Here is a 143,540-nt window from a genome sequence, read left to right on the forward strand (position 1 = left end):
AAAAAAATGTAAGTGAGTGAAGTGATGGAAACATGTGTATGAACATGGGTAGATAGTGATTTTAAAAAGTAACCGCTGAGTGGTTGAGAATACAAAGGAAAAAGTGAAAATCAACGGTTGGAAATTTATGTGGTAATAATAATCAATAAGTACTATTAACAAGCGGTGGAGAATCAAATAGATATGAATCATTACAACAGAAATTCCCGAGAGGCACAAGGAACAAGGTATCAGAATAAATCTGACACGCGTTTAATGTCTTATCTCAAAAGGAATACCAATGGGTACCCATCTTCTAATTAAGTGACCTTTTGAACTAGCAACTTCTTATAGAGAAGCATCATTGTAACACCCCGATTTCGGTGGCGTCACTTTAGTAACCAAAAAAAAACTTAATGCGGAAAAACGTGAATTTTTTTTTTCCGATAATACAAACAAAGACTGAAAGAGATAAACTCCCCAACAAAAGATAACAGAACTAATATACAATAATAATTACATCCCCCGCTGTAGTATCAAACCACGTCACGAGTATCCTCCAGTGACGGGAAGTAGAAGAAAGTAGCGCCCGTAGGCAATATGTACAGACCAAAGGAATCAGTTAAGTGTCCGCAACACCATTCCTCAAAAACGAGAATAAGTTAGCCCAAACGGCCTAAAACAGACCCCCTAGTCCAACCAACTCTCTGTGATTTCCGCAGAGAAACCACACAAAAAGCTATCGGCAGGAAACTACCCTGTCCCCAAATAGAAAACATGACGGTCAGAGCTAAGACTCTACTCCTACACTAATCCAGTCTCGAGGAGCTCACACCAGCACTCGATCCTACATGCTAGCGTGATCGTCGTCCGAATCTGAATCCAGAACGACCAAGTCTATGTACACCATCCTACCTCCTCTCGCTACCCCGATGCGCTCCTGTGCTGGCCTAACGGGCGTAGGGCCCGAGCCAAAATCCTCGATAACCGCAACAGTAGGTGAGCTGGACTCCGCAGAAGTCCCTCCCACAGGCTCCTCCTCAGAGGGGTCCTCATCATCAGAAGATGACGGTGGTGGTGGTGCTCCTACTCCTGGTCCGCAATGCACGCCAGGTGGCAAGTTGAAGCTCACAGTGTACCTCCTCAGCACTCTCTCCGTCAGGTGTCCCAGTCGGTCGACACGGTCCTCCATGATCCGCCCCGAATAAGTCGCTCAGTGGCCAGCGGGGTCGACCACCCATGCGCCGGGGTCATCCTGGTCCAGCATCTCAAACCGGGTTCCCCCCGAAGGGTGAACCATCGTAAACCAGTCCGCCATGGACATCTGACAATGGGCATAGTCCGCCAAAGCACACACAGAAGACGCGAGGGTCAACTCCAAAGAATTACGTAAATAATAAATCCAATAGGTAAAGATAAGGAGTAGCCACTTAGGCTTATAAGTTAGAGATAACATCCTAGAGTTGTATATTTCTCAATGAATATAAAAGAAGATAATAACAATTAGCATGCATCAAATAGGATTAACAAGTATCATTCACACTCAACAACTAAGTCAGTATGCATGTTGCATGAAATGCAATGCTGGTTGACAAGATGCATTCCGGAAAGATGGGCATCAACGAGTCAGCCCTAACACCAGCCACGGTGGGACCATTTCTGCTCGCGTGTCTCTTACCCCACACAAAGCGTAGTCAGATCAGCAGTGAACCCGAAGGTCTGCCATTTCCGTCTGCTACTAAGAATCACCGCAGTGTTCTTATATGGAAATCCGGGTCTTATGACCATTTTGGAATCCATCGAGGTCTGGTATCCCGCCGTGTATTAACCTCAAAATGAGTGCATGAATGCAAAGTGATTAGCCAAACAACGTCTCCGACCTCACTCGACACGTCGCCATGTGTTCTAGCTAACTTATTGTCTCTAAAAAGAATACCCTAAGGTAAATGTCGATTCTGCGACAAAATACAATAATCGTAAAAAGAGTGCAATCACTCACGATAACTCTTCGAGTCATCAATGCTCTCACGAAGTCTCACGCTTCAGTGAAGTCTTATACCATCACGAAGTCTCATGCTCCAGTGAAGTTTTATGCTTCCACGAGGTCTCACGCCTCAGTGAATTTACACACTTGCACGAAGTCTCACGCTTCAGTGAAGTTCCATGCCATTCACGAGGTCTCACGCCTCAGTGAAGATCCATGCTTTTCACAAGGTCTCACGCCTCAGTGAAGATTCATGCTATCACAAGGTCTCACGCCTCAGTGAAGCTTCTCGGCTCATCCCTTGGATGGCTAAACAAACTGCTCAAAGAGCGAAGGAGTATCGACATACTCAGGAACTTACAGTTTCCTCAAACTTGGATTCGACGACACTTCTCATTTTCCAAAACTAATATTCAATCCTAAGCTTGCATCCGAGATTATTATCTTTGTTTAAAGGTTTAGAGGTTGTTTAATATCTTATGAATTTTCCTTGTAAAAATAGTTTCCATTTAGTCTTATCGTAATTCCTATAAGTTTTCAAAGATCCCATAATCCCAAGTAATTCCCAGAGAATGTCTCGATCCACTAAAACAATAACAAGGCCCGAACTCCGTTCGTCCCGTCAAACTTTCTCAAAAACCTCATAAAAATTCGGCATGACTTGCCTGTTATCCTCACTCTCCAGTACCACAGATATATGTGTAATGGCATAGTTAAATCAGCACAGTCAACAATCATGACACATATATCAACACATCCTAGAATAACCACATAGCACTTAGCATATAAAGCAGATATCACACATCCTAGATTAACCATTTAGCACGTAGCATGTAATTCAAACTCAAAAACAGTCAGTAGATGAATAATCTACATTGTCAACCGAAGCCTCAGAAAACATTTTCCCAGTCAAACACAAACAAGTGCATAAACAGTAAATCAAGTCGAATGCGTCGACACCTAAAGCATTAGCTAATAGTTTCAGTGAGTAGCCCTCACCTGTAGGTTCTCCAGGGTTCTCCTCAAACGCTCCTTCACAATCAACTCCTTGTTCTTCGGGAAATTCCTCAAAAGAACTTTTAGAGCAAAAACCACAGAAATTTATCACAATGAGTCAGAAACTCAGCAAACAATAGATACTAGGGTTACACGAAGTAGCATATACTCCGAGGTACGATAATCTAACGAAATCGGACAAGTTTTTCGAAAAAGAAATTTTCCCCCTCCCCTAGGGTAGCTCTCGGCCACACACAACAATTGTGTGGGTCGATTTTTCTTTGATCAAACTCGGTTCCTAGGTTATTATTAGTCGTAACTAAGGTGAATCTAAACTCGGAAAAATTTTCGGATCGAAAACTGTCGCAGGGGTATTTTGGTCATTATTTTCAGCTCAGAATTTCAAAATTGAAATTTCGAAAAACAAATTTGATGGGGACGTCAACAACGACGTTTATGACGACTAATCCTACTAGCACTAAGCTAAGTCGATAGTTTTCAGCTTAAAGGTTGCAACTTTGCTTAAAAATGGGTATTTCTCATAGAAATGGATTTCGGCGGCATTTCGGCGACATTCGGCAAAATGTAATCCGCTAGAAGTACTCTTGGGCACGTAGGGAAGGAGTTTAGACACTAAAATCAAGCTATTTGGACAGTTTTACAAAAATCTCCAAACTTTGAGCATAGAAAGACATAGAAGAAGTCGACAGAATTGACGATCAGAAGTGAGGGATAGTAACTATACCTCGTAGTCTTCAAGTAGCAACGAACTGTGAAGCAATCGGGCAAGAAACAGCGAAAATATTCTCCTCCTCCTCCTCTTGGGTTGCTCGCGGGTTTGGGGAAAGAAATGGGTAGGTTTTGTGAAAATTTTTCATTTCTTGGCTATTTATAGGTTTTGGAAAATGCGGAAAAATGAAAATTTCGCGATTCCGATTTTTCCTACGTATTCCTCGAAGAATTCTAAGATAGGTTCTGGCGACATAATTCCAAAACTCAAAAGAGGTTTCTTGGAATTAAGGTAAACGATCCAAAGTCGGTGTAAATCTATTTTACCCGAAAAACTACTTTTTGCTGTGAATGTCGGAAGAGAAAACTTCCTTCTGAAGAAAGATTGGAAACATCAAGAGAAATGGGTGAACGCGTGTGGAATCTTCATTTGAAGCTTCGAATAGAAAAAGTCTTCATCGTCAGTTGATTTTAGGTTTCTTGAACTATCAGTGGTTTGGTTTCGGCAAACTTCCGAGTATTGGAATTTGACGTTCGTACGTTCTAGGGTTTCGCATCGGAACGCTTGTTTATAGACGATCAAGAGAAGTTCTAACATTTCTCTGAAGATTTTTGGAATTAATTTCCATCGTGTCTTTAAGTGTAACTTAGCTATTTTCTAGTGTTATTGCACTAGGTTTAGGCGAATATTAGTCGTGCTATAACTTTTATCGATTTTTATACAATCCTTAGACTTTTCCTGAACTTTCTCCTTCATAAATTTATTTCGTTCAATAAACTCTTGTTCAGGTTTCCCTTCACGATACATCAAACCTACTAGTGAATAGGAATTTTATTCACTTATCCTAAACTTAAAAACTTGGGTCTTACAATCATAGTCAGAGGTTCTGATCTATCTTCATGCTGGACAAGAGTCCATATTCATATTTTTCCGAATAAACTTAAATCTATCCTCTGCTAAGGGCTTTGTGAAGATATCTGCCCATTAATGGTCAGTCTCCACAAACTTCAGAAGAAGTACGCCCTTCTGAACATGATCTATAATAAAGTTATACTTTAGCATCATCGCAATTGCATACCGACTGTAAACTGTGCACTAGGTTGGTTCCCAGCCAAAACCTCCCAAAACAGCACTTCACAATGTCACACATCTTCAGCACCTTTGCAATACCACACAAGGTGATATCCATCGATCCGAAAACTCTGATACCACTATTAGGAAATTACACAGCTAAAGAAGTAAAAATAAACCAAGAGCGCAATCAACAACACAAGAATATAACGTGGAAACTCCAAAACCGGAGAAAAAATCACGGTCACTGTCAAAACTGACAAAAAATAAATAAACACTATGTGAAAATTGTTACAACACATAAACTTCACTCTCAACCACCTCATGACCCAGTAGACCCACACTCTCCAAAGTAAATATTTAAACTACATCTCAAATACTCTAAAACAATAGCATAAGAGAAAAAGAAAACACAAATATAATTTTAGGTTCTACTACTTGGTGTTTTTGGTGTGTTGAAATAAGGAGCTTGAGATCCCTATATATAGTCTTGGACCATCCCACCCCTCACTAATTAAGCGATGTGAGACTTCTCCAAGATGTATAACTTGATCTTTTTTTCCTTCATTAGCAATGTGAGACTTACATTGCAATCAGCCTCAATAATTTCAGGACAAAGGCTTTATTGCCTTGTGAAGGTATGAAAAACGGTAGAAAGGGGGGTTTGAATAGCGTTTTCAGAATAAAACTTTCACCTTAAGATTTTAACAAATCTTTCGAGACACAAGTAAAGTGCTTAAGATAAGAGATGAGAAAAGCACACGAGGATTTTATCCTGGTTCACTTGATGAATCACTCAAGCTAGTCCAGTCCACCCGTGAAGGTGATTTCTTCTTTCTTAGAATGAAGGCAATCCACTAATCAGAGAATTGTTACAACTGCACTTGAAACCTACAAGTGACTAACAATACACTGACTTAGCTCACACTAAGATTCACTCTCTTAGTCTTCTTTAGGATCCGATCAACCTTGATCTCCTAAAGGTAACCTAAACAACTGTTTAAGAAATATTGTTTACAAAGAAATTGCTTCTGAAAAGCTTGTAGTGAACACAATGAATTCAATGAAGAAATAATGCTTAGAAGATTTGAATATAGCTTGCGCGTATGAGTTTCTTCCAACCGCATCTTTCAGTCTTCAGCCTCTATATATACTCCAAGGATTAGGGTTTGAACATTGCATGGGAATGCTACCGTTGGAGGGCAGATCTGGGATTTCCAGCTTCTGCTGTGGCTGAGAATGTTAGGTTAGGTCGTCAGGATAGTACATTTGCTTTTGTACTTTGGATAGTGACTTGACCTTTAACCTTGTAGACTTCTGATTAGAGGAATGCTTCGTGTTGGAACTTGTGAAGCTTGTTGATCATAGTCAGAGGGAAGCATGGATCCTATGACCGTTATACCTTCTAATTCTGAACTCAGAGGAGAAGTACTTGGTCTTCAGAGCCAGTTTGCTTCTGGACTTCAGATCCTTCACTTTTCATCTTCTGGATCTTCAGAGTCTTCTAAATCATCAGAGCTTCTGAACCTTCAGAGTGTCTGGGTTATCAGAACGTATGGATCTTCAGATCTTCAAGTGAGTTGAGTTCACATCAGAGCTTGATTGACTCCAGATCTTCTGCAGCATTTCTACTGTTCAGATTGAACATAGATATTGCGAAAGCGGTTCTAGGGTCACTCTTTAAGCAAAGTGCTTCTGATTTGTGTGAGATTATATTAAGGTCAGAGCCTGTTAAGAGCACACTTAGAAAACACGTTAGAGTACCATAATTGTTCATACTAAAACGTTAACTTGTAATCATCAAAACATAGAGTTGTACTACTAGATCAAAACTTGATCTTACAATCTCCCACTTTTTGATGATGACAAAACCAAGTATTTTGATGAACAATTCTTAAACAATAAACTGAATTCACTCAGAGTTTAGAGAAATAGAATTGGACTTATCCTGATGTGAATGATTTATTTTGCTCATTCTGAATCCAAGTCACAGCTTGATTCTTAGCTTAGCTCCCCCTGAATCTAAGACTTAATGAAAACGTTAGTGATGTCTAGATTCTGAGCTAAATAATATAAGAGTTCAGAGTGAAAATTCATGACATAGATGAAATGAAATAATCAGAGCGCATAAGTATTCAGAGTCATGAATAGGGTATCAGAGTTAACCAATATCACTTCAAAAGAAGTGAAATGTATTCCTTGTATTTGCCCAGTGACACATCTATGGTCATAAAGGTGGAACTCTTAAATTCTCCAAAGAAACAACAATCACACTAATCAGCGTATACATCAAAAACTGGGTTATACTCCCCCTTTTTGTCATAAGCAAAAAGTTTGGGGTGTGAAAAACTTAGCTTGAAGTACAAGGTACTCCCCCTTAAAGAAGGACTAAATTCAAAAAGATGGAGAAATAAGTAATGATAAAAGAAAAATTAGCGAAATTAAAGAAAGGAATTAATGCATATGTTGAATGTTTACCACCGGCCACAGGAGTAAAGAGAAGCTTCAGTTACCAAAGACTTATCCTCGAGAAACTGCAAGAGCAATAACTTCCGGAGAGAGAAGGATGCTTATATAAAGCGATTAGGGACAAGGTAAGCTTCACAACAAGATTACTTTCGAATCACAATTGGCATCATACATCGTTGCATTGGAAGAGCTCAGAAAGAAGGCCTTTGAGGAAGATATGTTCCTCAATGTTAGGCACCCTGAGGGTTCGAGAACAATACATGAGCTGACTAAAACGCTGCTGGAAAAGGATCTTAGTCCAGAACTGGAGAAAGATCTGAAGGAGTTCCTCTGCTTCGTGGAGGAGATTCAGGAGCTGTGCAAGCTGGAGCTGAATCTGCTGGAAGAAAAAGAAGCAGTGGAGAAGGATCTGGATACGATGGAAGAGGGTCTGGAGAGGAATGAGCTGAGCAACAGGCTCGGCAACATAGAGTACACACTCGATCGTCTGGAGAAAGAGAGAGTGGAGCAGCGCCAAGAGTGTAGGAGAATGAGGAAGGATCCTCCATTCTAGAGTAGTGCAGAAATATTATGATGTAATTTGTAATGCTTGGTTATATATATAAAAGAAAATTTTTTAGAAATATGTTGAGTTATATGCAAGAAGAAACATGAAATAAACAATCACATAAGGCAATAAATAGACATAGTATATAGAAGCAAATAACTAAAAGCAAAGAAAAACAATAACATAAAGTTTATCAAACAAATAAGAAAACGAGAGAGATCCTAAAATTAAGGTTTTGCAGTGTGGCGAAGGAGCTCTTGAATAGCTTCATTCATGCTGAACAGGAGAGTCTCATGAGTGTTAAGACGTTGTTCCAAAATTGCAAGTCTGGAAGAACTTGGCTGAGTAGAGGAGGATGGAACATCCTGAGCAGAGTGAGGAGCTTGAGTGGGCTGTGAAGCAGCACTTGTGAAAGGCACTGGTGCAAGAACTTGACCTCTAAGAGCATCAGCTTCAGCCTGTAGCCTTTCAGCTTCTTTCAGAGCTTCTAACTTTGCATTCTCAATTTGTTCAGCTTCTAGACGTGCAGCTTCTTCTGCTTGTTCTTTCTTCTTTCTTGCTTCCTCAATAGCTTCAAGTAACTCAACCCTTAGTTGTTGTTCATGCATAGCCACCCTTCTGTTGAAACGCTGTCTGGCAGCTTCAATCCTCTAATCCCTTTCAGCTGTGAGATGACTCATCATAATAGGAACTTGAGCATCATCCAATCACACAGATGATCCCATTATTCAGCAACAGAGTCAGGGTTCTCATGAAGGTCAGTGTGACCTTGCACATTGCGAACCATTAATGATGCTTCATAATGAAACACACTGATGCACTCAAGAAGAGAGTTGGGTTTGAGATATGTATAGGGAACAATGGAGAGATTGGTTTCAGGAGAAGTGGGGTGATTACTGCTATTTGCTTCAGAAACACCTTGAGGAGAACCAACATCTAGAGTTTGGACGTTTGATGTGTTGATCTCAAGGTTAGGTTGAGAGGTCTCAACCTCAGGGTTTGGAGATCTAAGCGAGGAATGGTTATAGACGGAGTTTTCTGGTTGGATATGTTCTGGTTGTAAGGGAATTTCTGGTTGTACAGGAAGAGATGAAGGAGTTGTTGCATTCAAAGGTACTACTGGAATGGAATGATCTAGATCAACTAGACGTTCTGGCCTAGGTCCAGGATATTTCCTTGGGCTTGGAATGGTCTGATAGTACTCAGGGATAACAGACACTTTCTGTTTCGCAATTTGATCAAATTGGCAAATGGATTCAGAGTTATTTGAGGGTGAGGAATCGGCAACATTTATGGGAAAGGATACAGAGGGACAAGGAGTTGTAGTGTCTGTATCATTTGTTCTGCGAACAGGATGATCAAATGCTCTGAGGACAGAGTAATCAGAGGTTCTGGGTTCATGGTGAGATTGGTCAGAAATAATGGGTTCAGAGGTTTGTGGGTTATATTAAATGGTTATAGGTGAGGTAGGTTCAGAGGGTCTAGGAGTCTGAAGCATATTCCAAAGAGGTGCTTCTTCATGAGAGGGTTGAAAGAATGAAGATCTAGGTGAAGTGGTTGGAGAGGGGTTTTGTTCAGCTGGTTGAGACTCTTGTATGGGAGAGAATGGGGGTAGCAGTGCGGTTAAGAAGGGCAGAAATTGGGAGTACATCAAATGAGCTTAAATCATCATCAATAAATGAAACAGCAGGCTTACTTGATGATTTCACTGCAGACCGAGTAACTCTGGCAGAAGCTTCAGTTCTGGTTACTTCAACAGCTGGTTCCACACGAGTTGGCTTCTCCACAATTCTCACTTGCTTCTTCTTCTTCTTTGGTGGAGGAGCATCATCATCATCATCAGATGGAGCATTTGGCTGAGAGGATTCCTCATGCTTCCTCTTGGGCTTTTCATTCTTCTTCCTCGGATCAACACCATCAGAGGGATCAATCTCTTCAGAGGATTCCTCTATAATTATTCTTCTCTTCTTCTTCTTCTTGGGAGGAGAATCAAACTCTGGAGCTGGTGGCAGGGTTCTGAAGAACTCGTCCAAATCTATTTCATAACTTTGTTCCCTTAAGTCAGCTAGATAGTGCAAGATAGTGCAAGGATCATCTGCTTGGGACCACAGAGGATAATTGGTCAGAGGGACTCTTCTCTATCTGACTTCATCAGAGGTATCTTCATGAGCAGGGGCCACCTTTGTCTTAATTAATCTCATCTTCTTCATGGATGTGGAAGTGAAGACATCACCAACCACAGTCGTCAGATCCTCTGTGCAGCCTGCCTTAGTCAGATCTTCTATCATTTTGCTTTCCAGAAAGAGGTCTGAGAGCAATCTTCCAAAAGGAATGTATCTGATTGCAGACTTTGGAGAAGCAGTTGTTCTGGATTTCTTGATGCACTCTTTGAGATAAGAGAACAGGAAGAAGGGAAGGCAGATCTTCTTGCAATCCTGAATAAAGAAGAGCATCACTTTCTGACAGAAATTGATGTAGTCTGGAGAGCTTCCCTTTGGCCTTTGATTGATGCAGTGCAGTAGAATCTTGTGCCAAATCCTCAGCTTAGGATGAAGTTCTACCACTTTGCAGTCACTCTTGCCTGGCTTCCAGTTTGTGTAGAGAGCTTTGTTAACACCTTCTTTGGTCTTGGGTTTCACCTTTGATTCCGACAGTTGGAATCTGTAGCCTGTACCGATGTTTTCACCCAGAAGATCAACAATTGATTTCTCCGTGATGATGATTCTTCTGCCAGCAATGTAGGAGACCACTTGGTTGTCATCACAGTCGGCATGTTTCCAGAATTCCTTTACCAACTTGATGTAAACCGGACCACGAAGCCTGTTGAAGTATTCTTCCCAGCCTTGAACTTCTACTTCAGGGCAAAGATCAAACCCGTTGGCAGCGATGTTGTCAAGATCAAATCTCCATTCAGCAAGAACCTGGAGTTCATCAGGAGGGTAGACACACGTAACAGCACAACCCCTTTGTGCAAGAGGAATCATCTGCCCTGTAGCTTGGGTTTCTGGTTGATTTCTCTGAGTTGTGGAGCCCGATTGACCGGTAATCTGACCTACTACCATGACAGGAAATCTTCTTCCGTCCGCAGTTTCATCTCTGTTAAATTTCACCATCTCTGAAGCGGTTGAAGGTTTGGGTAGAAAGAGAAAGGATGAATGAAGAGAGAGAGAGATCGTGAGGATTAAGGATATGCAAACCGAAGAGAGAGAGTAAAGCAGTAAGTAATGGAGAACGTGTGTGTATAGTGGGTTTTTGAAAATAACCGTTGTTGATTAAAAAGCAAAGTAAAATCAACGGTTAAAAATTAAAGACATCATAGCAATAGTTAATACACATATCACACGATGGAGAGAAGCACATCAACACTCATTACGACAGACTGTCAGCACGGGCACAAGGAACAATGTATCATAGCTACTGACACACGTTTACTGTCTCAGCTTCAGAGTGAGTACCAATGGGTACTTATCTTCTGATGGAGTTACGTTCTGAACTAGACATCTTCTGATAAAGAAGTATCACAACCAAAGGTTCTGATCCATCTTCATGCTGGACAAAAGTCCATATTAAGATTTTTCAGAATGAAATTAAATCTATCCTCTGCTAAGGGCTTTGTAAAGATATCTGCCCATTGATGGTCAGTATCAACAAACTTCAGAAGAAGTACGCCCTTCTGAACATAATCTCTAATAAAATGATACTTTACCTCAATGTGTTTTGCCCTTGAGTGTAAGATATGATTCTTACTTAGTGAGATTGCAGCAGTATTATCACAGTAGATTGGGATGTTGCTCTCAAGGATTTGATAATCCTCCAGTTGATGTTTCATCCAGAGCATCTGAGTGCTGTAAATTGCTGCTGAGATATATTCTGCCTCTGCAGTGGATAGTGCAATGGTTGATTGCCTCTTGCTTTCCCATGAGACTAGATTACTTCCCAGAAATTGACAATTTCCAGAAGTGCTTTTTCTCTCTGTTCTATCTCCAACATAATCAGCATCACAGTAACATGAAAGCTTATACTCTGATGTTTTCTTATACATCAAGCCAAGGTTAGTGGTACCTTTCAGATATCTCAGGATCCTCTTAACAGCAGTTAAGTGGGTTTCCCTCGGATCTGATTGGAAACGAGCACATAGATGAACACTAAACATAATATCTGGCCTAGATGCAATTAAGTATAGAAGTGATCCTATCATACCACGATAGAGCTTCTGACAAACTTTACCACTTGCATCTTCTTTTTCCAGGATGCATGTAGGATGCATTGGAGTCTTAGCAATTGTAGATTCTGTCATGTTGAACTTCTTTAGAAGTTCTTTAGTATACTTGCTCTGATGGATGTAAGTTCCTTCTAGTGTTTGATCAACTTCTATACCCAGAAAGTATTTGAGTTCTCCCATCATACTCATTTCAAATTCAGCCTGCATCATCTTAGAAAACTCTTTGCATAGAGATGGATTAGCAGATCCAAATATAATATCATCAACGTAAATTTGCACAATTAATATATCATCTTTGTAAGTTTTGCAAAAGAAAGTTGTATCTACTTTACCCCTTACAAACTCATTTTCCAGAAGGAATGAGCTGAGTCTCTCATACCAAGCTCTGGGAGCTTGCGTCAGAACATAGAGAGATTTCTTCAATTTGAAAACATGGTCAGGGTTCTTCTCATCTTCAAAACCTGGGGGTTGATGAACATAGACTTCCTCTGAGATGTAACCATTTAGGAAGGCACTTTTAACATCCATCTGATGAAGAATTATGTTGTGATTCACTGAGAATGAGATCAGCAGTCTGATAGCTTCCAGTCTTGCTACCGGTGCAAACGTTTCAGTATAGTCTATTCCTTCCTGCTGACTGTAGCCTTGAGCAACTAGCCTTGCCTTATTTCTCACTACATCTCCTTTCTCATTCAGCTTGTTTCTGGAAACCCATTTGGTTCCAATCACATGAACACTTTGAGGTTTCTTCACTAGGTTCCAAACATCATTCTTGGAAAATTGATTCAGTTCTTCTTCCATAGCCAGAATCCAGTCCTTGTCTTGAAGAGCTTCATCAATTGACTTAGGTTCAATTAAGGAAACTAATCCTTTCAGACTGAGCAAGGTCTCTTCAGAGGGTCTAAAGGCTGATCTGGTTCTGACTGGTTCATCTTTGTTACCCAGAATCAATTCCTTATGATGAGATGCAGTGATTCTGCTCTTCTTCTGAGGTTGTGAATCAGAGGGACCAGCTTCTTCTGGTTCATCTTCCTCTGGCTCAGCTTCCTCTGGAGCTTTGCCTTTGTCAGGAACATTTATACTTAAATCTGCAAACTTCTCAACTAGCTTTGACTGATCAGAGTCAAGCTTATCATCAAATCTAACTTGAATAGATTCTTCAATAGTTTTAGCATCAGTATTATAAAATCTGAAACCTTTAGATCGATCAGAGTAACCAAGTAATAGACATTTAGAAGACTTAGCATCAAACTTATGCAATCTATCCTAGTGTTTAAAACAAAGCAGACACAACCAAAAGGATGAAAATAAGAAATGTTGGGTTTTATTTTCTTCCACAATTCATAAGGAGTCTTATTCAGAATTGGTCTCACAGAGATTCTGTTCTGAATGTAACATGCTGTGTTTACTGCCTCTGCCCAAAAGTGCTTAGCCATGCCAGTTTCTTGGAGCATGGTTCTAGCCATCTCCTGAAGAGTTCTGTTCTTCCTCTCAACAACCCCATTTTGTTGAGGAGTTCTGGGACAAGAGAAATCATGTGCAATTCCATAGGAATCAAACAGACTCTCAAACTTGTCATTCTCAAACTCTCCACCATGGTCACTTCTGACACGCACAATCCTACAAGCTTTCTCGTTTTGCACTTGGGCTATGAAGGTAAAGAACACAGAATGAGACTCATCCTTGCGGGTTAGAAATTTTACCCATGTCCAGCGGCTATAGTCGTCAACAATGACCATCTCATATCTCTTGCCACCTATAGACTCAGTTTTCACTGGTTCAAACAGGTCGATATGCAGAAGTTCCAACGGCCTTGAGGTAGAGACAACATTCTTTGCCTTGAAAGGGACTTTTGTGAATTTGCCTTTCTGACATGCTTCACAAAGAGCATCTGAAGAGAACTTCAGAGTGGGTAAGCCCCTGATAAGGTTGAGCTTACTCAGCTGAGAAATCTTTCTCATGCTGGCATGCCCTAACCGTCTATGCCATACCCATTGCTCCTCATTAACAGAAAGAAGGCACTTCACATTCTGAGATTCCAACTCAGATAATCTGATCTTATAAATGTTGTTCTTCCTCTTGTTGTTAAACAGAACAGAGCCATCGATCTGACTTACAGCCCTGCAAGACTTTTGATTGAAAATAACATCATAACCCTTGTCAGCTAATTGACTTACAAACAATAAGTTATGAGTTAAGCCATCTACCAATAGAACATTGTCAATGCATGGACTACTATCAACACAAATAGTACCAGTATCAACGATTTTACCCTTCTCGTTGCCACCAAAGCCAACTTCGCCTCCAGGCTTAAGTTTTAGCTCTTGGAACATACGCCTTTCTCCCGTCATGTGACGCGAGCATCCACTGTCCAGATACCATGATTGGTGTTTCAGTGGAGCTATCAAGGATATCTGCAACATAGATAATCTTATCCTTAGGTACCCACTTTCTGGGTCCTCTCTTGTTAGTTACCTCAGAGGTTCTGATCACCTTGGGTTTCTCAACATGATAGTGTAAAGGAATTTTAGCATGATATTTAGACATGGAGAGGGTTCCCTTTTTGAGAGGGGGGTTAGCAACTTTAACAGGTAATGGTTCAGGCAATATAGTACCAGAGGGTACAAAACATTCATACAAGGATTTAGCCTTAGGCATAGGAGGCTCATTTCTATTGGGTCTAGAATAGCCAATGTCATGCATTCCATTTCTGCTTACGTCATAGATCATTGAAGCCATTAAGCTTCTATCTACGCTTTTAGCTAGGAATCTTTGAAAGGATTTTTCATATTTAGATTCATTCTTACTATCAGAAGCATCACAAGCAACTACTTCTTCTAACTTAGCAATCTGGTTCTTAAGCACAGAGTTAGAATTCACTAAAGCATGATTATTATTTTTCAATTTAGAAATAATTTTCTCATGTTCAGAAGGAGTCTTAGAAGCAGTAGAGAAGTTCTTTTTCAACTTTTTATGCTTAGTTAATAAAGAGTTATACTTATCCATTATATCAGATAAAGCATGTTTTAATTCAGAGGTTGAGAAAGAATCGAATACCTCATTTTCATCGGCTGAGTTAGGATCTTCTTCTGATCCTGAGTCAGAGTCAGTTGCATCTTTTGACTCTGCTTCTTTGTCTTTGACAATAGCCATGAGTCCTTGAACTTCACCATCAGAGTCAACATCCTCTGACTCTGATTCGTCAAAAGTCACCATCAGACTTTTCTTTGTTTTGAAGTGCTTCTTTGGCTTCTTGTCCTTTTTCAGCTTTGGACAGTCACTCTTGTAGTGTCCTGATTCTTTGCACTCAAAACATGTGACTTCCTTGATTGAGGACTTCTTCTGGCCTGATGAGGATTCAGACTTTCCTTTGGCCTTTCTAGAGCCTCTGTACTTTCTCTGCCTGTGCTTCCAGATGCGGTTGAGTCTTTTGGAGATCAGAGTCAGCTCATCTTCATCAGAATCTTCTTATGCTTCTTCAGATTCTTCTGCTTCAGCTTGGAGAGCTTTTGACTTCTCAGATTTAGCCTTCTCAGATTTGGATTTCAAGGCTATAGACTTCTTCCTCAGATCTTGCATCTCTGAGCGCTTCAGCTCATGGCACTTCAGTATGCTGATGAGTTCTTCTAGACTCATACGCTCAACATCTCTCGTGAGCTCTATTGAAGTCACTAAAGGCATCCAGCTTTCAGGAAGACTTCTGATAACCCTTATGACATGATCTTTTGTAGTGTAGCTTTTGTTGAGAGGTCTTATTCCAGCTACAAGCAACTGAAATCTGGAAAACATATCCTCAATGGACTCGTTAGGTTCCATGATGAAGGATTCATACTTCTGGATCAAGGACAGCGCCTTTTATTCTTTCACTTTCTTGTTTCCTTCATGAGACATCTTCAAGGAATCAAAGATGCCCTTGGAAAACTCACGATCTGTAATCTTCATAGGAAATAGCACTAAGAAGAATAGCTCTAGCTTTGTGGTGCTGTGAGTAAAGCTTCTTTTGCTCAGCAGTCATCTCTGATCTGGAGATCTTCTTGCCATCTGCATCAACTGGACGCTCATAGCCATCCACAATGATATCCTAGAGATCTGCGTCGAAGCCCAGAAAGAAACTTTCAATTTTATCTTTCCAATATTCGAACCTTTGACCATCGAACATGGGAGGCTTTGCATTGTAGCCACCTTTTTGCATTTCACTGGTGGTAGCCATTTGTTTTTCACACCGGCCCAGATCACTGAACACTGTTAGGTGTGGTAATCAGAACTTGCGCTCTGATACCAATCGAAGGTATGAAAAACGGTAGAAAGGGGGGTTTGAATAGCGTTTTCAGAATAAAACTTCCACCTTAAGATTTTAACAAATCTTTCGAGACAAAAGTAAAGTGCTTAAGATAAGAGATGAGAAAAGCACACAAGGATTTTATCCTGGTTCACTTGATGAATCACTCAAGCTAGTCCAGTCCACCCGTGAAGATGATTTCTTCCTTCTTAGAATGAAGGCAATCCACTAATCAGAGAATTGTTACAACTGCACTTGAAACCTACAAGTGACTAACAATACACTGACTTAGCTCACACTAAGATTCACTCTCTTAGTCTTCTTTAGGATCCGATCAACCTTGATCTCCTAAAGGTAACCTAAACAATTGTTTAAGAAATATTGTTTACAAAGAAATTGCTTCTGAAAAGCTTGTAGTAAACACAATGAATTCAATGAAGAAAGAATGCTTAGAAGATTTGAATATAGCTTGCGCGTATGAGTTTCTTCCAACCGCATCTTTCAGTCTTCAGCCTCTATATATACTCCAAGGATTGCATGGGAATGCTACTGTTGGAGGGCAGATCTGGGATTTCCAGCTTCTGATGTGGCTAAGAATGTTAGGTTAGGTCGTCAGGATAGTACATTTGCTTTTGTACTTTGGATAGTGACTTGACCTTTAACCTTGTAGACTTCTGATCAGAGGAATGCTTCGTGTTGGAACTTGTGAAGCTTGTTGATCAGAGTCAGAGGGAAGCAAGGATCCTCTAACCGTTGTACCTTCTGATTCTGAACTCATAGGAGAAGTACTTGGTCTTCAGAGCCAGTTTGCTTCTGGACTTCAGAGTCTTCACTTTTCAGCTTCTGGATCTTCAGAGTCTTCTAAACCATCAGAGCTTCTGAACCTTCAGAGTGTCTGGGTTATCAGAACGTCTGGATCTTCAGAACTTCACGTGAGCTGAGTCCACATCAGAGCTTGATTGACTTCAGATCTTCTGAAGCATTTCTACTATTCAGATTGAACATAGATATTGCGAAAGCGTTGCTAGGGTCACTCTTTAAGCAAAGTGCTTCTGATTTGTGTGAGATTATATTAAGGTCAGAGCCTGTTAAGAGCACACTCAGAAAACACGTTATAGTACCATAATTGTTCATACTAAAACGTTAACTTGTAATCATCAAAACATAGAGTTGTACTACTAGATCAAAACTTGATCTTACACCTTGTTATAGCCTTGTTCAACTCTCCAACAACATAAAAACTTAAGGCACAATTTCTTTGAAGAAATAAAGAAAAGGAAAAGGAAAATCAAATGGTACTTGAATGGAAAAAATAAGCTTGTTGACTGGCACAGTTCCTGAAGACTGTTTTGCAAAATATTGATCCATTTGGTAAATTGGTATCCATTGTTATCATATCAATTATCATTTGTATTTCATAAGACATAACCGTGTCAACTTAACTTGCAGTGATTAAGTTTTAAAAAACCTATATAATTTTTATGATAAAGTTTAAATAGCAATTGTAAGATCCGAGCAGTCAGTTTTTTTCTTTTCTTTTTCAAAGATAAAACCACAAGGGTTACCAAACGACACTTACAACATGCAAGATTAAATCTCAAAGAGTGCTATAACAATGCACGCATACATAAAAAAATGAAGAACATGCATGCACACTCAAGCTGACAAAACTAGAAAATAAACATGATGCAAAACCTTTAAAGGTCAATTAGAAGCCACTAAAACCCCTAAACCCAAAGAATGCGATTGGCTTCTGAGCGGAAAAACAAAGCATTTTTTAACCAGCGCTCCCTGAACACAACTCAACCGACTCTGCCGGAGATGCAAGCAGTGCTTCTTACAAGAGCCATCATGGCTAGAACAACACTAAGAGGGGCCAAACAAGTAGCTCTGGAAACCAGGGAAGAGAAAGCTTCTGAAGATTCCATACATGACTCAGCTGAAGCTGAGAAGGAGCATAGGAACATAACAGAGATGGAGGAGGCAGAGACAAGCATTGCAAGAGGCACTGTCGCAACAAAACCGAGAGGAGCAGAGGTATGGTAGCAAGTAGCTGAGGTCGCAGATGGTGGTCAGGAGGCGGGGGCCGAGGTGCGAGATGGCTAATGCTGACGGCGGGATCCCGACGATGGCCACAGGTTTGCTGTAGACAAGAGATACAGAAGGTGGTGGTAGAAGCGATCTGGTATGGCTAGAGTGAGTGAAGGTTGCAGATTTGGTTAAGAAGGAGAAGCAGATGATGGTGGTCACAGATCTGGGACGGTGAAAGGGCGGCGGTGGCAGTAGATCTGACGAGCATGGAAGGACCAAGGGTGGCTACAGATCTGTCACTAAAAGGTGTGGACAGTGGTGAAGGAACGGTGGAGGAGAAGGTAGCGGTGGCACACAAGGGGAAGAATAAAAAAGCCCACTTATTTTCCATGCTATTATGTCCGTCTTCAAATTTTGCAGTTAGTGTTAGAAATTCTTTGTATCTTTGGGTCAATCAGGTCCTATATGAGATGCAAATAAGTAACACAAGAAAGAGGGGGTTTGAATTGTGTTCTTGAAATTTACGTTTTATAATTTTAGTTTATGAAAGGAATATAGGTTCTTTTATAAAAACGTTAAGTGTGACTTTTCGCAACGGTTCAGTGCAGCGGAAGTAAATGAGTAACTAAACAGAACGATCAGCACACAGAGATTTATACTGGTTCACCCTAAACGATTGGGCTACGTCCAGTACTTGGCCACCACCAAGATTTTCACTAGCAAGTATCAAGGACTTCTCCAATACAAGTATTAGACAGGACTTCTCCAAGTATTATCACGGACTTCTCCAAGTATTATCACAGACTTCTCCAAGTATTCTACAAGCCTCCTCCTACAAGTATTGTTCAGGACTTCTCCAAAATCTTACAAAGATTTAAATCACTCTACTGGGTTTCTCTTCTTTCAAGAGTGGTGGTAGATAATTTATGGCACTGGAACTCTAAGTGTTTGGGTTCAGATTTGACTTTGGATCACTTTTGAGTTCTAACAAAAGTGTAAAGAGAATAAAGAGATTTGACTCTTTTAAGGTACGAGGTTTTCTCTTTCACTTGCAGAAGTAATGGCTCTTGTTTGACACTTAAGAATTTCTGCTTGAGCTTTTAATGCTTTTGAGAAGTTTGAAATGAAAGCTTGAATGCTTGTATTCTCGGAGTTAATTCTTGTTTTCTTCAGATCTTCAAGAGTGTCTTAAATACTTGCTTGCTAATGTTGTAGCCGTTGAGAGATGAGATCCAACCGTTGTATTAGCCGTTGTGAAGTAAGATCAAACCATTGACTCAAAAGGCTTGGTTGGTAGCTTCATTTAATGTGGATTCATAGGTAAGTCTATCATTTAGCTATAAAGATGATATTTGTCCGCTAGTAGGTGGTGATAGACTTTGGACTACTTTTCAGACATGAGACAATTTGGAAATTTGATGTTGATGGCATGCACTTTTCCTTGTTGGTCAGCCTGCCTTTTGCTGAAGCAAATTGTCTTCACATGATCTGGTTTGAATACAAGTCAATTGGTTGTCTTTTGATTTGAATATTGGACAACCGGTTGTAATCAAACTGAGACTTTGGCGCTCAAAATTTGTCTTTGATAAATCTGACTGATGACGTGGCATTAAACGGTCAGAGACTTGAGGCTTGAATAATAGTTAGTTCTCCTTTGTAGAACTGTTTTGTAGTGACAAAAATCTTCTTCTATCTGAGGTCTTTTTCCTTTTTGAAGTGATAAACGTTGAAGCGTATAACATACTCTTGAGCTTCTCCTAAAATTAAAAACGTTATCAAGAGTTTAATTTCCAGCGAAACTTCTTGTATAAAATTGTTATGATCAAAATAAGATTTAAAAACGTTATGATGCGTTTGAACTTAACAATATATTATATTAGTTCGGTCTTAATTGGACTCGAGCACTATTGGGTTGCTTCGGGTCTATGGAAGAGTTTTAGTCCACAAAAGTGTCGATGAATATTCAGAGTTAGGTGACGGACAACTAAAACTTGTCCCACGTACACCCCTAGGTCCAAGTACGAAGCCTATTGTTTTATTTTGATCTTTTGTCAACACCCAATTTTTTTTTCTATTGATTAAGAAAAATAAAAAATATATAAAGGGGATAAATTAAAAAACTAAAATAGGATATTCTCTAAAAATATGTACTATATTTAACTAAAATTCCTAGCTAGGGAGAGCTTTGTCCTTTTAGTGATCATACCTATCTCGAATAAAATTGTCTTGGGAGAAGATAAGTGTAATAAGTAAAAAAAAAAACTCAAATTAAATTTTTTTTTTTTTTTTGTAAACATAAAATAGTCATAAAAATGAAATGAAAAAAAAAAAAAAGAGATTCACTTATTCACCCAGCAGTACACAAACTCAATGATTTCACTAACTTCACCTACTCACCATTCACACACAATTCATGCTGCCAATTCACAGTAACACACATTCTCGCCCTTCAACCAACTCACACAGTACTTTTCCTTTTCATATATATTGAGATCTCCACCATTCTCCTTAAACACACTCTACACACTCCCTTCATCTTGAAAACCATCCACTCCTCCAAGAAGAACACAAGACACTCCATTAGTCCACCACCTTAAACCTTCTTCACCTTCTCCAACCCTGCTTACCATTGTAGTTAGATGGCCATAGTCCGTGTATAGTAAATAATTGTGAGAATTGTATTACTTTTGTAGTGTCACATTTGTTTATCATACACGACTATGTCCATCTAACCGCACTAGTAAGCAGCCAACTAATTGCTCACTTGGAAAGTCCTACTCCTATGATATGAAAGTCGCATGAAGTAAAACAAGAAGTTTCATTCTTTCTCCTAATGTTGTCTCACTTTCTTTAATTATGCTTAATTAGTGATGCCTCATTTCATTCACCTAATATTATTTTATATACAGACCAACTTCAGAGGATTTATGCAGAGATATGAAACAACATTTTACCAGGAACTGAATCCATTGATCATAGATGAACAAATTTAAGTATTCTTAAGGTACAATTAAACAAAGTGGTTAGTGTCTAATCTTCCCCGTCATCTGAAACAAATTTACCAGTTCCCGGATTCAAAGCAGCAATGAAGAAGAAAGCAACGTTGAACAACACTAGGGGTTCTATTTCATTAATTGGTATCCCGGTCTCAATGTTGAGTTGTGCTAGAGCTCCCTTCCCAGTAATAATTTCTCCAATCAAAGAGAAAGCAAAACCCAATTGAGCCAATCTTCCAACAAAAAGCTCGTTTGATTTGGTGAAACCAAATAGAGGACCTGAAAATGCCACAAAGAAAGCAACACAAATTAGTGTTTGTTTTGAAATGTTTTACATTTGATTCTAAGACTAAAATAAATTATGGTAAGAAGCTTTTGGATGTCATAATTGATATCGAGAAAAAATAAGTACAATTGATTTTAAAACTAAAATTAATTTTGGGGAGAAGCTTCTGTCCAAAATTGATCATGGGGAAAAATAAGCTGCTCGTAACATGCATAGTAAACTTAGTTACCTCCTTCACTGAGACCAAGAGCTCCTCTCAAGCCTTTCCCTGGAGGAATAACAGCCTTGTCAAGTCCAGTAGGAGATTCATCATCAACAAACTTACCACGGTCACCAAGAGCTCCAATGGCTCCAAGCAGAGTGAAGAGGATGAAAAACAGGAGAAGAGGCTCTGCTTCATAAATGGGAATTCCAGTTTCCAAATTCAGTTGTGCTAGAATTCCTTTGCCAGTAAGTGCTTCACCCAACAATGATGCCTGCAAATGCACCAAACCATGTCCTAAATTATCTAATGTGTATTTGTGTTGACGAGTGTTATAAATATAATATAAAATTATTCATATATATTATAAGATGTTAGGATAGTTAACTTCATGACATAGCATCAAAACCTTGAGCATAATATCATGGCATGAAGTCATGAACCAACTATCCTAAAAGTTCAAACTCTTTGGTTAAAACACATACTAATGATAACTATTCAATTTCAAACACGTGCGCTCATAGAATAACCTACTATGATAAAAACTTTGATAACATGTCATGAATCGCCTATCCCAAAAATAAAACTATTTTTATTTTTTGAATTCAAGTATCTTTCGCTGACGCAATCATGTCCGAGACGGGTAGAACCAATATGGGCACAAACCTCTCCCTAGCAAACATTTATGTGTCTCAAACCCAAGACCTATGCTTAAGCTAAAACAGTCATGTGTAAGTTGATTTACACGTTTAATTGTCCAAAAACTTAGACTATTGAGTAAAGAAACATGAATGACTTTATTATATATTTCTAACAATTAGCTACTTTGGCAATTTGCACCCAAACATGTCCCTAATTGTTTTTGCATGACATTACGTCCCTTGCTGATTTATCAGTGGCTTTGGGAATTACATAAGACAAATTCAATTTTGAATGAACATTTTGAAGTAGTGTTCACAACTCAATTTTGAAAGAACTCTTCAGATGTAGCTATATATTCGTTTTGAATCATTTTAAATCTACCTAATTAACGTCCAATCAAAGACTCCAAATTTTCTTTTTGTCAAAGTTGTATAGTGAGGAAGAAACAATTGATCTCAAGTGCATTGAAAATAAGACAAGCTAGTTCATGTTTCAAGGAGCTTACATATAGAGCTAATATTTAATTTACTTACCGCAAAACCAATCATGGCAACACGACCCACAAATAGCTCATTCTGCTTAGTAAAACCAATCCCTCCAGAAGTGCCAAACACACCATCTTCAACTTTTGGCTTTTGCTTCACAACCTGAACAAATCTCATGAAACTAAATTCAGTGTGCTCACAAATGAAGCTTAAGATTAGAGACAGTCAAGTAATGTTATAAAATTTTCGAAAATAAATGCATGCTTGAAAATCTTTGTTCAACTTATTCTAAATGAAAAGTCAATTATGAGAAGAAGCTTCTATGAGTAGAATTGATTCTGAAGAAAGAGAAGCTGATTCAAGCACGCTATAAGTACCTTGGGAGGAGGGGCTTTGGCCTTTGATTTGAAGAGAGCCAGAGTAGTGAATGTGCGAGATGAAAACAAGGAAGAGTTTGAAGGAAGTGGGTTGAATGAGAGCTGAGAGAATTTAGGCCTTAATCTCTGACTCTGCAAATGGAGCAAAGGATCTTTCTTCAAATCCACAGAATAGCTACTTGAGACACTGGACATGAGCAACATGGTTTGAGCCATTGTTTGCTTCAGTTGCTACGCAAGTCCTAAGTGCTATACTATGTTTCTGAGTAAACTATAATATTGTGGTAGAATGAGAGAACTATCTTTAACAGGGTGTGGATATCATGTGAGAGTAATTGACAGGCAACAAATGTGCCCACGTATCCCCTAACATATGTGTGGTATTTTGGTGATAATGTTTTGATTTTTGAGGTCTTATAAGCATGCATAACTTTTTGGGGTGGGTCTTTCCTCTCTTGGCCCCAAAATTTAGCACACTCACTCACTTGATTACATTTCTTTCTCTTTGTTTTGTACTTAATTTTTTCTGGTTGTGTTTAAAATCTAATTCTATTGATACTCCCATAGTTCAAGTGTTAATTAAGTTTAGTTTTCTTGTGTGTGAGTTCGAATTTTGTTAATTGGAATGCGAAATTAAATTCATGTTCTTTAAGTAATTTTATCCGAATCAGATTAATCGATGCTGAAAGTTTACCAAATTTTAGTTATAATTGAAATTATATTCTTATTGCATGTGGGAAATATAATTTGGATTGTGATTAGCGTACACCGTTTTCTCTGCAGACATTTTAGCAGCACCTACAATTTATGTTGTAGGTATTTCATTTAACTCTGTAATTTGTGGCGATTTTAAATTATAAGTGTTGATGAATATCCAACTTATTGATTTTTGTGTGATTAATAATTAAAAAATAAATTAACCATCAAATGCTAAAATGATTAATTTTTAAAAATTGAAGGATTCATCCCCTATTCAGAGACATTATTGACTAGAAGAAAAAATTCAAAAATATATGTAAATGATGTGGTATCACAACTCACAAGAGAATTTACTCCACAAGCATACGTGTTAATTTCAATGTCATTCATGTGGGTGTGTGAGTACAATTTAGAAGTAATGGTGGCTAGTTTGGACAAGGGACATGTGTCCATCTTTGGAATTATGAGTTCTGTCCAGGATTTAAACTCACTAGTTAAGCTCACTTGCTTGCTCCTACTTGATAGGAAGATTGGACAATGAAATCTCATGTTGACAAATCCTCATTTGACACGTACGTCCACCAAGTGCTGTGGATATTCCTAGCACACAAATATTGTTTTAGGATGAAAAAATCTGAAAAACACCAAATATTAACTGAAAATTTTGTAGGTGTGAAATATGTTTTTATTTGAAAATAACCCTCTAGAGACACACTAAAAAAAGTATAATTATCTCTTATTTAAAATTATTTATTAGTAGTTTTACAGTTTACCAAATCATATGCATTTTAGCTTTGTTTATTTGAAGAGAATAATAGTAAAAAAAAAAGACGAGAAAAATAAAGAAATAATATCATTTTGCTTTATAAAACGGGATTGACATATATATCCTTGACTACTTTTTTGTTATTATCCTTGGCTACTTTGTTCATTTTCTATCCCGGTATAGTGTATACTATTAACTTGAATAATAAACTGTCAAAAAAAGTCCAAATAGAATGGGGTGAGAGAGGCTCGAACTCTCGACCTCAGGATTACTCTCAAGCTATGAGACCTACGCGCTAGCCAACTGCGCCACCACCCCATTTGTTGATACTCGTTCAAGTCAAAGAGTATTAAACTAAACACTTACTCATAGTTCAGTCTGCTGTAATGTACAAGAACCACGTCAACAAACACTACCGAAACGGTGAAACCAGTTGATATTTGATGACAATTCTTAACTGGGATCTTGGATTTTCTTTTTTTTGGTACGAGGATTGGAAGAATGAACTGGACGGATTACAAAAGAAATATGTGAATTTGAAGATAAATTAGTTTGTTCTTTTGGTTTGAATGCAAAAAGGTTCAGCTCGAATTCAGGCTAGAAGATCACTCTCAAGAAGTTCAAGTCTTTAATTTTCTGAAAGAAAGAATCTCAGATGTGAGGAAGCAAGGCAAGTCTCCCTAGCTCTCTACCAGGAATTAGACCTTTCAAGTACTCCCAACACTTCACATTCGTATGATTACGGAGTCTTATGCCTAGAATAAATATCGATAAGGTTCACTAAATTATAGTTTTTTTTAATATGCAAATGTTAGTTGTTAATAATGTTGATAAATTAGTTCATTTACCAAGGTTTGAACTCTGACCAATCATCTTTCACCCTTCATTTCCCTCAACCCTTATGTCTCCTAAGCTCTTACTAAAATATGGTGATTTCATTTCAGGTAGTAGGTGAAATAGCTGCAAGTGCCACTTAATCTCTTGGAATAAGCCTAAGGTGTGACGTCCTTGGAGGATTAGGATTTCACAACCTACATGTCCTTGACCTAGCTGCAAGTCCAGTTCTAGTTTGAAAATTGGGTTAGGTATGTCAGTTAGTTGGGCTTATGCCCCATTTATGAACAAAACAATTCAGCATTCAGCAAATACAAGTTTCAATTTTTTTAAAAATACACGAAAATTCAATTTTAAAGTTATGACCAAAGAAAAAAAAATCTAAAGTCTGAGTAAAAGTCAAATTAATTGAAACACTAGTCTAGCTTAATTGTTATCTAGTAACTCAGATATGTATATACAGGCAAAAAAGGTGAAAAACATGTTTATACAACAATTGTTCAGATCAATTTAACTATAATCTATTTTGAGCATATTTTTATAAGTTGTTCAGATCAATTTATGATTTAAGTATAATCAACCTATAAACTACTTTGAGCTTATTTAAGAAATTTTCTCAAGGTTCTGAATATGTACTTCCGGGATAAATGCTTAACTAAGCTGTTTATATAATGGACGAGTCAAGAATAATGCTATACGCCAATGATGGGACTGGCAACTTTGTGCTGACACAGAAAAGGTAAGGTGTACACAGCATTAAGCTTTCGTCTTGTATCATTCATGATGTTGACGATGATTAGCCTGCTGGGACTTCTTTTCTCTCTTGAAAGCTTTAAGGAGATCAATGCCAAGACCAATGTTAAGCAGATTCATCCCAGCCATGCCAAACAGAGCCATAGGTAGCTCCACACCCTTTTCAAATTTGTGAGCATCCCTGATGAGTTTGACTGTGATGAGAATGTGAGATGCAAATCTTGCCACAAGGAAGGTGACCCAATTAAGAAACCATTCTAACTTAACAATGCTGCTCTTTGCATCGCGAACACCAGCCATTCGTCTCACTTTTCTCACATGCAGAAAGATGGAATGCAGCTGCAACGTCACAATAAAGTCCTCCTTAGTTTAAAACTTTACAATTCAATAAGTACAAGCAGGTTTGGATCAACTTCTCTCTTCACATAATCAATTCTGAAACACAAAAGCTACTCACAAAAACTTCTCTCCAGAATTGATTCTGATTTTGAAATCAATTCTAGAAGGGTTTACAAACAAGTACTAAGCATGATGCAGCAAGGCTTTAACAAGACACTAATAACATGTACATACCCTGGGACCATTATAGACAAAGAGGAAGCTGTGTTTGGATTTCAGTTCACTATGCTATAACCAACTTTTCACTCATTCCAAAGCACAAAAGCAGAAGTAAAAATTTCTTTCTTTGAGTTGAATGTACTTTCAACTTAAGAGCAACTCAAATACAAACAAACACGAAGACTTTCAAAGTAACTGAGGATTACCTCGCAGATGAGAGTGAGAATGAGGTAGTTGATGGTGACATTTCGATACAAAGCAAGAGTGAAGCAAATAAGTAGAACCAGATGATGAACAAGGATAGAAGGGATCCAACCATTATATAAGCGGAAACGAAGCATATCCCACTGATCATATGCAAAGTAACCACAGGAAAAACTCAATGCCTCAAATGCCCATGGCCAAGTGCCTTCAACCAACTGTGAGTGATCAAACATTCCACTCGACCCATTACTTAACCACTGTTTGGATAAGATGAAGATCACTGCAAAAGACACATAGCAACACAACAGCAAAATAATTTTAGCACAGGGAGACAGGATTATAGAGATTAATAGCCTAGGGAATGGATCCTTTTATAATAAAATTAAAAGGACCATGTAAAAATTGTGTCTATTTGTGTTTTATATAGGTTAAACATGTGTGAATTTGATAAAATTTATGAAAAAAGAGCTAGATTTGAAACGACCTTTTGTCAATTTTTAACATGAGAAGATTCATTCCCTCACAATCCACTACAAAACAAACTTCTAAAATGCTTAACTGAAGAATATCTGTCCAAACAGGCACAAGCACACAACTTGACAACACTAGCTCTCGACTAGCACCACTCATTCCAATGGGAGACAAAGACACCTTCAGCATAATGTTCTTTGCTTGTTCTCCAATCTCTATAATCTAATAATGAGCAATGTGGGGGAAAAACACCACTACATTAGTATCTACTACATCACTTGTAACACTAAACATACCCTTCATTTTAATTGCTCCTATGTGAAATTTTTTGAAGTACTAAATATTTCTGTATCTATGTAAGAGAGTAGCACTGAATCTTATTATATAATAATTTGAATTGCTCCCCTTATAGGCATCAACCACAACAAGTTGATACTTCCATTTATGTATAAACTATAAAGAACCAAGTTTAGCTTCAGACAAAGGCTTCAATTATTGAAGTTGCTAGTTGCTAGAGTTGATAACATTTTCCAAGAGAACATTTTCTTCCCTAGCCCACAATTAAGTCTCCTTCTCACTAACAGTTAAAAAATTACTAGTGTGTAGGGTTCTAAATTCAGCTAAAACAGTAGTCAAAGATGAATAAACAAATCACAAATTCCCAAACTAATATTTAATTCAAATTAACTGTGCAAAACCAAGGTCAATTGATCTGTTGATGATACTAATAGGAGAAAAGGAGGAAACAGAACCTGAAGTGGAGGTGACGGCGGAGTGGAGAAGAGAGACGGCGGTGTTAACGAAGAGAGGGTCAGTGGGTTTGGAGAAGAAGAATCGGATGAGGGAGTTAGCGGTTTGGTAGAAGAAGGAACCGGCGAGGACATAGAGAAGGTGGGTGCGGTGGTTGAAGAGTATGTGGAAGGAAAGGGAGCAGAGCCATAGGATGAGGGTGGTTGAGAAAAACGCCTCAACCTTGTTTACACCCATAATTCATTCGCATCCAACACCTACGTTTTCTCTTTTTGTTCTTCATCCCTCTCCAACACGACATTCTCTGCATTAACGCTATCCTCAGCTACCACGTAAAAGTAAAACAAATAAAAAAAATAAAACAGAGTAAATATTTTATTCAATAATGTTGGGTGAACATCCAATTTGGTTCTAATGTAGACAGCTAAATATAAAAGAAGAAGAAAATAAAAAGAGAAATGAGATATGTCATATAGATTTTTTTTTCCCATGGTTAGTTCAAGTGGTAAGAGCTATGAGATATAAGGTTGAGTGAGATGAAAGGTCCATAGTTCAAACCTAGAAGACAGACTAATTACTTACATTATTAATAACTAACATTTATCTAGCTCATTTGCCACCGTTTGAATTCTAGCCCTAATGTAAGGTAATAGGAAGTGAGATTTTTTTGAAAAATGAGTAGTTAAAAATGTGTCAGTTACAATCAGTGGTTTATGAACCGGGATGTTATTTTATAACCTTAAATTAAAATATAGCATCTTAATATATATGAAACAAATTTTTCTTTATGATCAATCAAATTTCTCTTTCAGGGTTCATAAACCTTCTTCGTCCCCATCCATATATTTCACAACTCTTCCTGTTCCGGTATGGAACTACAGACTAGGGCTAACAAATTTAGAGAGCAAGCGAAAGTAAGCAAACAAGTAAAAATGCGTGAAATGATAGGTCCCTTTACCGCTTGGGTAGTGCATGTTATTTATAACTTGGGTTTTAGTCCGACTGAACCATGGGTTGCCCGGCCCATTTGGTACATAGTTTTGGTCAGCCCAATTGTTAAATACATCGGTGCGCCCATATCAGACCACAAGCCCACAAGACACTAAGACTTAGGATAAGACGAAAGTGTCTTTAATAAGCCCACAATTATTAAATCACGTATAATGCTAATAAAATGGGCGCATAGATTCCAACATTTGTAAATTTTGACAAAAGCACATAATAATAATCACATTAATTCAACTTTTTCTCTTATCTCCTTTCTTTGCGTGTGGACCAAACTTGTCAAGTCCCCTCAACTGTCACTTCATATGCCTTTACCGTGACAAATTTCGAAGTCATCATTACTTTGCCTGCCATAAATACATCAACGGGATACCCTGTATATATTTGGGAACTTGATGCTACAGTGTTATTAGGCACTTTTAAATCCCACTGACATAACCATCAAAAAGAAAACAAATGTAATTAAAAGCACAATTAAATTCATACACGAAAAGTCATACCCTTTCCTGAAGTGTGCGCTTTTTGGACCAACATATCCCTTCCAGCCTGTGAAAGTTTAACCCTCTTTGAAACATCATACCCTTCGGACTGAAATGTCCTTTCAAATTCAAATCTCTCAAACAAATCACGTCCCTTCAAATTCAAACTTTTCAGACCAACGTGTCCCTTCAACCCAATCGTCAGAATATGTCCTTTAGGTACACGCGTGAAGGCACGCGTCTGTTCACCATTTAACTCACCCTTTCACCTTCACTTCTTTCTCTATATAAAGTCCAATATTTTCACTTTTCTTCTACACTTTCATTTTCTTCTTACCCATACTCTTTCTTTTCACCATAACTAAAAAGATCCAAGCTTTTGCTGCTTCCTCACCAAGTTCACTCAACGCTCAACACTCCCCACTTGCATTTAGCATCAACATTTACAGAAATCATTCAAGTCTTCACTTCTCTAAGGTAAAACTCATCTCCTTTCTTTCTCTGTAACTTTAGCACTTTCAATCTTGCATCCAACTTTGTATGAGTATTTTGCGTTCCGAACCTAGAACCTAAACTTTTCACAACCCAGAAACTCTGTTTAAATCTTTTGCATTTTAGACCCAGAGACCCAGAAACTCGAACCTAACTTCTCCCTTCATCTCACACTTCTAAAATTTTACTTTGAAGATCTTCTGAAAATGGCTGCTAAACGTACTCATAGAGAGATTTCTGCACCTAATGTTCCAACTACTGCCGACTCTCTATGGGTTGCCAGTAAAATCAAAAAACAATTTTCAAAAATCTGCACTCCTAATGCTGTTGTAAATCTAGTCACTAAGTACAATTTTCGAAAAGATGGTTTAGATGCCCACCTGGACATACTACCCTGCTCTCCTGACGAACCATGTTGCTTTGGAAAAATGGATGGTCAATGGCGAAACTTCACTTACCTCTTTGAAAATTTGTTTTCTGATTTGAAATACACCCTACTCTTCTCTACCTTGACTTGCTCCGTCCTAACTCTCCTAAATGTAGCTCCTACTCAACTTCATGGTAATGCTTGGGCTTACCTAAAAGCCTTTGAAATTCTATGCCATACCCTGCACATTGAACCCACCAGCAACAAATTCTTCTACTTCTTTGAAACTTGCGGGCGAAACGTGAGGGGCGAATATGTTTCGCTCGCTACTGCTAGGGGTTTGGGACTATTCACTCTCTTCAAAAGCCACTATAAACTCTTTAAGGGAATTTTTTTTTAAACTTTGTGAATCCGAACCTTGCAAAGACATATTCTACTTCGATGATGGAAGTCCTCGATTTCCATTCTACTGGACGAACCAGTATGAAGTTATCATCAAAATTCCTGATGATGCTTTGACTCCTGAAGAGCTAGTAGACTGTCGGTTTCTGTCCAATCTAGGATTAAATCTTAAGGATTTTATGGCTGCTCTTTCTAAAAATCATGTGGGTGTGTACATTGGTAAGGCATCCTAACTTGCATTTTATTCTCACATACTGTACTAAATCTTCCTTGTATTCTAATTTCGTTTTCTTGTTGCAGGAAAAATGGCTCGCCTATCTGACGACGATATCCTCCGTGAGCAAGAGGCTGCTCGAGAAAAAAGAAATCCGGCCAAATCGCTTGCGGACCATGACACCAGTCATTCCGGTACCGAAATCGGCCGCCCCACCAAAAATAAGAAGAAGAATGAAGAACCTGCTTCTGTTAAGAGTAAAGGTTCAAACCAAACTTCACTGGAGAAGTTTATGAACAAAAGTGATGCCACTGAGGCGAACAAAGGTTGTTCGTCAAGTGCTCCGCCCCCGTGCTGGAAAAATTTGCTGAAGGAATTCGAGGAATTAACTTTGGATGAAGTGACTTCACTATGGGATTCCAAAATCGACTTCAACTCCCTGGTGGAGACGAATTTGGTTTTTGAGGCGAACCGTGAGAAGATGAAGAAGATTGGCTTGAAGGAGGCTTGTCAAGCCATGATGACTAAGGGTTTGGAGATTGCTGCTATCTCGAAGATGATTGATCTTGAATCTGCTGGACTTGATGGCCTTGCTAGTGCCAAACTCGTTGAAGAAAAAGAAAAGGAAATTGGAAAGATGAAGGCAACAGTGAAATTGTTTGATAAATCCAACAAAGCTAATGAGAAGAAAGCCGTTGATTTGGCTTCAGAAATTGGAAGTTTGAAGAAGACTGCTGAAGAAAACAATGTCTCTATTCAAGCATTGACTGAAGAAAATGAGAAAGTGAAGGCTGATTTCACTCAACTGAGTGTTGTGCACAACCAAGTGCTTGAGGAAAATTCTAAGTTGAAGACAGAAGTCGCTGAGTTGAAATGTTCTGTCCTAGATCAGTTTGAAGCTGGCTTCGCCAAGGCGATGAAGCATATCACCTTTCTCAATCCTGACCTGGCTATCAACTTCGAGGGTGCAAATCCCTATGCCCGCATTGTGGATGGCAAACTGATTAGCCCGGATAACGCGGATGAGGAAGGAGAAGAAGAAGAAGAAGAAGAAGAAGAAAGAAAAAATGAAGAGGAAAATGTTAACAACAAAGAAGGAGAAGGAGAGAATAATTAAGTTCTAAATCTTGTAACTTTCCCCTTTGTCGCATCATGCCAAAGACCTCCGGTCCCTTTTGCTTTCATGTTTTTCTATTTCAACTATGTAATGACTTTTCCTTTCAATGCAATGAATCTCTTTTTAGTGTTAATAAATGTCTAAGTCTTTTCTAATATAATCTATTCTAATCCTCATAGTCATAATATCGACATATTTCCTTCGCCCAACTAAGGATTTAAACACAACTATGATAACCACTTAGCATACTATTTTATGCAATCATCTAAATTGAACCAAAAATATAACCTCATATATCAAAGCTTAAAAATATAACAATGAAATTCCATTTACTAACCTTTCTGCCGAACCACTTCATTTTACTTTACTGTATGTAGTAAAATATCGTTTAATCAAATCTCAAAGATTTTGGAGGGTTTGTATTGATCAACTATTCTTGGAGTCATAAGGCTTTTGCATATATAACTTAGTCAAAAAAATTCCTCTTTTGACTTAGTTGTTCATTGAATCAAAGTCACACTATTTGATTTCTTTATTTACTCGCGTGGAGACTTGTGCTTAATTTGGACAAGCTTAAATCCAATTTAAGTCTGTGCTTATGAATTCGTGGTCAAATGCTCTAGTTTTAAGAGACTTACTCTTTCTCAATTGTCTGGCGTCGCCCAATTGATAGACCTAAGTTGATATATTTTCCTTTATGGAAACAAACAAAATGTTGCACACTTGAACATTTTTGAAACGTTATGCCTCGTTAAAAACTCTCCCGTCTGGGGTAGAGAAAAGAGTGCATACCTATTATTCATTGACACATGATGCCTCGTTAAAAACTCTCATTTTCAGGTAGAGAAAAGAGCACATCACACTTAGTCTTAGGGGTGTTCATAACCGAACCAATCCAAACAAAACCGACAAACCGATCCAAAAAAACTGAAATCGAATCAAACCGAAAACCGAACGGACTGAAAATTGAAAAAACCGAAATTATTTATTGGATCGGATCGGATCGGATTTCGGATTTCGGATTCGATTTCCAAAACCGAACCAATCCAATCCAAACCGAACATTCACAAATATGTATACTTTTAGTTATACATATATCATTCCATTTACACTTACATAGTACATATTTATTGTTTATATATTGATTATATCACACATGCTTATTTATAAAATTACGTTTTAATAAAAAAAGTTCAAGTAATTATTTGAACTATATACATGCATCAAAGTAAACAATTATAATCATAATTTAAAAATTTGTTACTATGTTATAATTTATGAATGTTATATTAATGTTATAAATTATGTATCATATATTATATATTTTTTAAAATTTATACAACACAATTTCAAAATATAAAAAAGTGAAACAAAAATCGAATAATCCAATCCAATCCAAACCGCTATAGATTGGATCGGATTGGTTCGGATTTGAATTTAGTAAAAAATCCATTGGATTATAAAATCATAAAACCGATGAGATCGGATCGGATGATTTTTCTCCTCAAAACCGATCCAATCCAATCCGCGAACACCCCTACTTAGTCTTACATACACAAACGTAGTCTTAAACAACATGGAGAATAAACGTAGTCTTCAACACACACAAACTGAAATAAACTGTACAAACATTATGCAAACTGAATGGATTTCTTGCACATCAACTGTAATAGTAACAGAGATGTTGCGCATTCCAAGCCCTCGGAATCCTTCGCCCAGATAGCTCCTCCAAATGATATGCCCCTTGACCCAACTCTCTTCGAATTCTGTAAGGTCCTTCCCAATTTGGTGACAGCTTTGAATCATTCGATCCTCTTGTCTTCCTTCTCAGCACTAGATCGCCCACTTCCATCTGCCTTGGAACCACTCTTGAATTATAACGCCTTTCTGATCTTTGCTTTACCACCGCCTGCCTCAAACGAACTTATGCATGAGTCTCATCAGCCAAATTCAAATCAACAAGTCTATTCATATCATTCTGCTCTTCGTCATAAGTCTCTACCCTGAAAGTCACATCCTGCACTTCCACTGAAATCATTGCATCAACTCCATAAGTTAACTTGAAAGGTGACTCCCCAGTTGTAGACTGTGGCGTTGTATTATATGCCCAAACGACCGTGATCAATTCATCAGCCCATAATCCTTTTACTTCGCCCAATCGCTTCTTGATTCCATTCAAAATCACTTTATTCGCAGACTCCACTTGTCCATTTGATTGTGGGTGCTCTACTGAAGCAAAACGCATCTCAATTCCCATTTCTGCACAAAAATTCTTCACACTCCTGCTTGGAAATTGCGTTCCATTGTCTGAGATAATTGTAGTCGGTACACCAAATCTGCAAATTAGCTTTCTCCAATAAAACTTCTTGACTTTTTCTGCTGTTATCTTCGCCATTGACTCTGCCTCAATCCATTTAGTAAAATAATCCACTGCAACTAAGATGAATTTAACTCGTGACCATGCTGGAGTGAAAGGTCCCAAGATATCTACGCCCCACATTGCAAATGGCCATGATGAACTCATTGAACTTAAGACTTCCGGCGATGCTCTATGTAAATCTGCATATATCTGGCATTTTTCACACTTTTTTGCATATTCCATACAATCTGACCTTAGCGATGGCCAATAAAATCCTGCTCTTAGCACTTTCGCTGCCAAAGATCTTCCACCCACGTGACTTGCACACACTCCCTCATGTACTTCAAACATAATTCTTTCAGCCTCTTCCTTGGAAACGCATCTCAGCAATGAGACTCCTACTCCTCTCATGTACAATTGATCTCCCAAAAGAGTATAATGACTTGCTTCCCAAATTTGATCCTTAGTAAACATAAATAGGTCAGTTCCTTCCGCCTCCAAACACAACTTGATTCGGCCCATCCAATCTTGATCTATTGCCATCGAAATTGCCATAACCTCATCATTTTCAATACTTGGGCTATTTAAAACTTCCTGGATCACTGATTTGTTATTCCCTACCTTTTTGGCACTTGCTAGCTTTGACAATATATCAGCCCTTGTATTCTCCTCTCGCGGAACATGATTAATCTGCACTTTGTCCACCTGCTTCATCAAATTCTGAGCCTTCACTAAGTACTTGGCCAATTGTGCATCTTTGGCTTGATACTCTCCCTGAATCTGTCTTGAAACTATCTGTGAATCTGTTTTGATCCTGATGCTTTGTACGCCCATTTCGATCGCCAATCTTAACCCTGCAATTATAGCCTCGTACTCTGCCTGATTGTTACTCGCTTGAAAATCAAACTTGAGTGACTGTTCAATTGTTACGCCTCCTGGCCCTTCTAAGATCACTCCAGCACCACTGCCTTTGACATTGGATGAACCATCAACTGATAAACTCCACTCACCTGGTTCGTCGCTTTTCTCTTCTGGAGACATTTCATTAACAAAATCAATCAAAGCCTGTGCTTTAACTTATCCTTTTTTCTCAAACAAAATTTCAAACTCTGATAACTCAACAGCCCATGAAACCATTCTTCCTGCTAAATCAGGCTTTCGCAACACTTGGCGAAGTTGTAAGTCAGTTTTGACCACAACTGGAAAGCCTTGAAAATAAGGTCTTAATTTCCTGGCGGATATAATCAGGGCTAAAACAGCCTTTTCTATTTTTTGGTATCTCACCTCTGCTCCTTGAAGAGCATGGCTCACAAAATATATGATCCTCAAATCATCCTTAATTTCTTGCAATAGGACTGAGCTAACAGCATTATCAGATATTGAAATAAACATTGACAATGAAATACCTGGAATTGACTTTGATAAAATTGGTGGCTTTGACAAATGCTCCTTTAAATTCTGAAACGCCTCATCACACTCTTCTGTCCATTGGAATGCCTTATTCTTTCTCAGACATTGGAAAAATGGAGCTGATTTGTTTCCAGAACATGGCAAAAATCTTGCTAGAGCTGCAATTCTCCCAGTCAATTTCTGCACATCTTTCACTGAAGTGGGACTTTGCATTTCAGGAATGGCTTTACACTTATCAGGATTTGCTTCAATTCCTCTCCTTGTGATCATAAAACCCAAAAATTTTCCACTTTGAATCCCAAACGAACACTTTTCTGGATTAAGTCGCATATTATGTTTTCTGAGCTCCCCAAAAGCTTCCTTCAAATCTGAACAATGTGTTAACATTTCATCCGATTTAACCACCATGTCATCAACGTAAATTTCCATGTTCCACCCCACTTGTTTATCAAAAACTTTATCCATTAACCTTTGATAAGTTGCACCTGCATTTTTGAGCCCAAACGACATAGTCTGATAACAGTGATTCGCCTGATTCGTCATGAAAGCTGTTTTCTCCTCATCTGGTCCATACATTCTGATCTGATGATACCCTGAATATGCGACCATAAGGCTGAGCATTCCAAATCCATACGCCATATCCACAAGTTTATCAATATTTGGCAAAGGATAAGAATCCTTCGGACAATGCTTGTTCAAATCCGTATAGTCAGTGCACATCCTTCACTTTCCATTAGCTTTTTTCACCATAACAACATTTGCCAACCAAGTTGGATACTTCACTTCTCTGATAAATCCAGCCTCTAGCAACTTATTAGTTTCCACTTTCACAGCTTCCGCTTTCTCATCGCTCATCTTTCTTTTAAACTGAACAATTGGCTTCGCCCCCGGGTTTAGAGCTAACTTATGACAAATAAATTCCGGATCAATCCCAGGAAGATCTTTCGCACTTCATGCAAACAAATCCATGTTCTCAGATAGAAGTTTAGTTAGCCTGTCTTGTTGACTTGCTGTCAAATTTACGCCCACTTTCAGACTTCTTTCACCAATCACCACAACTTTAGTTTCCTCTTCTGAAGTCATCTTGTGTTCCAAAAATCCATCACGAGGATCCAAACTTACCTCATTTTGATTCACTTCGACCTCATACACTCGATGCCCTTCCTTTACAGCCTTCTTGCCCATATGACCATACTGTTTAAAACTTTCAGAATAACACTTTCTGACTACAACTTGATCAGCCTTTAGGACTCCGACTCCTCCCTTGCTTAACGGATACTTAGCTGTCAAATGCCTTGTGGAAATGATCGCCCCCAATATGTTTAATGAAGGCCTCCCAATGAGCACATTGTATGGCGAAGTACATTTTACTACCAAATACTTTATAGCAAATGTCTCTGCATTCTTCCTTTCTCCAAAGACAGTTTTTAACTCCACATAGCCTCTAACAAATACCTTTTCTCCAGAAAAACCCACTAAAGAACCATCATAAGGTAACAAATCAGATTCAGTCAGCCCCAATTTTTCAAAAGCATCCCCATAAATTAAATCCGCCGAACTTCCTTGATCCAACAGCACCCACTCAATTTCATACTCAGCAATTCTCAGCATTACCACAATTGGATCATCCTCGTGAGGCTGAACTCCCTCAAAATCTCGCACAATAAAAGTAATATCGGGCTGGTTGATTGCCCAACTTCCCCAATCATTAGAATAAACAGCATTAATTGGATGAACATACCTCTTTTGAGCTGAATTAGTCGTTCCTCCACCACGAAATCCACCAAAAATGGAGTGAATTCGCCCCTTTGCTTTTCCTTCTGGCTTCCTATTTTGACCTTCATTCTCAATTTCCTTACCATCTTCGGTACGCTTTGTTGAAGTTCCTGCCTCCTCAGAATGGTTTCGCCCCTCTAATTGTTTCATGCATCCAGCTTTTATCAACTTCTCTATTTCTTTCCTCAAAGTGAAACAATCATCAGTATTGTGTCCAGAAATTCTGTGATATTCACACCACTTTGTTTTATCCACGTGCCCTGTTGGTTGCTTTGGTTATCGAGGAAAAGGAATTATGTTCGCCTCTAAACACGTGTGCAAAGCTTCGGTTAAGTTAACCGCCAAAGGTGTGGCACGATCATTTTGATTTCGAGTCCACGTCATCGAATGTCCATACCCACGAGTACCATACGGTTGAGCACGATTTTTAAAGTTGGGACGGTTATCATATCGATTATCGTAACGGTTCCGATTGTTGTATCCTTTGTCTCCACGTTCGGCCTATCCCTTTGAACGCTGATCAGTAACCGCTCCCCTCTTCGCCTCAAACTGTTGTTGCTGCCCTGTAACCGCTGCATTTGGGCGGTTGTTTTTTATTTGGTCACTTTGCTCCTCCCTGATGAATCCTTGCACTCTTTCACGTAAGTGCGCCATTGTTTCCACCGGCTTCCTGCTTAAGTTTTTGTTTAAACTTCCAGGCCTCAAACCTAATTCAAAAGATGCGATGCAAATTTCCGGCATCTTATCCTCCAAATGAACTGATAATTGATTGAAACGCCCCATGTAAGACTGCAAAGTTTCATTCGGTCCCTGACGAACATTGAATAATGTCGCTGGAGTGACCTTTTGGGCACGACTAGTTGAGAACTGAGACAAGAACTTCGCTGACAATTCTGTGAAATTCACAATTGACCTTGACGACAAAGTTGTAAACCAAATCATTGTTGACTTCTTGAAAGTTGATGGAAGCATTTTGCACTTCAACGCATCTGATGCCCCCACAATAACCATTTTTGTGTTAAAATACACCAAATGGCCCTTTAGGTCAGTATCGCCATAATAAGAATCAAGTTTTAGCGTCTTCAAGTTGTCTGGGACGGTTGTGTTTGCTATTTCCTCCGTGAAAGGTTGGAAATCCACCACCGTCTCAGCCATTCGTCGATCGCCCTCTTGTAGCCCCTGAGTCTGATTAAGATCAGTGAGTTGATTTTGTAACTGTTGGTTGTGTTGACGGAGATCAATAAGATCATCCATAATCCGCTGAAGAACATCAGGAGGAACATTATCCTGTGGGATGTGGTTCCTCTCTCCATTCGTTCCGGATCGAGTCACCATTGCAGTGAAAAAAATGAAGCCTAGGAAAATTTCCTTCGGCCCCACGGTGGGCGCCAATGTTCCGGTATGGAACTACAGACTAGGGCTACCCAATTTAGAGAGCAAGCGAAAGTAAGCAAACAAGTAAAAATACGTGAAATGATAGGTCTCCCTACCGCTTGGGTATTGCCTGTTATTTATAACTTGAGTTTTAGTCCGGCTGGACCATGGGTTGTCCGGCCCATTTGGTACATAGTTTTAGTCAGCCCAATTGTTAAATACATCGGTGCGCCCATATCAGACCACTTCCAACTTCACCTATACTGGACATATATACGGAACTAGTAAGTATCATCCTCAACAACCTGTACCAACTATTTGTCTATATGGAATCATAGTTTACATGGTATCTGATCTATTTTTTTACATCGTATCCGAGCAGTTATTCTTTTTTTACATGATCAGGCTACCTACTATCCTAATTCCTAAGTTCATTGTTTCATCATCAATGGCTGTCATCAACCCTCTAAACCAAGCATCACAATACTTTCTTCAGTCCTTTAATCAACAAGCTTGGATTTTTTTATGACACAATTCTTAAACCAACTGCAATTTTTCTAATAGGGTTCATACGAAAACAGTCACTATTCTTTTAATTGGGTTCATACCTAACAGTCCAAACTTTCTAATAAGGTTCTACCAAACAAGTTCAATTTCATTAATTGGGCCTGTGCCAAACAATTTTATATTTGTGTGGTACTAAATAGCCCCAATTTTTCTAATTGGGTTCATACTTCGTACCAAACAACCACAATTTTTTTAATTATGTTTGTATCAAACAACCTCAATTTCTCTAATTGAATTAACCTATGGGTTTTGCTTCCACATTTTAACTCAAGCTCTTACACATATAGCAATATCATACAAACAATCAAAACAACATATTTTTTACACAAAAAAACACCCTCATGTCAATAAAACATTTTCTTCCAACATTCAACTATAAATAAATCAAATTAATTATTTACTAACAAATCCTTCAGCCGATCACTTCATATGTCTAAATAGCAAGATGGAGTTACCCATTTACACATCTCATCTTGCAGAGGGGAAGTGTTGTTGGTGATTTTAGAATCATCAATGTATTTTAGTAGTAATGTGATCTACTATAGGCTGATGCAATTACGCGTTAGGCTCGGAATCGAGTCAGGTTAGTGCGGAGTGCACGCTCGGTGAGCCAACGCATAATTGACCGCGAATACGAACCGGGGTCCAAGGGGCGGGGTCCAAGGGGCGGAGCCCCTGGCTGGGCGGGGTGCGGGGCAGCGCCCCGTTAGAAATTTTTCCCGAACGGGTGTGACCCTAGTTTGAAAAATCGTGACTTATTTTCGAATAGTTGTGATCATTCGTGCAGCCTCCTATATAAGGTGACTTGCAGCCTAAGGTATCTACACAGAAAAACAGAAAACCGAATACAGTAACAGATATTCGAAAACAGAACTCTCTACTTTCTTGATCTGTTCTCTTGTGCCAAGAAGCAGATTGATTGTCAAGTATTATTCCAACAAAGATTTCGTGAACCCAGGCAATTATAGGGTCGAAATAATTTGTTCGGAAAGTGGACGCTCACGATTCTTGACTTTATCCAGGATTATCACACCCAGATTTCTAACAAACGAACAAATTATTTTCTGATAATCATGGCTGGAGAAGGCGCTGTTAAGGAGATGACTACTAAGTTCGGGAAATTGGACAAGTTTCAAGGACAAGACTTCAGGCGTTGGCAGAAGAAGATGCATTTCTTGTTGACAACATTGAAGGTGGTATACGTTCTGTCTACACCGATTCCTGAACTTCTAGAGGATGAAACTGTTGAAAATATAAGAAGCAGATCAAAGTGGGAGAATGACGACTACATATGCAGAGGACACATTCTTAACGGTATGTCTGATCCTTTATTCGATATTTATCAAAATGTGGAATCTGCAAAGGAATTGTGGGATTGTCTTGAAGCCAAGTACATGGCAGAGGACTCATCCAGTAAGAAGTTCTTGGTGACTGATTTCAACAATTACAAAATGGTTGAATCAAGGTCTGTCATGGAACAATACAATGAACTTCTACGAATTCTTGGACAATTCACACTGCACGGATTGAAGATGGATGAAACAATATCTGTCTCAAGTATCATAGACAAGTTGCCCCCTTCATGGAAGGATTTCAAACACAATTTGAAGCATGGAAAAGACGAACTGTCTTTGGTCCAACTTGGAAGTCACTTGCGCATAGAAGAATCTCTAAGAGCGCAGGAGAGTGACAAGGGAAAAGGAAAATAAGTTGCTGGTCCCTCGGTTAATATGATCGAGGAGGGTAGTAAGAACAATAACAACAAAAACAAAGGAAAGAAGCGTGCTTTCAAGAACAACAAAGGAAGTTTCGGTTCTAACAAGAAACCGAAACTAGAATGCTGGAAGTGTGGTAAGACAGGCCACTTCAAGAGGGATTGCCGTTCTAGAAAGAAGCATGATAACGCGAATGCAAGTGGTTCGGGAAAGGGGTCTAAGGACCAATCCCAAGAACAAGGTCAGAAATCAATTCATAACTTGAATATTTTGATTAAACATTCAGTTTCATTAATTTCTGAAGCATTTTATGTGCAGGATGATGCTATTGCGTGGTGGATAGATTCTGGCGCCACAACACATGTTTGCAAGGATCGTTTCTGGTTCAAGACTTTTGTTCCAGTGGAAGATGGATATGTCCTCTACATGGGAGGTCATCACTTTGATCCTGTTGAAGGCAAAGGAAGCGTGGTGTTAGAATTCAGTTCTGGAAAAACTATTACTTTGTTTAATGTTTTGTATGTTCCTAAACTACGTAAGAACTTAGTTTCTGGTCCTGTATTGAATAAGCTTGGATACAAGCAAGTGTATGAATCCGATAAATATGTATTATCAAAGTCTGGTGTGTTTGTAGGATTTGGATATTATAATAATGGTATGTTTATGTTGAATTTGAATGGAGTTCCTAATGATTCTGGTTCTGTATTTATGACCAATTCGAATGTTATTAAATCTTCTTTATGGCATGCTCGTCTAGGACATGTACATTATAAAAGAATGCTTGAAATGTCTAAAGATGATTTAATTCCTGTTTTTGATGGAAATTTAGAAAAGTGTAAAACTTGCATGCTAACAAAGATTACTAGGCAACCTTTTAAAAGCATAACAAGGAAATCTGTCATACTTGAATTGATACATAGTGATTTATGTGATTTGCATGCTACTCCATCATTAGGACATAAAAAGTATCTTGTCACTTTCATAGATGATGCATCTAGATTCTGTTATGTTTATTTGTTGCATTCTAAAGATGAAGCCTTAGATAAATTTAGAGTTTATAAAACTGAAGTTGAATTGCAACAGAATGTGATGATTAAAACATTACGTACGGATAGAGGTGGTGAATATTATGATCCTGAATTCTTCCAATCCGTAGGAATCATTCATGAGACTACGGCACCTTATACACCTCAACAAAATGGTGTGGCTGAAAGGAAGAATAGAGTTCTTAAAGAAATGGTGAACGCCATGTTATCCTATTCTGGTTTGAGTGAAGGGTTTTGGGGAGAAGCCTTGTTAACGGCTTGCTATTTGTTAAATAGGGTTCCTAATAAAAGGAACAAGACTACCCCATATGAACTTTGGTATAAGAAACGACCCAACTTAACATTTCTACGTGTTTGGGGTTGCAGGGCCGTGGTTAGACTCCCGGATCCTAAAAGGAAAACTTTGGGTGAAAAGGGTGTAGCTTGCATCTTCGTTGGATATGCTGAACATTCCAAAGCATATAGGTTCTATGTTATAGAACCTAATGACTCGGTTTATATTAACACAATTATAGAATCAAGGGATGCCATATTTGATGAGAATTGTTTCTCTTCTATACCTAGACCAAAGGACCTTATATCTAAGTCGGATGAACCTACAAAGGATGATCATTCAACTGATGTACCAAGTGAGACACTCGAACCTCGGAAAAGCAAAAGACCTAGAAAACCTAAATCTTATGGTTCGGATTTTCAATTATATTTAGTTGAGGGATCAAAGGATCAAATTGATAATCAATACTATTATTGCTATAGTATAGAGGAGGATCCAAGAACGTATGATGAAGCTGTGAAATCTCGAGATTCTGCTTTTTGGAAAGAAGCAATTGATGAAGAGATGAGTTCTATCATGGAAAATAATACTTGGGTATTATCTGATTTACCACCAGGTTGTAAACCATTGGGTTGCAAATGGATCTTCAAAAAGAAAATGAAAGTCGATGGTACAATTGACAAGTTTAAAGCTAGATTGGTAATCCAAGGCTTTAGACAGAAGGAAGGGATTGATTACTTCGATACCTATGCTCCAGTTGCTCGTATCACTACTATTAGATTGTTGATTGCTTTGGCGGCTATTCACAATCTAGTGATCCATCAAATGGATGTCAAAACAGCATTCCTGAATGGTGATTTGGAAGAAGAAGTGTATATGAAGCAACCTGAAGGATTTGTAATGCCTGGTAATGAGCATAAGGTGTGTAAGCTAGTTAAGTCGTTGTATGGGCTGAAACAAGCTCCGAAGCAATGGCATCAAAAATTTGATGAGGTTGTTTTGTCTAGTGGTTTTATTCTAAACCAAGCTGACAAATGTGTATATAGCAAATTTGATACATCCGGTAAAGGAGTCATTATTTGTCTATATGTGGATGACATGTTGATCTTTGGCACGGACCAAAATCAAGTTGATAAAACAAAGAATTTCTTGTCATCAAAGTTCTCCATGAAGAATATGGGAGAAGCGGATGTTATTCTTGGTATTAAGATTAAACGGGAGAATAAGGGGATTGTAATTACGCAATCTCATTACATTGAGAAAATACTCAAGAAGTTTAATCATGAAAGTTGTTCTCCGGTTAGTACTCCCATGGATCCGAGTGAAAAACTTATGCCAAATACAGGTAAACCTGTGGATCAGCTCGAATATTCAAGAGCTATAGGCTCCTTGATGTATGCTATGATTAGCACTAGACCGGATATTGCTTTTGCGGTTGGAAAGTTGAGCAGATTTACTAGTAATCCTAGTAGACATCATTGGCATGCGATAACTAGGGCGTTCAAGTACTTGAAGGGTACTATGAATTATGGATTGTCATATGTGGGATTTCCTTCGGTATTAGAGGGTTATTCGGATGCTAGTTGGATAAATAATGTTGAAGACTCATCCTCTACAAGTGGTTGGGTGTTCTTGCTTGGGGGAGGTGTCATCTCGTGGGCTTCCAAGAAGCAAACATGTATAACTAGTTCTACAATGGAATCAGAGTTTGTAGCATTAGTTGCTGCTGGTAAAGAAGCGGAATGGCTAAGAAACTTGGTATATGAGATTCCGTTATGGCCTAAACCGATATCACCAATTTCTATCCGTTGTGATAGTGCTGCCACATTGGAAAGTCTAGACACTTGGGTGTTAGACATAGTATGATTAGGGAATTAATCTTGAATGGGGTGATATCCATTGAGTTTGTTCGGTCGCAACAAAACTTAGTTGACCACTTGACGAAGGGGTTAGCTAGAGACTTAGTGAAGAAGTCGGTAATTGGAATGGGATTAAAGTCCATTTAAATCTACTACCTATGTTATACCCAATTCCCTTCTAATACAACGTTAGAAGCTGAATTCAATGTGGAAAGATCATAGTTAGAGATTGGAGCACTTGTGTTTATCTTCCCAAGGTATGTGCTCAGACCTACAAGTGATGGCTAGGTTGAAGTATATCTTCTTAATGGTTCTTTTGGACAATTGTAAATGCAGGTGCAAGATTAAAAGGATCACCTATGTAAGCATGAAGTTTTGCCGCTTCAAGAAGCTTGGACTTGGCTTCCTATATGCTTATTAATGGATAAGGACACATGGCTTGTAAAGTGTCAAGTATGAACAGTAGAGTGTTGTAGAAACATATGTGTACAATATCTTTAGATATTCAAATGGGTTGACGGGTTCAATCTTTAAAGACACCCCGATTCTCGAGTATTTGGAATGTGTATTTGTACTAAAGTGGAAATTCAATCGCAAGATATTTTCATTTATGCATTTGTTTGATCGTTATATCTGTATGTTATAAGTTTGTATATGTTTTCTTATACAAATTGAGTAGATCAAGGATTACACTAAAATGGGGGGATTTGTTGGTGATTTTAGAATCATCAATGTATTTTAGTAGTAATGTGATCTACTATAGGCTGATGCAATTACGCGTTAGGCTCGGAATCGAGTCAGGTTAGTGCGGAGTGCACGCTCGGTGAGCCAACGCATAATTGACCGCGAATACGAACCGAGGTCCAAGGGGCGGAGCCCCTTGGCGGGGTCCAAGGGGCGGAGCCCCTGGCTGGGCGGGGTGCGGGGCAGCGCCCCGTTAGAAATTTTTCCCGAACAGGTGTGACCCTAGTTTGAAAAATCGTGACTTATTTTCGAATAGTTGTGATCATTCGTGCAGCCTCCTATATAAGGTGACTTGCAGCCTAAGGTATCTACACAGAAAAACAGAAAACCGAATACAGTAACAGATATTCGAAAACAGAACTCTCTACTTTCTTGATCTGTTATCTTGTGCCAAGAAGCAGATTGATTGTCAAGTATTATCCCAACAAAGATTTCGTGAACCCAGGCAATTTTAGGGTCGAAATAATTTGTTCGGAAAGTGGACGCTCACGATTCTTGACTTTATCCAGGATTATCACACCCAGATTTCTAACAAGTGTTATCAACATCTGTTAAATTACTTATGTGCTTCTATTTACAATTTATTGTCTTTTAATATGTAAAAAAAAAGTGTGATTCTCGTACATCATTGTACAGAGTACAAATCAATTTTCTTTACAGTACAACTTATTTTTTGAATAAACACTTACCATTAATTCCGATAAATTGTTTCATTATTAATACTAGAATAGAATAGACAGCGGTTAGCAGTTACGAGTGTTCCATTAACTGCTCAAACACTCTGAACACGGGAAGAGAGACACCACACCACCACCATTACCGGAACATAGATGCTGCCAGTGCCATGAACTACATAATCTCCATGTTATAACTTGTTATAAGGAACTAACAACAAGTCATACAGATATAATTAATTACAAGTTCTGCGGATTCTTGAATTTATGGGCAACGTCATTGAATCATTTGCTTCCGGCCTTGGAAAAGCTTTTGGCAAGCTTTTTAATTCTCCGCTTGAATTCCTTTCCGGAAAGTCTTGCAGGTAAAAGTTCATGCATACTAGAGTTATCAATTTTCTCGTTATAATTAACTATACTGGTATACTTCTTTTAGAGAATTTAACAATTCTAGTTACACAACTATCAAGAGACTCAATGAGTGCAACCTGAATGAAGTTTCATTCACGTACTGTTTATTGTGAGTGAATGCTGATGTCTATTTTTGCTGATGCCAAGGAGTATCGAAATATAGCCTCAACCATAAGTTTTTAAATTGTAGTTGTGTTAAATTTGCTCTAGGAACTAGAAGACAGACCACAGGGGAGCCTAAGGGGCATTGAGTAAACACTAATGAGAATTCAAGAAAGTTGATCAAACACTGCGTCTCCACTCATAACCTTAAAATATTGAGTATTTATGTCACGTCTCCTATACGGTCATCATCTTACTGATTCTTAAACAAAGAAATTCCAAACTCACACTTGCATTCACAACCGTTACAATCTTTGATCTAAAGAGAAATTATGGATACATTCTAGTGATGCATCCTCAATTACAATCACAATACCATTATGAGTGCAAAGATGTTCAAAACCTAGTTGCAACCTTTGTGGACTGCAATTTAAAATCATAAGTTTAAGATTATGAAGTTTAAGTGGTGCTGTTATATAAGTTCATGTGAAGCTTCTAGCCTTCAAGTGTGTTGTGTGCACAGTTGTATTGTTAGTTTTGTTATCTTGGTTTCTGCTCCTTGTGTTTAAGGATAGTTCATCTATACTTTCTAACTTCATGCACCTTGATATATATGTTAACTGTTGGCATATGTTTCAGCTCAGTGTGTGGACCAACATGGGATTTCTTCTGCTACATCGAAAATTTCTGCGTTGCCAATCTCTTGAGGCTGGCCATGCTATTTTTTCTGTTGTACATTGGTGAGTTCAGCAGCTTCTTTGTGATTTGATCACAACATCTGGATATTACTCAGTTTCTCTAATCAAAATTTGTCTAAGTGGATACTTGGATACAAGGTGGAAAAACACCATTAGCCAAAATCAAAGTGAACTAAAACAACTTCTCTTAGCTTTTGGGGCTGTCCACCTTTATTTTTGCCTCACCGTGTTTTCTCACCATATATCCAAACAGACACTAAATAAATTCAAGTTACATGCACAACATCAGCTCAATTAGCTCTATTTTGTTTAACATGTGCGAAACTGGCTATCTGTGTTCTGTTTTGATGCAGTTCTGTTGTTCTTCTATCTGCTGCATAAATTGGGCATATGTGGATGTATTTGTGAGGCTGCTTGCCAAATTATATGGGCTTGTTTCTCTTCTTGTTTCCACATTTGGGAGTGTTGTTGCTCTTTCTTGTCTCTTAAACTGCACAAGATCAAAAGGAGAAGAAGAAGGGTTAGAATACGCGTAAATCAAAAGTTCTTTTCTGAAACTGGAGAATATTACCCTGATGATGAACAACTTCCATACCATTTTCCAGTATCTGAAAGGATAAACGGATCGTTTTCGCGTAGAAGGAGAGACTATAAAGGCTCCCACTTAAGGAAGTCTTTAAAGCCCAGAAAAGATCATGCTCGAGTTGAAATTAGTAGAGATCTTAGTTATAGAAATAAAAGGAATCATAGCAGTGAAGATCCTAGTTATGCAAGTAATGCCATCAAGCATGGCAATTACAGAGGCACAGTCCATGATATCAAGGTAACAAGTACATCTAAGTTTGCCAGAAAAGGTATCAACAATAAGAAAAGAGTTATTCTAAGGCGGAGATGTTAGGACATTTCAGAGGCTATACATACAAACCACTATGTAACTGGAGGAACGATTAAAACATATATCTTTGATTTCCTTCTTATTCTTTATTACAATGCATGAAGAAAAGAAAATGACCTTGACCATTGCTCAAAAAACTTCTCATTGAAGTTCTATTCACCCCTCATGAAATTAGTGAGAAAGGTTCTGCAAAGCATTTTTGTTTCTTTCATATTGGTATGAATCATGACAAGATGTTATTTCTTTGTATTGGAAACTCATTTATATACTGGAAATTTTATTATACATGTCTTATGTCTCAAGAAACTGGACAAATAGGCATATTAATTAATAATGTCATATGCAAGTAAACGGTTAAAATCCAAGATTGCTAAAAGACAGCTTCTTCTGAGAATAAGGAATATTGCTACTTATGGAGGATGTTTTGCTTTATTGTTTTGCACAAAGGTTGCTTTATCCAACAAGAAAGTCCAAAGTTTGTTACCATTTGTAGTATCTTTGAATCTGCTTCTCTTTATTCACAATCCTTTATAGTGCCCAAAAACTATTTACAAAAACTACATTCCATAATATTTTGATTTCATCTCCAATAATATTTTGCTTTAGAAAAATCAAAAACTTCTCTTCATAATTGATTTTAGCTTTAGAATCAATTGTAATTTTTTTTCAAACATGCACAGCGGCTAATAACTCAATTGAGACCTTGGAATAAACAAGAATCTTTAATATGGGGGAATCCATGGCAGAGGGTTTCCATTACTTGACATTGAAGTTTGTCCACCCCTTGAGAAATCTTAAAATACATGTTACTATATCCATCTCATCAAATGGATTAACAACTCTGTTCTATTCTCAATCCCTCAACTGTGTGTGAAATCCTTTTTGTCCTCCTCAATGGAACCTGAGGAGGGAAAACAATCTTCCCACAAGAACCCCTACGTTGAGCTAGAACAAGTTAACTTTGATTACATTCTAGCAATTGGGCTTCAAGAACGAGAGAGAGAGTTCACAATGCTAGCGACGATTCAAAGTGAAAGTGATGAAGATGCAAGTGAGTCCTCTTTCGATGATGATGCTGATTTTTCTGAGAGACAAGAGTTCGAAACTGACCCGCAGTTTCTTGAATGTGAAGGAAACAATGATGATGAGGGAATGGAAATTGAAGAAGATGAAATTGATCCAGATGAATTGTCTTATGAGGAGTTAATTGAATTGGGAGAAATTATAGGAGAAGAGAAGAGAGGGTTATCAGAAAATGAAATCTCTTCCTGCTTACACCCTTACACTTTCCAATCTGCTGAAAGCAAAAGTGGAATTGAAAGGTGTGTGATTTGTCAGGTTGAATACGAAGAAGGTGAAGAAGCTCTTGTGGCACTTGATCAATGTGAGCACCCTTATCATGGGGATTGCATAAGCAAGTGGCTTCAAATTAAGAAGGTTTGTCCAATCTGTAGCAATGAAGTCTCAACTTCCAATATGCCTAGCAATCCTTGATGATATAGTTTGGATTGTAAATTGATGTGTATATACAAATTACTGTAATCTGTATGCATTTGAGTGGTAACTATAGTTGAGAAAATAAATAAAGCATAGATAAGCTTTGGATTCTTACAAACAATATCACAGAAAATTAAATTCTATATTGTTAGAAATTCATGTGGTTTATAACTTTCTTTCCTAGAAGTTCCATATATAAGCCTAAAATTATACTGTATTTTGAATCTCTCTAGCCATTATTTTTTTCTATCTTCATTCTCTGTCAATTTGAGATTTAAGCTATTGATTTTATATTTGGCAGTCAAAACTTGGTGCTTGGATAGATCTTGTGCTACAAGTTTTAACACTGTTAGATGTAAAAGTTTAGATCTCTAACTGGAAAGAAAATTGAGACAAGATGGGTGGAAATTAACCACAATACAATCAGCATTGTATTACGTCCAAATAAAATATCAATTCCTTCTTCACACTAATAAGACAAATGATGGGATTGCAATCTATACTTTTTTGGATCAAACAATATGAAAGATTTGGAACGGTATCACAATCCTGTTATCAGTAAATTCCGAAATAGTTAGGACTAAAACGTGTTGTCCCAGTATGTCTGATGGGAACATGAAGTAGGGAGGTTCACACTGTTTATTTGGAGCTTGTCAGGCTGCAGCATTATGCAACTTTGCAAACTAAAACGCTATATGTAGAAACATTAATCACACAAGATAATAATGAAAATTCATAGTATAAGAAATTATCAAAATAAAATAAAACAAGGTCACGCTGCTCTCGATCTCTCCCTACCACCACCATATTATGAAATTAAACACCAACGGCAGGAGTTGCTTCAAACATTACCTTAATGGAAAAACTCATAGAATTATTTAACAAAAAAGTTCACATGCGAGGAATAAGTGGCAACATTTTACTTTATCAGTGTTTGTGGAGGAACAAGTTCTAAAGTTATAATCATTACACGACAAATTAAAACAGATTGAATATATATGTGTAGCTTGAAAAAAAAGGGGCGCTAATTAAGCACATGCATGCATCCAAATACACGGCTGAAATTTTGAGAGTAACTAGCTAGAAAGCCTCTGCCGCAATATCACGATCAAGTTATAATAATTAAATATTGAGAAAAAGGTTTTTTTAACATAAATAATGAGAAAAGGACAAAAAGTTGATACACAGTAAGTGTAAATTTCCTTCGCCCTAGGAATCGCAATGTCCAAGACTCATTGGATACCCGTACAAAATACCCACAATGGGTAGGATAAAAACTCACTAGATGGATACGGCGTTTGACATGGGTAAATACCTGCAAAAAGTAGTATCTATACTGGCACCTATAGCCGCACACACATATATACTTACACACATAATTGGTGGTATATATATTAATATACTAAAAATAACTTTCTAACTTCTGCTTAAAAAAATGTAAGCGAAGAAACTTTATTATGGTTGTTAATCTAATCTCACTTATTTTTAAAGTAAGTTAGTAACCTATAATTTAACGAGTTTATTAGCAAATTTAAAATTATAAATTTAGAGTTAACTTTCTTGCTTATATTTTTTTAAAAAAAATTATTTGAATGATTTTACATGCTAAATATATGGATGGTCTTCATTATTTTAAATTAATGCTTTTAGTTTTCAATTCAAAAAATGTGAAAATTACATTTTGGTTACCTAAATTGCGAGTTAAGGGCACTGTATGGCATATAGGTACTCAAAGAGTACAGTCACAGACAATCATGTTGCTACCCACGCGGGTATGGGTACGAGTACCTTTTAAAAACGCAGGTATGGGAATGGGTACTTGCGTTTTTGACACATGAAAAATTATTTTTATTTTATTTGAAAAGGATGGCAATGGTAGGTTCTGGGTAGGGTACTATAGTACTCATTCCCATACCCGATTCTAATACCCGCGTTTTAAAAAGTACTCGTACACAGCCTCATACCCGCATGGGTAGCAATATGAATGTCCATCTCATACCCTCTGAGTACCTACAAGCCCGAACTCGTGTCCGTTACCCACAGTTTAGCTAACCAAAACTTAACATTCACATTTTTCAATAGAAGAAAACCAAAATATAATAGTTATTATAAAATAAAAAGTATTAATTAAAAATACACAAGACCATCTATATATTTAGAAGGTAAAATTTATAATTTTAGATGTGTTAATAAACTACTAAAATTGTAGTTACTAACTTACTTTAAAAATAAGTGAGAATAATTAGCTGCCATATATAATATTAAGACTTTATTTACTTATTTTTGTTTGAAAGAATTTAGAAAGTTATACTTTAAGTATATTAATATATTGTCAATTATGTGTGTGTTTGAGTATAATATGTGTGTGTAAGTATGGGGCGGGTTGGGTACTACAATACATATACCTGCACCCATACCCACTACTTTTTGCAGGTATTTACCTATACCTAACCCAATTAGCGAATTTTACCATACTCATTGTTTGTATTTTTTACGGGTACCCAATGGGTCTTGAACCCATTGTTATCCCTAGCTATTATGTGACATAGTTTAATTGATCATCACTGTGCATATTTGTTAACCTTTAATTTAAATTTTGGTGAAACTTTTAGTTTAAATTGTTCGTATCTTTCATGTTGTGAACAATATTCATCTACAATGGCGGAACTAGAAAAAATAACGTGGTTCCGCCACTGTTCATCTATATTTTTTAAGGGCATCTAGTTAATTTTTTTCATATATTATAATGTAGATATTAGTTCTAAGAGCATCTTCAACGCTGGTTTCTTAAACCAGCCGGAGATGCTAAGATTTGTGTCTTATTTTTGGCAGTGTAGAGAGTGCTAAGATGAATAACAAGTGCCTTAAAAATTAAGAAATGGTTCCTTGCACAAGGAACTCTGCTTTATAGGATTCTAAATTAAAATATTGGTGTTTCTCTCACATCCATCAACCAAAAAAAGAGAGAACAATAACTAACATGAAGAGGACGATGAAACAGAAGCAAATCAGAACTAAAACCATCCATTACCAACCAAAAAATCATAAAATTCACATAAAAGATGAAAGTTTTAATATTTTTTTACAAAAGATGAACAAAACTGAACCTCAGAGGAGGGAAGCTGACAACAATGTCTTCTTGTCTTGCATGCCACCGATTTGTTGTTGGAAGCTCTAGGGACCGTCTGGTGCGTTGTTTGGTATAAGACCTGATAAAAATTTAATACTATACAACATTTTGTCATACACCGTATAACTTATCATTTCTCATTTAAATTAATATAAACACATAATCCGTGAAGTATTGAGTAATTATAGATATTATTAAAATGATGATGATGTTTGTGGATGATAAGAATTGCGATGGCGGTCGAGGTGGCTGCGAGAATGGCGGTGACGGTGGTGGAGGGTGGTCGTAGAGGTAGCAGTGGTTATGCTGAGTGGTGGCGGCGGTGGAGGGTGATGGCGAGTGGTGTTGTTGGAGAGTATTATGGTGGTGATAGTGTTGAAGGGTGGTGGTGGTCGAAGGGTGGTGGTGTTGAAGGTGGTAATGATGGTGGTGGCAGTGTTTGTGGCAGTGGTGGTGGTGGTGGGTCATGGCGGTAAGTAGTGGTGGTGGAAATGACGATGACGGTGGAGGGTGTAGAGGCGGCAACAGTGGTGGTGGAAGGTGGGGGTGATAATGGTGGTGGAAGTTGTAAGACCCTGAAATAAATAACTAGATTATTTATTTGTGATCGTTACATTAATTAATTGAGTGGCTATATTCTATTGTTTTTATGTTATTTTCCTGACTCGAATCCTATTACGAGTCATGAAAACTAGTTAAATGATAATTAAGTTTAGATTATGTTTAAGGATGACACTTTAGTCATGTTGAGTGATAGCACGAGCCGTGTTCGCACCCGACTTAGGTCGAGAGTGTCCGAAAAAGGCTATATCCGCTCCTAGAGCACTATTTAAGAGAATTTTAGAACTGAAGGGAGAATAAGAACCTCTAGGTATTTTTCCCATGACCAGTGTTTCGATATGAAACTCTGGATTGTACGCTTGTTAGGTTTAGCTTCCCAGAAGTCCGTCGAAGCTAGACTTTAACTTCTCGGGGACTTTAATTAAGACCCTGAAAAAAGAGTTTTCTATTCGGAGCTTCTAACGAAGTTTCCATCCTCGTTGCCTCATTCCTTTCAACGTTTGTGATATTTCTCCAGAAGGAAGTTTCTTCGTCCGACGTCAACTGCAAAAAGTAGTTCTTCGGGGCATTTTGACCCATACCGCTTTTGGATCGTTTTCTTCAATTTCAAGAACCCAGTTTTGAGTTCTGGAATTCTGTCGCCAGAAACTCACTTAAAATCCACTGATGAATGTACCGGAAAAATCGGAATTGCGAAATATTCTTTTTCCGCGATTTCTCCTCCACTATAAAAGGAGGGAAAATGAGAATTTTCCCCCATTGAGGCTGCGAGTTTGCAAGAGAAGAGGGAGAGGGAGATCTTCGTCGTTTCTTGATGGATCTTCGTGTTGTTCGTTGCTACTTCTCGACATCGAGGTATTCTTGCTTATTCCTACCTCTGATCGTCTTTTATACCGTGTTTATTCATCTCTTTCTAAGCTCCTAGTTTTGAGCTTTTTGGAAAATTGTCCGATTAAGTCGATTTTTCTTTTGATCTACCTTCTACTACAACCCAACAAGCTATATTCATTGCCGATGCGCGCCGATTTCGATCGAGTCGTCGTAGATATGAGAAATGGACTAAAACCCCATTTTCTCACCGAGTTTACTTTTTCGATTGAAAATTCGCAATCTAACCTAGTGCTCTTAGGATTAGTTGCTCTAAACGTTGTTGTCAACAACCCAATCAACTTCGTTTTTTGATTTATCAATTTTGAGTTTTTGGACTTAATTTCTTGACCAAATTGCCCCTAAATACCTCTAATTCTAGTTTTAGCTCCCGTAATTGTTCCGAGTGTTTCCCTACCCTAGATATCACCCAAGAATACTTAGGAATTAAATTAGATCGAAGAAAAAGTTCGGGAAACCCTGTTTTGGATAGTGGCCGAGAATTGTATGTGTTAGGACTGGGAGAAAAATAATTTCTGGGCAATCATGGCCTGATGGTTATTGTAGCCCTTTAAGTTGTCGAAATTTTGGCTTTGGTTTCGTGTCGTTCCGAGTTCTATAGCTCGAGTTATGCGCGTTTTAGCGAACAAAGGTCTTGTTGTCCATTCATGCCTAAATGTCAAACTCTGAAGCATCTAAAGTTTATTTTCGGGTTTTTTTTAGTGTTGATAGTTTATATTGCTTCGTAGTGACTAAGCAACGATACTTTGCTTAAGGTTTGGAACGAGTTGAGCTGAGGGGAGAGATTTTAGAGCAAGCGATGAAGTTTCACGACGGAGGAGGACACCCCGGAGAACTTGCTGAGTTTGGGAACTGCCTTTGGGATCGAATTGCGATGTCAAGCTTGGATGGAGAAATAAAAGGTAAGGATAACTCAGTTTTAGAGCGTCTTTGAGTCTTGCCTGCTTTAATCGCACTGCATGCGTTTGAGATGAATGAGTTTAAGTTGATTGGCAATTGATTGATATGTTGGCATGTTTTAATATGTTGTATATTTGCTTACATTGATTGTTCTGAGGCTTGTGCCAAATGTTTTCTGAGGCTTCGGCCATTGTTAAACAATAGAGACGTGCGTCTCCGTTTTCTGGGGCTTCGGCCATTGGTTATTATTGATACTTTGATTGTCGTTATGTTGAAATATTGAACTGAGTTGGTATGCATTTGATTTGATTTATGCTTGATTATTGAATTTGAAATTGTTGATGCTATGTTGACTTGCTTTAAGTGGCAGTGTAGTGGTTTCATTCCACATGACTGTCCCGTCTTTCATGGGTGTTATTAAGTGACATTCAGGGGAGTCTGTTCTCCGTCTGTCCCGTCTTTCATGGGCGTTATTAAGTGGCAGTTTAGGGAAGTCTGTTTTCCGTCTGTCCCGTCTTGTGAGACATTATTGATCGATTCATTTTGGTGGCAGCATATAGTTGCATTATAGGGCAATAATATTTGCTTGTGTTGATTTGGTTGATATATGGGTTAATCTGTTGTTAAGTTGTTGATATTTGAGTTGATCTATATTGTTGAAGTTATTGTTATATGATTTAATTATCTGTTGTTAATCCTGTATATATATGATTTAATTATATGTTGTTGAGCATGTTTATATCTGATTTAATTATATGTTGTTGATCTTGTTTATGTCTGATTTAATTATATGTTGTTGATCCTGTTTATATATGATTTAACTATATGTTATTGATCCTGTTTATATATGATTTAAATATATGTTATTGACCTTGTTTATATATGATTTAATTATATGTTATTGATCATGTTTATATCTGATTTAATTATATGTTGTTGATCTTGTTTATGTCTGATTTAATTATATGTTGTTGATTTTGTTTACATAAGATTTAATTTCATGTTGCTGATTTCGTTGATATCTATATTGGATTATATTGTTAGTTTGTCTATCGAAATGTTGTGTATACCCTAAGTGGCGATGAGGTGAGTTTGTCCCACGTGATTGTCCCGTCCTTTGAGACGCTAAAGTTGCGATGAGGTGGGTTTGTCCCACGTGATCGTCCCGTCTTGCGAGACGTTATTATTTGATGTTATATTGTTCAGTTTGTTGATATTTGACTTGATTTTATGTTGTTGGATATATGTCGTCATCTATCTGAATTAAGTTTCTAGCTTATGTGTCATGTTATGCACTTAAATTTAAATAGCATGCTTTTCTCTTTTATATGTGGTAATGATATGGAATTAACCCTTTTTGCTTGCTACTTGTTACTTGGGCGTTTAACGCTATTAGGCGATGGAAAATCTTCGATGGAGCTTAACCTTTGTGCGAGTGGAGATGAGAACTTGAAGAACTGTGGAAGACTCGATGAATATAGTTGGGTGTAAGGCTAGAGCCTTGGGTTAGAGAGCTTACCGTTATTGGTTTAAGCTTGCATAATGATTTTAGAAATTTATATTTGGGGTTTCGGGTACTCGCCTTGTTCAAGGCTAGATGTAATTTGATTACAGTTGGGAGTAGGTATGACATGTTTTGAAAATACTTTGAGAAGAAAAAAATAATACTCATTTTATAAATGCTTTTGGAAAACATTGCATATTTATTTTAGCAGGTTACTATGGTGACCCCCAAAAGTCGGGGCGTTACAGCAGTGGTGGTGGTGGTGGAAATTGGCAGCGGTGGCTGTAGCAATAGCGATGGTGACATTGACGGTGGTGGTATGGCGGAGATGGACAGTGGCGGTGGTAGTAGTGGAGGGTGGTGGGGGAGGATGGTGGGGGAGGATGGTGGTGGTGGTGGTGGTGGGGGAGGCGGCAGCGGTAGTGGTGGTGGCGGTGATGATGGAGGGTAGTGGTTGATTAAATATTTTCATGTAGCTTATACATCATACTTGTATCATACCTTATCCATCATCTATTGGGTAGATTAAATAATCAATGATTTTAATGTATAAGAGGAGATTGATGTATAAGCTTATACAATACAATATTAATTAGCACCAAACAATGGATAAGTCCATAATGTATTGTATAAACTTATACTATCATGCCCAATACGACATACCAAGCGAGCCCCTAATCTAGTGCTTTAACCACTGTTCCGACCTTGGAAAACTTCGATCTTGCCTAAACTGCGATATTGCATGTCACCGATCTGCTGCTGGAAGCTCTGATCTGGCCTTGGAAAACCCCAATGTCACTGTGGAAACCTCCGATCAGAATTTTGGAAGTGAGAGAAGGGAAATGAGAGAGAAAGAAGAGATGCGAGGTAGTGAGGGGGGATTCCAGGTGGTGAGGGATGATGAACGGTGAAGAGCTCCAAGGAAAGAAAGTGGAGGAGAAGAGAAAAGGTATGGGAGAGGAAGGATTTGAGGTTTTGAGGGAGGATGCGAGGTGGGTAGATTCAGGAAGAGGAAGCGAATGGAGAAGAAAAGAGGCCCGAGGAGATGGAGGATTCGAGGTGGTTAGGAGAAGTTGATGGTGGTGACTAGTGTGGTGCAAAGAGGGAAAATAAGGCTAAGGTTTATGATGAAGAAGAAGAAGAAACGCATGAAGAGAGAAAAGAGGGGATTTATACCCAGGTAACCAGTTCACCCGACTTTTTTTTTTGTTTGGGCACCTAGTTGACCATTTGGAGCTAATTTTTGCCAGTTTAGGCTTCTTTTGACCGGCTTGACCTCTTTTCAAGTTATCATGGTCAATTTTAATTATATTTTTGGAAAACCAAAATAAATTATACCTTTCTCAGCCTTTTGGCTATGATCAAGTGTAGTATATGTTCTTATCAGTTTAATTTTAATTATAACATAATGCTATAAATATTAATTTGGAGTTTTGATTTAATACTAAATTTTAAATTTAAATTAAGTGGAATAAAAAATGTAAATATATGTGGTTTTGTGGGACCCAACTAATAGTAAAAATAAATCGTGTTGCAGAAAAATTTGCATCAATTCTATATGAGTTCTTTAATGCTCTGTTTTGTAGAGAAATGAGAGATACAGAAAAGAGAGTAGAGCAGAGAGAATATGAGTAGAGAAAAATATGTGAGAAATAAAATAGATTTAAAGATTGTTTAGTATGGTAAAAATAAAAGACAGAAAGAAGAAAAAGAATGGTGTGGTTTCTCTCTCCCTTCGTTTGGTTGAATAGAGAGTGAAAAAAATGTGATTGTTTTGATTTAAAATGACACTTTTATCCAGAAATAAAAATATTAAAACTTAGAACACTTGACGCATGTGGAGGTGTCAAAGAAAAGTTATAAAATATCATTTTTCTCCGCTCAAAATCTTCTCAAATTGGCATGAAGTCCTGGGTCCCACATTAATAATTCCCTCAAACTTCTCTTCCTTGAGAACCAAATGAGGGAGTTGTCCTTCCCTCCTCTCAACTTCTCTTTCTCTTTCTCTCTCTATCAAAAGTTATCCCTAACAAACATGTCGTAAATCTTATGTGGCACTATGAACCCACAAGAATGTGTGGAATAGTATTTAAGAAATCAAAATAAGCAATTGTGGCTGGAAGTACTCTAATTATGTAAAGGTGATGATGACATGGTCATCAACATAATCATACTTATTTATAGAGACGCAAATAATGCGGTTCACCTTCTTTCCAAGTATTTCTTGGATCGTGAGGATGAAACCTATTTTAATTGTGTTTCATCTTGCATTCAATCTGGTATTCTTCTGATATTCATCCGAATTTTTTAGTGAAACTATATTTTATCGTAAAAAAACCCTTGATCGTGCTAGTTGAAATTATGCATTAATCAGCTTGGAAGGAGCAGTCAGAGATCTATGCTCATTGAATGATGCTTACGTTTCCTTAGAGTAGTCAACTTGATCGGATCAGCGATGAATCAATTAGTTAAACAACGGTGAATGAGTGGGCAGAGAAAGAGAGCAACACACATATAAACACTATTTGGTCTGAACTAGAAGGAACCTACACCTATTGATCATATCGGATTAACATTGATCAATCTAAACCAAATGAATATAATTCGTTTGGATTGGCGTGGCTAATCAGTTCATTTTAAGCGAGTGTTAGCCTGCCAAGTATTTCTTGGATCAAGAGGATGAAACCTACTTTGATTGTGTTTCATCTTGCATTCAATCTTGTATTCTTTTGATATTCATCCGAATTTTTCTTAATGAAACTATATTTTACCGTAAAAAAACCCATGATCGTGCTAGTTGAAATTGTTCCTCAATCAGCTTGGATGGAGCAATCAGAGATCTATACTCATTAAATGATGCTTACGATTCCTTAGAGTAGTCAACTTGATCGGATCAACGAGGAATCAATTAGTTATACAAACGGTGAATGAGTGGGCAGAGAAAGAGAGCAACACACATATAAACACTATTTGGTCTGAACTAGAAGGAACCTACACCTATTGATCAAATTAGATTAACCTGATCAATCTAAACCAAATGAATATAATTTGTTTGGATTGACGGGACTAATCAGTTCATTTTAAGCGAGTGTTAGTCTGTCAAGTTTACCGACGGTCATACAGTTCATGATCGTCGGTAAAAAAAAAATTGTATTCAATGGGAGTTTTTGCTCGTCAAGTATACTGACGGTTTATGGTTGTTGGTAAATTTTACGGCCCTTGCCGCCAATTAATACAATGTCGCGTCAAATTACTGACATTTATAATTGTCGGTAAGATTGACGTCAAATGTTTCCCTTAGGGGTCAACCAATTATCGACGATTTTAGTCGTCGGTATCGTTTTGTTATCGGAAGCCCAGTGTTGATCCGTTGATAAGCTGCCAGCACTACTGACGATTTTGTAGTCGTCGTTAAAAAATCGTTGGTAGAACACCGTTTTTCTTGTAGTGTGAGTTCCGCGTTGGTCGGCCAACGCGACCAAATTGAGATTCATCTCTTCTACTCCCTCTTTTCCAAAACTATTGTAGTTTTAGCTTTTTTCTTTTGTTCCAAAACTATTGTTGTTTTACATATCCAAAGCACTTTATCCCATTCTCTTCCACTCATGCCCACATTTAATATTGTATCTTCCAAGTACCACCTCTTATTTCCACCAATCACAATTCTCACCAATTAGTTGACCAATGATTTTCATTCTCTCTCTTTCATATAACTCATATTAAATAAGGGTATTTCAGTCAAATTATAACATCAATTAATGAACTCTTAAACTTTGTGCATAACCTTTAAACTACAATAGTTTTGGAACGGAGGGAGTAACAATTAGCCTAGTGAAACAGAGCCAGCGAAATAATTAGACATTTAAAGGCTTCTCAAACACAACTATTATCTCATAAGTCTTCTTAAAAGACTTCACTAAGGCCCAACGCCTGATCACATATCACACCGTATTATTAAATACATTTTTTTATCATTTACATAATGATTGTGTAAGACCCAAGTTTTTAGCTTAGAATAAATTAGTGAAATTTCTTATTCACGAATAATTTCGATGTATCGTGAAGGGAAACCTAAACAAGAGTTTACCAAATGAAATAAATTTATGAAGGAGAAAGTTCAGGAAAAGTCAAAGGATTGTATCGAAGTCGATTTAAGTTATAGCACGACTAATATCCGTTTTAAAACCTAGGACAAGAACCTTAGGAAATCAAACTATGTTCCACCCTTGGAACACTATAGGAATAAAATTTCCAAAAAGTTCCACCCTTGGAACACTATGGGAAAAGTTCCAAAAATTTTCAGAGAAATGTTAGAACTTCTCTTTTTCCATATATCACAATCGTTTCGAGGCGAAACTCTAGGATCTACGAACGTCCGATTCCAATCATCGGAAGTTTGCCGAAACCGAAACCCTGGTATTTCAAAACCCTAGAATCAACCGACGATGAAGACTTTTTCTATTCAGAGCTTCAAATGAAGATTCTACACGCGTACACCCATTTCTCTTGATGATTTCAATCTTTCTTCAGAAGGAAGTTTTCTCTTCCGACATTCGATGCAAAAAGTAACTTATCGGGTAAAATAGTTTTACACCGACTTTGCATTAGTTACCAAAAATACAAGGAGACCTCAGTTTAGTTTTGGAATTCTTTCGCCAAAACCTATCTTAGGATTCACGGAGAATGAAGCCGAAAAAATCAGATTCGCGAAACTTTCATTTTCCCGTGTTTTTCCAACCTCTATATATAGCAAGAAAGGAGAAAAAATGGCAAATATCTTACCCATTTTCTCTCCAAACCCGCGAGCTCCATAGAAGGAAGAGGAAGAAGAGTTTTTGTTCAATCCTTGCTTGATCGTCGATTAATCAGTTGCTACTTCAAGGTTTCGAGGTATAGTCGCTAATCCTTACCTCTGATCGCTTTTTCCATAGCTTTTCTCTAGACTTTTCTGAGCTGATAGTTTTGAGGTTTTTGCAAAACTATCCTAAATACTTCATTTTTTATTCTAAACATCTTCCTTACGTGCCCAAGAGCACTTCTGTCGGATTAGTTTTTCCGTTATGTCGCCGAAATCCCGCCGGAATCAATTTATGCCTCAAATACCCATTTTTGGAGTAAAGCTTCGTCTTTTGGGTTGAAAACTATCGTCTTAGCTTAGAGCTAGTAGGATTAGTTGTCATAAACGTCGTTGGTGACGTCCCCATCCAATTTGTTTTTCGAAATTTCAGTTTTGAAATTCTGAGCTAAAAATATTGATCAAAATACCCCTGCGACAATTTTCGATTCGATAATTTTTCTGAGAGTTTCCCTGGCCTAGATATCGCCTAAGAATACCTAGGAATCGATTTAGATCGAAGGAAAAGTTCGGGAACCCTATTTTACATAGTGGCCGAAACATATTGCTTAGGGTACCGTGTCCAAAAATAATTTTTGGGTCTCTATGACCTGAGCCATTGAGTAGCTCTTTCGATTGTTGAAATTTTGGCGCTGGTTTCGTGTCATTCCGAGTTCTGTAGCTCGAGTTATACTCGTTTTAGCGAACGAAGTTCTGTTGTCAAATCGTGCCTTAAGAGGAACTCTGAAGCTTTAAAAGCTTTCTTTCCGGTTTCGATTAGCGTTATTAGATAGTGTTACTTCCAGTAGGGCTTGTGTTGATGATTGTGTTTCCTTGTTCTAGGTTCACAACTTCCATGCCCAACTTCTACTCACGAAGGTAAGGGTAACTCGGTTTTAGAGTGTCTTTGAGTCCTGCATGCTTTTATCGCACTGCATGCGTTTGAGATGAAGATGTTTATATTGATTGGCATTGGATTATGATTATTATGCTTGCAATGTTGTATGCTTGCTTATATTGACTGTTTCTGAGGCTTTTGCCAAACGTTTTCTGAAAGCTTCGGCCGAGTAAACTTATTGAGACGTGTGTCTCCGTTTTCTGAGAGGCTTCGGCCGTTTACTGGTTTCTGTCATTGAACTGTGTTGGTATGCAATTGAATTGAGTTATGCTTGTTGGAAATATGAATAACATGTGGTTTGAATTACCCAAGTGGCAATGAGGAGGTGTGGTCCTATCATTGTCCCGTCTTGTGTGACGTATATGCGGCGGTCAGGTGATTGTGTTCACCTGGTTGTTCCGCCTTGTGTGGCGATAAGCGGCAATGAGGTGGTTGTGTTCACCCGATTGTCCCGCCTTGTGTGGCGCAATAAGTGGCTGTCAGGTGATTGTGTTCACCTGGTTGTCCCGCCTTGTGAGGCGTATAAGTGGCTGTCAGGTGATTGTGTTCGCCTGGTTGTCCCGTCTTTTGTGACGTATAAGTGGCTGTCAGGTGATTGTGTTCGCCTGGTTGTCCCGCCTTGTGAGGCGTATAAGTGGCTGTCAGGTGATCGTGTTCGCCTGGTTGTCCCGTCTTGTGTGACGTATAAGTGGCTGTCAGGTGATTGTGTTCGCCTGGTTGTCCCGTCTTGTGTGACGAATAAGTGGCGGTCAGGTGATTGTGTTCGCCAGACTGTCCCGTCTTGCGAGACGTTATGGTTTGATTGATATTGTTGATATCTGATTTTGATGCTGTATTGTTGAGGTTGTCGATATCTGAATTGATATTATATTGTTGAGGTTGTTGATATCTGAATTGATGTTATATTGTTGAGGTTTTTGATATCTGATTTGAGGTCATATGTTAAGTTGTTGATATACGAGTTTAGTTATGTTGCTAGTTTGTTTACCATGATAGGTAATTAAATTTGATTGACATGATTTTCTCTTTCATACATGGTAATTGTATGGAGTTAACCCTTTCTATTTGCTACTTGTTGTTTGGGCGCTTAACGCTATTAGGCGATGGAGAGCCTTCCGCTGAAGCTTAGCTGTTCGAGTTGGAGACCGTGATCGTGGGCGGTCGAGTAGAGGTGGATGAAGCAGTTGCTTCTCCCTTTTTGGTGGACTATGTCTGAGTTTCTTTTTCCTCCTGAAAACTCTGTTGGTTAAACCTTATATTTGCCACTTGTCTAAGTGAGCGTACTTACTTTGGAAACTTGTTCATGATGATGTAAGATATTATTATTATTATGTCGGGAATGGGTTGTTGAATAAAGTCTATGTTATATATTCAATTATGTTCAGCTGTTTCGAAAAGGAAAAAAAAATATATTGTGTTTTCTTAGGATTAAGAAATAGTCCTTAGACTTGTTAGGTTACTAATGTGACTCCTCAGTTGAGAAACCGGGGTGTTACAGATTGCTCATTTTGTAATCTGAATATTAGTCTAAGACTTAACTCTCTTTCTCTAGGAGCAGCTGACTTGAGCGTCAAGATTTCTTTATAGGTATGTCTCATGTCGTCCTCCGTCATGGATAATATTCTTAGCTCCACCATGCTTTCAACCTGAAATTACACAACAAGATCGAAGGTTCTTTAAGCTTTATTCTAGTAAGAACAATTATACTTCATTAGTCCCTACTTATAAGACTCTAGAGAAATTTTGGTGTCCTTTAGATAAGACACTTACTAATTTCAAGAAAAAAATTATTTTTTTCCACATTTACGCATTGTATTTATTAAGAGCATCTTCATCTCTAGTTCTTAATTTTGAGTTCTTAGCACATTCACGTGGGCTCATATTGTCACATGTGTTCTAAGCAATTTTTGTATATTTCGCTCTAACCACAAGCTCTTAACTTTGAGTTATTAGAACATCTCCAATACTAGGTTCTTAGTTCTTAGTTCTTAGCACTATTTATGTTGGCTCGTACTGTAACATGCGCTTAAACAACTCTTTGCAAATTTTGCTCCAACTATGAGGAATAAGGACATCTAAAAATTGCAAACAAGTCAATAAGAATAATTTTATTTTTCACATCTTTTATTCCCAATTATACTCAACGGGCAGCTCTAGATTATTACAAAATGAAATTTTTTTTTTTTCGATACATCGGAAAGCTCAAAATGAAAAATATTGAATATGTATAGTTTTATAATATACAGTTTTGTCATTTATCATTAAATTAAATATGACAATACTAATTAATAAATGCTTTCTAAAAATTAAAAATATGAGAAAAATTAAACTTTTCAATTCTTAATATGTCATACATATTTTTTAGTAATGGTTATTTGGAAATCAATTTAAAAACATTTCCTTAAGTCAATATGAGAAAATATATTAATCCCATTTGTGTCTGAAATTTTGGAAGAAGTTAATGGGTTCACGGTAAGCGAGGAGGTGAGGACGAAGGCGGAAGTGAACAAGCACCGAACACCGAAAGCGAAGCGGCAAGCAAGCAGGCAGAAGATACATTCATTTGCATTCACCCACTCACCACCACCACTCACTCTCACCCACCCACCTCTCAACGCCCCTATCTATCTATTCCTCTCATCAGAATATGCTTATCTCCTTTTTCATTTCGAATTACACTCTTTTTTGTCACTTTACTAGCCACTCAACAACAAAAAGGTAGTATATTACTTAATTTGCATAACGACAGCAAAGTAAAAACAAAAACAAAAAAGTGGGGGCGCCGAAATACAAACAAACAAAGTGCTTTCAAATATAAAAATGAAAACAAAACATATCATTGTATATATATTAAAGAGTTATATGCTTGGGTACTTGCCTAGTAGCTTCCGCACCTGCTTCTAATTTAATCAAACATTTAACATGGAGTTGTTTCTGTACTTGAGATTCAATCTTCAAAGTTTTATGCTACTAGCATTTATGTTATGCTCGGGGCCGGCCGAACAATACATGAGGCCTAAAACAAACTTTTAAAATGAGGTTTTTTTTTTGACTTAGTATTATAATGTTTGGTTTTTTGAGGTCTCTTTTACTTAGTAAAAAAAATAATTTTGAGGTCTTTTTTACTTACTAAAATTTATTATTTTTTGGAGGCCTAAAGCCTTTACTTGGGTGGCTTTACCCTTGGGCCGCCCTGGCTATGCTTGGACATGAAAAAAGAAGCAAGTAGTGTACACAGATGTAAGTGGTGAATACTCCCTCCGTTCCCATATATAAGTCACATTTTGAGAAAAAAAAAATTTCTAAAATATAAGTCACTTTTTAGATATCTAGAAAGCATTAAATTCAGTTTTCCAAATTTACCCTTATATATATATTCCTGCTTATCATTCCCCATGCCACTATCATTTACCACTAAATTTAATTACTCCATAAACTAATCCAAATTTTCACAATATTTTGACTTGGTGACCGAGACAATTAATTGGCACAAGAAAAGTTAGAAAAAATTGATGAATTGAGGTGTTGTTGCTCTCAATATAAGTCTAACAAATCAAGTGTGCATATGTACACACACATGGAGTCAGATAAAAATTCTCAGATCCCCTTCACCAACTCAAGTGAAATGCCAATCATTTCAAGTGCTGTGAAGAATGAAGATGGAAATAAATTTTTTCTGCCATTTGACTTAAACAAATTTCCAGATGATGATGGAGAAGAAATATATGAGGAACCAGAATTAAATCAAGTTGTGAAGGAGATGATAAAAACCAGTATAAAGCTATTTACAACTTAATATGAGTATTTGTTGTTGTGAGGAAATTAATTATTGCTGTTGACAATAGTCTTAACAAAAATAAGAGATAAAAAAAACTTAGGCATGAATTTTTATTCTTTGTTTATTATATGTTTATTTAGTATTTTAAAGAAAAATACTTTTTGATATAATTTTTTTATGAATTATAATATACTTTTATGTCCTATTACGACAATAGATGAGTATGTATTTTTTTCCCTGAACTCTTCTCTATACATATTATAAGTAGGCAAGTCCCTCACAATAAACTCTTCTCTATACATATTGTCCAGTAATTGAACCATAGACTACATCATCTATTTAACAGTGATTTTTACCAAAATAAATATTATAAATCCTCTTTGTTCGATCTATGTTTATCATGTACAATGTTGCACATGTTAGAAAGAAATTAAATAATCACTTACATTCCAAATAGTGTGAAAGTAATCAGTGAAATATGTATAGAAAGTGTACATTTCTTTTTAAAGGATATGGAAAGTGTACATTGCATTTTAAGTCTCTTTCACACAATTGATTATGCAACAAATTAATTACTCAACAAATATAGTAAGAAAATCATTTATTCAAGAAAACCTATTGAAATATAGGTTTGTACGATTTTTTCATACCTCTCAGTATAAAGATGTGGGGCCTCCTAACAATATTTCTTTCCATGTACATATATTTAAATATCAAATTCATGATAACATTCTTCATAGCCCTCGATCCCTCCAGCTCCATAATTTAAAGAAAACTAACTACTCAAGAGAAAAAAATATTTCTATTGATATATTAAATTAGGATTTTAATTTTTAAGTGAGCGTTAATTGATATTTTTTCAAATAATGCTCTTATAAGAGGGAAAAAAAAGAAACACATTTCTAGAAGATAAATTAGAAAAATAAATAATATTATTAGAAAGCTTATAAAATTAATTTCATTTTTTATATGTATCTTTCTTTAATTTTTTTCTGGACAACTAATAAGGAAATGGGATAGTAATTTTCTTTAATCACAATTTAGTGTGATTTGTATAATATGAAAACTACATATATTAAAAATAAAAGTGAAATATACTTTGGTTAATTTAAAATGGTGGGTAATATATTATTCCTAGCTAGTAGTCGCACTCAATCCAAACGTTTTTATTTTATAAAACATGTTTCACCTCAAGATAATTTCACTCTAGGGTCATGTATTTCGAGATGCCAATTGTATGGTAAATACTTGAACAAAAAATTGAGATAGGCATGAACGTGTCTTTTTGTATTTTTTGTTTTTCCTTATTTTTGTTATATTCCATTTCTGTTAATTTTGTTGTTTTTTTCTTTCTCGGACGCCTAGTAAAGTTTAACCCCATGATTCATCGAAAAAAATATAATTTCAATCATTAAAATACGAAATATTTAGCATGGGTTAAAAATCTAAAACGATGGCTAGAGGCATAGAGCAAAAAAGATAAAATAAATAAAAAAGTGAAGAACCCCCAAGAAATCACGCGGCAGTGTGGGGCCCTGATGCTGTGGAAGAAAAGCCACGAATCACACAATAAACCACGCGAGAAACCTTATCCAACGCACGACCAAATTTCACCGCCACGTGTACGGCCACGATCCACACTTGAACTACCTCAGCAAAAAGTCAAATCAACGCGCCGACTCCAAACGGTGGCCCCAACGACCTCCCCACACCCCGTCCAAAACCTGTGTCGTAAGCAGTGACAAAACCACACCCCGTGTGGGCTCTTGACACGCACACACCACACTTTATAGCTCGACACGTGTCCCCCCACCCCATTTCACCATTCATGTTGAAACAGACCTTTCAAATGCTAGCCTCAAGAAAAAACACCACTACAGATAACTGTGAAAAGGAAATGGAAAAGGAATCCCATTATAAAATTATTCACCACCTTTACAATGGTCTCTTTTACGTTGATAGTTCTGAGATTAATCCATAAGATATTTCTGATACCCCACGCTAAGTCGGTAAACATGTACAGCTTAAAATCAAACTCTTATTTAAAAAGTCAAACTATCTACCTATCGTGCTACTAAACTAACGGTGAACTTCAAATCAGGCTTGTTAATAGCGCGCGCAATAGCTTACATTATAGTGTAATGGGGTTCACCGCTACTCCACTATTCACCGTTATTTGACGCAATAGCACTAGAAATAGGATTTTTTACACTAGCTATTCGCCATTTACAACCCTTCTTAATCATTTATCTTTAATTATGGCTTAATTCTCAAATTAGTCCCTGTCTTTGTTTCGCCGTCTGAACCAGGTCCCTGATCGGAAAAATTTGTGCAAAAAGTCCCTATGAATGAAAATCGTTTGGGGCAAGTCCTCGCCGGAGCCCGGAGCTCCGGCGAGTGATGAAGTGGCGTGATGACTAGATAAAAACTGATGACATGGCATTAAAAAAAATTTATTTTAACATTAAATTAAACATAAACTAATTTGTTTTAATCCTCAATTAACAAACTTAAGCATATTTCCCCAAACCTTTTCCTAATTACCCACTTATTACCCTCAATTCCTAAACCCAATCCCAATTCCATTTCCTAAGTTCATCTGCATTCTTAACTTTTCATGTGAGAACCTAAGTTCATCTGAGAAACCTAAGTCCAATCCTTCCTGTGCGTTCGTTCGTTCTTCTGGCAAAGTGGATATACATTTCTTTCCTGTTCGATTTGGCAAAGTGTGAAGTAAGTAGACAACTCAACTCTCAATTAAGCATTGTGTTGATTATTGTGGTGATTATTCCTTTCGATTAAGCTTATTCTGAGATGGGTTTTGGGGTTTTTCATTCTCGATGGGTTTTGGGGTTATTCTGAGATGGGTTTTGTCGTTGTGGTTTTCATGGTCGATGGGTTTTGGGGGGTTTTCATGCTCGACTCAGGGATGGGTTGGGGTTTGCATGCTCGATGGGTTTTGGGTCTGGTTTTGGGGTGGGTTTTGGGGCTGGTTTTGGGGTGGGTTTCGAGTGCATTGCTGTGGAATGATTCTTTGGGTTTCTATTTTAGGGATTAATGTTCACTTGCTATTTAGGGGATTTGCAGGATGGTGTTTACCTTCATTGTTCGCCATGGTGGTTGGTTTGGAACCTCCCCTTACTGCCATTATTTTGGTGGTGGTCGAAGTGTTTTTCCTGATCAAGATGAAGATAGATGGTCATACATTGACACTGTTGACATGATCAAAGAGCTGGGATACAAGGAGTTTAATTTGTGGTGGTCATACATTGACACTACTGAGGATGTTCCTAAAGAAGTGTCCAGGCCTTACAAATCTGATTCTGATGCACTGGAAATGGCTACGATTGCTGCTTCAAAGGGTGAAGATGTCTTGTTTGTTGAAAATCTGTCAAAAGAGCCACTCTCAATGCATGTTAGAAATTTTGAACCAATTGTACCTTCTGTGGTGAATGAAAAAGAGAAAGCTAGAAAGAAGAAGGCTCAACCAACAAAGATGAAAACTGTTAGAAGGTCCCACCGGTTACAAGCTGTGGTGAGGAAATCAAATAACTTGGGCAAGCCAAGCCTAGTTGTTATTTCTGATGATGAGGACTTGCATGGTGAAGTCACTCTTCATTCTCAGTTTCCAATTGATGAAAATGTTCCTGAAAATGGGATTGCTCCTGATGTTACAGTGTCTGAATCTTTGCAGGTTGCTGAAAATGTGCCTGAAAATTTGAGTGCTCCAATGGCTCCAGCTGTTGATGAAATTGTGCCTGAAGTCCAGGTTGTTCCTGAAAATGTGCCTGAAGTCCAGGTTGTTCCTGAAAACTTGGTTGAATCCGACAATAATATTCCAAAAGTTATTGATGGAGATGATGATCAGAGTGATGTGTCTAATCAAGGCATTAGACTTGAGGATAGTGAAGAAGAAAGAGACCTTCAACAAGAAGATGAATTAACGAACCCAGCTTTTGCAGAGGCAGAGGATTTGTTGAATAAGCATATCACACAAATGCTTAATGGTAGGTCTGCTGATGGTATGGGGATGGCTTTTGGGGATGACCCTGACTTTGATGGAGGGTATGAGAGTGAAGATTTGGAAAGTGTGGCAACTGATTCTGAGATGGAAGATGTTCCTAGGAGAAGATACCCAAAGTTTGTGGAGGAGCGTTTGGACCCTAACTCCTCCTTATGCATTGATGGTTTACACTCATCTATTTAATTGTCTATGTTGGTTGGATATTTTTAGCTATTTTTAGTACATGGGAACATACACAAAATACTTCCTGATAGTACACAAGATGGAACATACAGCCTTGAACATGCCATTAACAACTCCTTTTCATTACATTCAGTACATGGAACATACACAAAATACTTTCTGATAGTACACAAGATGGAACATGAAGGCTTGAACATGCCATTAACAACAAACAAAATGAAGGCTTGCACATGCCATTAACAACAGACAAAATGAAGGCTTGGACATGCCATTAACAACAGACAAAATGAAGGCTTGAAAATGCCATTAACAACAGACAAGTCTAGATAGATAACCAAACATAATTAAACTAAGGCCTTAAACTAATTCTTTCAAGGCTTTCTTTCAACATGCAGCCTTCTTTCAAATCCTTCTTTCAACCCTTTCTCATACAGAAACACCATATTGATACTGTCACAGCAACCAGAGTAAAGAAACATGAGAGCTTCTTCTGGAATCTTTCAACTTCAAGCTTCATCTTGAGCTTCTTAATCTTTTTGTTCAAATCAGAAACAACATTAACATTAACAGAGTTTGAATTCCCAATCTCAGAATTATAACTCATTGCATGACCTTCAACTGCATCTCTTCCCTGAACTGCATCTCTTCCCTCATATGGATCATCAATCCAAAAAAAGAAACCACAATTATGTGGAAGCTGCCACAAGAATACATTTTAGTTACAGATTTTTCAACAAACACAAGCTTAAACTCATTTTGGAAGGCCATACACTTACTTGCCAATTTCTGCATCTGAGAAATCTCCTATCCGAGTTATGTCGAGTACCAGCAGTGTAAATGATCAGAGGAAGACCACATTGACATCTAGCACTTCCACCTGCAGTGATTGTCTTCGACCTTGTGCGAGATGAAGAAGCAGATGAAGAATTCATGGTTTGTGAGAGGAACGCGACTCAGGGAATCTGAAAGGAGAAATCTGAAAGGAGAGGAACGCTTATCAGGGAAGAGGAACGAACGACATGAAGAGGATCGAACGCGACAGAGAAGAAGGCGACTGGAAGAACGCGACTTGAAGAGGATCGAACGCGACTGATTCTGAAACTCGAAGAGAAGAACCTCGACTCAGGGAAGAGAAAAACGCGACTCAGGGAAGAGGAACGTGACTCAGTGAAGAGGATCGAACGAATATGTGAAGAAGATGGGATGAAGAGATGAAATCAAACACTCAGATGTGAAGAACATGGGATGAACCCTAATTTCAACAGGTGAACGAAATTGGGATTGGGAATTGAGGGTAATTAGGAAAAAGGTTGGGGGTATATGTTTAAGTGGGTTAATTGATGATTAAATCAAGTGGGTTAATTGAGGATTAAATCAAGTTAATTTAGGTTATTAAATGGTAAATTAATTAATTTTTTTTTAATTTTATTTAATGCCATGTCATCAGTTTTTATCTAGTCATCACGCCACTTCATCACTCGCCGGAGCTCCGGGCTCCGGCGAGGACTTGCCCCAAACGATTTTCATTCATAGGGACTTTTTGCACAAATTTTTCCGATCAGGGACCTGGTTCAGACGACGAAACAAAGACAGGGACTAATTTGAGAATTAAGCCTTTAATTATAACCACTTGTGGCACTAGTTAATTGAGTTTCACAACATAATACTAGAATAAATTAATTAACCTACTCTATGGCCCATTTACGAGGCCCACCCCACTCACGCTTATCAGCACAGTACTACTACCGAAACGTTACCCTTCACGTTTATTCTAGAACACGATGGCTTCTCCGCCACGTGTAACAAATGGTGCCTATAAATACGAGTCTCACCCTCACGTATTAAGTTTCAAGCGCCGCCACCGTTGTTCTTCTTAGTCTTCTTCAATCTTCATCAGAGAGAGCCACCAAACCAATCTCAGTTGAAAAATGGCATCAGAGCTTCAATTGCCACCGGGTTTCCGATTCCATCCAACGGATGAGGAGCTCGTGCTGCACTATCTCTGCCGCAAATGCGCGTCGCAGCCGATCGCTGTTCCGATCATCGCTGAAATCGATCTCTACAAATACGATCCTTGGGACCTTCCTGGTAATCAAATAATCAATCTTCTTTCTCTGAATCTCTGTTCACTTTTACAAAAATGAAGATGTGATTCATTATTTTTTATCATTTAAACAATGTTTGCTCTAATTTGACTTTCATTTCTTTTATTATTTGTTTATTATTTTATAGGTTTGGCTTCGTACGGAGAGAAAGAGTGGTACTTCTTTTCACCTCGGGACCGGAAATATCCAAACGGTTCAAGGCCGAACCGGGCTGCGGGAACCGGGTACTGGAAGGCAACCGGGGCGGATAAGCCCATTGGTCACCCTAAACCGGTTGGGATCAAGAAAGCCTTAGTGTTTTATGCTGGGAAAGCACCCAAAGGTGACAAAACCAATTGGATCATGCATGAGTATCGTCTTGCCGACGTAGATCGCTCCATTCGCAAAAAGAACAGTCTAAGGGTAATTTTTTAATTCATGATTAGATCTAATAATTATATTTTAATATTATAGTTTTAAATAAAAGAGTATGTTTTATAAAATACATTTTATTTATATGTATTGGTGGTCCTATTGATCTAGGTTTGTGGCCACTCATTTTTCTATTGTGTGAAATTTCCCATGGCCAAAAAAATGATCATATGATGTAACAACTCATTACTAGTTGAACCCTTTTGGCTCAAGCGTTATCAAAACAATAATTGGTGTGAAAAAAATATCTTCCTGATTTCCACTTTCCATTTATGGAACGATTCCTACTTATCTATGTGACATGCATTTGTATTCAATTATTAGGAATGATTAATATTTTTTTTTCTATTGAAAAAAAAGAGATTAATTGAACGGTTCTGATTTTGCAGCTGGATGACTGGGTGCTGTGCCGCATTTACAACAAGAAGGGCTCGATCGAGAGACAACCAAGCGGCGCCGTTTACAGCGTCAAGACGGAGTCATCGGAACTGGAAAAGCGGAAGCCGGAGATTCTGACCCGCGCTGCCGGGTGCCTTCCACCGCCGCATCCGCCGCAAGCGCCGGCGGCGGGCGTGACGGATTACATGTATTTTGACGCGTCGGATTCGGTCCCGAAGCTGCATACTGACTCGAGCTGCTCGGAGCAGGTGGTGTCGCCGGAGTTCGCGACGGAGGTGCAGAGCGAGCCGAAGTGGAACGAGTGGGAAAAGAGCCTCGAGTTTCCTTATAATTACGTGGATGCCACTCTCAGCAATAACAACAGCAACAACAACGGATTTGGGTCCCAGTTTCAGAGTGGTAATCAGCTGTCGCCGCTGCAGGATATGTTCCTGTACATGCCCAAGCCGTTCTAAGCATTGAAAATTTGAAACTCAGAACACAATCTATGCCGCAAGATGCATCGCACGGTAGCACGAGACTGGAGGTCCATGAGTGTGCCTGTGCGAGTGTGTAGGTGATAAATTTAGATAAGGCAAAGGAGGAGAAAGAAAGAAAATGAAGATGAAAATGCACATGTTGGTCCACCGTTTAGCACCGATGGGTTTGGTTGGTGGCGGTAGGATGAGGGATCCAGCGGTGCATGTTGGATCTGTCTGTGTCTAGGATTTACATGTGTATAGCTAGCTTAGCTTAGCTACTGTAGAATGTAGATAAGGTACAAAACACTATGTCATGTCATCAGATCTAAGTCCGACTTTCTAATTAATATTTGTTGAATTGAATTAATACTAGTGTTTGTTCCATCTTATTGATCGTAGTTTTTTTTTCTTTTTAATTTTCTTTGTTTCTTTTTTCTTGTGATCAATCACTTTGATATGAAAATTTTGATTCACCCTAGCAGAATATGATATAAATTATTTTTCTACGTTTTTTTTTTGTCATAAAAAAAATTATAGAAATTTTAAATTCTCTCTTCATCTCACTCAAACGTATAATTATTCAATATTTATATTTTTATAATTTATAATAATACTATTTTCTCAATTGTGTATTGTAATTTGTAAAGGTTAAAATTGAACTTTTGAACGCATGAGTTTTTTTTTTTGAAACAACGCATGAGTTTATTACTACCTATTTAACATTATTTATTTTATGGATTCTTTTAACATACATAAGTTTTTCTTATTAAGATTGCACAGACTTAATTTTGCTAGCTATTGTAGGTTCTGAGCATGTCACCCTTTCTTTACACTTTTGGGCTCACATTTACAGAAAATTGTAATTTGATCCTAAACAGTATTTCAGTTTAGTTCAAAGTTGATTATGAAGTTTTCTAATTTTTATTACGGCCCTCTTCTTCCACACTTCCTTTCTAAAGGATTTGAATATATATGATTCATTATATATATAGGATGTATCTTATGAGAAAGATATTCTTATATGAGAACGTAAGAATAAATCATGATCGTTGGACATAATTATGGATGATCAAGATTAAAAGGTGAAGTCATGTGACATTTTAAAAAAGTCACATTTGAAAAAAGTCACATGACATTTTTAAGATCACATGCTCATTAATTAGTTTTAATCTTGACCATCCATAATTAGATCTAACGGTCGTAATTTATTCTTATTTTCTCACATAAGATCACCTTTTCTCATAAGATATATATATATATATCATCTGCTACTACTTCAAATTATTTTTTCGATTATTTATCTTATTGATCATTGTTTTTTTTTTCTTTTCAATTTATATACGGTTTTGTTTTTCTTATGATCAATAACTTGACATGAAAATTTTGATTCACCATAATGTCTTGTGAAGCCAGCAGAATGATAGAAATATTTTTCTACGTTTTTTTGTTATAAGTAAGGTTCGATTGCTTAAGGATGTGCTAGACAGGTTTTGCAAGGCTTCGGGCCTTAAGGTGAATGAGTTGAAGTCCAAGATTCTGGGTCATCTAGGGTTACCTGCTGCAAAGAAGATGAGCATCACTAACATAGTGGGTTCCTGTTTACCACTAACATTGGAAGGTACATGGGCTTCCCTATCTTCCATCATATCGGAGAGTCACAAAGGATGATTTTAGCTTCATTGATAGGATCAAGTCCCGGCTTGCGAATTGGAAGTGTAAACTTTTCAATTGTGCGGGTGTATCACGCTTGCTCAATTGGTTCTTTCAGTGACATTGGCCTACTACATGAGTCAGATTTGGTTTTCCCAAGTGTGTGTGATTCTCTAGACTCTGATGGTGAAGAATTTCATTTGGAAGGACAACGATGGTAGAGGTCTAAATTTGATTGGTTGGGACCGTGTTGTGCGTCCTAATAAGTTGGGAGGCCTTGGTTTGAGGAAAGCTCGAGATCATAATGTGGCTTTGTTAGGAAGAATGTTTGGCAGTTGATTTGTAGGGCTGACAAGCCTTAGGTTAATTTTCTACGGGCTTCTTATTGCTCTTCTCATAATTTCCTGGGTGTTATGGATAAGCCTAGATCTACTATTTGGTCTGCGTTTCAAAAAGCTCGTAACTCTCTCCACCATGGCTTCGGATTTAGCGTGGGGGATGGAGCTTCTTCTTTCTGGTATAAGGCTTGGGCCTCTCCCTAGCCGTTGTGCCTTCAAGTGAATTTTGTGGATGTGCACGACATATAGCTTCGGATTTGTCACGTTTGGGATGGTTGGAATTGGCGGTTGGACCGTCTGTGGTCTATTCTTCCTACGGAGGTGGCAGATCTCATCAACTATGTGCGTGTTCGACTGAATCTCCGGGCTAGTGATGGGATTCGTTGGGTGGGTTGCATGTCAGACGAGTATTTGGTGGCCTCGGGTTATGACTGGCTCCTGCATTCTAGGCTTTGATATGAAGTTGTGGTTTCGGATGAAGGTTTTCATTGGTCTTGGATTGGAGTATGAAGGTCCCACTCAAGTGTTCTGTGCTTGTTTAGCTTGCTTGTCATGTTTCCCTTCCAACAAATCAGCTTCACCATCGGCGGGGGATGGCTTCCTCCTCTTTGTGCTCTGTTTGTAATACTATTGATGGGTCTAACGTGTCTGCCTCAGTCTTCGGGGTTCAGGACGCTCGTGTTTGACTTCACAAGATCCTTGCTCGTTCCTCGTCGATGGCCGGCGCGACATTGTGGTGGGTGTGGCGGGCTAGGAACTACTTGTGTTTGGAGAACCTGGTGATGACAGATCAAGCTCTTGCGGTTAACATCACGTCCATAATTACTAACATTTTCTCATGCTTTCCCGGCTGTGAGTTTCTTGGCCCAGGACCCCCCCCCCCCCCCGTTTGGTTCGTTGGTGTCCGTCCCGCCATGATTGTGTGGTGCTTAATGTGAATGAGAGTGTTCTTGGAACACCGAGGATAGGGGGCTTTGGTGGATGTATCTGACATCCTTTTGGTGAGTGGATTGTGGGGTTTTATGGCTTCCTTGCTGTGCGGGAGATTCTTCAGCTTGAACTGTTGGCTATTTTTAATGTGTTGAGCTTGGCTTGGGATAAGGGCTACCGCATCACCTATCAAAAAAAAAAGGGCTACCGCATTGTTGAGTGCTTCTCATACTCCCAGGATGCGCTATCCTTGGTGTTTTCGGGGCCTTCTCCCCGACATAGTCTTGCACCGCTTATCTGGGATATTAAAGACTTATTGAGGCGTCCGTGGATGGTGGATCTTAAACATATCAAGCGTGAGGGAAATGCATGTGTGGACTTTTTGGCTAAGTTGGGAGCTCGCCTGGAAGACCCTTTGATTTCAGTGATGGCTCCTCCTGAGGGCTTGGGTAGTTTGTTGTTGGTTGATTCCAAGAGGGGTGTCCTTTGTGAGGCCGTAGGCCGGGGCTAGCCCGTTTTTCTTTGTTTTTCTGTTTTTTGTCCGCTTTCTTTTCATAAAAAAAATGATAGAAATTTTAAATTCTCTCTTCATTTCACTCAAACTTAAAATTATTCAATATCTATATTTTTCTAATTTATAATAATACTATTTATAAAAATATTAATTTTGATAACATATTAATTCTTTCATTAAATATGAATATCAGGATAGTAGATATAATTATCATTCAAGGGTTAGGCCCACTAACTTTTCTTTTTTTAGAAATTGAAACTTCTTACCACATCAATCTGATGCACTATTATAAACATTAAAGTTCGCAATGACAGCTTAGCATATCTACTAACCACTAACAAAAATATCTATGGTCTTATGGGTCCGGATCCTCTCCAGTTAAATTCTCTCAATTTTTCTCCAGTGGACATTTGTGGCGGTTTTAAACCGCCAATTTGTGGCGGTTTTAAACCGCCACAAAATTTTTCCAGCTGCCACAAAATGCTGCTGAAAAATATTGACAAACTTTGTGGCAGCTGACAACATTTTGTGGCGGTCTAAAACCGCCACAAATGTCCACTGGAGAAAACTTGAGAGAATTTCACTGGAGAGGATCCCAACCCATGGTCTTATTGTCTGGCTTGAGGATTAGTTTTGTTTATTATGCTATGCTACTAGTTATAGCATCATTAACGTTATAGTTTTCAACGATAACATGTATATCTACTATATGATCATTAACGAAAACATGTTTATGGTTAACTAATTATCTGGCTTGAGGAGTAGTTAAAGCCATGGTACATCTACGATATGACCATTAACGAAAATATGTCTATGATTAACTAATTGTCTGACTTGAGGAGTAGTTGAAGCCATATCTAATCGAAAAGTATGTTACCCAAACTATGTTATGAAGCCACAGTACATCTAGCTATATGACCATTAACGAAATTATGTCTATGGTTAACTAATTGTCTTGCTTGAGGAGTAGTTGAAGCCATATCTAACCGAAAAACATGTTCTCCAAACTTTGTTATTGTTAAATTAATATTGTTTAATTATTCATTAGATTTAGACTCCGTTTGGAATAACTTATTTGAACTTATCGAATAACATAAGCGTCTTGTGCAAGTGTTTGGGAGAGCTTATGCAAACAGTTATGGTTATGGTCTTACCATAAGCTGTTTTTAGTTTATTTTCATAAGCTATCATGAGTAGCTTATGAAAAAGAACTTATGTTTATATTTAGCTTATATTTAATTTATTTTAATAAATATTTTAAGATAGCTTATGAATAAGCGCTTATGGTCGTTTCTGAGCATAAGCACTTAATTAAGTTGTTTTCCTAAACATGACCTTAATTACTCAATCTCAAGAGTATCTAACTAGTTTTTTTTAGGGAAAATTGCAACAATAAATTTTTTAAAAAGATTGGGTTGCGCAGCCCGACCTAGAAGTTGCTTGCTTTTGCTTTTGGTTGAATTGTGCAATTCAACCAGGGAACACGATTCGGCATACGATTTAAACACAAAATGATACAGTGTCTCGCAATTCATGCGAGTTTGATAGCCATGGATTGCAAACCTAGATAGCACCCTCTACCCTTATTTATTGTCGGGTCGGGTGAATGTTTGTCAACACCCAACAGTACGTATTTTTTTGGGTTAAATTACAGTACGTATTTGTTCTTTCTATTTGTCATAAAGGGGGAAGAAATTGAACCATCATCCACACTCGAGCCCAAGCAAGTCTTGAGTATTTAATTCATGTTAGTATTAGGTTCTGTTCTTGTGAAAGAAACTTGGAAACTGTACTGCTGGCATTTACTTCTACACAAGTCAGTGCAAAATCAAGGCTATGTCTACAATTTGGCTACTGTTGATTGTTAAACGCATTTGGGTTGGGAGAGGAGGGAGATAGATAATCATGTTGCAATTGATAAAACCATGATTTGGCAGTTTGGCTTAATACGTCTCTCTTCTGAACAATCGTTTTTTCTATTTTATATTCAATTTGTAAAAGGGAAAGAGAAAATAACTAATCAATCATAGCACAGGTAGATTTGTCCATTCCTAGGATAAGCTATTTTCTACTCGTCTTAGGAACATGTACTTTTTTCACCAGCTTGCCCCACCCCCAACCCTATTCATTTCAATTTTCAAGCTTGCATTATCAAAGCCACAGCTATAGGCCCAGTTTGGAAGAGCTTATTTGAGCTTATCTGACAACATAAGCTCTTACGCCAGTGTTTGGGAGAGCTTATGCAAACAGCTTATGACCTGTCATAAGCTATTTTCAGCTTATTTTCATAAGCTACTCAGGACAGCTTATGAAAAACAGCTTATGCTTATATACAGCTTATTTTTAATTTATTTCAATAAATTTTTAAAAATAGCTTATGAATAAGCGCTTATGACATAAGCGCTTATGACCATAAGCGCTTAATTAAGCTGTTTATCCAAACGGGGCCATAATCTATATTAAGGCCTTCTATTGTGTCATGTCATTCATAACAGTTAAATGTAATAATGCCATCTTAAATAGCTATCTTAAGCAAGCATGCATGCAGTGAAGTTTAAGACTAAAGATGTCCTACTGAAAATTTTGTGAACATTGGTCATAAGTTTTAAAAGACAACCACAATTTCTTTACACAAATAGAGATCCACCAATCTAGTTCTAAATAGTGGTGACAGTTGCCAGGGAACTCAAACAAGCCAAGAGACCTAGTATGCGAAGCAATAACAACTAATGGACCGGATTCAGAAGGTTAGCAGCTTCAACGAGTGCAAATCTAGCACGTGTAAAAGAAGAAATAACTGATCCAAGCTGAAGTTTATCGTTGCACCCAAAACTTAATCTATACCTGGAAGAGAGGAAATTTCATTCCCATTATCACAAGTAGATACATGAATGGTCATTTTGGATTAATTACAACAAGTGCAAAGTAAAACCTTAGTTGTATAACAATGTATATGAATGTAGCAAGTGGCATAGTATCATAATGCATGCAGTCCAACAGGGCACAGCTACTTATACAGGGTCAACAGGGTACTATACCACTAAATAATCTTGTATCTACAATTGCCAAAAATATGAGGGTGCAAAGATAGAGAAAAGTACTCTATCTTGATCTTCTATCAAGATAATATCTGCCAAATTATTATATTCTTCTTCCATTATTGTGCTTGTTCACAACCACATCCATTATTACAGCTTGAAATAGGCTAGGCCATTTAGACTAAACCTAAACAAGCTCAAGAATTTTTGCAAAATGCAAGCCTTACGCTGACTTGTAACTTATTACCTACTATATAATATTTTTCCATTTTAAGACTTGGCCTAGTCTTTGTAAAAGGATAAGGGCATGACTTAACTTGAAGGCATATTTAAACAACTTTTAAATAGTTATATATAGTCAGGTCAGGCAGAAGGAGAAGAACATGTAAAAAAGTAGGGCAGCAATACATACTCTATGTCTGCTAAATCAGTCATCAGCTGCACTCGAACAGATGGAGGCATCTTAATCTTAAAAACAAACCTATGGAAACAATAGAGTAAAAATAAGATCTGTAAAATAAATTATCAGAAAGTTAGGCAGTCAGTATAATGCAGAAGACTCACATTGTCACTTCTCTCACAATATCTATCACGGCCAATCCTTTCCTCGTCTTGATTTCATATATTCCTATTTGAAATTAATGCCAAATAAATATCATAAATTGCTTATAAATATTAAACACCAATGTAAAGGAATAACTTCATACTTTTAAAGCTATCTGCAAATTGTTCATTTAGAAGCCAGTAAGATATTTGCTCAATGTCTTTAGGCAATGGATTTCCAGTGCACAGGTAAACAGCTTCTTCTGTTATCTGCTGAGAGGCCATATGTGTTGACTGCACAAAAATTAAAGCAACAAAATATGTCATCTAGAATCCATTGATTCAATTCATACCAAATAAACAAAATAATTCAGGATATAATGTGAATCAAACACTTTTTCCATGGTTAAGAATTGTAAACTGGTAGTTATCCAGGACAATTGGATACACGATTAGAGTAAAACAAAACCAGAGGAGCCAAGAATCAAACTTTAAATACTAACAAGCATTGGGATACAAGAAAAATAATTGAGAATAATAAATGGAAAAATTACTTAAGAAAGATGTTTACTATATAGCATCTCATCCCTCTTATATCCTACTTTATCTTCCTTTTCTTCATACAAAATAAGTTCAAAATACGGCAAGACTATACCTTTCTTTCTTAAAAGTATTCCTAAATATCACATACAAATATACTGCATTCTATATCTGCACCATCAGCTATTAATGATGGAAAAAGGTCATGATTTGCAGCATAAGCCATACTTCTCCAAACAAACTAAAGATACAAACAAAACAATCAATACATGTGAGTATGTGAATCATATATAAATTCCTAATTAAATTGCCAGCAAAATGAATCAGTATACCACATATCTGAGAAGAATCATGGGAAAACCACACCACAAAAGCTAGCCGTCGTAGCTGGAGAGCCCAAATCCTTATAAAAGTCACACGAGAATTGCATACTTTTGATGTGGGACTCAAGTCCTATACCTAGCAATTGGATCCTAAGAACCACCACAGCCTCACACCATGCAGGCTGGCTGTGCACTGCCCTATGACTATAGTCTCGGGCAAACATAGCAATGCCGATGTCACCCACCAACGCCACTTGTTCACAGTTAAGAGACATGGTGGAAAATTCTGATACCAATTGATAAGAACCTCAGGAGAACCACATCATAAAAGCTAGCAATTGTAGTTGGAGAGTATGAGACCTTATAAACCCCACACTATAATTCCGTTCATCCTATGTGAAACTCAAGTCTTATACCTTGCAATTGGTCCTAACAGTATCTAGGATATATTATTTAATAATAGTATACATTACCAATTTTTTAAGTCAAAAGTTTTCAAGAATTTACAGTACAGATGTTATTTGAGAATTAGTCTCAAATCATGTACGGTCATCTTTGAGTGAAGATAATGAAATTGGTACTTCTTGTGTCAAGACTTCATCATGTATGACCCTCCCCACAGTTTTAATTGTCATATGATCCTAAGTGAGCATTCATATATAAAGCTGTATGTTCTACACATTCCATATGCTTGTCAACATAAATGGCTGGGGGACAGTAATAAAACAGTGTAGTACTCATGGCCAAAATAGAGTTCATTTTTGTAGCAACTGCTACAATTACTTCTTTATCTGAAAAAAAAAAAGACATAACATAAAAGCACAAGCTATGCTATATTTGTATATAAGCCATAAGGAAACTAAGGCTATCAACAAGTACCTGAAGAATATTCAAAGCCTTTCTCATATCACCATTGCTAAGCCGTACAAGGGCTTCTAAGCCACTGTCTTGAACATCAAGCCTAATCAAATTACAAAATGTTAATCATCATATTGCAAGGTATCAAGTCCAATATGGAACTGATGTTACAACTTCATGTACAACCAATTTTATATATGTGGTACTTATAATATGGAACTAATGTTACAACTTCATTTACAACTCTGTACCACTCTGACTGCACCTGCAGTTCAAATGTAAGGGTTTCTCTCCCTATGATTCAATTATCAGTATAAAAAGAGCATGTAATATCCCTTTTCGTGGAGTATTTCTGTTTACATATACAAATGAATAAAAGAATCAACCTATTTAATGTACTAAATTTTTCTCGACACTAAAAACCAAAATTTAAGTTTCTTTTTTAATATAAAATTAAAGTTCAAGATAAATTGCTCATGTGGTTTGCACTTGGCATTATAATGCTTTTCTGGTTTGAATATTCAGATCATTTAAACAAAAAACTGAAAACGAAAAGAAAAGAAAAGTCACAACTTAGTTAAAAGCTCTTTCAAACAGGGTAGATAATACAATTATACAAGAACAGTTTATCCTGCTTCTACGATGGCTGAAGCCTAACTGCAAATGGATAAATATGCTAAAATGATGGAGTAAGGAGATAGAAATCATAGGCATTACCCCTTTCCAGCCCTTTCCATAATCCATCTGAACGAAATGAGACCCAAAAGAAACCGAGTTTTACTTTGCACAGTAAATATGTACATACATCACTATGAAAAAAGTCTACTGCCAGAAAAGTTCAATCTTCCAGTAGATAAAGTATTGTGTTAAAACTTAAAACATTAACAGAATAAACTACAAATCTTGAATTAAGCAATAAAAGCTCTATCTGCCCCATTATCACTACATTGGCACTCAATATGAACAAATCCCCAACTGAGATGAGAATACAACAGAAAGTCTCAGAAACAAGTAATGTAGCAAAAAACATTTTTGACTCAAACACACACATGCAAGATAGATAACAGACAAAGAAACATACCCTTCAGCCTTAATAACATGTTTCAATCTTTCACTGACATGGGCAGCATCAAGAGGGGCAAACCGAAACCGAGTGCATCTTGATTGCAGTGCTGGAATAATCTTGTTTACATGATTACATATAAGTGCAAACCTAGTGCTTTTTGTATATTTCTCAATCACTGTACCAAATGAAGATGAAGATATTATAACTCAAGAAACTGTTTGAAGCTATATAAACTAGTTAGATAGTGTATAGAAATTAGTGCATACCTCTACGTAATGCAAATTGGGCATCCTTTGTCATGGCATCCGCTTCATCTAACAAGACCAGTTTTACAGAGGTCTTAACACTATCAAGAGAAAATTTGATAGTCAGTTAAGGACAAAACATGCAGTTCCAGTACACTTCCAGAACAACAAAAAACTTCTCAAAGGAAATGTTTAAATTTTAGTTACACTTTTATCCATATAACTTCCAAATCAAATGTGCATTCAAGAAAAATAAAATGACAAAAACAAATAACCATGCCTAAAGATCAGAACCATCATGACTGAAAAGTGAAAACTGAAATGAACAAAAGGAATTACACAAGTGTCCTCTTATGGCCTTCAATGTCTTAATCTATGTGTTGATATCTCTACTAGGGGAAGAAACTGTTTACACAATAAGCGCCCAACTTTTTCCAGCATCCAGCAAGGAAATAATATTTAAAAGTTGCATCAAAATCTGCAATGCTTATTATAAATTATTCCAAGATTTACAGAAGAACACCTTGCCGAACAGAAATTATCAAATTGACAGCCAAGTTCAAATTACACGATAAACCAAAGATCCAAACTAGAACGCCCTATCTATAGCAGTCATAAAACAGCAAACTTATAAAGTAAGAACTGCAGAGATATAAGGAAAGAAATAATCGGCAGCGAAGACAACCCAAATGATAAGCTCTGAGTGCTAGCAAAATTTTGAATCTGCTCCCGTACAACACCAATTCCTCTATCATCAGAAGCATTCAGCTCCAAAATCATATTGCGGTATTGCGCGCCATACAGTTTGCGCGCCACAGCGAGGATAGTTGATGTTTTTCCCGTACCAGGAGGGCCATACAGTAGAAGATGGGGCAATCTGTTCTCAGTAGTCAGCCTATCAACTGCCCAACAAATGAACAAACAATGAATGAGAAGCAATCCAAAACCAAAGAAGAAGCAAGAAACACCAATGATAGTGAAACAGCAAATAGGTATGAATACCCAAAAATCACAAGATGCACAATTACAATCCCTTTTTATTTTCCTAATTTTAACCAAACCAAATATCAATAAAATGAAACACACAAAAAATTAAAAAAAAATGCATGCCATTGGCATAAAAATCTCCTCTGAAATTTCACCATCAGCATATCCCTAAAACCCTAGAACGATGCAATCACAGTCAAATCAAAAGAAGAAAAGTAAATTATTATCCCGTTATTGCAGAAACTTAGATATTGAACTACATTTTCAGACGCTATCTGAAGAATCGTTACAGTGAGCAATCGGAAGAAGATTAACCATAAACCCTAGGAGATGAAATGGTAGGGAAGAGAGAATCTTACTAGTATCGACAATGTCGCGGTGAGCAGCGACGTCGTCGAGGGACTGAGGACGGTACTTCTCAACCCACGGGATCGCCTTTTGGCCGCCGGGAGGGTTGCCGGCGACGAGGACACTTTTGCCCTTGTCGGGCCTCGCGGAGTAAGTAAGGTCGTCGTCGCCGTCGATTTCCATGGGATGAATCGCCTCCGCCTCCGCCATTGTTAGGTCACGATGCCAAAGCGGCTTGTTATCTCAGTGCGTTGTCCGAGAAGTGAACTGGAATTTGCGCTCACTGCTCAAAATGGTGAAGGCCAGTGGCGCCAAAACATATTCTAGGGGTTATAGCTGTGTTGTGGAAATCGGGTCGGTTGGACCGGGAATCGGTCACCTGACCGGTTTGAGTCGCAAGTTGCATTGGATGCAGTGGCTCGCTGTTCTTTAGCGAGTGACTGACGGCGAAGATCGTTGGATTGATCTATATAGATATATAGGGTTTCAAATTCATATTTATTTCCCCAATTTCTTTGTGAAGCTTTTTCTTTGCTCCACACCGATTGTGATAGGAAATATATAATTAAAATTCAAAATGATAATTTTTAATTGAAAACGGAAGGAAAAACATATTATTGAAAAATCAATGACAATATATTTTAAATAAATACATAATATTGAATAAAAATAATTTCATCATTCTCATTTCTAAAACGCTCTCAAATATGCTCCAACAATTTTGCTTGAATTTTGACTGATTGAGTGTAGGTTGAAATTGTGTTTCGAGTAGTTTGTCGTTACTACTCTCAAGTTGAGGCCTATACCAGGTGGGTGGTAGTGGATACATAAAAGAATTTGAATTTTGAGGATAGAATGGAGGCGGTGGATACATCGAAGGATGTGAATGTGGAGAATTTTAACCCATAGGAGGTCTGTAATTTTAGGAAAAGAAAGGATGTGGTACATACATCGAAGGATGTCGATTTGGAAAAGATTCTCCGGTAGGAGGTGGATGATTTTTCAAAAGATGGTATTAACCATGATAAAGATCCATGGACAACAACAAAAAATGGAAGCAAGCTGAAGAAATTTTGATAAGAAGGGAATTGTGGGAGTTAGAAATGGTGTGTTGAAATATTACAAGTTTGAACTATTTATAGAGTGAAATTCATTTGTTTTGTGGCGATAAAGGACATAGAAATGGGCAAATGAGCTCGAAAAATGAAAAAAAATAAAGAAATCATGACAGAAAAGATAAAACAACGATGATGTTTCTCACACAAAAAAGATAAAACAAAATGAGCTCATTCCATCTTTTTCATCACACACAAACCCTAAAATCCTCTCTGCTCTCTCTCCCTCTCTCAAGCCGATGATGTTTCTCCTCTCTCTCTCTCTCTCTCTCTCTCTCTCTCTCTCACTCACATGCCCTTTCTCTAGACCTTACTCAAGCCCCAAATCTCCTTCACTCCTCCACCGTACCTCTGTAAGACCCAGATTTCCTAGAGTATTATTCTTAATTAATCTCCGAATAACGTCCATGGTTCTGTGTTGGCGTAAGGGGGTTGTGAAAATTGTATGTTAAAACTAACAAGTGAAATGTTATAAGACATTATGCTAGTCCGAGTCTATTCATAAGAAGCTGGCGAGTTGATACGTTGGGGCACAACTCGAGCGTGACCATGTAAAACCCATTATCAATGACGATAATGTCAACCCCCCCCCCCCAAAGGCTTTTAGAGTGCCTTCGGTTTAGCTTTCATGATGTTGTACCCCAAGTTCTTGCCAATGAGCTTCACCACCAAAGCATCCTTCCAAGGCTTGCTTAGTTCTTCCACAACTGAGGCTATTCATTTCTTTAAGGAGTTGTTCTACTCTTCTTCTGCCACACGACCTTTGGATGCTTCCATTTACGTTTTTCCAAAGATGGGTGCTGATCATTGGTGATAGTGTTTGGCATTTGGTTAGAGATACTTTTGCAACAGGGACTTTTGACAAGTCTATTTCTGATACTCTAGTTGCTCTAATTCTAAAAGTGGATGTGCCTTTTTCTTTTTGTGAGCTTCGCCCCATTAGCCTTTGTAATGTCTTGTATAAAATCATTACCAAGGTTTTAGTCCTTCGCCTTCGTCTGTGCTTGCAGGAAATTGTCGGTCCGTTACAGAGTAGTTTTATCCTTGGGAGAGGGACCACGGATAATGTTATCATCCTCCAAGAAGTGGCCCATTTTATGTGCAACAAACGACAACAAAGTAGTAATGTTTTGTTTAAACTAAATTTGGTAAATGCTTATGATCGAGTTGATTGGACTTTTCTCCGTGATACTTTGGTGGAATTTGGCTTTCCTCCTCTGATTGTCTCCTTGATTATGCACTGTGTTTCATTTTCCTCTCTCTCAATTATCTAGAATGGGGCTCGTCTTCCTTCGTTTGGTGCCACGAGAGGACTTTGGCAGGGGGACCCCCTTTCCCTTTCCACTTACCTTTTTGTGCTTTGTATGGAGCGTATGACCCATATGATTCATCATGAGGTTAGTAATGGACGTTGGAAGCCGGTTCATATCTCTCGGGGGGGGGGGGGGGGGCAGGATTTTTTTTTTGCGGATGATGTTCTCTTATTTGCCAAAGTCGAGGTCTCTCATATTAGGACTATTCATCGGGTGTTGGAGGATTTTTGTGGGGTTTCGAGCCTTAAAATTAATGTGGTTAAGTCTAAGGCTTTTGCTTCTTGGTGCATGGATGGTGCTCTAAAAGAGTGTATTACTTCCATTCATTTTACAGATAAACGAGGTTTCAATTGGATTCTTAAAAAAATTATTTGAATCACGCTATTTCATTAAAGGAGTAAAACTGTTATTTACTAATTGAGTCGCTGACTTTTGATGTTCCCTGGATACTGTTGTGCCTTTTTTGTCTCGGGATGTTTTAGTTCCTGTTTCCTTAGTACATTGTTAAAAGAAAATTAAAAAAAATGAATTTAAATTACACTTTGAATATGATAATTTTAATTCAGATTTTTCACCAATTGGAATTAAAATCCAGATTCCACTAGCCTTCCTTTGTAACAAAAAAAAAACTAATAATCCAGATTCTACTTTTTTTATAAAACAAATATTTTTCTGCTAAATCAGTCACAAGGATTGGGCAATTAGTTGACTCATGATTGGGGTCTTTAGTCTCACTTCTTGGAACTTCCTTATGAATCACCTCCTCCTTTCCACAGCTTGCAAGGGAAATAGGGAATCCATTTCATTGTCCAACTCTGACATGTTGAGCAAGTTTTGTAATCTTTGAACTAACGTTTCTTTATTAATCAAATTGTCCGAGACTTTCCTCAGTAATCCTTGATCATCACCACCAGTCTTCTTTGATCCATCACTACAAAAAAAATGTTATTTAGTGGGGGTTATTTAGCGGGAGTTTTGATAACCCCCGCAAATGTCGGTAATTTTTAATAGTTAAGGGGGTTTTAATAACCCCCGCAAATGTTTTATTAATGACTTAAATGCATTTGGTGCCCCTGATGTTTCAGGTTCGAGCAAATGACACCCTTCATCTATTTTTGTCAACGTTTGTACCCTCGATGAAACAAAATAGTGTAACGAGTACCCCTCCGTCAGTTCAACGTTAAAAAACTAACGGAGGTGATGACGTGGCTTTTTTTTTTAAATTTTTTGGACCTACCACGTTTTGAAAGTTGAAAAAAAGGGTGGGGGAGATTCAAACCTAGGACCTATAAGTGGCAAAACCCACCCCTAACCAGTTGAGCTACACAAACAATTGATATATTAAGCAACACAATTTTATTTATATCATTTATCCATTTGATGTTAGTTTCTTTGCAATTGCTACTCAGTTTGAATACCCAAAATGAAAGGATCTGAGTTTGAGAAATCTTCATAGAAGAAAACACAATTCAGGTGGCTTTCAACCCACATGCTGATACTAACAACATCATTAGCATCTAGCTCATGTGTAGAACGATAGATTACCCTTCTTCTTCTTCACCTTTTCACCTTTATTCAACAACCAACACTTTATTCTCTATTTAATATTGAAGTTTGGAGTCCAAAAATGAGTTCTGTAGGTCAAAACTTACCAAAACGCAATTCTGGAGATTTTCCGGCGAAGTGTCGCCGGCAAGGATGGTGGCCCGCGTCGGAGATGTCGCCGGGGGGGAAAAGTGTAATGGTTCTCCATCCTTTCGTGGCCAGGAACACGGTGGTGGCATCCGTTTCTCCAATTTCTCAACGGTTTTCCAGGAAATCGCAGTTACAGGTCGGATGGTTCGTGGGTGAACGACCAGATCGCGGCCGTGAGACGTCCAAGAGGCATTTCTGGTCGTTCCTCTTCACTTGGGTAGACGGGAATGATGATTTTGTGGGGTTTTTTAGCCGATTCAAGTGCAACGAATATGGTGTTGGTGGTGGTCTCGCCGGAGACGAATGAAGAAGATGAACTCACAGTGGTGGTGGTGGTGGTCGGCCACTGGCGGAAGTGGGGGTAACTCCAAGCCCAAATCTGATCTTGGGTTGAGGAGGACAAAGCTTGGGTAAGTTTCATGGTGTTGTCCTTTGAAGGAGAAGAAACTTTGGAAGGAACACGGTGACGGTGGTGATAAGGTGAAGAAGAAGACACAACCAAGAGAAGGAAAACATGAAGAGGAGAGGGAAAGGAGAAATGGCAGCGTGAAAGGGAAAGGAAAAGGGAGAAGAACTGTGTTGGTGAGAAGAAAATGACGAAATAAAGATATAAATAAAATTGTATTGCATTATATATCAATTCTTTGTGTAGCTTAACTGGTTAGAGTTGTGTTTTGCCACTTATAGATCCTGAGTTCGAATCCCCCCACCCTCTCCCTCTTTTTAAAATTTTAAATGTAATTTCCACATAAAAATAAATAAAAAAGCCACGTCAGCACCTCGTCAGCACCTTCCGTTAGTTTTTTAACGTTGAACTGACGGAGGGGTACTCACTACACTATTTTGTTTCATCGAGGGTACAAACGTCGACAAAAATAGATGGAGGGTATCATTTGCACGAACCTGAAACATCAGGGGCACCAAATGCCCTTTATTAATTAACCCTCTCACTCTCACTCTCACACTCTCACTCTCAGAACTGAGAACTCGTTCCATGGAGCTTACGATTTCAAGAGATTTCCACCGATTTCTCCTCGTTTTGCACCGATTTGATCTCGTTTTGCACCTATTTGATCTCGTTTTCCACCAATTTCCACAGATTTCAACCACCGCACGCCGCCGTAGCAACAGCCTCCTCCGCCGTCGGTATGACCTCGTTTTCCTCCGATTTGATCTCGTTTTGCACCTTTGCTTTTCGTTGCTATTTAATTCGCAGTTCATTCATTCGCAGTTCTCTCTGCGATTTTCTCATGGATGCATCGCTCAGAGACTCAACAACCTCTACTCCGTCGCATGCTGCACTCTCTGGTACCGATTTTTTTCTTAATTAACCCATTCAGATTTCTAAATTAGGTTTTCATTCTCTGGTGTGAAGTCTGGTTGATCGGTTATTCTTTAGGTTTTATTTCATTGAGCACATTGATCCTGATCCTTCACTTGGCTTCTGCTATTTTGATTTGTTTTGTTTTGAAGTTTATGCCTGTATTTAGAACCTAATGGAAATCCTTTTTGAGTATTCGATATAAAACTTTTCCATGTACATGTGATTACTGAGTTCTATGATGAAATTGCGAGGACCCGTGATGGGTAGTTTGCTGAAGAGGTCTGTGTACATGTATGTATTATCTGATCCACCTAGTCTTTGGTGTTTTTCCATGTTATATTATATGATTGCATGTTGTGCTGCTTTTAAAGTCCCCCCCACTGTAGGATATGGGGAAATCCAACTCTGACTATCGTTTAGTTATATAAAGCTATGAGCAACTTTCTTATATTTATAAGGTTGCTGTTGGATGGAATCAAAGGTTGCTCTAATCCAGTCACCTTTTGATGTTTTAATAGTATTGCGATAGCACTCAAGAAATTCTTACTAACCCATGTGATGGAACATGTATTATTTTCTAAATCAGATTTATGCCTCGTAATTTCCTGAATGTGTTTGGACTTTGGAGTTATAAATTACTAATCATGCTTTTTAGAATTTAAAGGAATTTTGATTCTTATTATTGGAGTTTTGGGATGTTTAAGTTCTTAGTTCACAAACCATTGCTTAACATAAATAGTGATCTTGTAGGAGAGGCCTGTGATACTGTAGTTTTGGCTCACTTTCAATTTGTGATCCGGGCAGATTGACATTAGATCAAAGGGGCAAGCCTTTGGTTAAACCTATGTATCCAATTGAAACTTGAAAGGGTCATTTTTATATTTCCTGAATTCAACATATTCAGGTTGAATATATGCTTGACTTTGTAGGGCCTAGTCACCTTTCACCTGCTTGCAAATTGAAATCCTGTAAACATTAGGATGTCTTAAAATTGACTTATTTTGAAGACCAGAAAATTAAAAGCAGAATGGCTTGTACTCTCTGTTAAATTTGTGTTTTATTTTCAATTTTGCTTTAGTGCATTGTGACAAAACAACAGAATCCACATTGATTAAGAGATGAGAAGTTCTCTGCAACCAGAAAGATGCAGCATAAGATTTGATAGTGAAAATGAGAGTTGCATCCCAACCAGAAAAATTAGAACCCTGCTTTCCTGCACGTCTAATTCACGGGATATTTGCTTTCACTTCATTTCACCCCTAAATCAAAATCCAAATGTCAACTTCCTAAAGTGGTGGCCTAGTCAATTTAGTGCTTGTAAAAGCAGAATGACTTTTACAAGCACTAAAGCAAAATTGTCTACCTTGTCAATTCATAAATTTGTGTTTTATTTTGATAGAAAAAGCGAATGGCTTGTACTCTCTGTTAACGTTTTCACTCATTTTTACACTAGTAAGTAGTAACATATCCAAAATGCTTATTAATATATTGTGGATTGGGATAAGATGTTTAATCTATGTGAAATTTCTTTCTTGGTAGTTTTAGTCCATCCCTTGTCTCACAGTATATTTATAGTTACATGAACTTAGATATCTATACTTTATGTGCTTATGAGACTGAGAGTACTTTAATCCTTTCCTTTAGTGCTTGTAAATTTCAAGCTGAAAGTTCTGTTTGTAGTATCTATTATGCTTACTGATTCATCAAGCAATGGTTTTGTTGTCTACTATGAATGAAAATACATATTGAGATATGAGTGAGAATACAGTTTCCATTTTATATTGAGTTGTTCTAAGTCTTATTTCATTGGTTTTGACCTTCCTCATTCGTTTCAGAGAAACAAGATTGATTGGTTGATTGGTTGATTAGAGGCAAAACACACAATCTACGAAACTGTGTATTAGATTAGCATCCTCGTAAGTATTCAAATCTGAATCTTAATGCAGTTTTGTGATTACATTATTCTCTTTGTCATTTTTGTAATCTGAGATTGTGTTGTTGTTTTGCTCTTTATATTGATGCCCTCTTCTTTAGCTTATCTTATGACATAAGTAATTATGGAAGTGTCTTGATAAGCTTATATATACAATTAGCTTATGATATTATCCTATTAACTTATTTTAGCTTATTTCTAAATTTCTTGTATTAACTTATGATAAGTACTTATATCAACCTATAAGCTATTTCGAGCTTATTTCAATAAGCTTCTCAAATAAGCTTATGAATATGTGTTTATGTGATAAGTACTCAGGTTGCCTTGTTAATATATAATACAACATTAAGCCAATGAAAGTAAGTAACACATGCATAATTCAATACCCTACTACCTAGCCTATGTTCAGTTCAAAAGGTAACTTTTTAGATGCAAAAGCATTTCTGGTGCCTGCCTCCTAAAGAGCTGTTGACTTCATTACTATCTATTAATTCATGGAGAGCTGATCGGAGATTGTTGGCTGTTCCTGAAGATATTGAGAGAGTGCTGGTTGGTGTTGAGGCTTACTAGAGCATCAGAAGGCATAATTTTGACACTGGTTTATCCTTCTTTGAGAGTGATGATGAAATTGAGAGAGATGGTAACAATACTTTTTCATGAGTTCTTGGTCTGTTCCTTGAGCAACATATCATTATCAGTTTCTGAGCTGTATATGTCATTATGTGATGATATTTCCCCACATACATATGTTTGTTTTTCGTTGTGTTAGGATGATATTTCCCCACATATGAGATTCGATTTTCATACATTAGTTGACATGTTGTTTCATGCTACAATATTGAATGCACAGTTGTTGGGCCAGCATCTTTTTTGTTAGCTTAACCATTTAAATAACTAGTTCTGTGCTTCTGTCTTGAAGTTGGGATGTTTTAAATCTTTATGTGGAGGATAATATAAATACACAATCCAGATTCAGTTCTGTATTCTGTCATCCTGAATTTTGGACAATTAGTTACCTAGTTTTTTTAATGTTAAGCTCATGATGCGCATTCACTTTCAATTTTCTTCCTTTGTCTTCAGGAGCCTGTGAAGACCAAGCATCCTCAACTGCACTATGAGTCAAAATTGTATATGCTTCTTCAAGAGGGTAGTAAGTTTTTATGCTTTTTCTCCCTCTTCCCAATTTATACACCTTCATGTTCTTTCTTGTAGGCAAGACATGTGTTTGTAGCTTTACAGTCATAAAGTAAACTTGTCTTAAAAATTTGTTCATTTGTTAATTTTTATTTGTTGAAGCTGGGGTGCCCCATATAAAATGGTATGGAGTTGAGGGCAACTACAATGTCATGGTTATTGACCTTCTTGGACCAAGTCTTGAAGACTTATTTAACTATTGCAATAGGAAATTCTCTCTGAAAACAGTCCTGATGCTAGCTGATCAGCTAGTATGACTTTAATTTCAAAAAAACTATGCTTGTAACAGAAAGCTACTGTGTTCTCACACTTCCCCCAATTTTATATGCCTTTGTGTATAACAGAAAGTTGAGTACATGCATTCCTGGAGCTTTCTGCACTGTGATATAAAGCCTGATAACTTCTTAATGGATTTAGGACGTAAGGCAAATCAGGTATCTTGTGTATCCGGAACTAGCTCTTTTCTGGTACGACCAGTGTTTCAATCTTCTATTGATAATGGTACTGGCTTGATAAAACTTATGGGAGTTTATTCTGTTGCCCTCAACCAGAGCCTGGGTTGCAGCTGTGGCCAACAAACTAAGAGGTAAAGGCATTAGCTTGTTTACATATTTTTTACATCATATTATTTGATTGTGAAACGCAACACTTCATAAATTCACAATTTCTTATGTTTTTTTACATCATATTACATAGTTGATCTGTAGATTGTAAGATATAAAAGAAGTACTATGAAAATAATTGGTATACAGGTTTGTTTACAACTCAATCTTGCTCGATTGATAGGTGGTTCAGAGTTGAGATGAAATTGCACTAGATTTACTTCTATTTAGCATTTAGATGTTACCATCATATTACATAACCTGTGCTTTTTTGTTGTTGTTATCTTGTTACAAAATTCATTGATTAGCACAGACTTCTATGTGGGAAGAGTGCAATAGAGCTAGTCTTTAAACCATGTCACATTACATTGGTAATTTGCAATAGAGCTTTATTAATTCATATTATGTGCATTTAAAATTAATATTTGTAGGATGTTTAGAAAATCACTTTAAATGGTTAAAAAGTATACTCCACAATTAAATGAGGTTAAAAATGTCCCTAGAATAAACTCTGGTAGCCAAGGGAGGGTTAAGGGAGGCTTAAAACTGTAAATAATCTCTTGCATGTAAGGGAGTTTAAAACTCCCGTTAAAAAAAAGCTTGCGGATAAGGGAGGTTTAAAACCCCCGCAAAAAACCGCCGCTAAATCCATATGCAGTACCAGGGTTTGCTAAAAAACGCCGCTAATAATTTGTGGCGAGTGTAACTTTGGGATTTTTCAAAACCCCCTCTAAGTAACTCGCGGGGCTAAGTATAAAAAAAAACCCCACTAAATAACGTTTTTTTTTTGTAGTGCATGTAGAGCAATACGTTTCAAAAGATTGTAAACTGCATCAGCAGTGCCAGGACGGATTACAGAGCTCTAATCCAGATTCACTTATCACGGGTAATTTGCTAAATGAGTATACTGCTTTTAGTTTACATCCTTTGGCTTAAATATGTTTTTATTCCTTATAATATACCCTCTTTCCATTTTTAGTCTTTTTAAAAAAAAAAGTTTTCCATCCTCAACATATCAAACGATATGTTTTTTTAGTCATTGACATCAAATTTTCCACAAAAGGTTACAATAAAAATAACACCAAAAAGAAAACCTATGAGGCCCAACAAGTGTAAGTCAACAACTAAGAAGAGCAAGGTACCTGTTGGTGGTGGTGATGAAGTTGTAGTGCATAAGATTGATGATGATGACCTGAATGCTATCGATTGGCTCATGAAGGATGTGAGCTGTGTGGGAGTCATTCATTCTCTTAGAGAAGCTAATGGGGAGGCTGATGAACTAGCTAAATCAGGCTGCGATCGAGCTAATCCTCTGTGTGAGAAACTATTGTGATGTGATACTTATTTTGGGCCCTCTGGTTTCATGTTATTGCTCCCTCATTTCTGCTTCTGGCTGTCATGAAAAGTGGTGCTCTAGCAATAGTTCGCGGCAAGCTTCATCCTCATTGTGCACTCGCAAGCCTTGCTGATGTGGAGCCATGTTTATTCCTGTGCTGTTTGATTCACTAATCTGTTATTTCTTTTATTTGCTTTGCTGCTCTTTTTTTTTTTGTTTTTACTTTCTATTCTTCTGTTCTTGGCCCTTGCGTTCCTCTTGTTAGGATCCTTGGCGCTGCCCTGCTTCTTTTTCCTGTATAGCTTGGTGCTTTTGTCTTCTATTTAATTCCAATAAAGTGCTTTTGCTTCCAAAAAAAAAAGATTGATGATGATGACTATCAAACTGAAGAACTTCTTAGTGATGCATGTGATGAATACAATGATGATTCTTCTACACAAAGGTTTGAGAGGTTTAAGGAAGAAGATATGATACAAAATCTCATAGACGGAAGGGGTTCTTGGAACTGCTTCGGGATGAAAAACTTAACGTCAATGATTAAAAACAGAACGTTTCATATGTTGGGGATGGAAAATGGAAAAAAAAGTAAACGGACTAAAAACGAAAATAAAATAAGGACGAAAAACATATTTTAGCCAAATCATTTTTACTTATTTGAATTCATATGTCCATATTCTACTAAAAAAAGGAATTTTTATTCGAATAAGTTGACTTGTAAATTGTAATATAAATATTTCTCTCTCCTAATCTACATAGTGCATCTTCATAAAAAAAAAAAAAGAGAAAAAGATGATGCACCGACAGTGTAAAGTTTTTTTACATCGTCAATCAATCATCAGATTTCAAGGATGTGTCACGTCAATTAATGATATTAAATAAAAGGAGAGATTCTCACATCCTTAAAATCTGATTGGTTGACGGTGTAAAAAAGCTTTACACCGTGCATAGAAATTAAACTCAAAAAAAAAAACTTATTAGTGCATTGAGATTGTTTTTTTTCTGTTACATTTTTTTTGGGCTTAAATGCACTTTTGGACCCTCATGTTTTAACTTTTTGCGATTGTCAACCCTCATATTTTTTTTCTACGAATGGGAACCCTATTCTTTTAAAACGCTACACTGTTTATCCTTCCGTCCAAATCCGTCAAAAACTTGATGGAACACGCTGATATGACCTTCCACGTGGATAAAAGGGGGATTTAAAAAAATGGCTTAAATGCACTTTTGGACCCTCAAGTTTACATTTTTTGCGATTGTTGACCCTGATCTTATTTTTAGTTTGAATGGAGACCCTAATCTTTTAAAACATTGCACCGTTTACCCTTCCGTCAGAAGGCCAGGTAAGTGAGTTCCGTCAAGTTTTTGACGGATTTAGACGAAAGGGTAAACGGTGCAACATTTTGAAAGATTAGGGTCTCTACTCGTAGAAAAATAAGATCAGAGTCAACAATCGCAAAAAATATAAACTTGGGGTCCAAAAGTGCATTTTAGCCCTTTTTTTATCTGATGATTAAGGTGTTTTTAGTTTACTCTTTTGGATTTTAAAACTCCTTTTTAATTTATTTTAATTCCTATACAAGCTCTGGAAAGTTGACACATGTCAAAACTGCCCCTCTAGATTTAGATTTAGATTTTTTTTAAAAGGAGATTTATATATATATATATATATATATATAGATTTAATTGCTAAGAAAAACTATTGAAAGATAAAAGCTGATTAATGACTAATGAGAGTATCAGACACATGTCTTTTTTTTAAAAGGTACCAGACACCTGTCGCTCCTCAGGATTTGTTGCATAGCAAGTCCAATAAAACCCCTTTTAAAAAAAGTCCAATAAAATTAAGGATAATTATGAGTTAGGCAAATATGAATTTCAATTATTAGTTTTAAAAAAAAAACGAATTGCAATTAATTTTCAAATTGAATACGCGTTTTTTCTTCTTAATGTTGTGATAATAACAACGGTAAAGCCCCTAAAAAAACCAACGGTAAAATATCGATCAACATCTTGAACAAATCTTTTATTTTTAAATGACATCTTGAACAAATCTTTAATGATTTGATTTTGATATCATTAGATATTTTGTTTCTTTAAAAAAATGATATTCGCTTGTCATATTTCAAGTTAAACGATTAGTGAGTGTGCAGATTAAGTCTCAATTTACTCCTTGTGCAAGGATCAAAGTTGCCATTACTGTGTTCCCTTTTCTGATCAAGAAGTGCATAACAATTCATTCTTGAAGAGTAAGATCGAGTCATGTCGATGATGATAGATACTTATTTCACATGGGAACTTCGTCGTTCCCGAATGGATGAAGATGACCGAGTGCTTGTTCGAACTCTGCAGCAAGATTATGTTGCCCTTGGAGATTATTTGTGCATGGAAGTTCGCATTAAACGTGAACTGTACAATAGGCTTTATCCAGAGAGTGAGAGCTCCATTGTGGTATCTTGGGATGAATTACTAAGCGGTGATCTATCAAGCATCGAAAGAAACTTGTTTGATCATCATATCATTCCCCCTGAGTTCATTCCATCACTGGCGTCAGATGTGGTATCACGTGCAAGCGAATTGGTACAAGATTGTCCCCTGAATTCCAATCATGAAAGGCCACACAGGGTCAAATTTGTTTTGAATATTACTGCTCCTGATGAGTTATTTAAGTTCTGGGAGTCCTGTATGGAAGAGGAAGAAAGTGAAGAGGAAGAAAGTGAAGAACCCCATCACCACAAGAGAGTGAGGGTGGAAGAAGGAGAGGAAGACAGTGAAGAACCCCACCAAAAGAAAGTGAAGGTAGAAGAAGAAGATGCTGACGCAGAAGGCTGTTGTATTTGTCTAACAGAGTATGAAGATGGTGTGCAGGTTCTACAAATGCCTTGCAAGCATCTGTATCATGAAGAGTGCATTGTTCAATGGCTAGAAGAAAGTCCAACTTGTCCTTTGTGTCGCTCTACCATGCCCCTCACTGACTGATTAGAAATTTGTATTTGAATTCAAGTAATTTGTCTTTAAATTCTTAGACTTCAATAGCTGTTAGAGATTGTTAATAATAATTTCTACTTTTCAATACATTTCAAACTATTTTGGTTTCTGCAATCTAGCTAGAATGATCGTTTTTTTTATAGGCTTAATCCAGTTTTTGGTCCCTAACCTTTGTCATAAATATGCCTTTAGTCCCTCGCCGGAGTAAAGGTGGGGATTGTTCCCCATTTTTTGGCAAAATGATTGGCTTTGGTCCTTTTGGCCGGTTAGGTCAACGCCGGAGCTCCGGGAAGTTCATGTGACATTGCCACGTCATTTAATGAACTTATGTGACTTTTCTTTTTCTTTTTCATTTAAATTCTAAAAAAGAAACCATAATTAAAACCTTAAATCCCTTCTTCCTAATTAATCTTTCACCTAATTAAATCATTCATTTAATTAAAATTAAAAAAATCAATTAACACAAAACATAAAGAAGTAGCCCTGCAACATTCACGCGTTTTTTTTTTCACCATTAAAGCTTCAGTCTTCAGATGAAAATCTTCTCCTCCACTGAAGCTTCTCAGTCTTTAGATCGCGCTGCCCCGTCTTGTTCAATAAAACGAAGTACGAGAGGTACTCCAACCCACGGTACCTCCATACAATATTCATTATTCTTGTTTTGGATTCTGGATTAATAATGTTTTTGGACTTTTTCTCTTGTGTACAAAATTTCAACTACTATTTCCACCGGACTTCCACCATTAATCTTCTTACAAGAAGAAATATAAGGAAAGAAAGGTGTTGAAGTGTTAAACATTCTAGTGACAGAATAATTTGTCTCTAGATCGTGTTTCCCTAACGAAAATTGTTTGATGAAGAATAGAGATGGAATTAGCATTGAATTGTTAGAGGGGTAATTATTCGTCGCTCATTCACTAGATGAGATTTTTTAAACAATTATGGGGACTAAAACTTATTTGAAAAGCTCACGTGTCCACCCTCAGCTCGCCACATGGGTAGTTAACTGGTCAAAATTGATGAATTAGATCTATGGCAAATAAATTTCTTTTGTTGGGGACCAATTGCTAAGGCTTTATTTCACAGGGACCCTATTAGATTCTTCTTTAAACGTCAGGGACTAAAAACATATTTAAGCCATTTTTTTATCAATTTTTTCCTCATATTTAAATTATCGTGATGTTAAAATTTAAAAATATACTACTCCTACACAACAATAATAACTACAAAAAATAATAAAATAAAATTCATGTATTATCTTAAAAACAATGTAACAATAGTAGTTGTTCCAAATCTAATTTATAACTAAGAACAACAAAACATGTACAACACTTCCTAGGTCAGCTACAACATTTAATCTAATTCAGTCTATGCAAATTAGAGAGATAAGATAAGACACACAATATTCCCCATTTCAACTAGAGTCAGAGGGAGAGAGCTTGTACGTGATTAATGTCCCTGGAAGCAAAAGCACCTTCTTGAACAAAGGAGTGTCAATATCACCTTCGATGTTTATATCTCTCACATGCAGACCTCAAAGCAACATCTTGAAACTAGTTCCAATTTTTTATAGGGGAGAAAGTGCATCAGATCAACTTCTAATGCAGGATAGTAACATATATTCAAAAGAGGACACAGGAAAACTAATGAAAAAGGAGAGTGAAAAGAAAAGCAGATTGCAAATTTCAAAAACCTGTACAGCTTGAATTTGGATATGAACAAACAGACAAACAAAAGAATCTGCATTCGAAAAATTAAAACAACATTTGATTAAGTAAAAAACGGAAAACATAAAAGCATTTGGGAGAACTATCTAGTTATAAAACACAAAAAGTGTGTGGTTCTCGTCCCCTATCCCAACCCCCAAACAAACCTTAAACTCCTCTATATATAATTAACATGCATTATCTTCTTCAGAAACCTCTTAATCCCCCTACTTTATGTCACACACAATCATGTCTGATCAAGTAAATGGCTTGCCTATAGAAGACCAAGCATGGCAATTCCACTATTGAAACAGAATGGGATTTCCACTGGCTTCCATGCTGGCAGGAGAGACTTACTTGAGAAACATCCATGAAAAGATGAAGAAAGACCTTCTAAATAATGCGCATGTAGTTTTTAAGCAAGCTAAATGTGGCTGCATCATTCTGTTGCCTCGAAAAGAGTACTAAACCATAAAATTGAGGACTTTTGGGTGAATTACGCCTAACGCCTTCAAGATTATATTACATGATACAAGCACAAATTCTTCTTGCCTTTCAAAAAAAAAAAACACAAATTCTTCTTGATTTTGACAAACCATTGCTCATATCATATGACTAGGTCGGAAGTATTATTTTACACACTTTAGGACCACAACCATCTTACGGGTAACTAAACATAATATGATATGATCCAATGAATGATGATATTTAAACATTTTTTTGAAAACATTTATCAAAGCCAAAAATAATACAATAAACAAAAGCAAGGAAGAATGAGGTACATGGCGTGTATTAACCTGAAGCGTTTTCAGGGCAGCCATACAAGAATTTAGCAATATCCAGCACTAACAGCAAGTGGTGGTCGGAGAGAAACTGCAAGAGCAGGAAGCCACACGATAAAATCTGCTACAATGGCCATTACCTGTCAGCCATTAAATAAGTTAAAAATAACAAAATATTAGACAATGCTTAATTTTGAGTAGAAGTGCATTGGCTTTTGTGGCCACCACTTAACCAAACACACTTTTGAGCTAGCCTTTGCAAAATTGAGTTGAAGTTACACACCTTTAGGAAATCTCAATGGTTTAGAAGGTTCGGCAAATTTAAAGGTCACATATATTCAAATTATTCTTAACAATGAAATTTACAAAAGGTTCAAAGTTTTATGCAATCATAGAAATTTCACAGGTTTTTGAAGGTAGCTTGATTAGGGCAATTAGACGACTTGAGGAAGTTATTCAACAGTTAATAGGAGCAGCCAAGTCTATTGGAGAAAATCAACTTGAAACAAAGTTTGAAGAGGCTGTGTCCATGATCAAGAGGTATATTGTATTTGCAGTATCCTTGTATTTGTAGCTCCTTCAACTTCCAGAAACTAGGCATTTTACATGGATTTAAATTCATGGTAAAGGAAAATGTATGTGGGGCATCATATGGAAGGAGTTTACCAAGGGAATCATCCTTATTTATCACCATAAGTTTTGATATTAACTAATTTAGAAAGATTACACCATATAAGTATTACACTTCGATCCCTACGTAGAAAACTACAGAAAGAACATAAAATAGTTAATGTGTTTTTCTCAGCTTAGATCCATTTACAATTAAATTAATCTAGAGTGTCTTATGCCTAAATGTCCTCTGTATGTATCTATTCTTATGGGATATATAGTATGCATGTTTAAACAAACTAGGTACGAAATCAAATTTTGTCAAAACATCCGTACGACACCTACATACAATTATTGAATTATCAGGTAACCTTTATTTCTGATCAAGTTGGCATTCCAAGCTTAAGACCTAGATTCCAATGTAAAGATGCCAGCAATTTAAACAAACCTTAGTTTAATTTATCAGATGCTTCAGGCCGACAGTTAGAGATTAGCAAAATTACTTGCAGGTAAGCTAAAAAACTATGCAATGCTCAATCAATAAAGTACCTTTGCAGAATCAATATTTCCAGCAGCCATTACATCTTCACAACATTATTTTCTTTGAGTCCTGTCTGGTTTATGGTCCAACCTGCATACACATTTAATTCTCAGTAATCAGTATATTATAAAATTATTCTGCACACTGACCAAATTATGATATTTGATGAGAAAATGGCCACAACTTCCACCCTGCCTGTTCAAGAAAATTTAAAAAAACATTAAAAGTAAGCAGTTGAAAGATACTAAAATTGTTTCCTGACAGGAGATAGCAGTATTATAAATTGAAAACCAAGCATGAATTACTAGAATTTCAAAAGAGAGAAAGTAAAACTTATTACTTTAAAAGATGCTACACAATTAAGAAAATGGGATGTGTCATCATCATCAATAGCAAAGAGAGATATACTTATTTCAGCTACTAAACATCTTTATACTAACAGATTCACAAAGAGAGATATTTGATAACACTGTTTATACTATATCATATGAACAGATTCATGTAAGCAATTACCTTCTTCGGTGAAAAAGCAATGTTCAATAATCATCATCGTAATCTGAGAACCCAAATGCTTTCCGCAAATCTGCCCATGAAATCGAAGTCCTGCATCAGGAAGAAGCAAAATGTAGGTAATGAGAATCACAAGAAGAAGAGGAGGGATATAGAGAAGGGAATGGCGATGGATTACAAGTCAAGGGGAAGCAATGAACTTCAAGAAACCCTAGATTTTGCAGCGATCGAAAGAGAGAAGTGAAAGAAGTGGTATACGAGCTTCGCTTCGAAGGCAAAGTGGCCACAGTACCCTTCCAATTATCGAAAGCATAGGCAGTCAAGTGTTTGCAGCAAGCTGAAGCTTGAAGACGATTTCCCAGTTTCCCTCCCTGAAAGAAAAACATGAATTAATCGAATCCAGAATTCACAATATATTAAAATGATTATAAAACAACAATGACAGAAGAAATATAAATGCATCTAACTTCTCTGTATTCCATGGAAACAAATTTCTGCTAAATTTTGACTAATTAAATAGGGTCAATCAGTTCAAATGCATTGACATTTGCTACCTTAAAGACAAGGACAATACAAAAAGAAATTGGCATGATAAAATAAAACCATAGCTAAGAGAGAGAAGGGTACCTTGCGCTAATTCTAACTCCAAATGAGTTTGTTTCCCTCTGAATAGAAATCCTGAGTTGTAAATAAACAAAATAAGTTCACCTGTTAGCAAGTACTCTAGCAACACATAATATAAATTCAGCTTCAAGAAGAAAAAAAAGCTAGCAAGACCCATTACCATACTAAGGAAAACATTATAGAGTTATACTAGTGACATTAATTCAAGAATAAACCTAGCAGAATGCTAATTTACATTGGAGACTGATATTTGGATTAAATTAGTTTAGGATATTGATATTCATAGCTCCCCTATGTTTGTTACAAGAATAAATAAGTGACAATCAAGAATAAAACAGGAATCAGAAACAACAAAAAAGCAATGACTGTCTACAAGTGCATAATTCCATCATATCTACATACCAGGTTGGCTCAATGGAAGATCTCTACCTGGTTTGGATGTGGATTTAGGGACCATAGTCACCTAATCAGAGCAGCTAGAAACCACATTGGAGACAATCCCAGTAACAATTTATGCATGTTACATTAATTTCACAGGAACACAAAAAAATCAGAAGAAAACTGTAATGTTTGAAGGAAATTTTCTCATGAAGGAAACTGTTTAATTTAGAGCTCGTTCCAGTCACTTGCAAGTGGGATGGCTGAAATTGGATATGGCTGACCAAGTAGAAGTAGAAGAGCAAAAGGCAACACAAACAACTCCGATTCAGTGTTTATTTTCCTCAGTTAAGAAGAGACTTAATAGAGAACTCAACTGCATTATATATGGATGCCTATTTAGAATCCATATAGGCATCTTAGTTCAGAGAAATCAATCATCTAAGTATACCTGAACTAAGCGTCTGCTTGTTCTGCTATTTGAATTTGCAGAACCTGATTCTGCTGTTGAATCTTCAGCATTGGCTGAAAAATACCACTTCGTGTGATTTTTTCATTTTATACCCTGAGCATGGCTTGAAGAAACCGAATGGAAGGATAACTTAGAAAAAAAAAACACTTGATAGGTAGCTAACACTCACTCACAGTTACATCTCTAAGCTTAGATTTACCATTTTCATTATCCAAAATAACCTGAAATTTCTCAGATGCATACTGTAGCATACATGCATGCAAAACAACTTTCTACTAATTAATGGTCAACACACCCAATTATGAAGAAAGAACCCTATACCCTATTTATAGGCTCATCATAACTGACTTCATAGTGTCGGTAAACATTATCTATCATTAGTACTAGAGAGTTGCTAGACTTTACATGATAGTGAAATATCCTATGGATACTAGCATGCTATAAATCTTACAGGAAGTTTGTGTCAATTTCAACACATTGAAAGCTTGAATTTGCATTATAACATTCTTTTATGATCACTTGACTGTGCACAATAATTTTTCTTAGCTGCAAGGCATACTTAGCTGTAATAATTTTTCCTTGCACTCCTTTATCCCCAAAGTCTCCATGAACAAGATGTCAAGAACACTATCTGCACCTTGAAAGTAAATACTAGTTAGATAACAAACAGTTAAACTTGTTACAATTAAAGAGAGGAAAATTGATAACTATACCAACAGGTTTGTTCCAAGATTATAAGTGAAACCGATAATAAATTCCAAGCTGCCTGGCAAGCATCAAGATTCTGCAACATTGAATAAATAACAAATATATGAAGTTTCTACTATTTAAAATTAAAAAGTAAATTGGATGTGTTATTAGTTTGTTTTTATAGGAAAATGTTAGTGGTTAGTTATGAGCAATTACAAATGCTCATCCTCAGGATTCGAACATTGAACTTCCATCTCTAACACATATTTCTATACCCTTAACTCAACCAAGTGAGCTACCCCTCCCACCCGTGGATGTGTTATTAGTAATTCTAGGTGTGCATAAAACACCCCTTGTTCTTACTTTTGTGACAACAACTGTAATATCAAAATATTCAATCTAATCTATTGGGTTATTTAGTTTTTTGTTACGCTATTGGGTTATTTATATTTTTTTTTTGAAATTTATTTATATATTAACATAGATTGTTAAATATTTTAATTTTGATATTTTTTTAAATTGATTTTGATATTATTAAAATTAAAGGGTTGTGTACTGAAAGTGTAAAATTTGTTTACACTAAAAATTAATTGAGTTTCGTCAAATCAGAAAATTTACTTTTATCTTAATTATAATTAAAAATGAATTAATTGCTTATCTTGCGTTGCATAATTGATTGGATTTTTTTCTCCTTGTCATATCCTTAAGTAATTTGAATTTGATATTATTAGATATTGTTTTTTTTTTTGTTACATATTAGATATTATCTTTAACTCTTTTAGATTTTTTTTCATTAAAAAAAAGGATGACTTTTACTAATTGTAAAATAAAAATAAAATTCAAATTTTAACCGTAAACAAAATCAAATTTTAAATTACTTACCAAGCATTATTTTCGAATTTTGATCTCTTCATGATTATATATTTCTTTATAGATATGGAATCACGAATATACGAGTATAAATAAATGTGTAGCAGCCTAGCAGGTATTACAATTCGAGTTGCTAATTGTGATAATTGTTCCTCTTTTCATCAAGGCCAAAGCAATTCATTCAAGAAGATTAAGAATCATCACGATGTCCATGGAACCTGCTTGGAAACTTAGTTGTTTCGAATTGTGTGAAGACGATGTAGAGTATTGTCAAACTTTGGAGCAAGATCATGCTGGGGATTATTTTTGCATTGAAGTTCGTGTCAAACGTCAGCTACGCATTGTGGTTCGTCCAGAAAAACCTTCTTCATCAATAACACCCTTGGATTGGTTTTCATATAAGAGTGAAAGCATCATGGTAGTATCTAGTGACGAATTACTACAAAACGACCTATCACGCCTTGAAAAACACTTATCTGATCATCATATCCTTTCCGCTGAGTTCATTCCATCAATGACATCGAATGTAATAGCACGTGCTAAAAGCTTGTCAAAAATTAGTCCTTCAAATTCCTATTATAAAAGTTCCCACTTTAGCTGGTTCAGTTTTGTTTTGAATATTACTGTTCGTCATAAAGAATTTTGAGAGAACACCACTCTGCCTTTCATTGATATTCGTACCAAATATATACAGAAGATGAGTCAACTGTTACTCCTAATAGACTCCTATCAAATCCTTATGATTATGCAAATTATAGCCTAATACATTCATAAATTAGATGTACAATAATACAAGAACCTCTGACCAGATTTGACAGCAATTGTACAGCTATAACAATCCCATAATTATCTCACTGCATAAATGACAGCAGCTGGACAGTGATGAGATAATTCTAAATTATCTCATTACCGTAATTATCTCATTACCCCCCTCAAGTTGGCGCATGCAGATTATGAATGCCCAACTTGGCCATAAAAGAGGTAAATTGTGATCTTCCAAGTGCCTTTGTAAATATGTCAGCCAATTGTGTATGAGTGGAGACATGAGTTGGTTGGATGACCCCTTTAGCAATCTCATCTCGCACGAAGTGACAATCAACTTCAATGTGCTTCGTGCGTTCATGAAAAACTGGGTTCTTGGCAATATGAAGAGCCGCTTGGCTATCACAATAGATCTGTATGGGTTGAGGATGATCAACACCAAGACAAGACAAAATGCCCAGAAGCCACTTCAGCTCGCAAGTAGCGGTTGCCATGGAACGGTACTCAGCTTCAGCTGATGAGCGAGACACAGTATGTTGCTTCTTAGTCTTCCAAGAAATTGGTGACTGCCCCAAAAGCACAAACCATCCAGTGAGAGACCTTCGCGTTAAGGGACAGCCAGCCCAATCTGAGTCGCACCAACCATACAACTTTAAATCACTATCTTTTTGCAAAAGGATTCCCTGCCCGGGACTCCCTTTCAGGAAGCGAACTACTCGCAATGCTGCCTCCCAATGCTCTTCTCGTGGCTTCTGCATAAACTGAGAGAGAATGTGCACACAATATGACAGTTCTAGCCGTGTAAAACACAGATAGATAAGTCTTCCTACCAATCGTCGATACTGGTCGGGGTTGGTAATGAAACCACCAGTAGCAAGACCCAAGCGATGATTCTGTTCCAAAGGTGTGCTTGCTGGTTTTGCTCCAAGGAGTCCAGTCTCAGCAATTATATCCAATGCATATTTCCGTTGGCACAAAAATATACCAGTTGAGGAACGAGCTACCTCAACGCCGAGAAAGTACTTGAGAATTCCCAAATCCTTCATATGAAAGCAGGTGTTCAAATAGCTCTTAAATTGAGTGATGGCTTCATGATTGTTCCCAGAGATAATAAGGTCATCCACATATACTAGAACCACAAGCTGCAGTTCAGATTTTTGCAACACGAACAAGGAGTAGTCGTAGAGGGATTGTGTGAATCCGTAGCTCTTGAGGGCAGTGGACAGTTTAGAGAACCAACACCGCGAAGCTTGTTTCAATCCATATAAGGATTTTCTCAGTTTGCACACCTTATCAGATTGCTGGACAGCAAAACCTGGTGGCATTCTCATGAACACCTCTTCCTGAAGCTCCCCATGTAGAAATGCATTGTGTACATCCATTTGGTGAAGCTCCCAATTTTTTGCTGCTGCAACAGCTAATACTGTCCGAACTGTCACCATTTTTGCAACAGGAGCGAAGGTATCTGTGTAGTCTATTCCTTCGACCTGATGATTTCCAAGAATCACTAGCCGAGCTTTAAATCTCTCCACTGTTCCATCTGATTTGTGCTTTATCTTATAGACCCACTTGCAACCAAGTGCTTTCTTTCCTATGGGTAAGGATGTCACTGTCCAAGTCCCATTGGTTTCGAGAGCTTGGATTTCACTACGCATGGCTTCTCTCCATCGACTATCTTTTACAGCTTCAGCATAGGTATTGGGCTCTTGATCTTGCGTGATTGCTGCAAGAAAGGCACGATGTGCAAAATTGAATCTGTTACAATTTACATAGTGTGTTATAGAATAAGGCGCACCTGAGGGATGTGTTGGAGAGGATGAACTTGAGAATGGGCTCAACTTCTGGATGGTGTTAGTTACATAGTCACGCAGCCGTGTGGAAGGCATTTTTATTCTATGTCCTCGCCCCAACGAACAAGACTGATTGGGCACAACATCTACTGCCGCGTGAGAGGTTCCATTGCATCCATCACTTGGATCTGTTGTGTTTGCATCAATTTCACCCCCCCTGACTTCCACATTTGGTTCAATGTCTAAGGTGCTGTCCAAAACATCTACACAGTCCTCAAGATCCTCAACCAGTGCCTCATTGTGCGATGGTTTCTCTTGTGTAGGACCATCATTTTCAAAAGGATATTCTGACTCACAAAACTCAACATCTCGTGAAACAAAAAATTCCTTGGTTTCCAAATCAAACAATTTCCAACCCTTCTTACCATATGGGTATCCAACAAACAAACACTTTCTACTCCTGCTAGCAAATTTATCTCCTTTCCTTCCTTGGTTATGAGCATAGCACAATGATCCAAACACCCTCAAGTGTTCCAATTGAGGTGCTTGTTTGTGCAACACTTCATACGGAGTTTTTCCTTCTAACATAACAGATGGTGTCCGGTTGATCACATAACCTGCAGTCAATACACACTCACCCCAAAAATCAATAGGAAGATTACTTTGAAAACGCAGTGCTCGTGCCACATTCAAAATATGGCGATGTTTTCTTTCAACCCTCCCATTTTGTTGGGGTGTGCCCGTGCAGGATGTTTGAAAAATAATTCCATGATCGAGAAAATATTTCTTCATGCAAATGAATTATGTTCCATTGTCACTTCTAAATGTCTTGACATGTGTGTTATATTGCCTCTCTACCAAAGCAAAAAAAATTAGTAGTGTTTGTGGAACTTCCCTTTTATCAACAAGTAAATAAATCCAAACAGCGCGTGAGAAATCATCCACTATTGTTAAAAAATAAAAGGCACCACATGAAGAAGGTGTTCTATATGGTCCCCACAAATCACAATGGATTAATTCAAAAGCTCCTGTGGCTCTGTGATCACTCAATGGAAACTTCTGTCTAGTTTGTTTGGCTCTAAGACATACATCACAAGCCTTATTTGACAGCTCACAATTCTTAATTTTACTGACACTAGGAACTAGTTGCATGATTTTCCAAGATGGATGTCCCAAACGTCTATGCCACAGTTCTGCGTGGTTCACCCCATTAGTCTTGAAGGCCTTCACTCCTTGAATTCCACGAAAGTAATAAAGCCCATTCCTTCGTTCACCCGCACCAATCAGCATCCTCGAAATGCGGTCCTGCATAACACACAATTTTTTAGTAATCAACAAGTTACAATCTGTGTCGTCCACTAATTGCGATACTGATATCAAATTGCAATTCAGCTTGGGAGCATAGAGAACATTTGAGAGTTTTAAACCCCCATCCAGCACCACGGTTCCTTCTCTGGTTGCAACAGTGTGCTTTCCGTCGGGAAGTCCTACGGGGCAATCTTGAATGTCATGTAACTCACACATGCTCTTCAAATCCCCTGTCATATGGTTAGATGCTCCAGTGTCAATTATCCATGGGTTGATATAATGCTTACCTGTCATCTTCTCACCGGTGTTTGCCTTTTGAGAATTCAACAATTCTACCAATGTCTGCCATTGTTCAGTGGTCAATCCAGTAATCCCAACTTTAACTGCCTCTGTGAAGGATGCACTTGCACTCCCTGCTGCACTAGTTACTGCAGCATTAGCACGAACTGCTCCTCCTCTACCGCGTCCTAGTCCCATCCGTTGATCTGTCTTGGCTCGCGCATCACCTTTTCCTCCATTTTTTGGTCTGTCTCCCCACCATTCAGGATATCCAATCAACTGGAAACAGTTTGCAGCTTCATGACCTGTTCTGTTGCAAACTTTGCAAGTCACATTCTTGTCCTTTGTCTCTCCACGTCCTTTTCCTCTGTTGCTAGATTGAACAACCAGTCCCACGACCTCTCCTCTTTCTTCCTTGGCCCGAGTGATTGTTCTCACCCTTTCTTCTTGTATCATAACTGAATATACCCTATTCAGAGAAGGCAATGGATCTGTCGCCAAGAGATTGGAACGCACAGTTCCATAAGTTGCATCATCCAAACCCATGAGAAACTGATGCACCTTTTCATCCTCCCTGCGTTTCTCCAACTTAGATTTGATATTGCACTTGCATCCTTTGCATGTACAAATCAGAATCTGGTCATAGTTGGCTAACTCGTCCCACAGCATCTTCAGTTTTCCATAATAGGCTACCATTGACATTCCTTCTTGCTTACAACTTGCCAAATCAGATTTCAGCTGCTGTATTCTTGGACCATTGATGACTGGGAATCGTTCCTTGATGTCTTCCCAGAGATCCTTAGCATGTTCGCTATAAGTCATTGTAGAACGCAAGCTTGGTTCTACGGTGTTCAGGATCCACGATACCAACATGGACTGAACTGTCCACCAGTCCTCCAGATCTATTGATCCTTCCTCTGGTTGCTCTATTGTTCCATCTACAAATCCCCATTTTCTTCGAGCACGCAACGAAGTTCTCATCGAACGTGCCCATTCGTCATAGTTTTCTCCACGAAGCTTCACCTGGGTGATTATGTTTCCAGGATTATCACTGGCGTTGAGATCATATGGTGAGGGAATTCTCTTCCCTTGGTCGACAGGTTGTTTGACACTTCCTGCCGCCTTTGGATCTTCTTTTTCAGGCCCTGAGTTTTCTTGCTCTGATGCCATAAAGAATTTTGAGAGAACACCACTCTGCCTTTCATTGATATTCGTACCAAATATATACAGAAGATGAGTCAACTGTTACTCCTAATAGACTCTGGACTGGGCGGGATATAAGTATCCCTTATTCCCGCCTAAATCAAGCATTTAGATGAACGAAAGCAGCCATGGCGGGATTATGGAACAACGTCGAAGCCCGCCCGTCTTCTGGATGAGTCCACGCGCCAGCTGGAAGATTCCTTTAGTTTTGTCTTATATGTATAGAGGCTTGGGCCCCGGTTGTCAGGCCCAAGTACAGTGACAGTCCATGTTATGATCATTTCCTCTATAAAAGGAGAGGTCAACCCCTTGTAAAAAGTACCTTTCAAACATTTAATGAGAATATTCCTTTTGTGATATTTTTAGCACTCTGCTAGGGTTTACTTTCTGTCAGTTTCCGACGTCAGAACTCCCTAGTACGGAACATTGGCGCCGTCTGTGGGTCTTACTTCGATCTACTACTTGACATAGAGGGTGCGTTTTAAGATCCATGGAAACTCGTTCGTGTGGTGTGGGCCGCCGCGATCATCGCCGGAGGGGTGGTCGTCACGGCGGCCGCGGCGGTGGACGGTACAACAACCGCGAAGTACCTCAAGAGCCGGAGCAGGAGGCTTCTTCGGCGGGGGTTCACTCGGTGGCGCAGTCACCAGTCTCGTTGGTGAATGCAGCTCCAGGAAGACCTTCAGATCTGATAGCTAGATCAGATCCAGGAGTCAGGCGACGATCAGCGCCGCCTGAGTATGTAAATCTGGATGACCTCAAAACCAGCGTTCCGAGAAAAGCGCCAGAGGTGGTGACGGGAATCACTCCGGCGGCCTTGCAACAAATGTTGGACACTTTGCAAAAAGTACAAAGCCAGAACGAGCAGTTGCAAGCCCAGGTGCAGTACTTAACTCAGCGACAAGACTATAAGCAAGAACAACGGCTCGAGGCCGAAGACGTTGTTGAATTCCAGCCTTTTGTTCCCGCCATCACACGGGTGGGCATATCAAAGCATCTGTAAACGATGGCGTTGGACGCCTTTTCAGGCGACTCAGACCCCATGGAACACTTGCGTTATTTTAACACGAAAATGGTTATTGGAGGAGCAACAGATGAAGTGAAGTGTAGGTTGTTACCATCAACATTCAAGGGGATGGCGATGCAATGGTTCATCCGTCAACCGCCCTTCTCCATTGACAATTTTACTGATTTGTCCACAAAGTTCTTAACTCAATTCTCCGCCAATAAAACTACCAAGGCAACCATGTTTGATCTTATCAGCATACATCAACAGCCAGGGGAGAAGCTCAAGAACTACATGGCGCGATTTAGTAAAATGGCGGTTCAACTGGAGGAGGGCAATCCGGATGTTTTCCTTGCGTCTTTCAAAAATGGTCTTCGGGCGGGTGACTTGAATCGGGACTTGACGAGGCGACCAGCAAAAGACATGATGGACCTTCGTGCTCGTGTTCAGGAATTCATATTAATTGAGCAGGATGATCAGAAAAAACAAGAAAGAGAGGAAGGACGCAAGCAAGCCCATTCCGGCGGGGTTTCGCAGGATAAACCTAAGGCAGGGAAGGAAACCAGGGTAGCACAAACCCCCCGTCTACCAAGACCGGGACCATATCAAAACTCCAAACCAGGATTTCAAAATACATGGCACCGTAATTCTCAAGGTCCCGCTGCAGCCACAACTGGTCAGCATGGTACTGCGCCAGCTCCAGTTCCACTTACAAAGTTAAATGCGCCCTTAAGCACCATTTTAAGGGCTGTTGGGCAAACGAATGTTGTGCAGTACCCGCCACCCCCGCGGCGACCGCCAGCTAATGTAGATACCAATAGGTGGTGCGAGTACCACAAAGCGTTGGGGCATACGACGGATAATTGTTGGAATTTGAGGCGGGAAATTGATCGATTGATTAAGGCTCGTCATCTGGCAAACTTCGTTAAAGACACAGCAACGCCAGAAGTCGCTAGGATCACCCAAGGAGACAAAGGCAAAGGCAAGGAGATAGTGGAAGAGTTGGGCGATCCTGTTGGGGAATGTTCATCTATTGTAGGAGGATTTGGCGGGGGTGCAATTTCAAGTAAGGCTAGAAAGCGCTATGTGGCGGCAGTACACTCAGTACATGAGGCAAGCGAAAGCGAGTGTTGGGTGAATCACTCCCCTATCATATTCACTCCTCAGGATTTTGCGCACGTGATTCCCCATGACAACGACCCAATTGTGGTAACAATCAGGGTTAACAATTATGTCACGAAGAAAGTATTTTTAGACCAGGGGTCTTCGGCGGATATCATTTATGGAGATGCCTTTGATCGCCTGGGGCTAAAAGAGTCAGACTTGAGGCCGTATAAAGGAACCTTGGTAGGGTTTACAGGGGACCGTGTCACTGTTCGAGGATATGTGGAAATACCAACTGCTTTTGGCGAAGGAGAGTTTGTAAAGAAATTTCAAGTGAAGTACTTAGTCCTGGCGTGCAGAGCCAACTACAATGTACTCTTGGGACGAGACACCCTCAACAAGCTATGTGCGGTCGTTTCAACAGCTCATTTGACTGTTAAATATCCAGCCTGCAATGGAAAGGTTGGGGTATTACATGTGGACCAAAATGCAGCAAGAGAATGTTATTTAAGAAGTGTGGCGCTTTATGGGCGTAAGGCCGCCAAAGAAAGTCACAGAATCACAGAAATCTTTCCGCAAGAGGGATTCAGTTTGGATCCAAGAGACGATGCTGATGATTTCCGCCCACAACCTCTGGAAGAAACCAAGCAAGTGCAAATTAAGGATAAAGTTTTAAAGATTGGCAGCAGTTTGACAAAAGAACAAGAGGAAAGGTTGATCACGCTGCTGGGTGATAATTTGGATCTCTTTGCATGGACCATCAATGATGTACCAGGGATAGACCCCAATGTGATCACTCACAAATTGGCTATTCGACCAGGGGCGACCCCAGTCATCCAGCCAAGGCGGAGAATGAGTGATGAAAAGAATAAGGCAGTACAATTAGAGACTGAGAAACTAATCAAGGCTCGCTTCATCCGTGAGGTGCAGTACCCGACATGGCTCGCCAATGTTGTGATGGTCAAAAAATCCAATGGGAAGTGGCGAATGTGCACGGACTACACAAGCTTGAACAAAGTGTGTCCTAAAGATTCATATCCACTTCCCAATGTCGATAAGCTTGTGGATGGAGCGTCGGGGAATGAACTTTTAAGTCTCATGGATGCTTATTCGGGCTACAATCAAATCATGATGCATCCATCAGATGAAGAAAGTACAGCATTTATGACCAATCAGGCGAATTACTGTTACAAGACAATGCCTTTTGGATTGAAGAATGCAGGAGCTACGTACCAACGGCTCATGGATAAAATCTTTTCAAAACAAGTGGGCAGGAATATGGAGGTATATGTGGACGACATGATCGTAAAGTCCGCCAGGGCTAGTGATCATGGCGGCGATCTTAAGGAAGCGTTTACTCAAGAGAAGTGTTCTTTTCGGATCCAGGGAGGAAAGTTCTTGGGATTCATGTTGACATCGAGAGGAATAGAAGTGAATCCTGATAAGGGAAGAGCGATCTTAGAGATGAAAAGCCCAACAAGTGTCAAAGAAGTTCAGCGTTTGACAGGACGAATGGCCGCCTTGTCACGTTTTTTGCCAATGGCGGGTGACAAAGCGGCCCCATTCTTCACATGCTTAAAAAAGAATTCAAAGTTTCAGTGGACTGAGGAATGCGAACAAGCTTTTACCAAATTAAAGGAATCATTGGCCACATTGCCAGTACTATCCAAACCAACACCAGGCTTTCCATTAGTGCTCTATCTAGCAGTTACTGACAAGGCGGTGAGTACAGTGTTGCTCCAGGAAGAGGGAAAAAAGCATAAAGTTATATATTTCGTGAGCCATACTTTACAGGGGGCAGAGTTGCGGTACCAAAAAATTGAAAAGGCTGCATTGGCGATTTTGAAAACTGCGAGGCGCCTTAGGCCTTATTTCCAAAGTTTCCAAGTTAAAGTTAAAACTGATGTCCCCTTAAGACAAGTACTTCAGAAGCCTGATTTGTCAGGGCGATTGGTTAGCTGGTCAGTGGAATTGTCAGAATATGATATACAATATGAGCCAAGGGGCCAAGTCACAGTTCAAAGTTTGATCGACTTCGTGGCGGAATTAACACCCACGGAAGGCGAGAAGACTCGAGGAGAATGGGTCCTATCTGTGGATGGATCCTCTAATAAGACTGGAAGTGGGGCTGGGATAACAATTGAAAGTCCAGACAAAATGATCATTGAACAGTCTCTAAAGTTCGAGTTCAAGGCGAGCAACAATCAATCTGAGTATGAGGCTTTGATTGCCGGCTTAAGGCTAGCCATTGAGCTGGGGGTCCAAAAGTTATTTATCAAGGGAGATTCGCAGTTAGTGGTTAAACAGGTGAAAAGCGAGTACCAAGTAAAGGATCCGCAACTTTCCAAATACTTGGAAGTGGTACACAGATTGATGATGAAGGTCAAAGAAATTAAGATAGAACATGTCTCGAGGGGCCAAAATGAGAGGGCAGATGTGTTAGCAAAATTGGCGAGCACAGGGAGATTGGGCAATTACCAAACAGTCATTCAGGAAACCCTGCCTCGCCCGAGCATTGATTTGGTAGAAATAAAGTTGAAAGCAGTCAAGTCAGTAATTGAAGGCGAGCCTTCTTGGATGGAGTCAATCAAAATCTTCCTAGAAAACCCTCCAAAGGATGACGATGTGAACACAAGAGCGAAACGAAGGGAAGCCAGTTTTTACACAGTGGTGGATGGTGAGTTGTATCGGCGGGGAATTATGTCCCCTATGCTCAAATGCGTTGACACCAAGAACGCCCATGGAATAATGGCGGAAGTCCATGAAGGTGTTTGTTCAAGCCATATATGCGGGAAATCCTTGGCGGTGAAAATCGTGAGAGCTGGATTTTATTGGCCGACAATGAAGAAGGACTGTCTTGAGTATGTTAAGAAATGTGAAAAATGCCAAGTCTTCTCTGACTTGCACAAGGCTCCGCCAGAAGAGTTAACAACCATGATGGCGCCTTGGCCATTTGCTATGTGGGGGGTAGACATTTTGGGACCATTCCCAGTAGCGAAGGCACAAATGAAGTATATCATCGTGGTGGTTGATTACTTCACTAAATGGATAGAAGCCGAGGCGGTGGCAACTATCACGGCTGCCAAGGTCAGGAGCTTCTTGTGGCGAAGGATTGTTTGTAGATTTGGGGTCCCCAGGGCGTTAGTAATGGATAATGGAACACAATTCACAAGTAATGTTACCCGGGAATTTTGTACAGAAATGGGAATCGAGATGCGATTCGCCTCTGTAGAACATCCACAAACCAATGGGCAGGCTGAATCGGCTAACAAGGTTATCCTGAAAGGTTTAAAGAAGAAACTGGATGAAGCAAAAGGGCTTTGGGCGGAGGAACTACCAGGCGTTCTTTGGGCATAAAACACCACTGAACAGTCAAGCACAAAGGAAACCCCGTATCGTTTAACTTATGGGACTGACGCCATGCTCCCAGTTGAAATTGAAAATCAAAATTGGCGAGTGGTTCGGTTTAATGAGAATGACAACGGGGAAAATTTAATAGCAAATCTAATCATGCTGCCCGAGGAACAACGTGAGGCTCACATAAGGAATGAGGCGGGAAAAGTGAAGGTTGCAAGAAAATTCTCAACGAAAGTAGTGCCTAGAAAAATGAGGGTAGGAGACTTAGTGCTCCGAAAAAATACAATACCTGATAAACACAACAAACTTTCACCCAACTGGGGCGGGCCTTACAGGATTATAGGTGATGTTGGAGGAGGAGCTTATAAGTTGGAACAACTAAATGGTCAAAAGGTTCCACGAACATGGAACGCCTCTCATCTCAAGCAGTATTTTAGTTAATAGAAACAACCAAGGGTGAATGAAGTCGCACTCTTTTTTCCTTTCTTTGGAGAGGTTTTTAATGAGGCGGCATGTAAAAAGAATGGGACAATTGTTCTCATGTGAAAGAAAATTAATGAAAAGATTATTTCAACAAAATCGCCTGTATTTTTTAATTCAATATAATTTATATTACGAGTTCATGCAATGCAAATCGTATCAAAGTATGCAATACTGCGAGTAAACCTTTCGGAATAAGAAAGTGTCGCCATCAAATGTTAAAAGCCTTGGCAATTCTAGTGGCCACTAGAAACCAAGCCTCGTCGAAAAATCGACTAAGGTATGCAAACCAAAGTAACAACAAAAGTTAGTAACAACTCAAGGTAACAACGAATGAACTCAAAATGGTATTCATTAAAAGTAAGGCAAAGGGGGCGACGCCCGTACATGATTTGGAATGATGATAAAAGACAGGGCAATGCCCAAAGAAAAATTTTAACTTTATGAAATAAAAGAAGAAATTCAAGACAGGTTCTCATTGTTGGCGTTGTTGCCCTGGCTTGTCCCAGCTTGAGGGTCTTCCTTCTCGTGATCCTCATTCTTGTGCTGCTCATTCCCATCCTCGCCATCTTCTTCAGGCTCACTTTCATCATCGAATTGGGGAAGGAGGTCGAGGCTAATGTCATCATCACCAACTACTTGACCATCCTTGATCTCCTTCAGCCACCCAATACGGGAAAGATCAAAGCCCGGCTCAACCACACTAATCTGCTCTTTGGCCGCCAGAAAGCCTTGAGCAAACTGGAGAGAAGCACGCCCCAAGATGGAAGCATTTAGGCGTTCGTACTTCTTTTCCAGTTTTTGGCACTTGGCCTGAACAGCAGTGTGTTTGTCGTTGATAGTTTCTTTCAGAGATTTGGTCTTTTGGAGAAGCAAGTCAGAAGCCGCCAAGTCATCAATTAACTTAGCACACCTCTCCTCAGCAGCCTTCAGGTTTTTGTTGGCGGTCTCAGCATCGGCTTTTGCCTGCTCATAGGCAGTCTTATAGTCAACCGCCTTCTTTTCATAACGGTTCTTGGTTGCTATCAACTCCTTCACGCACTGGGCCATTCCCGCCACAGTACTGGCGGCAGAGAGCGCATGATGGATCGCCACAGAAGCAATGTTGGGAGGGCCTTGACCGGAAACATCCTTGTGAATCCGGTTGTCAAAGGTACGATTCATAAAATCCAATCCGTTGAAGCGAGGATCAGATAGGTTCAGCAAAGGGGGAAGAGCCTCGCCACCAATAGCTGAGCTAGGGCCAGCTTGGACGAATGGAGTTGAAGGGCGGTTGATCAGTGCGCCTGAATCCGGTTGATGTGGCGGGACATTGTCATGCCCCTTCTTTTTCTCAGTCGGACGACCTTTTGAATCAAGAGTTGATTGGTGAAGAGGTTTAACACCAACAGCGCTCGAAGTTTTTTGGCGCTTTGGGTCCCTGACGTTATCAGAGCCCGAAGTACCTTCATTCTTTTTCTTTTGCTCAGTCTCGGCGGCCCTTTTCTTCGCCGCCGCAGCAGACTGGGCGAGGTATTCCTTCATCTTGAGGGGGTTGGCATCAACCTTGCTTTTTCCCATCGTGGCTGCATGGAAAACATCAATTAGGCGAGGTACATAAACAAAAAGAAAAACAAGTTGTGCAAAAATTATAAACTTACTAAAAAATTGATTTAAAGTGCCGGATTTCGACGCTTCAATCAAGTCATGACCAGAGATCACTGGTAATGTGCGGAGGTAATCGGCGATGGCTTGCTCGGATTCATCCAAGGCGTCGTATGAAACGGATATTTTTCGGCGAGGGTTTTTTGTCCAGTAAAAGGGGAAGAGAAGGTGGTTATTGGAATCTCGAAACAAGTTATTCATTTCAGGCGACTCCATGACTTTGAAATATTTTTTCTGCCACACTTTGTAATGGCTTTTAAGGGCGGTGAATCGGCTCATGTTCTTGCGAGCCAAAAGGGGAACCCACTTGACAGATGTAGGTTTTGTGGTGACAGTCTTATAAAAAAGGAAAAACAAGAGATAGGTGGGAGTGCAACTCAAATGTTCACAGAGAATTTCAAAGCAGCGTATGAAACCCCAGGCGTTGGGCTGGAGTTGACAAGGCGCCACGTTCAAAAAGGTAAGAACGTGGCATATGAAGGGCGAGAAAGGGAGTTTGATATTCAAATCCAAGAAAAAATAACCATAAACAAAAAAGAAATCGGGCGATTCATCAGTGGGTTCCTTGCGAAAAAGAACGCAATCGTCCTCGCCACATGGAAGAACATTTAACAGGTGATCTTCGTTATTTGAGGTGGCGGGATTTATCTTTGTAAACCCTTGAGAAGATATTCGAAGCGAACTGATGCTCCCAAGGCTACCCCAGATGGAGCGCCAAAGACACTTATCTTCAACTAAATGCGCATTGGAACGCCATTCGGGCGAAGACAAATCTCCATTAGAGGAGAGAATAGAATCAACGGAGCCGGCGGGACCGGAATCCTCGTGAGTGGAGGGCGAGGATTGTATTTCGATAACGGTGGGGGCAGAAACTTCCCCCTCCGTAGAAGGGGAAGTGAGCTCTAAGGAGGAAATGCTAAAATTTTGTGTCGACATGCTGGGTAATTTCATAAAAATAAAAAAGAAGATGAACAGGTCCAAACACAAAGAAAGAAGAAGACACAGTGTCAAGAAAAGAGAAAGGGGAAGGACTCACCGGAGGAAGAAGCGGAGGATTGAGTAAAGAGAACGTCGGCGATGGGGGAGCACCGCGCAATGACGACGGCCGGAGTGAGCAAGGTTCACCGGAGAACAAAGAAGAGAGGGAAAGCTGCGATGAAGAAGTTCTCAGAGCAAAGGTTTTCAGAAAAGTGAAAAGTGAAAGGTAAAAAGGGTATTTATAGAAGAAAAAGGAAGAGAGAGAATGAGTGGGAAAGACTGCGAAGGATCGTGGGATCGTGGGTTTGAAATTTGAAAAGGTATGAAACGAAAAGACGTAACTCCTCGAGACGCACAACTGCATTTATGGCAAATGATAGCAAAATCCCGAAAAAAAAGGATACGTGCGTTAGTTGAAAAGACGTGTTTGACAGGTGTGATAACGGCGAGATATCGACAAAGATAAAAAATGGCGACATATAAAGGAGCATGAAAATGGCGAGAATTCATAAGCAAGAATGTGACGACAGACCCATGACTACAAAGAATGGCGATATACTGTAAAGACGTCTCGACTCAAGGAACCTAAGTCTCATGTCTTGGGGGGCATGTGGACTGGGCGGGACACCTACACAAATGAAAGAACGGCGACACAATTATCAGAAGAACGAAGTAAATGATAAAGGTAGGCGACGAAGCAACGTATAAAGACATTTCGACTCAACTTACTTAAGCCTCATGTCTTGGGGGCATGTGGACTGGGCGGGATATAAGTATCCCTTATTCCCGCCCAAATCAAGCATTTAGATGAACGAAAGCAGCCATGGCGGGATTATGGAACAACGTCGAAGCCCGCCCGTCTTCTGGATGGGTCCACGCGCCAGCTGGAAGATTCCTTTAGTTTTGTCTTATATGTATAGAGGCTTGGGCCCCGGTTGTCAGGCCCAAGTACAGTGACAGTCCATGTTATGATCATTTCCTCTATAAAAGGAGAGGTCAACCCCTTGTAAAAAGTACCTTTCAAACATTTAATGAGAATATTCCTTTTGTGATATTTTTAGCACTCTGCTAGGGTTTACTTTCTGTCAGTTTCCGACGTCAGAACTCCCTAGTACGGAACAGACTCCTATCAAATCCCTATGATTATGCAAATTACAGCCTAATACATTCCTAAATTAGATGTACAATAATACAAGAACCTCTTACCAGATTTGACAGCAATTGTACAGCTATAACAATCCCATAATTATCTCACTGCATAAATGATAGCAGCTGGACAGTGATGAGATAATTCTAAATTATCTCATTACCGTAATTATCTCATTACGTCATGACTTTAATTCCATGAAAAAATTTCCGGGAGAAGAAGGTGCTGCCATGACAAGCTGCAGTATTTGTCTAAAGGAGTTTGGCGATGATGGTGCTATGGAGATTTTATCAACACCTTGCAAGCATGTGTTTCACCAAGATTGTCTTGTTCAATGGCTGAAAACAAGTCATGCTTGCCCTTTGTGTCGTAACACCATGCCCAATACCATGCCCACATCGACTAATTACATTTTTATTTAAATTCATGTTACTTGATTTGATTTTGGGTAGAACAGTGCTTATGTCTTTCTTGGAATTCAATAGCTCTTATAGATTATTGTTATATGTTTAATTTCTGCTTTTTAGTAGATTGTTTAATTTTCTCTTTCTCTCTTAAATCTCAATTTTCGCTTCTTTTCTCTCTTGCACCTTTCTTTATCCCAATTTATTGTAAAGTACCTTACAATTTTGTAAAGTTAAAAAAAAAAACCTTATAATTTTGTAGACCATGTTATATATGTTGCTTAGCAATTATTGGCACCTTTTAAATGCCACAAAATGCAGAGATTTTAAGCGCTGAACAAATACACATCTAGAAGTTCAAGTTGAGGGAAAAAATCTACCGTCACACGATGATTTACGATGAAGGAAAATAAGATTTTTCGAATATTTTTCACATATAACCAAATGATGAGTTAAAAAAACAATTTAGAAATGTTAGGTTTTAATTAAACAGAAGCTCTAGCTATGACGGAGAGAGCCCATGGCGAAAAAAAATCAATAAAAAATGAACACATCGATGTGTAAATAGTAATTTTAAGGTTTAAATATTTTTAATTAAAATTGTGTGCAAAAACTTGTGTGCTAATCTTCCGAAGCATAACTCATTTATAGTAATGACTATTAGGGTCGGTCTGCTAGGGTTTCCACCGTTTGGAAATTAACTTGATATGGCGGCGCCGACTATGGCCAACATGGACAGGTTTTGATATTTCTCAATTTCTTTCCATAGGGATCAGAGACCCTGTCAAATTGTGATTGGTGCCTCTGAAATCTTGCTTTGGTTTTTTCTCTTCTCGCGTTGGTTCGTGACTATTTTTCTGCTGGAGTTTGTTTCCTGCAAACATGGCCGGAATGACATACGACAATTTGGAACCAGACTTCGATCTTGATGGCGACGAAGGAACCGTGATGGACATTGGCCCGGTGGAGGTTGACCCGGATCTGGGGGTCAACGACTGGCTCATAGGCAAGGTGTTATCCCCTCACAAAGTGGAAGCGGGCATCTTCAGAAGCGTGATGCTCCGCTTGTGGGAGTCCAGGAACTATATTGAGATCAGGAATGTGGGGTTTAACCTGTTCTCCTTTCGTTGTGCAGCGGAAAAGGATAAGGAGCTTGTGCTCCGTTCCGGCCCATGGCTCTTCAACCGGCACTTGATTGCACTGAATAACTTTGATCTCACGGTGAACCCGACAAGCATCCCTCTTACACGAGTCCCCATCTGGGTCCAGGCACACGGGCTCCCATACACGATGAGGACGGAGAAAATGGCACGGTCGCTGGGGGCGAAATTTGGAGGGTTCATGGAGTGGGACAAGTACGAGGCTCGCCGGTATGGTGTATGCTTGCACATCCGAGTTTGGCAGAGCATTGCATCACCGCTCAGGAGGGGGCAGATCAGTGGCGGAACTTGAAAGAATTTTTTGAGGGAGCCATGTTAAATTTAATAATATATTATATATTTAAAATTTAAAACACATTGTTACCAGAAGCTAAAAAGCAACAATAAAATAATATTCTGATGCAATATGGGGTATTTTTCTTTTTATCTATTAACCTTCCCTCAATTTTACTTATTCGAGAAAAAGTATTATTACTGTGGGAGTGAGAGTGTGAGACCCTTCAAATCAAAGGAAGCTTTCATTCTTCTTCAATCTAAGCGGTGGAAGACATATCTTGATTTCTCTTAGTTCCTTAATCCTTCTATTCCTTTTCCATCTTAACAAACACAGCAATCAAGTTGGACACCATGAGTAACATCAACAACTGTTTATGTTGTATTCTTTTCTCTTTTTTATATCCACCTCTTGCAGTAAATCATGGCTTCCATTCATTTATTTCTTTTAATTCTTCACAGATCTGAGATTCCAGAACCTTCCATGTATATATCCATATTTTTTTTCCAGAGAGTTTGGGGGAGCTGTAGCTCCTCCCTGTCACAATGAAGGTCCGCCACTGGGGCAGATGGTGGCTGGCCATGGAGGTGCTCCGCTGCGGGTATCTTTCAAGTATGAGAAAATTGTGAACTTTTGTTTCCGATGTGGAATGATTGACCATGTGACTGCTGATTGCGCGCTGCCGGATGATGGTACTCCAAACCGGTTTGGTATGTGGCTACGTGGGGAGGTGGAGCGTCGCCGCGGCAATCGCCGGGACTATCACCAAGATGATGGTGACCTGCCGGAGGATAATGAGGATTTTGATGAAGAGGGCCAACATGATGGGCTCGGTTCCGAACCAAATACCAAGGGGCTGGTCACGGGGGCAGAAGATGAAGGCAATACAGGGAAGAATCCGAGTGACAATATGCATGTTATAGAGGACCAGAGGAACACGAAGAGGACAAGTGATGATGAGGGCGAAAAGAATCAGAGGCCAGGAAAAGAAAAAGCTGGTAATGAGTACATTTTTGGAAGCCAACGTGTGCATGGGAATAATAGCCCATGGAAAAGGCAGCCAAGAAATAATGCAAGAGGGATTCATATCCGTGAAGGAGGGAGAGCACAATATGAGAATGAACACAGGAAAAGGACCACCATGTCTTCTTCTTTGTTTGGCCCGCAGAACACCGGGTTTTCACCACCTTTGAAAAAGCAAACCACTGACTCTGGATTGGGGATGGCGGAGGCTGTTGATCAGCCCCGCCCACCTCAATGAGGATCCTAGCTTGGAACTGCCAGGGGCTTGGGAACCAGCCGACAGTTAAAGCTTTGAAGAGGCTTGTTCGTTCAAAAGATCCTGACGTGGTGTTTGCTATGGAGACAAAATGGTATACGACAGAGGCAGCAAATCAGAGGGGCATGGGAGGGTTGACAAACATTTTTCCAGTTCAATGTGCGGAGCACAGACATTCTAGAGCGGGTGGCCTATGCTTATGGTTGAGACAAGAGCTCCAGGTGGACATTTTGGAGGCTTCTCTTAATCACATTCTCTGTACTATTTTGCATCCTGAGGACAAGCATCCGATGACTATTATTTTTGTGTATGGATTTCCGGATGACCGATTAAAAGAACAAACTTGGAATCTGGTGACTCGTTTGCATTCAGATGTGTCACGCCCTTGTTTGGTTATTGGTGACTTTAATGATATCCTTTCTCCGAGAGGTAAACTAGGAGGTGACCTCCCTGACTTGCGACATTTCCAGAAGGTGACCCAAGTGTGTGCTCAGCTGGGTTTGCATGAGGTAGATTTCACAGGTTACCATTACACGTGGTCAAATAAACGTGTGACTCCGAGAACTATTCAGGAGCAGTTGGACTATGCCCTAACAAATGACGCTTGGGATGCGCTTTGGCCGGTGACGGTGGTGTCCCATCTTCGAAGGTACCATTCTGATCATAATCCTATTTTACTAACTTGTGGTTCCCGCAGGGCTCGGAAGGAATCAAAGCGAGCTCATATGTTTTGCTTTGAGGAGCTATGGTTGAGAGAAGGGGAGGAGTGCATGGAGATTATCACGGAGACTTGGTGCCGGGATACAACAAATGTTTTGGCAAAATTCACAGAAGTGAGTGGAGTGCTTGATGACTGGGGGCGGAAAAAATTTGGTGATCTCCCCCGGAAAATTTCTGATGAACAAAGTTTGCTCCAGGATTTACAACGTCAGATTCAGAATGAGCAGGTGATTAAGGAAACTCATGAGGCAGAAAAGGAGCTTGAGGCTCTCTTGGCGCAAGAAGAGCTTTGCTGGAGTCAGCGCTCTAAAGCTACTTGGCTTCAGAAATGAGACAAAAACACAAGTTTCTTCCATCAGAAAGCGTCACAGAGAAGGAAGAGGAACATGATAGAGTTGATCAAAGATGACCGTGGTAGAGAGTTTGAGGATGATAGAGATATTTCCAATGTCCTAATGGACTATTTTATGCAACTTTTTGCAACATCACACCCATCAGGAATTGAGGAGGCCACTAATATGGTATCGGGAAGGATAACTGTTGGTCAATTCGCAAGTGTACGAATACCTCCGGGTTTTAAAATATCGAACCACAGGGATTGTGAGTGAGAATTGTTGATTTAAGCCTAAAGTTTGCAAGTTCTTAAAACAGTAAATTTCAAAGATTGATTTTGGTTGATTTAGACAAAAGATTTGCAGAAGAGCAATGTTGAAAATGATGTAAATAACAAATGATGGAAAATTGCCTTGGGTTGTTGATCATCTAATCCATTTTAGTCCACCTATCCTATGCATGTGAATCCTTGATTTAACTCTTGTTGATAAAGCCTATGTACTTACTAGTTGATTCCTCACAAAAGTAATTCTCTCAAATTGAAAGATAAGCCCAATTCCTTGTGTACTTAAACATTCATAAGAGGTAAATAAGCATGTATATTCAGGCCAACAAAACCCTACCCTCACTCTATGCCTAGAAGCAAGTATAGAAGGATCTATTCCAATTCATGTCCCTAAATCATAACAAATTTCCATTTGATTATAATCTAGCCTATAGCAAAGGTGCACCAAAGCTAAACATGCAATAAGGAATTGAAATACAAGATTGAATCAAGACTCATGCATAGAGATAGGATTTACAAACTAAAATTTCATAGAATCTCTTAACCCAAAGCAAAAAGTAAACTAGCCACTTATGGCTAGTGAATTCATAAATGAAATGTAAAGAAAACCTGAGAAGAAATACAAGTTGGAAGCCTCCCTTGGCCCCAAAGTTCTCCTCAGCTCTCAAACTTGATCAAAAATGAGTAAAATGTCCAAATGTATCAAAGAAATTGGCCTAAGCCTTATTTATAGGCAAAATGAACGAAACTGGGCGCTCAGGCGCCAATTCAGAGCGCCTGAGCGCCAATTGCATGTTGAAAAAAACATGCCTCTGACCCTATTGGCGCCTAGGCGCCCATTCCCAGCGCCTAGGCGCTTAAGCTCGCCTGAAAAGGACTTTTTGGCTTCTGAAACTCCTCTTTTCAATCCTCTTTAAGTTCTTCATCAATTCCATGCTTCTTGGCCTTCTTTCTCCTTCAGTTTCTGCTCTCCAAACCTAACCAACAAGTCAAGGAAGATTCTAGAAGCTCCAAGAGCTCATTAGCACAAGAGGTCCTTCATAAAACACAACAAAACCATGCAAGTCCTAAACTTTACTTAAAATGCAAGAAAACTACCTATAAAACTACTAAATTACCAAAACAAAATAAAGACTAAAGAAAAGAATAAAAATGCATGAGAATGCATGAAACACTACATGAGACTCAACAAAAAGACTCAAAACAACCAAAGAAATGACCCTAAAAACACTACCAAAACAGGGTCATCACACCACTATACTCAACGACAGCTCGTCCTCGAGCGTGAATAACACTCGCTTGCCCTCGAGCGCAAGAAATGCTCCCACACAAATGCTCTCAACAAGGAATACTTCACAAAAACAGGGGGACAAAGTAATCACAGCTAGTTCCAAGAGAAAGACCCGACAACCTACTTCATGCATCTTTTGAAAAGAAAAGAGTGTAGATTCCATTCATGAGAAGCATATAGAACTAAAAATCCTAGGACAAGATGTTCATTTAGTGCACTGAGCACACAAACAAGTTCATAGGTCCTGAATGTCATTCACTCAATAGCAACAAAGATCAAACATGCAAATATTCAAAGAGACTTCCAAAAGGGTTGAAACATTGGCTAGGTAAAGCATGATGGTGGTTGGTCCCTAAGGGAAAACTAGGCTTTCAAGCACATTGAGTGTGGTCCTCTTCTATTAACCCCGGAGCTTTTCACAACAAACACTTTTTTTTTACAAGTCTCTTGCACCCATCTTTACAAACTTTTTTCCTTTTTTCCAACTCCAACTTTTGGTTAGGAGTTCTTTTTCTTTCCTTTTTTTTTTCACTGATTTTTCTTTTTGGGGCAAGAGACCATTTCTCATTTTTCCAGCTCCATACAACACAACAAGGACCATCACTCCCCACTATTCCAACCAAACATCCGTCCCAAAAACTTGGCTACAACAAATTCTCCAATAAGGCTCAAATGGGACAACTAAGGACAATGTTCAAACAACAAATTCAGATTCTCAAGAAATCCTACAAGTCTCAAGAATAAAGCAAGAATCACTAAGCATGTTATGAGTGAAATCAACGCAGAACCAAGAATTGCAAGTGAGTCAGGATCCTCCAGAGAATTTTTATGGTAAAGGGTCAAAGATAGACCCTTAATGGACTCACCTCGACTCCCTTCTCAAGACACACTCGGAAGACCGAAGTCTCCTCCTCTCTTCCCCAACATGCAATCACTCATCCCCGAAACAACAACAAGTATTCACAAAAGCATTTTCAAAAACAGCACTAGTAGGGAAACAAATCTATAGCTAAAAGCATGTGAGTATAGGGAAGTAAAGACCCAAAAATAAAAACAAAACCAGCTAAAACAATGCATGATCAAAAGAAAACAAAATCTACAAATTGAAAATATGCTAAAAATGCATGACCTAAACTAAGAGTAGAGATACCTCAACATAGTCACTCCATGGGGTCATGGTCACCCCTTCCATCGCCATAATCCGGATGAACACCGGCATCATGCATCAAGCTCAAGTCTTTCATCCCCTGCTCCAAGGTATTAAAATCCAAGGGCCCATTATACCTGGGGTCTGATGTGCTACCTCCCCTCCAATGGTGGTCAAGATCCCTGTGTAGGCGATCTTGCCTCAAAAACATCCGCCCGAAAGCGGCCTCCATCCAAGCAGGAGAAGGGTCAGCACGTGGTGGAGTAACCACCTCATTCACCACCTCAACATCTTCTTCTTCCTCCTCTTCTTCTTCTTCTTCATCTTCTTCCGCTGGCTCCTCAGGATCCTCTTCCTCTTCCTCCTCTTGAGGCATCCTCGCCGTCCATTCCTTATAAAGTTGAGCGATCCTCTCCTTACTGAGCAGAGGTGCCACAGGCAACCTCTTCTCAATAACATGGACTGGCCTCCTAGCTCTGTCCCTCACCGCATGAATCAAAGAGCAAATCAAGTGAGGAAAGATGGGCCGATGTTTGTCTTTACTCCTGTTGTAAAGGGAATAAATCCGACCAGCAATGATGGTGGCCACATCCATAGGATGACCTCTCACGATGCAATAGATAGCAACCAATGTAACCTCTCTAACTTCAGACTTGTTAGAGCTAGGAATGAGGGAATCCTGCAAAAATTCAGCCCAAACTCTAGCCAGCGGCGTCATATCCTTCCTTCTCACAAAAATGATTTCATCTTCAACTGCTTCCCAGTCTCGCCCAGGCCTAACAATCACTGCCTTCATGTCTTCCAAGATCTCCGGTGACTTCTCCTCTAAGAGCTCATGATAAGTGGCCTTCTCGGGGAAAAACTCCTTCTCTTGGTCCTCCGTGAGGAGACCAAGATGCCTGCGAATGACTGCTGGATTGTAATCAATCACATCTCCCCTGAACCAAGATGAATTCACCGGTGGCCTGGACCTGTCCTCTTGATTGTCACAGTAGGTGTTCGTGTAGAACTCCCTAACCATGACCTCACAAGCGAACGGAATGGGGTTGACCCAATTCTTCCACCTCCTAATCTCCATGGCTTCTTGCATGCCCAAGAGGTCTCTCCTTCCCTCCCGATACAAAACTCCCCGCTCCTTCACACACTCCTTGTGTGCTAGGTGAGCTCGGTAAAACTCCTCCTTAATCGCTGATAGGAAGCGGGAGCGATCAAAACTTCGGGAGGTGGAGGAAGAAGCTGCAGCTCTTGTGTTGGTTCTTGCTCTTTTTACAGGCATCTGCAAAGTTGTTAGCACATACACAAGCCACAAACGTTAGAAATGTTAGTTCAAAAATAAAAAGAAATGAGAGGAGAAACTTTGTACAAAAACAAAAATAGAACAACCTAAGAGCACCCAACAAGTTTCTTAGTGATTTTGGCAAAGAGAGAAAAACAACCACAAGCACTTGCCAAAAATCGACTAAGAGAACCCATTGAGGCATTCTATCAAACACCTGATAAGCAAAAGCTAAACTAAACTAATCCACAAAATCCTAACTACCCATTCCTCACAAATTTACAACCCCTTTCTAATTAAGCACAAAATCAACCCATAATGAACAAATACAACCCAAACCCAACTTGCACTAACACAAATTCACTCACCCTTACCCAAAAGAAGCATGCATTGCAAAACTCATGAGCTATGATGAAGGAAAGTGGAAAATGGAACTTACCTTGACTTGAGAGTGAGTGGGTGCAAGTGGAATAGACTTGATGCAATGCAGAACTTTGAAGTAAAAGGAAGAGCCAATGTGTGTGCAAGTGAGAAATGAGAAGTGGAAATGGGGTATGGAGAGAGTGGGGTGCGTTTTTATGGGAGAAATGAGAGTTAAGAGTGGGAAAATGAAAGGTTGGGGTTTTAAAACCCAAAATCTGGCAGAAAAAACGTATAGGAGCGCTCGAGCGCTCATGGGGAACGCTCAGGCGCTCGTGCCAGATACAGAGGCAGTGCCTCTGCCACTAATTGGCGCCTAGGCGCCCATGAATTGGCGCCTAGGCGCTCAACCCAGTTTTTTTCACAAAAATTTTTACTTTTTTTTTTTTTAATTAAACACCTAAAATACTACATGTAACACCCCGAATTCCAGGTGTCACTTTAGTAACCAAAAATAAACTTTACGCGGAAAACAGGTAATTTTTTTTTTGTTTTCTTTCCTTTAAATCAAAGTGATAAGAAAGTAAAGACAAACCCCAACAACTAACTAACCGATATACAATATATACATCTGTACAGCCTCAGCTGCACTCCTTGTCACGCGAAGCCGCAGTGACTCCAAAGTAGTACGCCCGCAGGCAAATATACAAACCCAGAAGTGTAAGTGAGAAAATTATAATTACAAACCACTAGGAGAAAGTCGGCCTCAATATGGCCTAAGCAAAGACCCCTATGGTCCAACTGACTCACTGTGATCCCTCAGTAAGAGAACCACACGAAAAGTCATGCGTCGGAAACCTACCCGATCCCAAAAGCAAAACGAATCAGAGCTCTACACAAAACATGACGCCTGCCCAAACCTAACCTCCCAGTGCCAAACCCACAACGATCTGAAGTCGGCAAGTTGAAGCTCAACTCTATGCGCCATAGAACTCCTTTCGTCAGACGTCCACGCTCGTCAGTCCGGTCCTCCATGACCCTTCCCCGATACGTCGCCCGGTGACCAGCTACATCGATCACCCAAGCGGTGGGGGCATCCCGATCCAGCAACTCATATCTGATCCCCCCCGAGGGAGAGACCGTCGAGAACCAGTCGACCATCGACATCTGGCAGCAGGCCGACCGCCCAAACACAAACATACAAACAAAGCCAAGGCGCTAGGGTCAACTCACAGCAATAAGTACATATACACTCAACATGTGACGGGGTATATATATAAGTTTTTATATAAGCATATAAGTAATCCTAGCATGTTATGGCTCTAACATTGCTTCAATAAACAAACAGCACACAGTCTCAGTCAGCATGAATGTATGCGTGAAATGCACAATATGAATCCGGATTTGTGACGCGTTCCCGTTCGCCACAAGTGAAGCATTCCCGTTCTTCACTATGGATGGACCATTCCCGTTATCCATCCTGGATGAAATCCATCCTGGATGAACCATTCCCGTTATTCATCCTTGGTGAACCATTCCCGTTATTCACCGTATGATGAACCATTCCCGTTATTCATCATTTATGAAAGGTGAACCATTCCCGTTATTCACCATGATATGCACAGGTGAACCATTCCCGTTATTCACCCGATTGAATGCAACGTGGTTAGCCAAACAACGAATCGCCCTTACCACGAAAGTGTTTAGCTCACAACCCAATCTCAACAAACCCATGAGTTAGTGTCGGTCAATACAACACAACTCGGAGTAAGTGTCGGTCAATACAACACAGCTCCACCAACAAGAATACACAAGGGTCTAGTGTCGGTCAATACAACACAGCCCAAACAACAAGAGCGCTAAGTGTCGGTCAATACAACACCGCTCCAACAACAAGAGAACCCAAGGGATTAGTGTCGGTCAATACAACACAACCCCATCAACAAGAGTACGTAAAGTACTCGGTGACTTTCAATCATCACCATAGCTCACTGAAGGTATGAAAAACGGTAGAAAGGGGGGGGTTTGAATAACGTTTTCAGTACAAAACTTCCACCTTAAAGATTTTGACAAATCTTTCGAGAACTTAAGTGCTAAAGATAAGAGATAGAGAAGCACACAAGGATTTTATCCTGGTTCACTTGATAAATCACTCAAGCTACTCCAGTCCACCCGTTAAGGTGATTTCTTCCTTCTTAGAATGAAGGCAATCCACTAATCAGGTAAGAGTTACAACTGCACTTGAAACCTACAAGTGACTAACAATTACACTGACTTAGCTCACACTAAGATTCACTCTCTTAGTCTTCTCTAGGATCCGATCAACCTTGATCTCCTAAAGGAACTAAACAAACTGTTTATCAAAGAAATGTTTACAAGAGATTTGCTTCTAAAAAGCTAATAGTAAACTCAATGAATTTCAGATGAAAGAAAGCTTAGAATATTTTGAATATGTCTTGCGTATGTGAATGTTTCTTCTCGCCGCTTCTTTCAATCTTCAGCCTCTATATATACTCCAAGGATTAGGGTTGAGCGTTGCATGGGAAATGCTACCGTTGGAGGGCAGTTCTGGAAAATCCAGCTTCTGCTGTGGCTGAGAACGTTAGGTAGGTCGTCAGGAAGGTACACTTGCTTTTGTACTTGGATAGCGACTTGACCTTTTAACCTAGGAGACTTCTGATCAGAGGAATGCTTCGTATTGGAACTTGTGAAGCCGGTTGATCAGAGTCAGAGGGAAAGCACAGATCCTCTGACCATTGTATCTTCTGATTCTGAACTCAGAGGGAAGAACATGGCCTTCAGAGTTTCTTGCTTCTGGACTTCAGAGTTTCCACTATTCAGCTTCTGGATCTTCAGAGTCTTCTACACCATCAGAACATCTGAACCTTCAGTGTTTCTTGGTTATCAGAACTTCTGGATCTTCAGAGCTTCTAGCGACTGAGTCCACATCAGAGTTTGTATAGCTTCAGAACTTCTGAAGCTTTTCCACTGTTCATACTGAACATGGTGAATGCGAAAGCGTTGCTTGGGTTACCCTTTATACACAGTGCTTCTGATTTGTGTGAGATTGAGTTGAGGTCAGAGCCTGTAAATAGCACACTCAGAAAAACACGTTAGAGTACCACAATTGTTCATATCAAAAGGTTAACTTGTAATCATCAAAACATAGAGTTGTACTACTAGATCAAAACTTGATCTTACAATCTCCCCCTTTTTGATGATGACAAAACTAAAATTTTTGATGAACAATTCTTAAACATTAAACTGAATTCACTCAGAGTTTAGAGATATAGAATAAGACTTATCCTGATGTGAATAGTTTATCTTGCTCATTCTGAATTCAAGTCACTGCTTGATTCTGAACTTAGCTCCCCCTGAATCTAATACTTGATGAAAACGTTAGTAAAGTCTAGATTCTGAGCTAAATAATATAAGAGTTCAGAGTGAAAAACTTATGACATAGATGAAAAACGAATAATCAGAGCGCATAAGTGATCAGAGTCATGGACAAGGTATCAGAGTCTTGGGTATCAGAGTCAACTTAGAATCACTTCAGAAGAAGTGAAATGTATTCCTTGTATTTGCCCAGTGACACATCTATGGTCATGAAGGTGGAACTCTTAAAATCTCCAAAAGAAAAATAAATCACACTAACACATCTTACACATCAAAAACTGGGTTTACTCCCCCTTTTTGTCATAAGCAAAAAGCCTGGGGTGTGAAAAACTTAGCTTGAAGTACAAGGTACTCCCCCTTAGAGAAGGTCTAAGTTTAAAGAAAACGAAAGCGATGTAAGAATCAGAGTTAGGCGAAATAAATAAAAGAGTTAATGCAAGGGATGAACGTTTACCACCGGTCAAGTGAGTAAATAGAAGGGTCAGTTACCAAGAACTTAACCTCGAGAAACTGTAGGAGCATTAACTTGCAGAGAGAAAGTGAAGCCTATATAAAGCGTTGGAGAGAAAGGTAAGCTTCACACCTCGAATAATTTTCAGAAAAAAAGAATGGCATCATACAACGTAGCACTAGAAGAGCTGAGGAAGAAGGCCTTTGAAGAGGACTTGTTCCTGAACATCAGGCATCCAGAGGGTGCAACGACCATCTCGGAGCTAACACGGACACTGCTGGAAGAGGACCTGCGTCCAGAGTTGGAGAGAGACCTGAAGGAATTTCTTGCCTTCGTGGAGGAGGTGCAAGAACTCAGCCGGCTTGAACTCAAGCTGCTGGAAGAGAAAGAGTGTTTGGAAGAGAAGCTCAAGACTTCAGAAGAGATTCTGGAGAGGGATGAGCTAAATGTTAGGCTCAACTACATCCAGCATGTACTGGAGAGTCTTGAGAAAGATAGGTCAGAGCAGCGCCAGGAGTGCAGAAGAATGAGGAGAGATCCTCCATTGTAGACTTTTTAGGGAAGTAATGTATGATGTAAACGCAAAAAGATTATGAATAAAACGAGTTTAGCAAACATATGGGACACAAGTATATAGATACGCATATATAATCACAAACGAATAAAATAGAATAAGTAAATAAAAAAGAAACAGAGTTTAAATAAAACAACGTTAGATAAAAAGAAAGAAAAAGAAGAGATCCTAAAACTAAGGTTTGTCAGATCGTCGCAGAAGTTCCATCATCATTTGCTTCATCTCAATCAGCATGGATTCATGAGTGTCAAGACGTTGTTCCATGATGTCGAGTCTGGATGAGCTTGGCTGAGTAGAACTGGAAGAAACATTCTGAGCAGCTTGAGGATCTGGAATGGAAGCAGAAGCAGCAGGAGTAAACACAACTGGTGCAAGTGCTTGGCATCTAAGAGCTTCAGCCTCAGCTTCAAGTCGCTCTGCCTCAAGTCTGGCTCGTTCAGCTTGAGCTGCTGCAAGACGCGCAACTTCTTCTGCTTGTTCTTTCTTTCTCTTGGCTTCTTCAATAGCTTCAAGAAGCTTATTTCTCTGTTCTTGTTCATGAAGAGCCACCCTTCTAGCAAACCTTTGCCTTGCAGCCTCAATGCTCTGACTTCCCTCTGCATGCAGGAGCTGCATCATAATTGGAACTTGAGCCACTAGCCAAGTGCTCAGATTGTTCCACTCATCAGCCACACTTTCAGCATTCTCACTGAGGTCAGTCTGACCGTGCACATTGCGGAGCCTCAAGGAGGCTTCATGATAGAAAATATTGATGCACTCAGAGAGAGAGGTGGGTTGAAGGTGAGTATAGGGAATTATGGAGAGGTTGGTTTCAGGAGAGGCTGGGTGATTGCTGCTATGAGCTTCAGAGGCACCTTGTGGAGAACCAATGTTAATCATAGGAGCATTGGGTTCAGAGGTTCCAAGGTGGGGTTCTGAAGTTTCAACCAGAGGATGAGGTGATCTAACCGAGGATTGGTTAGACACTGAATGTTCGGGTTCAGGTTCTGGTTGAATAGGCTCTTGTTGGTCAGGGACATGGTGAGCTTGTTGAACCAAGGGGTCTGCCTCTTGTAAAGGATTAGCCAAGATAGGTTCATCTGGGTCTACTAGACGTTCAGGTCTAGGGCCAGGATATCTCCTAGGGCTTGGACAAGTTAGGTAATATTCTTCCAAGGTAGACACCTTTTCTTTTCTAACCTCCATGAATTTTCTAATGGATTCAGAGTTATTGGAGGGAGAAGAATCAGCAACATTGATTGGGAAGGATACAGGTGTAAAGGCTGTTGAAGAGTCTGTATCCGTGGTTTTGGCAGCAGGACGTTCTGATGCTCTGGGAGCAGAGTGATCAGACGTTCTGGGTTGTGGTTCTGTTTGGTTTGGCTCGGGTTGGTCATGGATGATTGGTTCAGAGGATAATGGGTCGTACGGAATGGTGAGGAGAGAGGTTGGTTCTTCTGACCTAGAAGGTTGGTTCTGAAGCAAATTCCAGAGAGGTGCTTCAGTAGGAGAAGGTTGAAAGAAGGAAGATCTTGGGGAATGTGGTGGAGTGGTGGTTTGTGCGGCTGGCTGGGATTCAGGAATAGGAGTGAGGGGATTGGAGGAGTGTTTGAGCATAGCAGAAATAGGGAGTGCATCAAATAAATTCAAATCATCATCAGAGGCAAGTGCAGGCTTACTTGAATGTGCTGATGATCGAGTCACTCTGGCAGGAGGTTTAGTCCTTCTAACCATTTCAGCAGCTGGTTCCACCCGAGTAGGCTTCACCACGATTCTGACCTTCTTCTTCTTCTTCTTTGGAGGACCATCCTCACTATCATCACCATCATCAGGCTTTCTCTTTGTCTTCTTGACCAGAGGGACATCAGATTCCTCAGAAGATTCGTCCAGAACCATCTTCCTCTGAGCTTTCCTCTTGGGAGGAGAAGGAAACTCTGGAGCTGGTGGTAGTCTGCTGACGAAATCATCAAGGTCAATTTCGAATCCTTGAGCCCTTAGATCTTCAACATAGCATCTGATGGCGTCAGGATTGTCTGCTTGAGTCCACAGAGGGTAGTCATTCAGAGGCATTCTTCTTCCTCTGATCTCAGAAGATGTGTCTTCATGAGCAGGAGCAATCTTCTTCTGGACCAAACCCATCTTCTTCAGGGAGTTTGCAGTGAAGACATCACTGACAATGGTGCTCAAATCCTCTGTGCAACCAGCATTGATCAAATCTTGCACCAAGTTGCTTTCAATGAGAAAGTCTGAGAGCAGCCTCCCAAAAGGGATATATTTGATTGCAGACTTGATGGAGGCGGTGGTGCGAGACTTCCGGATGCATTCCTTCAAGTAGGAGAACAGGAAGTAGGGAAGGCAGATCTTCTCCTGATTTTGGATGAAGAACAACATCGCCTTCTGGTTGAAGTTGATGTAGTCTGGGGAACTGCCCTTCGGTCTCTGGTTTATGCAATTGAGCAGAATCTTGTGCCAGATCCTGAGTTTGGGGTGAAGATCCATCACCTTGTAACTCGTCCTGCCCGGTTTGAAGGTGGTGTACAGAGCCTGGTTGACTATGTCCTTGGTGCTGGGTTTCAGTTTCGATTCCGTCAGTTGGAACCGATACCCATAAGCAGTTTCTGCACCTAGCAGATTCACGAATGACTTCTCCGTGATGATGATCTTTCTGCCAAGAATGTGAGAGACCACTTGAGTATCATCGCAGTCTGCGTGCTTCCAGAATTCCTTTACCAGTTTCTCATACACCGGTCCTCGAAGTCGGTTGAAGTAATTTCCCCAACCTTGAGCTTGGACTTCAGGACGAAGATCAAACCCATTTGTAGCCAAGTTATCGAGGTTGAATCTCCATTCTGCCAGGACTTGGAGTTCCTCAGGAGGATAAACACAGTGAACGGCACAGCCCCGTTCTGCAATTGGAACACTCTGTTCTTGAGCTTGAACTTGTTCTTGAGTTGGATTCTCAGAGCCCCTTTGACCCGTTGCTAGACCAACTACCATGTGAGGGAACTGAGGTGCATCTGCAGTAGATCTTCTGGTTTGTCTCACCATTTTGAAGAGGTTGAAGGTTTGAGGTAGAAGATGAAGGTTGAAAGATGAAGAGAGATCGAGAGAGAAATCGAGAAAAAGGCGGTTTTGAAAAGCAGAGAGAGCGAGAGAGAAAACCGGAAGTGAAAGAGAACGTGTGTGTATAGTGGGTTTTATCAAATAACCGTTGTTGATTCAAAAAGCACTTTAAGATCAACGGTTGAAAATTAAAGATAGATAGTAACAGTAAAATACACAATCACACACAGGAGATAAGCATATCTACACGCAATCATAACAGACTGTCACACGGGCACAAGGAACTATGCATCAGAAATTCTGACGCACGTGTTGTTGTCTCAGCTTCAGAGTCAGTACCAGTGGGCACACACACTCTGATTGAGTTACCTTCTGGACTAGACATCTTCTGATCAAGAAGTATCATAGTCAGAGGTTCTGATCCATCTTCACTCTGGACAAAAGTCTATGTTTAGATTTTTCAGAATAAAATTAAATCTATCCTCTGCTAAGGGCTTTGTAAAGATATCTGCCCATTGATGGTCAGTATCAACAAACTTCAGAAGAAGTACGCCCTTCTGCACATAATCTCTAATAAAGTGATACTTTACCTCAATGTGCTTTGCCCTTGAATGTAGGATAGGATTCTTACTCAATGAGATTGCAGCAGTGTTATCACAATAGATTGGGATATTGCTCTCAAGGATCTGATAATCCTCCAGCTGATGTTTCATCCAGAGCATCTGAGTGCTGCATATTGCTGCTGAGATATATTCTGCCTCTGCAGTTGATAGTGCAATGGTTGATTGCCTCTTGCTTGCCCATGAGACTAGATTGCTTCCCAGAAATTGACAATTTCCGGAAGTACTTTTTCTCTCTGTTCTATCTCCAGCATAATCAGCATCACAATAACCTGAAAGCTTATACTCTGATGTTTTCTTATGCATCAAGCCAAGGTTAGTGGTGCCTTTCAGATACCTTAGGATCCTCTTAACAGCAGTTAAGTGGGTTTCCCTTGGATCTGATTGGAATCGAGCACATAAATGAACACTAAATAATATGTCTGGCCTAGATGCAGTTAAGTATAGAAGTGAACCTATCATGCCACGATAGAGCTTCTGACATACTTTACCACTTTTATCTTCTTTCTCCAGAATGCATGTAGGATGCATTGGAGTCTTGGCCACTGTAGATTCCAGCATATTGAACTTCTTCAGAAGTTCTTTAGTGTACTTGCTCTGATGGATATATGTTCCTTCTGGTGTTTGATCAACTTGTATTCCCAGAAAGTACTTTAATTCTCCCATCATACTCATCTCAAATTCAGCCTGCATCATCTCAGAAAATTCTTTGCATAGAGATTGATTAGCAGAACCAAATATAATATCATCAACATAAATTTGCACAATTAGGATATCATCTTTATAAGTCTTGCAAAAAAGAGTTGTATCTACTTTACCCCTTACAAACTTATTCTCCAGAAGGAATGAGCTAAGTCTCTCATACCATGCTCTGGGAGCTTGCTTCAGACCATAGAGTGATTTCTTCAATTTGAACACATGGTCTGGTTTCTTTTCATCTTCAAAACCTGGGGGTTGATGAACATAGACTTCCTCTGAGATATAACCATTTAGGAAGGCACTCTTTACGTCCATCTGATGTAGAACTATGTTGTGATTTACTGAGAAAGAGATCAACAGTCTGATTGCTTCCAGTCTTGCTACTGGAGCAAATGTTTCAGTGTAGTCTATTCCTTCCTGCTGGCTGTAGCCTTGAGCAACTAGCCTTGCCTTATTTCTGACTACATCTCCTTTCTCATTCAGCTTGTTTCTGAATACCCATTTCGTTCCAATAACATGGACACTCTCAGGCTTCTTCACTAAGCTCCAAACATCGTTCTTGGAAAATTGATTCAATTCTTCTTCCATGGCCAGAATCCAATCCTTGTCCTGAAGAGCTTCATCTATGGACTTGGGTTCAATTAAGGACACCAATCCTTTCAGACTCAGCAAGGTCTCTTCAGAGGGTCTGAAGGCAGATCTGGTTCTGACTGGTTCGTCTTTGTTGCCTAGAATCAATTCCTTAGGGTGAGCTGCAGTGATTCTGCTCTTCTTCAGAGTTTGTGAGTTAGAGGGACCAGCTTCTTCCTCTGGTTCATCTTCCTCTGGCTCAACTTCCTCTGGAGCTTTGCCTTTGTCAGAAACATTTATGCTTAAATCTGCAAACTTTTCAACTAGCTTTGACTGGTCAGAGTCAAGCTTATCATCAAATCTAACATGAATAGATTCTTCAATAGTCTTAGCATCAGTATTATAAAATCTAAAACCTTTAGATCTATCAGAATAACCAAGTAATAGACACTTAGAAGACTTAGCATCAAATTTATGCAATCTATCCTTAGTATTGAGAACATAACAAACACAGCCAAAAGGATGAAAATAAGAAATGTTGGGTTTTATGTTCTTCCACAATTCATAAGGAGTCTTATTCAGAATTGGTCTCACAGAGATTCTGTTCTGAATGTAACATGCTGTATTTACTGCCTCTGCCCAAAAATGCTTAGCCATGCCAGTTTCTTGGAGCATGGTTCTAGCCATCTCCTGAAGAGTTCTGTTCTTCCTCTCAACAACACCATTTTGTTGAGGGGTTCTGGGACAAGAGAAATCATGTGCAATTCCATAGGAATCAAACAGACTCTCAAACTTGTCATTCTCAAACTCTCCACCATGGTCACTTCTGACACGCACAATCCTACAAGCCTTCTCGTTTTGCACTTGAGCAATGAAGGTAGAGAACACAGCATGAGACTCATCCTTGCGGGTTAGAAACTTTACCCATGTCCAGCGGCTATAGTCATCAACGATAACCATCCCATATCTCTTGCCACCTATAGACTCAGTTTTCACTGGTCCAAAAAGGTCGATATGCAGAAGTTCCAACGGCCTTGAGGTTGAGACAACATTCTTTGCCTTGAAAGGGACTTTTGTGAATTTGCCTTTCTGACATGCTTCACAAAGAGCGTCTGAAGCGAACTTCAGATTGGGTAAGCCCCTGACAAGGTTTAGCTTGCTCAGCTGAGAAATCTTTCTCATACTGGCATGCCCTAACCGTCTATGCCATACCCACTGCTCTTCATTAACAGACAGAAGGCACTTCACATTCTGAGCCTCCAACTCAGATAATCTGATCTTATAGATGTTGTTCTTCCTCTTGCTGTTAAATAGAACAGAGCCATCGATCTGACTTACAGCCCGGCAGGACTTTTGATTGAATATAACATCATAACCCTTGTCAGCTAATTGACTTATAGACAATAAGTTATGTGTTAAGCCGTCTACCAATAAAACATTATCAATGCATGGGCTACTATCTACACAAATAGTACCAGTACCAACAATTTTACCCTTTTCATTTCCTCCGAAGCCAACTTCGCCTCCAGGCTTAAGTTTCAGCTCTCGGAACATACGCTTTTCTCCCGTCATGTGACGCGAGCATCCACTGTCCAGATACCATGATTGGTGTTTCAGTGGAGCTATCAAGGATATCTGCAACATAGATAATCTTGTCCTTAGGTACCCACTTTCTGGGTCCTCTTTTGTTAGTTACCCCAGAGATTCTGATCACCTTGGGTGTCTCAACATAATATTTTAAAGGAATATTTGCATGATATTTAGTCATAGAGAAAGATCCCTTTTTAAGAGGATGTTTAGCAACTTTAGCAGGTACAGGATCAGGCAATATGGTACCAGAGGGAACAAAGCATTCATACAAGGATTTAGCTTTAGACATAGAAGGCTCATTTCTAATTGGTTTAGAATAGCCAATGCCATGCATTCCATTTCTGCTTACGCCATAGATCATTGAAGCCATTAAGCTTCTATCCACGCTTTTAGCTAGGAATCTTTGAAAAGACTTTTCATACTTAGATTCATTTCTACAATCAGAGGCATCACAGGCAACAATTTCTTCTAACTTAGCAATCTGGTTCTTAAGCACAGAGTTAGAATTTACCAAAGCATGATTTTCATTTTTCAAATCAGAAATAGTTTTCTCATGTTCAGAAGGAGTCTTGGAGACAGCAGATAAGTTCTTTTTCAACTTTTTATGCTTAGACAATAAAGAGTTATACTTATCCATGATATCAGACAAAGCATGTTTTAGTTCAGAGGTAGAGAAAGAAGCAAATACCTCATTTTCATCGTCTGAGTTAGGATCTCCTTCTGATTCTGAGTCAGAGTCAACAGCTTCCTTTGACTCTGCTCCTTTGTCTTTGACAATGGCCATGAGTCCTTGGACTTCACCATCAGAGTCAACATCCTCTGACTCTGATTCATTGAATGTCACCATCAGACTCTTCTTGGCCTTGAAGTGCTTCTTTGGCTTCTTGTCTTTCTTCAACTTTGGACAATCACTTTTGTAGTGCCCAGATTCTTTGCACTCAAAACATGTGACTTCCTTGATTGAAGGCTTCTTCTGGCCTGAGGACTCATACTTTCCTTTTGCCTTTCTAGAGCCTTTGAACTTGCTCTGCCTGTGCTTCCAGATGCGGTTGAGTTTCTTGGAGATCAGAGTCAGCTCATCTTCATCAGAATCTTCTGATGCTTCTTCAGATTCTTCTTCTTCAGCTTGAAGAGCCTTTGACTTCTCAACCTTAGCCTTTTCAGATTTGGATTTCAAGGCTATGGACTTTTTCCTCAGATCTTGCATCTCTGAGCGCTTCAGCTCATGGCATTTCAAAATGCTGATGAGTTCTTCTAAACTCATATTCTCAACGTCTCTCGTGAGCTCTATTGAAGTCACCAAGGGCATCCAACTTTCAGGAAGACACCTGATGACCCTTATGACATGATCTTTTGTTGTGTAGCTCTTGTTGAGAGGTCGTATGCCAGCTACAAGCAATTGAAATCTGGAGAACATTTCTTCAATGGATTCATTTGGCTCCATGATGAAGGATTCATACTTTTGGATCAAAGACAATGCCTTTGATTCTTTGACTTTCTTGTTTCCTTCATGAGACATCTTCAGAGATTCAAAAATGCCTTTAGCAAACTCACGATCTGTAATCTTCTGGTACTCTTCATAGGAAATAGCACTTAGAAGAATTGCTCTTGCTTTGTGATGTTGTGAGTACAACTTCTTTTGATCTGCAGTCATCTCTGACCTTGGGATCTTCTTGCCATCTGCATCAACTGGACGCTCGTAGCCATCCACAATAATATCCCAGAGATCTGCATCGAAACCCAGAAAGAAACTTTCCAGTCTATCTTTCCAATATTCGAACCTTTGACCGTCGAACATAGGAGGCTTTGCATTGTAACCATCTCTTTGAGTTTCACTGGTGGTGGCAGCCATTGTTTTTCACACCGGCCCGGATCACTGAACACTGTTAGGTGTGGTAATCAGAACTTGCGCTCTGATACCAATTGAAGGTATGAAAAACGGTAGAAAGGGGGGGGTTTGAATAACGTTTTCAGTACAAAACTTCCACCTTAAAGATTTTGACAAATCTTTCGAGAACTTAAGTGCTAAAGATAAGAGATAGAGAAGCACACAAGGATTTTATCCTGGTTCACTTGATAAATCACTCAAGCTACTCCAGTCCACCCGTTAAGGTGATTTCTTCCTTCTTAGAATGAAGGCAATCCACTAATCAGGTAAGAGTTACAACTGCACTTGAAACCTACAAGTGACTAACAATTACACTGACTTAGCTCACACTAAGATTCACTCTCTTAGTCTTCTCTAGGATCCGATCAACCTTGATCTCCTAAAGGAACTAAACAAACTGTTTATCAAAGAAATGTTTACAAGAGATTTGCTTCTAAAAAGCTAATAGTAAACTCAATGAATTTCAGATGAAAGAAAGCTTAGAATATTTTGAATATGTCTTGCGTATGTGAATGTTTCTTCTCGTCGCTTCTTTCAATCTTCAGCCTCTATATATACTCCAAGGATTAGGGTTGAGCATTGCATGGGAAATGCTACCGTTGGAGGGCAGTTCTGGAAAATCCAGCTTCTGCTGTGGCTGAGAACGTTAGGTAGGTCGTCAGGAAGGTACACTTGCTTTTGTACTTGGATAGCGACTTGACCTTTTAACCTAGGAGACTTCTGATCAGAGGAATGCTTCGTATTGGAACTTGTGAAGCCGGTTGATCAGAGTCAGAGGGAAAGCACAGATCCTCTGACCATTGTATCTTCTGATTCTGAACTCAGAGGGAAGAACATGGCCTTCAGAGTTTCTTGCTTCTGGACTTCAGAGTTTCCACTATTCAGCTTCTGGATCTTCAGAGTCTTCTACACCATCAGAACATCTGAACCTTCAGTGTTTCTTGGTTATCAGAACTTCTGGATCTTCAGAGCTTCTAGCGACTGAGTCCACATCAGAGTTTGTATAGCTTCAGAACTTCTGAAGCTTTTCCACTGTTCATACTGAACATGGTGAATGCGAAAGCGTTGCTTGGGTTACCCTTTATACACAGTGCTTCTGATTTGTGTGAGATTGAGTTGAGGTCAGAGCCTGTAAATAGCACACTCAGAAAAACACGTTAGAGTACCACAATTGTTCAT

At 38.8% G+C, this 143,540-nt stretch overlaps 10 protein-coding genes, 2 long non-coding RNA genes, 1 other non-coding gene and 1 pseudogene across 24 annotated transcripts; 6 read left to right on the forward strand and 8 right to left on the reverse strand.

Moving 5' to 3' along the window:
• Positions 1–21,256: 21,256 nt before the first annotated feature.
• On the reverse strand, positions 21,257–23,641 carry LOC130737826 (photosystem II 22 kDa protein, chloroplastic). The gene is made up of 4 exons (XM_057589682.1): positions 23,297–23,641; positions 22,968–23,081; positions 21,820–22,066; positions 21,257–21,583 (listed from the first exon to the last, which is right to left on the reverse strand). The coding sequence occupies exons 1-4, from the start codon at positions 23,510–23,512 to the stop codon at positions 21,339–21,341; spliced, it is 822 nt and encodes a 273-aa protein (XP_057445665.1). The 5' UTR covers positions 23,513–23,641; the 3' UTR covers positions 21,257–21,338.
• Positions 23,642–24,994: 1,353 nt separating this feature from the next.
• TRNAM-CAU (transfer RNA methionine (anticodon CAU)) lies at positions 24,995–25,079 on the reverse strand. The gene is given in 2 exon segments: positions 24,995–25,030; positions 25,042–25,079. It is a non-coding gene; the product is annotated as a tRNA-Met (tRNA).
• Positions 25,080–26,079: 1,000 nt separating this feature from the next.
• LOC130737834 (uncharacterized) lies at positions 26,080–28,644 on the reverse strand. Its single transcript, XM_057589691.1, has 3 exons — positions 28,334–28,644; positions 27,113–27,390; positions 26,080–26,687 (listed from the first exon to the last, which is right to left on the reverse strand). Exons 1-3 carry the CDS (start codon positions 28,566–28,568, stop codon positions 26,370–26,372), a joined length of 831 nt encoding a protein of 276 aa, XP_057445674.1. The 5' UTR covers positions 28,569–28,644; the 3' UTR covers positions 26,080–26,369.
• Positions 28,645–34,331: 5,687 nt separating this feature from the next.
• On the reverse strand, positions 34,332–35,807 carry LOC130741746 (uncharacterized). Its single transcript, XM_057594422.1, has 2 exons — positions 34,807–35,807; positions 34,332–34,689 (listed from the first exon to the last, which is right to left on the reverse strand). The coding sequence occupies exons 1-2, from the start codon at positions 35,805–35,807 to the stop codon at positions 34,332–34,334; spliced, it is 1,359 nt and encodes a 452-aa protein (XP_057450405.1).
• A 10,565-nt stretch (positions 35,808–46,372) lies between these two features.
• Positions 46,373–48,314, forward strand: LOC130741792 (uncharacterized). The gene is made up of 3 exons (XM_057594423.1): positions 46,373–46,570; positions 47,358–47,458; positions 47,770–48,314. Exons 1-3 carry the CDS (start codon positions 46,473–46,475, stop codon positions 48,312–48,314), a joined length of 744 nt encoding a protein of 247 aa, XP_057450406.1. The 5' UTR covers positions 46,373–46,472.
• Positions 48,315–49,125: 811 nt separating this feature from the next.
• Positions 49,126–49,934, forward strand: LOC130731962 (E3 ubiquitin ligase BIG BROTHER-related-like). The gene has a single exon (XM_057584116.1). The coding sequence runs from the start codon at positions 49,206–49,208 to the stop codon at positions 49,803–49,805; it is 600 nt and encodes a 199-aa protein (XP_057440099.1). The 5' UTR covers positions 49,126–49,205; the 3' UTR covers positions 49,806–49,934.
• An 8,191-nt stretch (positions 49,935–58,125) lies between these two features.
• Positions 58,126–58,227, forward strand: LOC130734973 (U2 spliceosomal RNA; annotated as a pseudogene).
• Positions 58,228–69,638: 11,411 nt separating this feature from the next.
• LOC130741808 (uncharacterized) lies at positions 69,639–70,508 on the forward strand. The gene is made up of 2 exons (XM_057594424.1): positions 69,639–70,070; positions 70,101–70,508. The coding sequence occupies exons 1-2, from the start codon at positions 69,639–69,641 to the stop codon at positions 70,506–70,508; spliced, it is 840 nt and encodes a 279-aa protein (XP_057450407.1).
• Positions 70,509–70,923: 415 nt separating this feature from the next.
• LOC130741824 (uncharacterized) lies at positions 70,924–71,440 on the reverse strand. Its single transcript, XM_057594425.1, has 2 exons — positions 71,285–71,440; positions 70,924–71,205 (listed from the first exon to the last, which is right to left on the reverse strand). Exons 1-2 carry the CDS (start codon positions 71,438–71,440, stop codon positions 70,924–70,926), a joined length of 438 nt encoding a protein of 145 aa, XP_057450408.1.
• Positions 71,441–72,334: 894 nt separating this feature from the next.
• On the forward strand, positions 72,335–74,268 carry LOC130737843 (NAC domain-containing protein 2). The gene is made up of 3 exons (XM_057589700.1): positions 72,335–72,596; positions 72,741–73,015; positions 73,414–74,268. Exons 1-3 carry the CDS (start codon positions 72,437–72,439, stop codon positions 73,876–73,878), a joined length of 900 nt encoding a protein of 299 aa, XP_057445683.1. The 5' UTR covers positions 72,335–72,436; the 3' UTR covers positions 73,879–74,268.
• A 5,617-nt stretch (positions 74,269–79,885) lies between these two features.
• On the reverse strand, positions 79,886–85,578 carry LOC130737852 (replication factor C subunit 3). Its single transcript, XM_057589711.1, has 9 exons — positions 85,276–85,578; positions 84,615–84,831; positions 83,951–84,030; positions 83,700–83,859; positions 82,640–82,721; positions 81,062–81,191; positions 80,919–80,982; positions 80,767–80,835; positions 79,886–80,160 (listed from the first exon to the last, which is right to left on the reverse strand). The coding sequence occupies exons 1-9, from the start codon at positions 85,472–85,474 to the stop codon at positions 80,043–80,045; spliced, it is 1,119 nt and encodes a 372-aa protein (XP_057445694.1). The 5' UTR covers positions 85,475–85,578; the 3' UTR covers positions 79,886–80,042.
• Positions 85,579–90,334: 4,756 nt separating this feature from the next.
• On the forward strand, positions 90,335–98,892 carry LOC130737858 (uncharacterized). 9 transcript variants are annotated; one of them, XR_009019008.1, is made up of 8 exons: positions 90,336–90,533; positions 90,619–90,695; positions 92,547–92,627; positions 93,177–93,284; positions 93,725–93,794; positions 94,183–94,272; positions 94,390–94,424; positions 95,234–98,891. It is a non-coding gene; the product is annotated as an uncharacterized LOC130737858 (long non-coding RNA). The 9 variants fall into 9 exon arrangements; XR_009019011.1 differs by having other exon boundaries at positions 93,725–93,791; XR_009018996.1 differs by having other exon boundaries at positions 90,335–90,533; positions 93,725–94,272.
• Positions 98,893–99,994: 1,102 nt separating this feature from the next.
• Positions 99,995–103,663, reverse strand: LOC130737877 (uncharacterized). 4 transcript variants are annotated; one of them, XR_009019015.1, is made up of 5 exons: positions 103,537–103,663; positions 103,088–103,280; positions 102,913–103,002; positions 102,408–102,489; positions 99,995–101,389 (listed from the first exon to the last, which is right to left on the reverse strand). It is a non-coding gene; the product is annotated as an uncharacterized LOC130737877 (long non-coding RNA). The 4 variants fall into 4 exon arrangements; XR_009019016.1 differs by lacking the exon at positions 103,537–103,663 and having other exon boundaries at positions 99,995–100,501; positions 101,265–101,389; positions 103,088–103,434; XR_009019014.1 differs by lacking the exon at positions 103,537–103,663 and having other exon boundaries at positions 99,995–100,314; positions 101,265–101,389; positions 103,088–103,431.
• Positions 103,664–125,855: 22,192 nt separating this feature from the next.
• On the reverse strand, positions 125,856–129,934 carry LOC130731963 (uncharacterized). The gene has a single exon (XM_057584117.1). It carries the CDS (start codon positions 129,169–129,171, stop codon positions 127,909–127,911), a length of 1,263 nt encoding a protein of 420 aa, XP_057440100.1. The 5' UTR covers positions 129,172–129,934; the 3' UTR covers positions 125,856–127,908.
• Between the last annotated feature and the right edge of the window lie 13,606 nt (positions 129,935–143,540).

The sequence above is a fragment of the Lotus japonicus genome, chromosome 1 (genome assembly GCF_012489685.1).
Source record: "Lotus japonicus ecotype B-129 chromosome 1, LjGifu_v1.2".
Taxonomy (NCBI): domain Eukaryota; kingdom Viridiplantae; phylum Streptophyta; class Magnoliopsida; order Fabales; family Fabaceae; genus Lotus; species Lotus japonicus.

Coding starts and splice junctions, on each gene's coding strand:
- LOC130737852 (XM_057589711.1), bottom strand. CDS start 85,474: ATGGCGGAGGCGGAGGCGATTCATCCCATGGAAATCGACGGCGACGAC. Junction 84,031..84,614: donor ACTCAGAGCTTATCATTTGG/GTTGTCTTCGCT, acceptor TTCTCTTGATAG/TGTTAAGACCTCTGTAAAAC. Junction 83,860..83,950: donor CCAATTTGCATTACGTAGAG/GTATGCACTAAT, acceptor CATTTGGTACAG/TGATTGAGAAATATACAAAA.
- LOC130741824 (XM_057594425.1), bottom strand. CDS start 71,440: ATGAATTCTTCATCTGCTTCTTCATCTCGCACAAGGTCGAAGACAATC. Junction 71,206..71,284: donor TCAGATGCAGAAATTGGCAA/GTAAGTGTATGG, acceptor TTCTTGTGGCAG/CTTCCACATAATTGTGGTTT.
- LOC130737843 (XM_057589700.1), top strand. CDS start 72,437: ATGGCATCAGAGCTTCAATTGCCACCGGGTTTCCGATTCCATCCAACG. Junction 72,597..72,740: donor CGATCCTTGGGACCTTCCTG/GTAATCAAATAA, acceptor ATTATTTTATAG/GTTTGGCTTCGTACGGAGAG. Junction 73,016..73,413: donor GCAAAAAGAACAGTCTAAGG/GTAATTTTTTAA, acceptor CTGATTTTGCAG/CTGGATGACTGGGTGCTGTG.
- LOC130731962 (XM_057584116.1), top strand. CDS start 49,206: ATGGAACCTGAGGAGGGAAAACAATCTTCCCACAAGAACCCCTACGTT.
- LOC130737834 (XM_057589691.1), bottom strand. CDS start 28,568: ATGGGTGTAAACAAGGTTGAGGCGTTTTTCTCAACCACCCTCATCCTA. Junction 27,391..28,333: donor CGCCGTCACCTCCACTTCAG/GTTCTGTTTCCT, acceptor TGTCTTTTGCAG/TGATCTTCATCTTATCCAAA. Junction 26,688..27,112: donor TTCTCACTCTCATCTGCGAG/GTAATCCTCAGT, acceptor GTGACGTTGCAG/CTGCATTCCATCTTTCTGCA.
- LOC130737826 (XM_057589682.1), bottom strand. CDS start 23,512: ATGGCTCAAACCATGTTGCTCATGTCCAGTGTCTCAAGTAGCTATTCT. Junction 23,082..23,296: donor CCAAAGCCCCTCCTCCCAAG/GTACTTATAGCG, acceptor AGATTTGTTCAG/GTTGTGAAGCAAAAGCCAAA. Junction 21,584..21,819: donor TCTTGGTCTCAGTGAAGGAG/GTAACTAAGTTT, acceptor TGGCATTTTCAG/GTCCTCTATTTGGTTTCACC.
- LOC130741746 (XM_057594422.1), bottom strand. CDS start 35,807: ATGTCTCCAGAAGAGAAAAGCGACGAACCAGGTGAGTGGAGTTTATCA. Junction 34,690..34,806: donor ACTAAATGGATTGAGGCAGA/GTCAATGGCGAA, acceptor ATTTCCAAGCAG/GAGTGTGAAGAATTTTTGTG.
- LOC130741808 (XM_057594424.1), top strand. CDS start 69,639: ATGGCTACGATTGCTGCTTCAAAGGGTGAAGATGTCTTGTTTGTTGAA. Junction 70,071..70,100: donor AAATTGTGCCTGAAGTCCAG/GTTGTTCCTGAA, acceptor CCTGAAGTCCAG/GTTGTTCCTGAAAACTTGGT.
- LOC130741792 (XM_057594423.1), top strand. CDS start 46,473: ATGGGCAACGTCATTGAATCATTTGCTTCCGGCCTTGGAAAAGCTTTT. Junction 46,571..47,357: donor CTTTCCGGAAAGTCTTGCAG/GTAAAAGTTCAT, acceptor CATATGTTTCAG/CTCAGTGTGTGGACCAACAT. Junction 47,459..47,769: donor ATTTTTTCTGTTGTACATTG/GTGAGTTCAGCA, acceptor GTTTTGATGCAG/TTCTGTTGTTCTTCTATCTG.
- LOC130731963 (XM_057584117.1), bottom strand. CDS start 129,171: ATGCCTGTAAAAAGAGCAAGAACCAACACAAGAGCTGCAGCTTCTTCC.